Source organism: Dermochelys coriacea, chromosome 3 (genome assembly GCF_009764565.3).
Source record: "Dermochelys coriacea isolate rDerCor1 chromosome 3, rDerCor1.pri.v4, whole genome shotgun sequence".
NCBI classification, from domain to species: Eukaryota; Metazoa; Chordata; order Testudines; family Dermochelyidae; genus Dermochelys; species Dermochelys coriacea.
The window spans coordinates 164,553,235-164,661,184 of record NC_050070.1 but is presented as its reverse complement, the minus strand read 5'-3'; the positions used below and the strand labels follow the sequence as shown (position 1 = coordinate 164,661,184).

The window sequence follows — 107,950 nt, the reverse complement described above, 5'->3', positions numbered from 1 at the left end:
AAAAGACAGCATTGTACTGAATTGAAAGCACAAGAACAGATAAGTCCTGTTCTTTCTCTGTGCTTTCTTTACTCACATTTGGGTGCCCAAGGAATGCAGGATGGGGTCCATTTAAAAAAAAAGTATATAGATCAAATCAAATTTAACTGCATTTGTATTTAGTAAATGTTTTCCACTGTAGTTTTTCACTCTAATTAACTCTTTAGAATGTAATAAATACAAGGGATACCTTCCCAAAATAAAATGTAAGGGGTTAATTATGATAGTTTAGCCTATAGATAAGTGCAGAGTGAAAATAAAGTGATAACTCAAAAACTGAATTACCTGTATTGAAAGGCATGTGGTTGTTTAATTCTGAAAGTATGTTTAGTTTATGGCACTTTATCCAGCAGAATTGCATTGGACCATGCACATTAAAATGGCAAAAGTTACAGGGCCAAATCTTGATTGCCTTACTCAGTGTAATTGCTCACATGTCCAGGATAAACAGAAGTTGGGCCATAATTTCTTTGGGGTCCAATTCTGCATTGCTTGTATATCCACAAGAAAATATGTGGGAGCAAGAGTTTTGGGTGCACATAGAAAGTAGGCAATGTGTTATGAGAGAGAGAATTCCAAATTTTCAAAATGGAAACCTGGTGCTTGTGTATATTGGTATATATTGTAATGACCTGGCTAGAATGTATGTGTGCCATTGTTCTCTACTAGGAGAATCACAATGGCTGAGCTGTGTATATCAGGCCCTATGTTACAGGTGGTAGGGGCTTAGATCAAGTGGTAGGGAATGATCTATGCTTTTGGAACAGGAGTCTACATTCTATCCCTGCTGCTCCTGAGAGCTTCTGAATGGCAATAATTTGCACCATAGTGATACCAAGAAGCCTTAGTAGCAACAGATTTGTTACACTGATGTCAAACTGCGAGCTGAACTATAGTGAATGCCAGACACTTGAGGCTGAGATTTGTCAAACTAAGAAAGTATGTAATGAACTGGTAGTTTGTGTGTGTGTACCACTATTGGCCTCTCTACTGGACAGCATAAGAACTGCTCTGTTGTAGGTTATAAGACTTGTAACGAGAGTTGATCGGAAAAGTTCTGGCACAACATTCTTCTTTTGGAATTTGCTGATTTGGCAAAATCAAAACGTTTCTTGGAGACCATTCAATTTCACTGACATTTAGTTGAAAACCAGCCAGGTTTTGAAACCTGCGCGGTTTCCTGCCAGCTCATTTGCCTCACTCCCTAGCTCACCTACGGCTCGGGAGCAGCCCCCCAGACAGATTGCCTCAGAGTCAGAGACCCTAGGGTTCACAGAGAATTTTGAAATTTTCGATTTTTATTCCTAACTTCCTAAAAAGCAAGTTTAAAAATATCAAAATCCTGAAGGAGAATTACCTTTCTCTGCCCAGCTCTACTTATCACTGCAGACAGCTAGTGAAGAGTGTCTAAATGCTCTGGGCTAGTGCTCGAGTAGGAGGATCTGAGTTCTAGCTGTGTTGTCGCTGTGAAGTTGTGGATTGGCATGAGGTACAGCCTAGTAACAACTGTAAATTCTTATGTGGCCCTGGATGTATTACAGTATATTTCTTCATGGTTTCAGGTACAGTTTTGGGACGAAATATATTGATTTCACAAATTTATGTTCAGAAACATTCACATCTTAGATCCAACGGGTGGCAGGGCCAGATCTTTAGCTGGTGAGTGAAGTCAATGGAGTTATATCAATTTATACTAGCTGAGGAAATGGCGTTTTGTTTTTAAACAGGAATCTTACAGAAATAAAATCAAATGAATCCACTAATTCAATTTCATTTCACCTGATATTGGAAACCATATTATTTCCCAAATCATTATCACTGGAGCTGTACCTTTCAGGTCAAGAAGAGTAAGACTGACACAGAAAACAATCAAAATGTGGTGATGTGACAGGAAAACTTTTATTCAGCTCTCTGTCCATTTAAACCTCTTTGAATTCCTACAGGTGCCATTAAATGAAACATTCAGGACTGGTGCGATGTCAGTTGTGTGGCTGCAGTGCCATCCATCTCTGCTTATTTTTAAATATGTTTACTTTCAAACAATGAAAAAATGACCTTTCAAATATATAGTATTCTCATGTCCTTTATCCAGTAGGAAGGCTCTTCTTTGCTTATATCCTCAGCAGTGCTAGATTAGCTGGCAACACTGCTTTCCCTACAATGGAGCCCTGCCACTGCGAACAACATGCAGTAGTTCACTACTGCTAGGCCCTTTTATCTACCCCCCCCCACCCACCCACACATACACTATAACTGCTCTAAGGAAGCTGTTTTCCTTGCAGACATACTGAAAAGTAAAATCTTGCTTTTAATCTATGGGCTACCACTTCCAAGTGACTAGCAAGTCTTAGAAATCTTTGTAATATTTCCTAGAAACAGTACTTCTAAGGTTAGATCATCAGCTGGTATAAATTGGTGTAACTCTTTTGACTTCAATGGTTCTGTGTTGATTTATACCATCTAAGGATCTGGGCCCATATCTTTTGGGATATTTGAGCCATCCTCTCTGACTTCCTCTGTACATTTTTTCTAACATAATTAGAAATAGTATAGCTGTGGTCCTAACCCTTTACTCCCCTTACGTCATCATGCTGCACTGAATGCTCCTACACCCCTATCTTATACCACAACAGGAGGTTTAGAAACAATCTGGTCACTATGGAAGAGAATAGGCTAGATGACTTAGTAGAGGCTCCCAAATGATTCTCTCTCTTAACACATCCAGTGAAAAATTATGACAACTTAATGCTTAAGGGAATGTAGGGATAGAATGGCGGGTGTTAAAGGAACAAAGGCTACTTGATCATTTCATGAAGTTCATTCATGCTGATGTACAGCTGTGATAAATGGACTGTGACAGAAAAAAAAAGACATAGGGGATGAAGTTAAGAATGAGATCTATTTGACTGTAGAATAATTTCTCAAGAGCAGGGCTAGAATGCAGTATGGGCAGAATGCATTTAAGTCAAACCACTAGCAATTCCCTATGTACAAAGAAGGAATGATCATACATTGGCACCAAGATGGACAAGGTAAACCTAACAGGTCATTCTATATATAACATCTAGGAGACTGAGTAGCAGCCGTGTTAGTCTGTATTCGCAAAAAGAAAAGGAGTACTTGTGGCACCTTGGAGACTAACAAATTCATTAGAGCAGTCTCTCATGTTCTCTGTGTGTGTATATAAATCTCCCGTTTTTTCCACCAAATGCATCCAATGAAGTGAGCTGTAGCTCACGAAAGCTTATGCTCTAATAAATGTGTTAGTCTCTAAGGTGCCACAAGTACTCCTTTTCTTTTATCTAGGAGACTGTGGTGGATATAAGAAGTAACTGAGAGATCAAATTAGAGAGACAGAAATTAAAAAGCTCCAGGAGTGAGCAATTGAGTGGCCTAGTACAAATGACAATGTGCACAAAGGACACCTAGGAGAAGGCAGGAGAGAATCATCATCACAGTCCTAATGAGTATAATGATAACCAGGTAACACTTCAGAGGAGAGAGAATGATGAGAACAAGCCACAAAATGTGTATGGAAGTAGAAGTACAGGGGAGTGGATTGAGCAAAGCCAGAATACCTTCTGCTGACTATTAAAACAATGCGCCAAATTTGCTGCCTAATATAATAATGAACCATAATTATTTGCACATACTTTTCTAATAGAAATGTCTCCCAGAGCTCCACAAAAGGTGGGGCAGGCATGACAGTGACCCCTACCGCGGGTGCCAGTCAATTGCCTGCATCACAGTTGAAAGCCGCGGTGCGATTTGGCTCCATGACGGCAATAACAGGCTCAAGAACCAGCAAACCCCAAGCAAGCCTGGCAAGAGTTGCTTTGGCTTTTCAGCTCGCATCCCCCCGCCCCTTCTCTCCTGCCCCGCACGGTGCGGCACCTTGCAGCGTCTGCACCGCTACTGCTGGCTCGCGGGGCCCCTGCCTGCTGCACAGCGGGACTGAGGAGCCGGGGCGAGGGAAAAGCTAGAGGAATCCTCTTCCATGCAATCCCACCACGTCATTTTGTTGGGAGGCAAACACGTGGTGCAGGGAGCCCTTATAAATCTCCCTCTCCCTGCAAGATCGTGATGTTATCTGCTGGCAAAGTTTCCCTCTTCGCAAGGAAAGCAACGGGGCTGAGCGAGCGAGGCAGGAGGACACAGAGAGACAGACAGACAGGCAGACTAACGGGGCTGCAGCTAAAGTGAAGCAGGGAGCTGCGCGATTCGGGCCGGGGGAAGCCCCTGCGGATCGGGCCGTGCGTGGCAAGCACTGAAACCAAGCAAGGGGGGAGAGGTGCCCCCGAGGGGAAAAAGGGGCAAAGCACCTTTTGAACGGCCGGGCTCGCGAGCCACAGGAGGCGGCGGCGGCGGCGCCGGCTTGTTGACTGTGGCTTGGGTTGGCTTTTTCTGGAGGAAGAGGAGGGCGCCGGGGAAGCTGCACCGCAAGAGAGGGGGGCTGGTCGGTGCCCGCAGCCCGGGGTGCCGGCGGCAGGATCAGCGCCGCAGGAAGGAGCGAAGAGCCGAGCCGAGCCGAGCCGAGCCCCCCCCTGCACCCAGCCCCGGGGCGTCCCGGGCTCTCCCCGCGCGCGCGCGCACACACACACACACACACGTGGGCGCCCCCTCGCCTGCGGGGCGGCTCGCTCCGCTCGCAGCTGCTGCGTGTGTGGTTGCAGCTCCGCAGCGCGGGGCCGGCGGCTCGGCTCGGCTCGGCTCCGCGCGCGCCGCCAGCCCGCCCCTGACATCGCCCCTCTCCCGTGCCGTGCCGTGCCGTGCCGTGCGTGGCGCTGGAGGAGCCCGGAGGAGAAGCCCGGAGCTGAGCGCCCGGCTGCCACCCGCTCGCCCTCCGGCTTCAGGAGCGCCGCTCCCTGGCCAGCCCCGCCACACCGGCTCGCTAGGGAAACTCTCCTCTAGTGGCTCTCGCCGCGGCGGGGGCTGGTTAAAATCCCCCCCCCCTCCCCGCCCCCGGGGTTGTTCAGTTTGGAGGCTGATGCGGAGCTAGCGACCTGCTTTCTTTGCAACTCGCCTGTGTAACCCGGGGGCGTTTTTCATTTGCACCCCCCCGTTGCCTTCTCCTGCCAACCCGGTTGCCTTCCCAACCGCAGCTGCTTCCCCTGCTTTGCAGCCCCTCCCCCCCCACCCCATCCCCTTCTTTTTCAAGTCACTCCTTGTGGGACGCTGGGTTTAAACCCGAAAATGCACTGCTATCTCCTGAGCGTGGTGCTCACCCTGGACCTGGCCACGGTGGCGCTCAGCCTGTCTACCTGCAGTACCCTAGACATGGATCAGTTTATGCGCAAGAGGATCGAGGCGATCCGAGGACAGATCCTGAGCAAGCTGAAGCTCACCAGCCCCCCTGAAGAGTACCCCGAGCCCGAGGAGGTGCCCCCGGAGGTCATCTCCATCTACAACAGCACCAGGGACCTGCTGCAGGAGAAAGCCAACCACAGAGCCGCCACTTGCGAAAGGGAGAGGAGCGATGAGGAGTATTATGCCAAAGAGGTTTACAAAATAGACATGCTGCCTTTTTACCCCGAAAGTAAGTCCTCTGTGTGTGTGTGTGTGAGAGAGAGAGAGAGATTTCACCCCCCCCCCCAGCCTTGGCAGTGCCCTGAAATACCTGCCCCACGTACCATAAGCCCTCTTATCTGTTCATTTCACTCATCTTCTTAGTTCGTTTTTCAAACTTTTTTTTTGGGGGGGGGAAAGAGGGGTCAGTTGCTTGCAGATCTGCTGTGTTTGATCTCCTCTTACCCTCTCCCTCAAACTCATCACACAAGTCACTGCATGTGCCCCTAGGACCTGGGCGCGCTGCACCCCCACACCCTTCCCTCTCTAAAACGACCCTGTCTCTTTCCACAGCTGTTCTTCCCCTCAATTTGCCTCAATCTATCCCTACATTTTTCAAAAAAGGTATTAAAAAAAAAAAGAATCCCAGGTTTCTTTCCCTATCCTTGCCAACTCCCCAATCCCCAGAACATCATTCTCAAGATCTCTACTTAAATTGGTACCCTAAGAAAGGACAACTGCAGAGACCTCTCCCTTCTGTTTGCAGTTTAATAGCCACCCTTCCAATTAAAATTCCTTTAATTTTAGGTACAAAGAAGTTCTCCCTTCTGTTTAGTGCCAGGTTCCTGGAACCCCTCTCATTTTTCTGCCCTTCACTATTTTTTTGAATGACACTGATACACATCTCATTCTGAACAATAAAAGGGAAAAATGTTCTGTGCTGGTATCTCATCAGATCCCACCTATAATGAATACAAATCATCATAACATGCCTCTTTCTTTTGGTGGTGGCGGTGGGTGTGCAGAAAAGCATAAAAGCCCTTTAAAAAAAACCAAACAAACTAGCTGCTCATGCCACGGAAGGTTAAATACCAGAGAGAGAAAAACATAACTTCACCATCATTGTATCCAAAACTCCAGTGCCTAATCTGTTAATTTCCCTCCCTCTTCCCCCACCCTCCACTTGATGCCCTATATATTTGCTGTCTGTTTTTGAAAAGTACATACCTCTTGCTTAAATAGATAATGTAGCCATCTTGGTAACTTTATCCTAGAGTTTCTAATTGCATTTTCTTTTATTTATTTTTAGTTTAACAATTTGTAGCTTTATGGCTTGCTGTGTCTTGCATGTGACAGTCCCATGATGCCAGCCAAAGTATCTGCATCCCACTCTTTGCAGCTGCCTTTTTCTTCTTTTACTGTTAAATGACACCATCAGGTACAGGACACCCTCGCAGTCAAAGCCATTTTATTATTGTAATTACAATAACAGCTAGGATAAATATACTCCACCCTTGTTACCCTGGGGGAAGGAAGATTTTTTTATGTATATTGGAGCCAAGTGGGTATGCGCAAAAGGTTCAGTGTAATTTGTAGCAATAACATTGAGACAGAATGTAGAAATCATGGCAGTTCTCCTTCAAAACACCCACACCCTCACTGCCACGCCATCCTTGCTGGTATTTTGGTGAAAGTCAGAACTTTGTTTTGAGACCCAACACCTCATGCCCTGAGCCTGGTAGCAAGTGTTTACTAACAAAGGCCATAGGAAGTAGTAGCAACTCCTCGATAGAGGGTATGAACTTGTAATAGAGGGTTTTTGAAGGCAAGGTTCATTGACCCTGACCACAGATTTGCCCCCTTTTCCACCCAAAGAAAATCACACAAAGAGTTACTATTATCAAATCCAGCCGTATACTTGTCAGAAAATTAAAATATCTGATGTGTGTGACATCGAAGTTGACAAAAGAGGGTCTATTTTTAAAATATTATCAAAAGCCGGAACGGTACTAAAGTATTTTGGCAGCATAAAGTAGACTTCAGGTATCTACCAACAGAGTGCATCAGAAGTTTGGGATCAGAAGGCCATTTAGCAACAGATCCAATACTACTGTGCAAGTGCTGTGGCTAACATCATAGTAAGTAGGTTAACTGTTTTTCCACTGCTCTCTAGTTATACTGGATTGAACGAACCTTTCCAAAAAAGACAGAAAGGAAGGAATTGCTCCACCATATTTTAAACAAACAAATTGAAAGTGCAGCATTGGCTGCACTTTCTCCTAGACTTCTCTGAATAATTTTCGTAACTCTGCAGTTCCTGATCCCGCTGGGACAGTGATGAGGAAGGAGAAGGAGATCAATATGAATGCATTGAAGGTCAAAAGCTGCTGAGATGAAGGCATGGGAAAGATCAGTGGTTGAGTTTTTAACCACAAAGTTGTTAGCATTCAGTAACTGACTACAGCCCAAGTATTACAAATATGCTCTAATTATACTCATAGTCAGCTATATATCACTGCAGATTGCTGATAGGTCTTTGAGAGGCATTTTATACAGTTCAGACTAAATATTTTTAGCAATGAGGAGATGTAAAAGGAAAACTATAAGAGATATTGTATATACCCTAAGGCATATTTTGTCTTAAATATTATCCTTGGCCAACTGTACTATATAAATACCGTAAATATGAATAGAACTGGCAAGATGCCAATCTCCTGGGATGAATTTTAGTCAAGAAGGTATTTATGGGATATAAATAATACTGTGTCAACATTTAAAGAAGGGATCTGATTAGTTTTGAATTTATTCATATTAATCTTTTTACATGCTGTTAGTTTAAGGCTCAAAGTAAAGTTATGCTAAGGTTTACTGATAGTTTGCACTGAGGGAATAAGGGGGCATCTGGCATCTGCTTGACAGTCCATTTGAGGTTAAAGACACTTGTAGTCAGAATCTATGTGGAAATTCAGAGAGTCAAAGAATAGTAGACCCAGGTAGACAATAGATTCCAAAGCTTCTTGATGTTTTTGTGTCACTAATTTTGCAAACTCGAAAAGCAGCTGAGCTTTGGTTTCTGCAGCAATCCCTATGTATCTTGTTTTGGATTAGGTAATAAAAGTCCAAACAGTCAGTAATTGAGTTGTTTTACAGAGATCTATAAAAGGAGATTGAATGTGAAATCTACAGACAGTAGATGATAGAACGCTTGAAAACTCTATGCCTAGAAACAATTATCTTTCGAGTTCCAAAGTCCTGGTTTTATTAAAATGAGGTCATATTTAGGTATTTAATCTTCCTGGGCATGAGCATTTTAGAAGATAATTTTGTCTCTGGGATAAAATTGCTGACTAGACAGGTTCTGATATTTAACTTGAATGTTTATTTCAACGTAGTGATGGCAAACACTGCACTGTTAATCTGCAGAAATATAATATCAGTACAGTTACAGATTGCAAATAATAATCCAACATATCTGGGACATTTATTATACATGCATATAGTTAACAAGACATGTTTTTCAGGGATTTGGAAGGCTTATTTGTGGTAAACGTATAAAGGCCCAATTCTGTATTCCTTATTCATCTAAAACTCCCATTACAGTCAGTAAAAACTGATGTATTGGACCTTATGAGAGTAAGAGAATACTCAAAGTGATCAATCATCTTTGGAGGAGGTGGGACTAAAAATATACAAAACCCTGAAAAATTATTATTTCTTTTCTTGATAGTTGTTTCACATTAATGTTATACTAATATTATACAGACCCCCTTCCCTCCATGAAGCCAAGCTCTTGTCTATACATCAGTTTTATGGGAGTTATTGATGTAACCTATCTTTGAATGAACTCTATTGCATGAATATTGCGTTACATAGACTGTCATTCTGCTGAGTATTTGCCCAATGGAAAAAAAACAACACCACCTATAAACTGGCTGGGTACAAGGCCATGCTTCTGTTTTATGAACAAGGAGTTGATTTACCAGTAATTATATGCATGTGGACTTCTTGTCTTCAGAATAATTGAGTTACTAGTACAGCGGTGGCTATGCTGTATGCCTCCCCTTCACTGATTGCATCATTACCAAATGTTAACAGCTACTGATGTGCAGCTCATGTATGTTTTGCGTTTAGCAGAGCCCAGAACTTAATCTTTCAGGATTTTCTATTTTGTTAACAATATGGAAGCATTCTCAAAAGGAGTATATTATTTTAAACCTCCCCACTGTGTTGACCCAGTGGCCTAGCTGTGGTGCTCAGCACCTCCCTGGAGTTTGATTTCCCCATAGCCTTACTACTTGTAAGGAATTTGGAGTACTGGTGGAGGCTTCAAGTAGGGTAGAGGGAAGATAGTGGGAATGATGCCATGTGGCTTAAACATGAGTATCATTCATGAGTCTTCCTCTGCTCTTTAGAGCCAAGAAGTTGCCGATGGATTTTAAAAGGGGCACAATAACATTATGAACAATGGTATCATTTGTAATTCTACATAATGAGGGGGGTAGTCAAATGTCTTGCTGATCACCACTGAAGTCAGGAAGGAATCAGTCCTCCCACATGTACCCTCATCATACAAATGGCAAAGTGCATTCTGGGTGTTTTTCATTTTCTTCTGAACCATCAGGTATTGGCTACAGCCAATAGTAGAGTACCAGATTTGGGAGCTCAATAATCTGATCTGGCATGGTAAATTCTGTTACTATGTGATTTGACGAGAGGGAGACTAAGGGAAAGAAATATGGAAGGAATACCTTAGGCTCTTAGAGGGGTTCAGAAGATCATCCAGAACAAAAAAACACAAAACCCTAGGACCAAAATCCTGAAGCCCTGTCTCAGTGCCTACTCAAACAAAACTCCCATTGAAATCTGTCTTAAAGAGATGCATCATTTTGGAATCTAGTCAAGTTTTTTAAAATGTAGATTGTCTGGTACTCCACCCAGCCCCTACTACTCTGCCAGTTTTGGGGTTTTACAGTCACAGGTGACGATTTTTAGATGTTTTTCTGTCTTCTGCTTCTGTGCGAAAGACCCACATAAATAAAGGAGGAAACTGACTGACTAAAGTGCCAATTCTGTAAGTGACTATATAGATGGAACCCTATACCCACATGAAGTTCCTTTGGCTTCAGCCTGTTATAGGATCAAGGTGCAAATGGCTACAGAGGGAAGAGAGCAGAACTGACTATCTCAACGTGCTATCAAACACACAATGTAAATAAACTGAAAAAAAACTAAGACAAACTATTTGTTTTTGCTAACCTCTGTCAGTCCTAGTAACTTTAAGTATCACTTGTAAGGACAATAGGTAAAATATTTTCATAGGTCGATGTTATTGCTTTAAATTTGGGACTCTTGCATGTATAAGAACTGAGCAAAAGCTAAACAAGGACACTAGGATTTGTTCTTCACTGAAGTCCCTATTCAGCAAGAAACACGTGTACAGCTTTAAGGATGTGAATAGTTCCATTAACAATTAAAGCTTAAGTAGCTTGCTGAACTGGGACCTGATTTTGTGGGACATTAGCAGAGGTATGAATAGAATTTTGGAGCCATGCAGATAAAATCCCTTACAGTGCTTAGAAAATGTATTGCTAAACATCAGGACCAATAGCAGAGGCAAGACTTGAAAAGTCTTTTTCAGAAAAAAAAATGTTCATTTTTTGTTCTGTTCTGTTCATTATCTTTGTTATTCTGAAGAGTCTCTTCCAGTTGACCAGCTTGCTTTCTTTGTTATGCAAAAAGAAAAGGAGTACTTATGGCACCTTAGAGATGAACAAATTTATTTGAGCATAAGCTTTCGTGAGCTACAGCTCACTTCATCGGATGCATTCGATGAAGTGATCTGTAGCTCACAAAAGCTTATGCTCAGATAAATTTGTTAGTCTCTAAGGTGCAAAAAGTACTCCTTTTTTCTTTTTGTGAATACAGACTAACATGGCTGCTACTCTGAAATTTGTTATGCAAGTGTCTCTATGCTAGAAATGCTTCCACATTACAGATTAAGAGGAAACTCCCAGTGCATCTTGATAAAACAAGTCATTAGTGAAGATGCACAAATGTTTCCATTCCCATTGTGAAACTATATGCTATACATTTAAATGGGCAGTTTTTAGCCTGGAAATTATTTGTTCTCCAGGTATTATTTTAATTTAATAATATGTTATGGATGCCGAACAGATTTGTTTAGACTAAAAAGTTTGCTTCAGTCATTTGTATAGAGTATGTTTGCATCCTGCCTACAACCGCAAACTGTTTGTTTGTTTTCTTTTTAAATCTATGATATCCACAAGTAGATACCTAACAGCAACATTACTATCAACTTGCTTCCTGGAATGGTCTGGCTAAAGCAGCTACATTTCCTCTTGAAACAACTCCTTCAAAACTGTCTACATCGTCCTTGCTGTTCTATAATAACTGTGAGGGAAAACCCAGAAGTACAAAAATACAGCTGAATGGTACAGAATGGAGTAAAGGAGAGGGGGAAAGGGTTCATAGGCCCCAACTCTGCACAAGGGGGTGGGGAGTACATTCAACTCCAGGCATCATATCCCCCCTCCTCCCAATGTAAGCTGCAGGCTCTGTGTGAATGAATGAGTGAATGATGATGCCCTCTAGTGGCTGGCAGAGAGGAGAAGGGACCTGCTATTACTAATTACTACAGGAGTTCTCCTTTAGCTCATATGACAGTGTGCTGGGTTTTTGGGGTTTTGAACGACTAGGTGTATATCTCTGGGTAATTGTTGAGGTTTTTTGTTACATACAGCAGGAGCTCTGCAAGTTGGTTCTGAGCTGGGAAGCACCTTCTCGGTGCAGTACGATGGCCTCCAAAGCCAGTGGAGTTCCAAGTGGAAATCTGCTTGTGTTTTCTCACTGCTTGTTGAAGTACAGTATTGACTTCCCCCAAGGGAAGAAGCCTGTGGCTGTTGCATGAGCCATATAATATACCTGAGGGGAGGGGTCTGGCAAGCAGTGCAGATGGACTCTGTTATACCCCGAGGCCCAGGGAGACACACATGGATTTCCCTGTGAATTCCCAGGCAGGGTGAAGTTTGCACACTGAATGCCATCCTGTGGATACTATCCCATGTTCCCACCCTAGGGAAGAAAGCTCTGTAGCAACCCTGTGAGTTTGAACTGGTGGGATTTTCAAAACATCTTTTTCCATCATACACATTTTCCTGCAAGAGGGGAAGGTATGCCCCTAGAAACAGAAATTTCCTATGACTGTGGTTTCATGATGCACAGTGAGGTGCATTGAAACTATTCTGGATTTTCACTACAGACCTCATCTTACTCCCTCTGAAGTCAATGGACGTTTTGCCACCAGGCTGAGCTCTTTGGGGCAGGGTCTGTCTCTTTGCTCTGTGTTTGTAGAAAACTTAGCACAATGGGTCCTGGTCCATGATGGCCTCCCAGTCAGTACTGCAATACAAATAAATAACAATAATAGTTTTAATCTGGACAAGATTGCACCACATATCCAAGTTCCCTATGTCCCCAAAGTCATTGAAATCAATTGGAATCTTTCCATTGACTTCAGTGAGCTTTGGATCAGGCCCAATATGTTATATTTTCCTTGTGTTATAAAAACTATTACTCATTTTATTTATAAATTCATTTGCTTTCCTTGCATGGAGAAGATATTGCTTTTCAGACAAAAATATAGGGCAGGCTGAGTGAAAATATTCACTAGTGCATTATATTTCAGCAAATGCTGTAGCAAACAAAACAAAACGGGGAAAAAAACACAGGAAAAAAAAAGAGAGAGAAAGAAAATGTTATGACTTTGACCTTGGCTCTGTTTGTTTGGCTCCTTCCCACCATATCTAACTCACACTACTCTGACAAATACTGCATCTGTCTTGACAGGCTAGTTCACAAATAACCATTCATTCATAACTCAGGGCTGTTGTAAGAATCCCTGTTTGTTGCTTAATCTGATGACTGTGAATTCGAACATTGGCTTTGAAAAAAGGACCCTGCAAAATGACCACAAGTCCAGTCTGACTTCGCAAAAACTAAGAGGGAGGTCTTGCTTGAAAGAGGATACTACACTTTTTAAAAATATATATAAATATATTTAAGAGCATTAAAACAGCTGTTGTTGCCAAAGCCCAAATTGGAATGTTCTGGGAAAGATAAGTTAATTTTAAACTGCTGGACTCATTTCAGTGATGGTAATTTCAACACTTCCTGGGGAAAGTCTATCAGTGATTATTATGTGCACATCGAGTGCAGCAGTAGATCTGTCATTCTTTCCATTTCAGTTTTTCACTCGTATAAATTCATTATTTTTCCTCATTTGGCCAGTGTTGGTGTCTTGTGTTTTCACTGGCTTCGTCTCATTCAAACCCCTGTCTTGAATTTTAAAAGGCAAGCTAAGCGCTGCTGAAGTTTCCTTTTCTTATTTGTTTTTGTTTACGTTGGGCCTTTGCAATTCAGTAGCTAGCTCAGCTAAAGAAGAGTGTTGGTTAAATCATAGAGATGACTAAGGAATCAAAATGTGGGTTTTTTTTAAAAAAAAAAATTGGGAGTGAACTTTGTGCTCATGAAGGTGAAAAACTGATAGCCCTGTGTCTTGTTATTTGTTTGTACAGCTCCTGGCACAGTGGGCCCTGATCATGCCATATGAGTGTTAAACAATAATAATGAGCCCAACATTCAGTAAGCAGATGCTGTTTTAAGCTCTCCAGTCTGCACATGTCTGCTAATGCATCCCTAACCTGACCTACAATAGCCCTTGTTATTTCAAAGCTTGGCTGCTCCTGAGCAGACGCTGCCCAATGTGCTGTACAGATTGGTGTTTTTGTGCTCTGGAAAAACAGGCACTAAGGACTAGCTGAAATTGCCAAGAGTTCTAATAGGAAGAGTAATACGTAGCAATTTTATAGCAGTTTAAGTCTTCAAAGTGCCATGTAAATATTAAGGCGCAATTTCCCCCTCTTTGGGTACAGAGGAGTTGAAATACTGTCCAGAAGTGGCTGGCAAGCCTGGAATGGAGAGAGAAATCTAAGTCACCGCAGGAAATTAGCGCAGGAAGTTGCTTGTCCGTTTTCAAAACCTACTTGCCCATAAGGATGGGGCAGACCAACAAAGCTGAGAAACGCTTCTGTGAGCATAGTGAACATAGCACCAGCTTTTCCTCTTGTATCTTAATTGCAGACTTCCATGTTTATGAGGTTTTTCATACTGGAGTCAACTCCAGCTAATCCTGCGCAACCTCATATTTAATGAAAATATAGTCAATGAAATCTTTAGCGACTTTATTCCCACATGTGAAGGTGACAATTTGCACCCCTTGACCACGTGCCAGCTGGAGCAGCTTCAACAGGAGGCATTCACCCTTGAGGAAAGAAAGGCAGCTACATTACTGCCATCCTTCATCGGGATGGGCACTTTTAAATGGGGGCTGCTTAGGAGCTCTGTTAGTGGCTGTTGCCTAGGAGATGTGTGGGATCAATGCATATCCTGGATGCTCTGGTCCCACCCCCTCACCGGCTGATCCTGCCCAGTTTGTGAGCTGCTGTACTGGCTCCAACCTCCTAGCAGAGTAGGGGTATAGGTGGCTTGCACCATTGATTCCCTTCCCTGAGCTCAAGTTCTTTGCGATGTGCCCTTCAGATACAGAGTAGCCGCATCTCAGCATTAAGATATGCAGAAAGATGCTTGCACATTTTCTTTGTCCCCCCTATAGTATATTGACGTAATATAGAGTGACAGAATATTGCAACAAACAGCAGGTAGAGCACTAGGCATGTCAGCCAGGGAATAAGTGCCACCTTTCTTGAAGAAATCCACTGACCTGGTGATATTACCAACCAAGAGGCTTGTATTCAAGATCTACATTTTGGGCAGCTGGATATCTAAACTAGCAGTTAGATGTCTTTACAATGGGCTTGTACCAAAACCCTCGGTCCGAGCTCTCTCAAAAATTGAATCTGAATCCAAACATGGTAGGTTGGATCCATCTTTATGTCAGGGAGCGAGTCAGTTGGAATTTTCACACATCCCTCCTTTCTTGTGAACAGAAAACCCTAAAACGAAGTGGCAAAAGAAATCTTTAAATAGATTGACAATGGCTGAGTCACAAGTATCATGTGAACATTCCACCCTTCCAAACTAAGCTCCTGTCTTGATCCACTTTACTGGGAAAGTTCTCTTCCTCTTGGTGGTAGGCCATGTGTTATGGTAGGGCTGGAGAGAGTTCTGTCTAATCCACGCTTACCACAAGACCAGCTGCACATGTGATGCAACTAAGTCCCTGAACTTCTTGCTTCTACATGACTGTTGAGAGTCTGTACTACTGATTTAGGGCCTGATCCAAAGCCCACTGAAATCAGTGGAAGTCTTTCTATTGACTACAAAGAACTTTGCATCAGGCCTATGATGCTTTACCCTCAGTTTAAAAAAATAACCACATTTTCAAGGTATTTTTGGACATATTTTTGTAATGTGGCTCCTTGCCTTTGATGAATTGCCCTCAGAGATGTTCTTCGGTATAAGGCTTTGTAAAAAGCTTTAAAAATAAACTACATTGTAGCTTATTGGTAGCAGCATTTGATAGCAGATGTCATCTGGTAGCAGCATATGGCAGCAATATGGCAAGAGCAGATGATTACAGAATACAGAGTACTAGGCATAAGTTCATGTCCTGTACCTCTCAGGTATTCCACAGCCCCCTCCCTAAAAGAAATGACAATCTGACCATGAAGACCTTGCAGATAAATATGCTATAATAAGTTACTATCATCCTCCCTAAAGCCAGTTCTAGTCTAGAAGCTAAGGGCTTCATATCTAAAAGTCTCTCTACAGATAAGTGTAAAAATCAAACCTTAATACACATAGCAAGAAAGATTCTAAAGGCTGCAAATAAGAATCTGGTAACCCACCAAGCAACAGATTAGAAAGAAAGGCCTGGCCTAAGCCAACAAGGTCCTTGTATGTTATCTGCAAAATCTTAAAGTCCGTCCTGAATGGAGCTGGAACCAGCAGAGCAATGGGTAAAAGCAGCAGTTTTTGAGTCAACTAGCTGCAATGATATATGCTGAATTTAAAAGCTGAAAAGCAAAGGAGTTTGGGAACAGGAACTGTGCTAATGGGCTGGAAGTGAATGTGGTTTTAGATAGTGCCTCTCTTGCTTGATGTGTCTCAAAGTGCCTCACAGAGTGATGAGTTAAATATTTGGAGGTACATTCTGATCTCAGTTACACAAAACTTGGAGTAAATCCATTGAAATCAGTGAAGTTAATCCAGATTGTCACTGGAGTCATGGAGATCAGAGTTTGTTGAATGACTGATTCGGCAAATGGAGCAGTCACTGTGGATGGGATTTTCAAAGGAGCCTAAGGGAGTTAGCTATCTAGTTCCCATCAAAATGCAATGAGATTTGGTCCCTTAGGCCCCCTGTGTAAATAGCAATCCCCTGTTCAGATGATAGATCGACAGAGGAACCTACTTTTCTCGGAGTTTATCCTGCGCTTTTAAAAACACAAATAAAATCAGTGAGAGCTCAGCAGCCATCAGAGGCAAAAAAGAAGGGGGATTGGTATACCCCCGTGTCCAAAGGAAAGCTCCACTATTGCAGTACTTCCCGTGCCTGCTCAGGGTCAGCCTGGAGTATGTGCCCACATATCCTGGAGTAGGAATTAAAGCCGAAGGGCCTGATTCTCATTTACTCCTTTACATTGCCAGAGTGGTGTGCAGGGACCTTGGTGTACATGACAATCAAACCTACAATCTTCTGCTTCAAAGGCTTGCTTACTAACGGAGCCATAATGCCACTTGATGTGTGTGAGAGGAGCAGAGACAAGAGATTCTGCTCAGAGCATACATTTTCAGATGTGGCTTCATTTTTGACTAATAACTAATTGATAACTTGACTGTAGTTGGGGAGAGGCTGTGTGTTAACCAAGGATCCAGTAGGATTAAATGCATTGGCCTAGGTTTAGAGCCTAGCATATACCACAGTAATTATGAATTTATTGGGCTTATCCTATTTTCCATGGGTAAAATATTGAAGGGTCCAAATGACTTAGGAGCCTAAATCCCGGTTTCAGAAGCGACTTAGGCACTTCAGAGCCTGAGTTCTGTTGGCTTATTATTAGTGGGTATCATTATGGAGGCTAATTTTGAAAATCATTAGCTCATCTTGCTCATCTGCCTGCCAGTGTAACATTGTTCCTTACAGAACAGTTGCTAGTGCTGTGTCCAGTGTAATACTATATGGAGGGACCCAGTGTTGGTATCCAAAACTGTTGTTAAAGAATAGATGTGATCAGAAACATACTGCCCTCCAGTATATTTGCAGTGTAGAATGAAAGAAACATGTGGCAGGGTGAATCAAATTTGACTCCTGGTTATGGGCTCAGGGTGCAGTCTGGGAGCAGGGAAAACTTCCATTAACTCCAGTGGGACTTTGGTCTGTATAATGACTGCAGCATCAATTGCTACATGGTTAGAATTCTACAGGTTGGTTTCAAAATCCTGTAGTTAGGGTCTTATTCCTTTTTAAAATCTATAGGTTTTCAGAGTATTGCTTATGGCTAGGATTTTCAAAGGTGCCTAAAAGAGTTAGGCACTCAATACATGTGGGTGCTTTTAAGTTTGCAGGCCATATTGTGTATTCACATTTTTAGAACTTGCCAATGAAGGGTAGGTTTGGCCTGAGTCTCACATACTAACAACGTAAAAAATATTTAACATTGGCTAAAAGTTGGGATTTAGTTTTGTTTCTAGTTACTACATGTTGGTTCTTCCTTAGGCTTGACCTTAGGCCAAGTAATGCAAGTGACCACGTAAGTCACATCTCTGCTCCTCACCCAGGCTATCCTGTGCTGATTCAGCAGCTTGGAGGCTGGCTCTGTATCTCCCAATAGCCATTCTACCAGGGTGGAAAGAAACCCACACCCAGAATACCCCTCCACTCATGGCTGCTTGGACATCACAAATAACCATAAGACCTGTGCTTCATGAATCCTAGCTGCAGACTGGTCTGATCTGATCATTGTATGCTCATTATTTGACCTGAAGAAGATCTCTGTTGGACTCAAAAGCTTGTCTCTTTCACCAACAGAAGTTGGTCCAATAAAACTTATTAGCTCACCTACCTTGTCTCGCTTGTATCTGGGGACCAACATGGCTACAACAACGTTGCAAACATTTTTTTCACTGACAGATCAAATGGCTGCTTATTACACTAGCATTAAATAATAGACGAGTGCCTACTTGAAATTTAGTGGTTACTAAATTTGTACTTGAAGGCATTAGACTTGTAAGGTCTGTTAGTCACAGCTTAGGGCCACTCTGAAATTTTATAAAGAGTAATCTCACCACTCTAGGTGTTTGTATCATTAATATTATCCAGTAATTTCTTCTGGGGTTTCTTCCTGGTCGACAATGCAAAATCATTCTGTGCATTTCCAGTTCTAATTTGCAAGCATTGCTTTCACTTTAATTATTGATGTGAGATAGAAAAGACATCAGAATTCCAATTCAGTTAAAAACTTGCTATTTCTTCTGTCTCTGCCATTCATCTATTATCCATTAGCTGGAGTATCTTTATCTTAACTATTTTAAATTGTATTGGCTGAGATTTGAATCTATGAATTTCCACTTGATTGCAATATGAATCAAAATGTCCAATTTTCTTTTTACTTTCTTTCCCCTCCCTTCCTTATTGCACTTTTTCTCTCTGTATATTTCCTGTTTTTGTTTTTTTTGGTCTCTAGAGCAAAAGGTTGGACTGCCCAACCTGCTTTTCTTGAAAATGACTTGCTTTCATTTCCTTCTACAGCCAGGGAATAGTTTAGAAATTCTGTTCTCTGGGCCCCGGGCTAAGTGTCAGAAGCCAGCTTCAGGGCTTGCCAAAGGAACAGGAGCTCTTCCTGGCAGAGGTGGGACTAGAGGAACAGGATCTAAACCGTGGGACTTACTTTCATCTCCTCTCTACAAACCAATGCAGACATTTGCTGACTATTTTTAAATCTTCCAGGCAGGATAGATGGGCCACGGGGCCCTTTGTTTAAAGAAAAACAACCTACTCTGCTAAATAGTAATTGAGTAAAAAGACAAGTTAGTCTATGCTGGAGGGAAGGCATCTAGTGTAAGAAAGAGTTACTGCATGCTGATTGTGATTTTGAACACTTGGTAAGGGAAAATGGGCTATTCTAAGCAGCTGGAGCCATCCTCACTGTCACCTTGCATGAACTGCCTCTGTTCTCAAATACACACATACTCAGAATTGTTCTAGGGAGAATAGGGCTTGTGTTCTCCTCTCTATTTCAACATATTTAGAGACAGGGACAAGCCCTAAGGCTCAGATTCACATCAGCTTTTTTCCAAAATTCAGGGGAAATGTGGATCTGTTCTGGTTTGGGCCCATCACTGGTTTGCAGTGCAAAACTATTAATGCTCAGAGTGAATCCTTCTGCTGGAAATAGTGTACTGGATATTGATGATGCTTATTATTATTATTGATAATTAATTATTATTATTATATTATTATAATAATTATCTTATTATTGATTCTTATAGTCCTTTGCAAATTGCAAGCATATTATAGCACTAACAACTTTAAAAATATGATATATTTACAGAGTACTGATTAATAAGGTACAGAGTAATAAAAGTGTGACTTGTAGGACTGTTGGTAAGAGACAACAGAACTTTGTTTCCTAATGTCACTCACCTGACCTATGTCAGGTTTAAATGGGTTAGTCCCCCTCACACAGGACAGGGTCAGTATCACGTGTTGTGTCCTACCCACTAAACAGGTACACAGTGCAAAAAACCACTAGTGCATACCCGCACTGTAGCTGGGACCATTCTGCTGCTAACATAATTACTGAGAAGATGGGGGCATCCAGCAGCATCTATCTTCTGCTGGACTCCTTGATTCATCATAATCAAGTTTCAGATCAGGGCATAATACAAAAATGGCCCTGATGGAGAATCTTCTCCAGGTCTATTATCTATCTGCTGATACAGCTAGACCTCTGTGTCTCAATAATTGCTCCCTTCATCTTTAACTTCTTCCTGAGACCACTCAGAGAGATCTTGAGATGCCACAAGTACTCCTCGTAGACTTAGCTGTCACCCAACTCATCTGAATCTCTTCTCCAATGACTCCGCCTCTGCAGTCACTAGGGTACACCAATGTCTATATGAAATTAGCAAAAGGATGAAGAGTCGGTAGCTCAAACTCAATTTAGGAAAGACAGAACCAGTGCTGGTAGGGAGTAGAAAATACTTTTAAGGAACTAACCAGTACACTAAAATCATCAGTGTTCCAGAACATCACAGATTGTCACGGTGGTGCAAAGCCTCAGGGTCTTGCTATAAGCCTTGCTCTCCCTTGACATGCAGCTTGCCACGGTGCTGAGAAACACCTTCTTTGACCTTGACTTGACCAGTCAGCCATGTTCACTCCCTTTGGGTGAGAACCTAGCCAAAGTGATCCGGGCTTTAAACATGCCCTGGTTGGAATATTGCAACTCACTCTACTTAGGTTGGACACAACTGCTTCAAAAAGGCCAAAGCTGGTAGACCATGTCTTACTGGTAGAAATACCCAGTGCAAACACATCACATCTGTGCTTTGCCAATTTCACTGGCTCCCCCATTTGCTTCAGTGTAAAGCTCAAATGCCTGGTTCTAATCTAGAAGGCACTTAATAGGCTGAAATCCGTTTGTTTTAGAGACTGCCTTACCCTCCAGGAGATACCAAGACATCTACCCTCACTTTACAGGGACCATGTAACTGGATAGGCCCAGATTCCAACAGTCAGCAAATGGCAACAAAGCATTCTTGATGGCAGGGCTTTGGCTGTGAAACTTCTTGGCAGAAGAGGTCAGACAAAGTACAAACCAGACCATGTTTAGATCAAGGTGCACATTTTTTGATAAAGAATTGCTATTCTTAATAGTGACCCAGAGAAAATAATCCAAACCTCTACACAAGCAGTAACACTGTGCTCCAGAAAAAGGGAGACAAAACCCTTTATATTCTTGTCTTCTTAACTTTTTTAAGATACCCCAGTGATAGTGATTATATAACCACCCCTCCAAAAACCACACAGCAGACACTAATATAGATAGAAATAATCTGCAGAGGGAGACTGTACCTATCATCTATTGCCAGATCAGAGAGTATATGTAACCCACACATCTCCTGGGTATGGTGCTCTGTCCCAGCTAGTGGCATCAAGACCACTTAGAGATTAATGAATCTGCTACAGCCTGAGCTAAGGGCCATGTGGCTTTTAGATCATGCAGTAGAAGCTCATGCATTTAGCTCCAGAGGTCCCAGGTTTGATTCCACCTGCTGACGAGGGTCTGTTGATGTTAGATATGCATCCCCTCCTCCATAGTTCTTGTCACAGAGGCCGTGCAGATTCACTCTTCTTTGATGCTGTGGAGGGGCCAAAATGGGAGGAACCACTTTCCACTCCGTATTGCAGCTGCTGGCTGAGGATTTTCTGGTGCATGGAACCACATGCCAACCAGAATTTGGCCATGTATTTTCGGGGATCATTTCACTCCAAACCTAAATGCAGCCAACTCCTTGGAAGAAATGTGCTGCATCCATCTGTTGCTACCAATACTATCCAAGAGAGGCTTTAGGAGGCAAAGTGAGGGATACCTTAATATTTTCAGTACAGAAGCCCCAACTGAGATCAGGCCTCTGTTGGGCTAGGCACTCTCATATTCAGTTCCTGCCCTGACAGGATAGCAGTTTAAATTGATGAGCCAGTGGATGCTTCATGATATAAACAGTTATGCTGAAGAAGAAACGAATCGGCTCTAAACTGTAGACTTTCATACCAGCTCAAAGATTTCTTTGTGCTGACAGTATTCATCATCCTGCAGCTGTACTACTAGTCCAATGTACCTGTACTTATCTAGAGACCAATCCTACAGTAGAAAGAGGGAATTATGCGTTAGAAATGTCATTTATCATTCAATGTTACTGCTTTTTGCAGGGCCTGCTTTTTACTACTTCTTTAACAGTGGCCAGATAGCTTCTAGTGATTGTTATTTCTTGTCAGCCGAGTGTGAGGTTTGCAAAGAAAATTTAGAATCTAGAGTATATTTCCCCATCAGACAATAGCAGTTGCAATGTAGGTCAAACTTCTGGCTCAAACTGTTAGACTGTTTTGCTTTAGGCTTTTACTGCAGACCAGCAAAAGCAGGAAGTTCAAAATTAAGGATGAAATACCTCCAATGACTCCAAAAAACACACAGTATAATGAACTCACTAAAACTCTGCCACTCTACTTGTGTTGGGTATAACCTTATTCTATGACAGGTTTCAGAGTAGCAGCCGTGTTAGTCTGTATTCGCAAAAAGAAAAGGAGTACTTGTGGCACCTTAGAGACTAACAAATTTATTAGAGCATAAGCTTTCTTGAGCTACAGCTCACTTCATCGGATGCATCCGATGAAGTGAGCTGTAGCTCACGAAAGCTTATGCTCTAATAAATTTGTTAGTCTCTAAGGTGCCACAAGTACTCCTTTTCTTATTCTATGAGTAATTCCAATGAAATCAATAGGATTACTCACGGAGTAAAGTACTACTCAACCTAGTGAGGGGAGAGTGATAAATTCTGGGCTTGAGGATGGGATGTCAGCCAGAATTTGGCAATGGGTTGCTTTTATCACAAAATTTACGATTGCAAAATAATTTTTCTATTTTATTTATACTGGAGTTCTTTAATTCTCTGCATTATTAGAAGTTCTATATAAAGATACTACATTATTCATCTGAATAACAAAAATATATATCATGGTTTCCCAGGTAAATATATACAGAGAGAGAAAGCATATTTTGTTACCAAGGCATATCGTTTTTAACCTGAGGAGCTGCTGTTTTTGATTAGAGAGCTAGCTCTAGTACAGTACTAGAAAATTTTATTTTAAATGGATTATTTATCCAGTAAACTGTGGATGCTTCAAAGAAATATTGCTATCTTTCATTTATTACCTACTTATTTGACTATTTAATAGCACATTATTATAACCCTGTCATTCACCATGACTGGGAGTTAGGTGTGTCTAACAACTATAGTTTCAGGCTCATCCACAGTGGCTGCATATGCTCCAAGACAGGAAGGTCTGGTTGGTGTAATTCATAGCTGCAGATTCCCTGGCTGTCCTGTCTTCCAAAGAACAGCCGCTGCACATGGGCACTCGGCCTGCTGTCCCTACATACAGGTGAACTACATGGGTTCTGCTGCCTCTTGGCCCATCTGCATGGAAGAGGAAGACAGGTATCAGAATTCCCCCTAATAGAAATATGTAGCAAACAGTGACTTGGAAGGAGTTGCTGAGCATGTATAGCATCTGATTTTTCGAACGTGAACAGCTTGACCATCGTCGTGTGTGTGTGTGTGTGTGTGTTAAATGGCGGTCTGTAGTACAACACTTAGCAGTTCTTTAGTATCTTTCATCCAAGGAGCTCAAAGCACTATATAAATGCACATGGGAAATTATGAGAAAAGTGGGCGCAATAGATCTCTGCTCTGACTGCCGGCCTTGTGATTTTATAGTTGTTTCCTCTTTGTTAAGGGATAAGGATCTGATAAATATCCTCTCAAAAAACGGAAGCTATTTTGGAATGATAGAGTTGGTAAATAAGAAGACATAAATTCAGAGAATTCCTTTTTCCCCCTACTTCTGACCTCAAAATGACCAAAAGAGTTTCTAAAGTAATTAATTTTCATTAGTCTTCAATAAATCAAAGCCAAGGTCTTCCTGACCTTATTCAATTAATGTGCAATGCTGGCAAGGGTTGCCATACTGTCAGTAGGGTTTGGTATGTCGGGTTTAGCAGAGATGGAAAATACCATCTTCTCAGATTTGTTCTTTGGACAAGGACTATTTCAGTTACAAAAAAGAAAAGGAGTACTTGTGACACCTTAGAGACTAACAAATTTATTTGAGCATAAGCTTTCGTGAGCTACAGCTCACTTCATCGGATGCATTCGGTGGAAAATACAGTGGGGAGATTTATATACACACACAGAGAACATGAAACAATGGGTTTTATCATACACACTGTAAGGAGAGTGATCACTTAAGATGAGCTATTACCAGTAGGAAGGAGGGGGGGAAGGAGGAAAACCTTTTGTGGTGATAATCAAGGTGGGCCATTTCCAGCAGTTAACAAGAACGTCTGAGGAAGAGTGGGGGGGTGGGGTGGGGGAAGAAATAACATGGGGAAATAGTTTTACTTTATGTAATGACCCATCCACTCCCAGTCTCTGTTCAAGCCTAAGTTAATTGTATCCAGTTTACAAATTAATTCCAATTCAGCAGTCTCTCGTTGGAGTCTGTTTTTGAAGTTTTTTTGTTGACGGATAGCCACTCTCAGGTCTATAATCTTGTGACCAGAGAGATTGAAGTGTTCTCCGACTGGTTTTTGAATGTTATAATTCTTGATGTCTGATTTGTGTCCATTTATTCTTTTACGAAGAGACTGTCCAGTTTGACCAATGTACATGGCAGAGGGGCATTGCTGGCACATGATGGCATATATCACATTGGTAGATGTGCAGGAGAACGAGCCTCTGATATGTGGCTGATGGATTTAGCCCTATGATGGTGTCCCCCTGACTAGATATGTAGACATCAGGATTGTCTGGCTGGGTAGACTCCCTCCTCAGGCCTACCTACCAGCAGCCCACGCTATCTTCGAGAGACCACTGACATTCCTGAGGGAAACTACAATCCATCGTGATCTTCCTAAAAACTAGCCTAGCCCTATGGATGTAAAGCCCTCTATACCAACATCCACACAAAGAGGACTACAAGCCACAGGAACGTATCCCCAATAATGTCACGGCTAACCTGGTGGATGAACTTTGTGACTTTGTCCTCACCCATCACTATTTCACATATGGGGACAATGTATAGCTTCAAATCAGCAGCACTGCGATGGGTACCCGCATGGCCCACAGTATGCCAACATTGTTATGGCTGACTTAGAACAATGCTTCCTCAGCTCTTGTACCCTAATGCCCCTACTCTACTTGCGCTACATTGATGACATCTTCATCATCTGGACCCATGGAAAAGAAGCCCTTGAGGAATTCCACCATGATTTCCACAATTTCCATCCCACCATCAACCTCAGCCTGGACCAGTCCACACGAGAGATCCACTTCCTGGCACTGTGGTGCTAATAAGCGATGGTCACATAAACACCACCCTATATCGGAAACCTACTGACCGCTATTCCTACCTACATGCCTCTAGCTTTCATCCAGATCACACCACACGATCCATTGTCTACAGCCAAGCTCTACGATACAACCGCATTTGCTCCAACCCCTCAGACAGAGACAAACACCTACAAGATCTCTATCATGCATTCTTACAACTACAATACCCATCTGCTGAAGTAAAGAAACAGATTGACAGAGCCAGAAGAATACCCAGAAGTCACCTACTACAGGACAGGCCCAACAAAGAAAATAACAGAACGCCACTAGCCATCACCTTCAGCCCCCAACTAAAACCTCTCCAACGCATCATCAAGGATCTACAACCTATCCTGAAGGACGACCCATCACTCTCACCTATCTTGGGAGACAGGCCAGTCCTTGCTTACAGACAGCCCCCCAACCTGAAGCAAATACTCACCAGCACCACACACCACCAACAGAACCACTACCCAGGAACTATCCTTGCAACAAAGCCCATTGCCAACTCTGGTCCACATATCATTCAGGTGACACCATCATAGGGCCTATCACATCAGACCACACTACAGAGGCTCGTTCACCTGCGCATCTACCAATTGGATATATGCCATCATGTGCAAGCAATGCCCCTCTGCCATGTACAGTGTCAAACTGGACAGTCTCTACGTAAAGAATAAATGGACACCGAAATCAGACATCAGAATAAGGGACACAATCAGACATCAAGAATTATAACATTCAAAAACCAGTCGGAGAACACTTCAATCTCTCTGGTCACACGATTATAGACCTGAGAGTGGCTATCCTTCAACAAAAAAACTTCAAAAACAGACTCCAACGAGAGACTGCTGAATTGGAATTAATTTGCAAACTGGATACAATTAACTTAGGCTTGAATAGAGACTGGGAGTGGATGGGTCATTACATAAAGTAAAACTATTTCCCCATGTTATTTCTCCACCCACTCTTCCTCAGACGTTCTTGTTAACTGCTGGAAATGGCTCACCTTGATTATCACCACAAAAGGTTTTCCTCCTTCTCCCCCCCCCCCTCCTACTGGTAATAGCTCATCTTAAGTGATCATTCTCCTTACAGTGTGTATGATAAAACCCATTGTTTCATGTTCTCTGTGTGTGTATATAAATCTCCCCACTGTATTTTCCACCGAATGCATCCGATGAAGTGAGCTGTAGCTCACGAAAGCTTATGCTCAAATAAATTTTAGTCTCTAAGGTGCCACAAGTACTCCTTTTCTTTTTGCGAATACATACTAACACGGCTGCTACTCTGAAACCTGTTATTTCAGTTACGTTTGTACAGTGCCTCGCCCAATGGGGTGCAGGTCTGGAAGCACCACCATCGTTCAAGTTATTATTTTTATTATTATTCAAATTATTTTGTTATGATTTCCAAAACACCATATTACTAGTGCTCTACATTTGGTGCCATGAGTATATTATTTTGCTAATGAGTCTCCCTCCTTCACCTCTTCTGTGCTTCCCTTCATCTCAGCCTCCATCTCTTTGTCTCCATCTAATGCACCTGTCACTGCTGGACCTAGCATTATCTAGCCTCCCACATTCTCCAGGTGGATGATAGGGGAGAATGGTGCTATATATTTGGAATGTTTTAGGCAAGGGAGCATATATAGAACTGGCATTTTTCCTAAGCATCTATTGTGTATCTAATCTGTTAGTGTTAATTGATATTAACTATAAATTTATATTTTGTTTTTTAAATGAATTGAATGCAGATCCTCAACTGGTGTAAAATGGCATAGGCACGACATATTTAATTCTTAAGCCAAATGTTCGTGACATAGTCCTAATCCTTGGAGTACAGGGATTTATTAAGGCAGTGTTAACATCTAACTATGGGCCAAATTCTTCCTTCAGATAAGTGTGTGTAACTTTCCTTTGAATCCAAGGGCCCAATTTACTCTTATGGAAGCAGCAACAGTGTTGCTTTGATCCTGTTTCAAGGAGATCATGCTGAATTCAGCAGCTGTTTAGAGTGCCAGCTGTTGACTCAACAGTCTCTAACAGAATATCAGGACTGGCCGTGAACTAACCATGATCCCCTAAGTGTAGGCCTGAAATATTAACATTGCATCACCCATAGAAAGGGGCATGGGCATTCTTTTGCGTCCCTTCTCTGAGCACGTTACTACTGCCTGATTTGGGTCCTGCTTTAGTTTGCCTTCACTTTTTCACCTTAATGGCGGTTTTATTTCCTTTTTCTTTCTCTATTACTAAGATCATATCTTTCTTTACAAAGGACATACCATTCCTACTGGGAAATCAGGAATGCCTGTCAATAATTCTTTTAGCATTGAGTAACATGCAAGCAGGAGATGATTTGGCCACTTCTGACAAAAATGTGCATTGATTTATTTGAAAGGTTTGAGACGTAGGTGGCAACCAAAGTTTATAGATAAATCATGAAAGGAGCCCATTTATAGGTTTTTTTTTTTTGGACTGGTTTGTATAGTTTTCTTGGAATGCTTATAAACAGTGAATTGCTTTATTAGGAAAGAATGATCTAAATAAAATGTATAAGCACCTTTTATAATCCTAGACATGTCAATACAAGGACCAACTTTCCTAAGTTCCATCATACACTATCTTCTGTATCTGGTTTGATTTCTCAAACTGAGAGACTTCTATAAAATATTATTTGCAGATTGTCTTCTGTTTCCTGCTGTTCATAATATATCCTTTAATCAGGACCAAGATGGGGCAGGGAAACTACAAAATGTTAAACTTTTGTGGGGATGGGAGTGTTCAGTGATGTAGGTGCAAGTTGTTCATCACTTTGCTTCTAGAAGGCACTGAATATCGTTCTTGTTTTTTTTAAAAAAGAGCAGAGTTCAAATATATATATATATATGTAACAGAACATGTAGATCAGAGAAGTTAGGGATAGAAAAGATCTAATAGGACAGGTAGGCCATCTCCCTGCCAATGCTGGTGTGTGTTCACTTCAGTCCAGTCTGGTGGTAACTGTCTGAACCGATAGGCTAACTTTTTCTGAGGGACTATGATTAAAATTTTCAAAAGCAGCTTGGTGACTTAGGAACTTAAGTCCCATTTTCAAAAGTGACTTATGCACTCATTGAAAGTTAATAGGACTTAGGCTTCTGTGTCACTTAAGTGCTTTTGAAAATTGTACCCAATATCTTGCTGTCTGGAGATATCAGGTTTTTCTGATATTCAACCTAACCCAACCTTAACCCGATGCTTTTAGCTTCTCTTTCTTCTGCAAAAAGAATAGTAGTACTTGTGGCACCTTAGAGACTAGCAAATTTATTTTAGCATAAGCTTTCATGAGCTACAGCTCACTTCATCGGAGCTGTAGCTCACGAAAGCTTATGCTCAAATAAATTTGCTAGTCTCTAAGGTGCCACAAGTACTTCTTTTCTTTTTGCAAATACAGACTAACACGGCTGCTACTCTGAAATCTTTCTTCTGCCTAACTGATCTGTCTGTCTATTCTGTACTTACCACTATTGTATCTGAGTGCTTAAAAACACCTGATAATGTTTTTGGCACCTTGTTAGCATTCACATGACAGTGCCAGAAATTATTCTAACTAACAAAATATTTTCCAGGGTGATGGTAGTACTGCCCTAAATAAGCTCTCTTTTCTTGGTGTTTAGATGCTTCAGAGGTTTGTCAACAGTTACTGTCACCCACTTTTGCATATGTAGCTCTTTAGCCAGATCCTCCTGCCTCTCTCATTAGCCAGATCCTCCTGCCCTCTAATCATTGTGTTGTTTTTCTCTGAATTCTCTCCAATTAGCCAGTATCTTTCTCGTAAGAGATGCCCGGAGGAACTGAATGCAATATTTTTGATGTGGCCACAATTGATTCACATAGGTCTGTTCTACACTACCGCTTTAGTTGATGTAACTTATGTCACTCAGGAGTGTGAAAACGCCACCCCCCGAGCGACACAAGTTGCAGCAACCAAAACTTTGTCCACACCGGCGCTATGTTGGTGGGAAACGCTCTCCTGCTGACATAGCTTCCGCCTCTCGCGGAGGTGGAATAACCATGCCGATGAGAGAGCACTCTGCCATCTGCATAGCGCATCTTCACCAGACGTGCTACCATGGTGCAGCTGCATCAGTGCTGCTGTGCCAATGTGGCACTTGCGTGTAGACTTGCCCATTGAAATAGCCTCCCTGCTCTGTGGTGGGATGCCTCTGGGCATGCAGTCCAAAAGCACATATTTTTTTCTGCTGCCATGTCAGATTGGGAATTCATCTCTAATCTGCTATATCCATTGTCAACTCTATCTCTCACTACTTCCCAGGTCTCTCCCTCCAGAAGAACACCAGTATTTTGGGTTATTTCTCCCCAGACATATTAACCTTCAGTTTAAACTTCATTGTTAATTACTCTGTTTTTATTCTCTCTAGGTTTCCATAAAGCTTTTTATATGCAGGGTCACATGGGAGAACCTCTTGAAATGTTTATGCATACTGAAAAAAATCTTCTTTATGTGTTGTATTTCAAGAATCCCAGTGGCATTAGATGAGGTGTCTTAATTGGCTGTATGTAAGTGTCATTCTACAGTGTTATGTGATTCCTGTCATATGTATCAAGCTGGGTAAAGTGCATTCCGCAACCAAATGCACGTGTTGGAATTCTGCTGTACAATTCTGCAACCACCCTTCAACCACCCTCAGTGTAGGGAGTTTGCAGCTTTCCAGAGCAACCTCCAGTTGGGCAAAGTATGGGCACCCCTGAAACACATGTAAATATGCATGATGCTGCACAATAAAAACATTCCATGTGACTCCATTTCAGAGTTTAAAAATTCAGGACTGTTTGCCCAAAGGGAACATAGCTACTTGGTTTTCTAATTTCTGGGTCAGTTCCATGTTTCACATCCTAGTTTGCAGAAGGGTGTTCCCTATTTTCTGTAAATCTCTTGCCAATTTAAACACTATATACTGTACTTAATAGCCCTTAAAATCCTGTGTAACTTGAAACAGAATCATCTGACTAAATTAAATCAGGAAGATTACTTAAGGTTATGCTTCTTTAGCTTTAATCAGTTAAATACCTGCACTATTCTACTGATAACAACTGTAATCAATAAAATATATCTATAATGTGTATACAACACAAAACCGACAACTTGTTCTGAAAGGCCCTCTTGGTTGCTCTGTTGCTTTATACTAGTGTGTTCATAAGTAATCCGCTCCATAGTCTGTTCTTTGCAAGAGCAGATGCCTTGTTAGTCTGTTTTGATCTTTAAAGGGACTGTTTCTCACACTGCTGTAAATCTGTATTTTCTGAATCATCCTGTTATATGAAGCAATCTATAGAATACAACTCAGTTCACAGTCTGGGTTAGTTTTGGATTCTTTCTGTCTGTCTGTCTGTCTGTCTCCTGTTTCCCCACTTCACCGCAACCATTTATGTTTGTCCAGGAGAATGGGAAGGGAGCTCCTCCAAAAATGAAGCAAGTGTTGCTTCAAGAATCATTTATTTGGGTGTTATTGTTAGGAAAAGAACAGTTTAAGTAACAAAAACAAAACAGGTGAAACTAAAGAGGCCAGTTAATGGACTAAAAGCAGCGATCAAAACTTGTAGAAATAGGGCCTTTTACTTTGATCTGTTGGTAAGCTTGGACATCATTTCAGTATCTGTGGAATTCTGAGTACCTGCTAATGTGGTTTGTAGCTTTCAGTCATACCCACTGGTACTGATACAGCTCCATAGCTTTCAGCATTGTAGGGTCATTTTGAAGTGCAGGTTTTCTGTCATGCTTTCAAAGTTTTTGACACCTCTTTTGGTATGTGGAAGAGCTGACTTAAAAGAAAATGTGAAACTCACCGAGGGGAAAAAAAGAAACCAACCCCTTGACAATTTAGCAGAACGTGCTCTTTGAAACTAATACTTTGCTGATGAACATGATGCAGGTAGCTGCCATCACTGTGACTGAAGGAAAATGAGTATGTCTCAATCAAAGACATTTGTCATGTCCTTCAGTTAGATCCAACTAGCTCTATTTAGCTGTTGCAGTCGCATCCAGGAAAACCAAAGCTTGTCTTGTTAAATAGGAAGCTCAATCGATTTTGAAAACACCAGATGCAATACAGACAAGACTTGTGTCTTCATTCCTGAGTTAACTCATGTGATTACCCTTGAGTTACTTCCTTATCACCAGGGAGAGCCATACTGCAGAATAACAGCTGAGCTGCTGTTATGCCCTGCCTCCACACTGGCACTCTCCTACCTTGTGTTTGGTGCAAAGACTTCAGGAGACACATCCCATGGTTTATAGTGCTGCAGTAATTTGTGCTGCTCAGTGATTTTGTTTGGTTTTGCACTTCTTCCATTCCAGCCACTGAAGGGTTAAAATATCGTAAGTGCACATTGATTGTATCAAATACTTTGATTCTTTTTCAGTCAGTATATGATTTTGCTCCAGGCAAAGCATCTGTCTAGATCTACAATAACCAGTATTTGAAATAAGTCCATTTTAAGGCTCAGAAGACTGTCTAAAGCACAGTAGATTATGCTAGTTTCAGAAAAATGATCTATTTTTTTCAAATAAAAAATAGTGACTAGCCAAGTTTTGTAATAGAAATAACAACTGTATTGTAATTTGAAAACTTTGAATCCAAGTTTTTTGGCAATATGCCCTTTTTTGTTAACTTCTTCCCATTTTAAATTGTATTGGGAAAGCTCTCCGTTGTACACAAAAGGCCTTCCTGGTAAAGGACAGCTAGACTGTTACAAACCAAATGATCTTCTGTTTCAATATAAATCTCATGTTCATTGCAAAGGGAGAATACATTAAAACTTTTGTTCATTTCAGCGATCCATTTCTTAGATTTCTGGACACAGTCAGCCATTTCCAGATCTATTTCTGAATCTGAGGAATTGCTTAGATCAAAATATGTAAAAGATATGTTGTTTTAGTGGAAACCAAAAAAAAACCTGTAAATCGTTTATTTATACGAATGATTATAGCATTTCCAAGGATAGTTTGGAATACCAAGAAATCTGAAACAATAGCGCCTGAGGAACAATTGTTAGATCCTGCCATTAGTCATGGAACTATTATATAATTGTAGGATTTTTCCCTTTTTTTGATTCAAAGTGATCTCATTTGTTTCCATTTTGAATATTAGGTGCTGAATTCTGTGCTCACTTATACCTGGGCAAAACTATTGTGGATCTACTGCTGCAGGTGAGGGTAGAACGAAGCAGAGCAGTCAACTAAAAGTGTTCCCATATTTCCCTGAATTGAAGCTCTTAGTACAGGCTGACTGGCCTTGAGTTTGTCTTATACCTTTGTCAAAATCCTGGTGGGTTTTGCAGTGACTGTCTGGAAGCAGACTTGCTTTTCCATCTTTTGACAGGAGCCTGCTCATGGTAGACACCATGGAAGAAGCTAACAGACAGTCAGACTACTCTATTTGTGTAGGCTAGAAGTACTTAGTACAGTGCATTGCTCCCTTCAGCTGTTTTAAAATTCTTCCCTATAGTACAAGGAGTACCCAGAAATCCTTTTGCACTGTTTCATACTGATGGTCACAGCAGGCCACAGCATGATTCTGTCTCAGACTTCTTGGATACATGGCCCATCTGTAATTGCTTCGAGAACCTTGTGCTACCTGTGATCTCTTTGGACATTCAAGCCTAATGGTGCAAGAATTCCTGTTTAGTATTCCATTAGACAGAACAATACATAGAGCAAGTCTGCTTCTCACACATGCATCTCTACAGGGTGGTCTCTTCTTTTTTCAACCTTGATAAAGAAACACTCCTCCTTCCCCTTTTCAGTCCCAAATGAGCAGATGATAAGAAGAGGTGCTTTCATAGTAAGTTTTTTGAGGTAAGGTTAGGTTTAAGGTATGTTCAGAAAGCTCGAAAGTTTTAACGTTATTAGAATTTTTGTGGCTACCACATAATCCATTCCTGCTATAGCTGGATGTGTAAAATCTTATATTAAGATAGTTTCTTCAGTGAGTGTAGTAGTGGGCATTCGTTCCATTTCTGTCATCATTGCCTTTCGAGTGGAAATACCAGAGACTTCTAAACTCAGATAATAGTATAAGTCCCTTATTTGAGTCTCCTTCTGTTCCACAAGCAAACGCTACCAGCAGGATACAGTGTTCCAGTTTTCTCCAGGTGAACCATTTAGTGGGGGAGGGGGTAGACCATAGGTGCAGTTTTGGTGGGGGGATTTTTAATTTTTTGGCGTAGAATTTCCTCAGGAATATTTAGTGGGGAGGTTCTATAGGTCATAATAAAAAGATAATCCTCTTATAGTTAGGTTAGTGTACCGTACCAGTCAGAAAGTCCTGAGGCTGTTGACTTATATGGCAGAGTAAGAAAGGATGGTATAGTTCTTACCTGTTGTTTGAGTTCTGTCCAATTCCAGATTTCTCCTCACCCCATGTAAAACATTTCTTCAACCTTTCAGTATTCAAGGAGTATGCAGAATACGTCCAACTAAAGCATTCAGTGATGTGCTGTGAGCTGGAAATCCTATCTGTTTTCTATTTCTGTGTGTTGGATGTAAGGAATCTTAACCCAAGCATGCGGACTAGAAAGTGAAAATGCTAAGAATGAAAAGGCCAAATTTCAGAGTGGTTGGGAACACTTTTGAAGCACCTGCAATTCCAGCTGAAGCTCATGGGAGCTGCATTTGCTTAGCACCTCTCAAGACTTCGCCCTAAATTAGCAGATAAGAAATGTGCTTTTTGACAGCCAGTCCATACTGTGTGATACAGAAGGTAGTTGTCATGATATTCATTTTTGCCACTCAGTAATGCTTGCTTATAAAGAGAAGACATTTGAATCTGCATACTGCACTGTGATTACATTTTCACCCGTTAACATCAACATTGTCTCCTAGGCAGCAGGCAGAGGCCTGTTTAATGCATCCAGATAGGCATTTTCAACTACTGGGAGATACTGTAAGCAAATGTCTCCAACCTGGCTCTCCTAACTCATTAAGTACCACACTTTGCAGACATCTATGGCTAATTCTGTACTAGCAGAACGGTAGTCAAATGATTTAAAAATCCTACATGCAGGAAAAGCTTTTACTTGGTTTAAAATACTGCCCCATGAGCTTTGTTGTAAAACGTCAGGAAGTCCTCCACTTACCGATGACCATGGCTATGTGTGATGATGTGGGGAAAGATTCTATGGGAGGTGAAGAGCATAACAAATCGTCCCTGAATCTTCCTTCCATTGTTCTATATTTATGAAGATCATACCAAAAAATGTAAACATTTTGTTCCTCTATCCAAAGTTGAAAGGTTTATTCAAGACCCGGCACTCTTTAAGGTTTCTAACTAAAAAGGCAAGTAGTACTTGTCTGTTTCCCTTAGGAAGGCATTTCTTTTAACTGTCACTTTGATTGGTAAACAATCTGACTGTTTATATATCACAGGATTTTATACCTTTATTTGAATTGCATAAAGCCAGTTGAATGCAGTTTGGCACTAGGCAACAAAGCATATACATTTAGGTGCCAAGGAGAGACTCTGCTGTGCTTGAAATGCTTTACATTCCAAACCAGTTACCTTGTAAGTGTAATATTTACCAGATTTCAGTTCAGCTGAAGATGAAGAGCAGGCCTGTGGAAGAGGGGGAGGTAGGGAGAATTTGAGCTTGAGGAGGGAAAACTTGAATGAACTGGTACAGCTTGCTAAATTCTTATTGGGTAATTGACTAAGGTGAAGACATTGTAAAGAACAGAGTCACTCACTGGGCAGTTTATTCAGGCTAAAATCACTGTGCAAGAAAGCCAAAAAAAAAAGGGGGGGAGGTGAAAATTGAAACAACCACTCTAGCTGTGGATGTAAAGCTCTCTAGGTTTTGTTGGAGGTGGCTAACATCTTAGCAAGCTTTGGGTTTTACTGCATTTGCACATGTGGACTGGTTATTACAATGACACAATAGCAGTTTTAAGACTTTCATCCCTACATAGCTTTACCAAGCCAGAATTTGTCTTGCCATGAGACTCCTCTCAGTCAGAGAGGATTTCGGTCAATTTCTCAATCAGTGCTGGAAAACTTCTTGTTTATAAACAGAGCTAGTAAATGAGATAAAGCTAAACGGTTGCAGGGATGCGGTCCCATAAACATTTTTCTGCTGAGCAAATAATAAAATCCAGAGTCTGAGAAGAAACAGGATTGATTTGCAAAATCACCTACATAATTTGTGTCCCAGTAATCCCCTCTACATGCCAGTGAAGAATGATTTCAAATGTTGTCTAGTAAACTGAAATATAAAAAAGAAGCTGGAGCCAATTGGACTTCATTCTATTGTTTTTTTTTTCATGCCTCTCCAGCTGAAAAAAACGTTCCAATTCCTAATACAATGTGTTACAATTGTGCAAAATCCTTAATCCTATTTTCCATTCATTTTATGTAATAATTAAAACCACAGCACTGGGAACTGCTTTCATCGGCAACTTTCAATTGCAGAAGCCTACTTAACTTCATGTCTTACAATTATGTATTTAATTTGGCTGCCTTTCGATTCCAAAAGATGCTGAAACTTGACAATCTTACTTTAACTATAATATAGGCATCTGTTCTCCTCCTGACAGGTACAGAATTGTACTATACAGAACATTACAGCAAAATTAGGCCTTTAAAAAAAACAAAACAGTGTTTTCTTTCATGGAGGGCATTGCAAAATGCTTCACTGAAAGAATAATTTGTGAGCTTAAAGAGAAAGGAAAGTTTTAAAGGAATAATTAAAGATGGGAAATGACTTAGTTGCTTGAAGGAAGAAAATTATGGGAGTGTTCCAACTGATATGCGGGAGCAAAAGTGATGGAGCCACCACCAACTGTGGAGAGTCATGTTTGGGCAGCACTCAGCATCTCTCATGATGGGAGCCATACAAGTAGACTGAGAGATGAAGGGATATCTGGGAAGGGACAACACCGAAGGATCATGATTCATTCAGATGGTAGCAATTCAACAGTAAATCACTAATGGGTGTAGTGCTCACTCTATGCAGAGAATTGTCCATACAAGATAGCTCCCTTGATAATTAAAGCAACACTTGCTTGTTGAGTTTTAAAAGCCCAACTTCATATTTCAAAGTTAGATGCTTTTGTGGGACTGGATGGCTCTGTCTAGACTGACATCCAGTCCAGGTTAATCTCACTGCTTCACAGATTTCCCCATCCACGGTTGACACTAATTGTCAGCCCTGAATGGGAGCCTCAGACGGGAGGGCAAGAATGGAATGATCATGAAATTGAACAATACTCTTACTCTTGGAGGTGGTCTCTTTAAGACAGGAATTAAGTACATTGGCGGGGCACTAGGGGGAATTCACATTGCCACCATCATAGATAAATAGAGGGATTCAATCATTAGGGCTATCTATCCAACACAAAATTCACACCCTTTGCTCTTACGGTTACAGACTGTAACTCAGGAGAGCTCTTAAGCACATGCTTAAGTCCATGGCTGTTCAGGAAAGCTCTTAAACTGACTTGAGTGGGACATAAGTTTACAGTTAAGCACAGGCTTAAGTGCTTTCCTGAATCAGAGCCACAGACCTTTTATACCACTGCACTATAGAAGATTCAGACTGATTTTATCATTTATCCCACAAATCTTCTTTTCCAGTTGGTTGAAACTCTCTGCAGATTAATAAAAGGAAAAGAAAATGTTTTACATGAAAACAACAATGCTGTGAAATGAGCAAAATGATTGCAGTTGGATTCCCCCGCTCTAAGATAGAGACACATAAACACAACAGTCTGAACAGCTCAAACTGAATTGTGAAATAGCCTGAGAATGTATTTTCACTGCCATTTCCTTGATTTCAACACCACTAAGTTTGTCATGTATGACGGCTTTGTGGTTGTTGTGACACTGTTGTAGAAAATTGGATTTAGGGAAAGGTTACTTAGTAGTTCTTTAAGTAATTCAGAATGTTTCCAATTCCCCCCCCCACACCCCCATCCCTCAGCACAGCTTGCTTCAGCAGTGGCATGTTTTTGTATCGTACGAATAGTCTGTTAGCACTGAGTCATGGTATCAGTGTATAACCGGGAGGTAACCTTGGGGGTTCCAACCATTGTACCGGGTTGTACAACAGCACTTGCAGTTACAAGTCCTTTCCCACAGACAATTAAAATGCAGTTGTGTGTTGAGAGAGGTAAAACATTTTCCTTGTAATTTAACATTGAGAAACTTAACTCAGCTGCTAGGAGAATTTATGTTGGCTGTGTGTATTGTGGGAGTTGTAAGGTTTACAGAACCAGTGTTTTGGGCCAGGCCTGATTTTAGGGACATAGAAATATCCAGGCCAGTCTCAGTTTACATTAAAAGAAGAGTAAATCTGTGCGGGGGGGGGGGTAGCCTTGAAAGTGTACTAAGACAGTTTTTGGTGTTGAAAGTTTGTGCTTGTGCTTTACTCCAAAGATCATGGGTTAATCACAGTTCCTTTTTACAGTCACCCAGGACTGGCCTCTGGTACCCCAAAAACCACACAGCCGTGAACCCTCCAAATCAAGGGGACTGCAAACAAATTATTTGTGGCTGAGGGGGGTCATGCCTCATGGGCTGCTGCTGCTGGCCAGGCCACAACAGGCCTCCTCTCAGCCTGCTGGCTGGCTCCCCAAGTACCCAGCATGGAAGGCTGTATTATTAAATGGATTTAGCCTGGGACTGAGACCTGAGGATTCCTGCATTCTAATCTGACAGACAGTGAAGTCTTTCTGGGGGCTAGTTGAATCACTTAACCACTCTTTGTTTCTGTGTATCCATAGGTAAGATGGAAGCAATAATACATATCTCCATACCTACTTAACATATGTAGTGTTGCCAGTTTTGGTTGGACGTATTCCTGGAGATTTCATCACATGGCATAATCTTTAATTAAAGATTAATCTTTAATTCCTGGAGAGTTGGCAACCCTAAGGTGATAAGAACGGCCATACTGGGCCAGACCAAAGGTCCAGCTAGCCCAGTCTCCTGTCTTCCAACAATGGCCAGTGCCAGGTGCCCCAGAGGGAATGAACAGAACAGGTGATCATCAAGTGATCCATCCCCTGTTGCCCAGTCCCAGCTTCTGGGATTAGATAGTGAATTGATGTTTGTAGAGCACTGTTATGCATGTGCTAGAACTCTCCAGATTGCACACACTCCCCCGCACAGGGACTGAGGCCTAGAGCCCCAGACTCCAGTCTCATTTGGAGAATATCCCCTTGAAATTAAACATTTCTAAATATTACAACCCTAGCACAAGCAGCTGGCCTCCGCTTCTGCAGTGGAAGATAGCATAAAGTTTTGCTCCAGACCCTTTTTACATAAAATGAACCTGTTAAGTTTGAGGTTCCCGACAGAACCACCATTTTGACCCACCCTAAACTCCTCAGCCTGGCCCTGAGAATGGTGCTGTGGCCACAGTGGAAAGGAGTTATTTATATTTGGTAGGGGGTAGGGAAAGGGGATAGAAAAGTGGCCCCATAGACCCACCTAGAAATATTCAGGCCATTTCTGAAAATGTCAAATACTAAGGTGTCCATTGAAGTCATTGAGAAATATCACCAGCTGTCCGGTATGCCCACTCAGGGCTTTCAACGTAGCTGAAATAAGGTTACTGTCTTTTTCTGACTTATATTTATAGTATTTAGTTCATTAACAAACAATGGTGACAAATCTTTTTGAACTTGGTGCAGTGTATTGAAAACTGCATTCTTGCTGCCTCATGGCTGGCCTGAGCAGCCATATTGGCACCAGACCCCTGTCTCTAAGTGCAGGTGCATCCTGTCCATCTGCGGCAGGTTCCCCTTGAAGTTGTTAAGATTCCACGATTCCCATGTGCCTCTCTCTGACCTTACGCCTCAGTTCCAATACCTTGCGAAATCTTAGAGCCGTGAAAAGAGAGATATGCACAGCAGGTGCAGCAACGTAGCTATGCCAAGAGTCTCATACGCTGAAGAGAAGAATAGATTTGTAACAGAAGTAACGTTTGCAATAAGTCTGATGGATTCAGTAAAACTATGTCTGGACAATATTTTTTTAAAAATATGGCTCATTAGTAAATTGGCACTGAGATAACATCCCAAAGCCAGGTTTAATCCTGCTGTCAGTATAAATGAAATTTATGAGGCAGGTGCCAAAAAGAGGACAGATTTAAAAATAATAAACACACTCCAAACCCAGCCCAATACTTAATCTCCTGTTGATAAGAGAATGAAAAACACTGTCTTTCATAAAAAACATTCTTGGGGGTTTTTTTTAGTATAATTATTAATTTATTTTCACTACCACCCTCAAGAAGTCTGCGTATAAAGCAGTATGGTTTATAAGTAATGTAGCCAGGCTTTTCATTGTATCTGCATGTTCACTCTGCCAATGGGGATGTCTCTTGTTACAGATCCCTTCTGAAAACTTCATTTAAGTAGTCTGCAACCAAGAAAAGAGGTGGGGGAAAGAAAGGAAGAAAAGGCCTTTGTTATGAAAGTAGCCTGTGGTCAATCTTGCAAACATTGCAGGAGATGAATCTGATATGTTATAGGCATCAGCATGCTCAGTTTACTCAACACAACAAATTCAGAGGGCCTCCACTTTGCCAGTTAGGAGGGTCAGTTTGTGTTCTCCAATCAGTTTCTTAAATGGAGATGGGAAGTAGCGCGTGTGATTCTTGCTTATAAATCCTAGCTGAAAAAGGAGCAGCACTCCGTGGAAAGAGATGAAAGACACTTTCGGTATTTTTCTTACATTCCAGTATAAGCAGAATAGCAAAGTGCATACCTGAGAATTTTCCAAACACAACACACATCTATTTACATATTTGATTTCAGTGGTGATACACGATAACCTGGGATTTCATTCAAAGGATACCGATGGCAATTTGGAAGGGTTCTCCTTCCTCAGACGTTCAGAAAATAGCTGGCGAAAGCTGAAGGACTGTTTGTTGGCAACCTTACGCAGGAGAGAACATGAGGCAGAGAGCGTGAAGACTGTTGTCTTGTGCCGAAAAAAACCTCTTCCATTGTTACACTAGACTGCTGTGCATGCAAGGTGAAATCCTGGCCCTATTGAAGTCAATGGGACTGACTTCACTAGGGCCAGAATTTTACCCCAGAGCTTTAAAGTGAGGCTGCCAGCCCCGGTGGAAAGACTTGCGCTAGTGGAAAGGTTCGAGCTAGCATACTAAAGATAGCAATGTTGATTTTTCCAGCTCGGTTCTGCCAATTCTCACCAGAAGTAGAAAATCATGAGACCATGTGACTGCAGTAATGGCATGAGACTCTAGGGTAGAGCAAGCAAAGCTTCACTGTACATTTAGCTATAGAATTGTATGGGTCTTTTTTCCTTTGTGTCATAATTGTAGAACATTCTGATGCATAGCCACCACTAAGCCTTGAGCCATGTGTGTCAGTTACTCATTTAAAAAAATAGCTAAAGTGCCTGATTCTCATTTACATTCTTTTAAAGGCCCCTTTACACTAGTAGAGTGGTGTAAAGAGGCCTTAGTGTAAATGAGGTTCAGTTTCATAGCTTTTAATCATTTTAATTTGGGTATGTCTTAAAGATGGTCCAGGATGGAAAGCCAACTGGTACCACCAAAGTACTCTTGGGGAACTTGGTTACCCCTTTTAAGTAGTTCAAGACAATTGTTCAGAAGCCCACATTATGACCTGAAAATAGCTCTCTTGGTACGCACCAAGTGTTATCATCAGTGCTCAGCCCCTGTGTTTCAGCATGGGAGAGGAAAAGCAACACAGCAGCACAAAAAGATATAAATAAAGCAGAGGGAAGGAATGAGACAAGTGAATGTGTGCCATGGAATTTCTTTTCAATAGATTCATTTCCAAGCAATCCTAGAGGCAGCAGCAGAATGCATGTAGTAAAGGAGAACACATCTGTGAAAAACTTGCAGGTGTTTACGTGCAGGTTGCTGGCTGGCCTGATTTTTTTTTTTTTAATGTTTGCAAAGGAGTGAGTGTCTGATCTTCCAGAGAGAGACAGAGAAAAGGAATAATTACTAGTTTTCCCCACTCCGGTGCTGCTTGTTCATTCTGCAAAGTGTAATTTAGAGGGGCAGATTCATAATCTGGGAAGGGTTCCATATTCATTTATAAGAAAGTGAAGCATTCAATGCTGGTCACACTAAGTCTTTCTTTGGTCTGTCACTGTGCCATCAGCAGTGATTGCTTTGTCCCATCTGGATTCTCTGTGCTCTGGGCAGGAATATATAACTTCATTTATCATTTTATAATCCTAGAAATGTAATGTTATACAGCACTCACGCAGCAAATATAATAGTCTAGCACAGCCATGAAGAAAGATGAGCTCTGAGTACACATTGGAAGAAAGAGAGAAAAAGTTTTTCTAGCGGAGACCACAGACAACTACCCCTTTCTTACTCTAGTCAGAGGTTTCAACAATTTGAATATGGCTTTCGAACACCTCTATAGTTCAGAGATATTTTGATCAGGATTCTGATTCAGGGCTTTGTGCTTAGTCCTACCACCCTAAAATGTTTCCCCCGATCCTAGTAGATGTTTCCTCTATAGTGGAACTGCTCTTCTGTAAAGTCCTGGCCCTTTACAATTCCACTTCTCTTGGGGGGCGGGGAGGGGGAGAAGTGTCATTCTTATAGGAACTCAGTCTTATTCAGTGGAATGCACTCTCAAGATAGGAGGAATTTTAAAAGGCCAGGACCATGCCTTGTGTTTGACTGAATAGCAGTGTCTGACTATGAAGTACTAATAACAAAAGGCCCTCGCAATCCATATGGTAATTTACTCAAATATATATTTAAACGTACATCTGATTGCACAGTATCTAGTCTTTGGTCTCTCGTCTCTACCACTAGATTTCCTTTTCAATCTAAGCAGATGTTAGATGCACACATATAACTCCCTTTCCAATCAATGGGATTTTTGTGCGTGGAAAGACTTTGTGATGGTGTGTATATATTTTAAGGTTTTATTCTCACTTTCCTCCTAGCCCTGAGTCGCAATCAGATCCCCTATGCTGTTTTGCAAATGGGTGACCCTGCAACACTTTGTTTAGGCTAAATTCAACAAGGTCTCTCTGTCTCCAAAAATAAGTGTGTTCTAATTTGTTCTGTGGCCTGTTTTTCTTTATGGGAGCCTCTTAGATCCCACATAATGTCATTGGCATGTGTCGTGCAATGCAGGAAGCATGGGTTAGTAAGAGCATACTGACCTACAGGTAATTATTTTACAGCAGGCCTTCTTTTGAAAGGGAATAGTAGCTGTTGAAAAAACCCAGCTTTTGTTATCCACTGACATTAAATATGGTCGCCCTTCTCTATAAATGCCTTTTCCTCTCACCTCACCCATCAGCCATCCAGACTCTTTCACTATCGCTTTCTATTTTGGTAAAATTCTCCTGCAGCGGGTGGCAGTGTGTGTGGGCTGAAATGAAGCAGGCATGCGTAGTATCTCTTTCTCGAAACTATTTAGCTCTTGCTGTCTCTACTTTGACAGCACTTAGCGTTTGGTTTTGTTTTTTTAATAGTTCATTCATCTGCAGGAAAGGAAGAAGGAATGGGTGCCCATGATGTTGTACAGCATCCAGTGACATATTAATGTTGGGTTTGTTAACAGCAAATAATAGGCAACATCAAGAGAAAGAGAGAGGTAAAGAGAGGATAGGCAGATGTTTTTTCATAACATTTTTGCCTTTTCATTTAAGCCATGCCCAGTGTGTTACTTTATAGCCCACTGTGTGTTTCTGATTACGCAGACACTTGTGTCCAACAATTGTTTGCATTTTTTTGAAGTTGGTCTGTTTATCACGTTTGACACCATTATCCTAGGCAAATAGCAGGGACTGGGAGAAAGTTTTTTTGCTTTATGCCTTTTGGAGAAGGGAGCCAGGGATTGGAGAAGATTTAGGTCAGATTTTCAGTAGGTCTCACCACCCACAATTGGGGCCAGATATTCAGGAGCATTCTGTTCCCATTTCAGAACCAGAATACATGCCAGATTTTCAAAAAAGCATAGCATGTGCTGAGTGCTTTTGAAAATCAGGACACAAGTGTCACCGTAGCAACTACTGGTCACTATGGTCTTTGGAAAATCTGACCCTTATTTAGGTATCTCTGTGAGATTGTGCAACTTTGAAAACCTATCCCAAATTAAGGGTGCTGAGCATCCAGAAAATCTGATCTTTCTTGTCTTGTCTTAAAGCACCAGAAGAAGTTAATCAATGTCTGTCAAAAATATGTTAGCATTAGTTTCACAGTTTGCAAATGGACCCTGGGTCTCTTTGCACCAGGGTGGGTTCCAAGCCTGAATTAACTTACTGTTTCATTGCAAGTACATTCTATCAGAAAGCAGAGGCTGTATGTGCCTGATAAAGGGATGATAATGTCAACTGTATCTGAGGCCTTCGGCCATCACCAGACACAGGTCATCTTTTCAGATAAACCAGGAGTGCACCTACGTGTCCCTGTAACTTTACTCTTTGGTGTTAAGTTTCATCATCCTCCCCCACATTTTGAGGGAGTGAAGTAGCTGACATCCTTTCTCCTGGCCTCCTCAGCTGCAGGGACTGGATGTGTTTTGGCAGAGTGGCTAGCTGTTACTGCCATGTACCCCAGAAGACGGACATGCATTCACTCTTGCTGTCTTGCTCAGCAGCCCTTCTCCACCTCGAAGCACACAGTAAATGAGAGCAGGAGAGAGAAGAGCCAGAACTTACTGTGTTCAGTAGGGTAGCCAGTTTGCAACCTGTGTTGGTGGTATGGGGTGTAATTGCACAGAGGAGCAGCATTAAGCTACAGAGTGATGCTCTGCTAGCTCAGATTTGGGTAAAGAACTTGAAGGGTCTGCAGAGCAGCATGTGAGAGTTCTGCATAGGTGGTGGGGCTGTATAGCCATTTACTGCCTTGTTTGTTTGTTTTCCAGATTGAATTATGTTTTAAGTTGAGACGGCAAAGATTAATAGCTTCATGGGAATGGGAGTGGACGGGAGAACATGCACAATCAGAGGCAACACGTGGTTGGGGGGGGGGAGACAGGGACATATGACCCCCCTTCCCTTATTTCTGCCAGGCCTGCTGCAGGGTCACTGCTGGGCAGATCTCCCAGTACTTGTTTGGGTCTTGCATCGGGACCTGTGGGCGATTTAACCAGGGCCATGGGGTGGCTGATGCACAGGAGCCCCCTTCTGGGGTGTGTGGGGGGGAAGTGTCTTGGAAACCACAGCTGGAAGGAAACCACCCAGCCTCCAGGGGCTCGCGGCACGGCCATTGCTGCCACACTCCTGCGCTTGGATTTCCTGTTGACTCAGAGCCTGCCTTGCTCAGTCAGGTGGTGCTGCTGGGCCCCTGCCCTGCGCAGCAGCTGGTGGAACTGAGCCAGTCAAGTGACCGCAGAGGCAAGCTGCACCTTGCGGGGAGAGGCTGGAGCAACAGCTGGGCGCTGCAGGGATGAGTGCTGCTGCTTTCCAGGAGAGGAGACTGAGGGTAAGGGGGAGGTCTGCCTGGGTGTGTGACTTGACCTGATGGGGGGGGAGGGCAGGGCAGTGGAAGGGGGGCAGGGGAACCTTTAAATTGTGTCCTCCCACAATCAACAGTTATGCATCATCTCTGTTAGAAAATTACATCTTTTTCTAACTGTGGGCAACTTTCCAAGCAGATAAACATATTATTTTCTTATTGTATTGTAGATTTTTACAGAGGAACAGCAGTTCAACAGTGGAACATTAAGCACAAAGTTGGATAATTATCATCTTGTACATCCATGACCTCCTAGAACTATATGGTTGTAGTTGGCTGTGCACTGCGTGGCTACATGGAGCTTCACAGGCACAACATGGATAGAACTCACCTCCTCCGGTTGTAATACTTGTATAATTTCAGCATAGATGATAATCTATTAGCTATCAGCCGAACAGGGCCTGCGATGTACATTGAGTCCTGATAGGCAGTTCATGAAAATATAAAGAGAGAATTATACAGATAGATTCCCTTCTGGGTATGCATTGACCATAATGACTCTTGAAAGTTCATGAGCTAATATGGAAAGAAGTTAATTAAGTAAAGAGACCTCGTCAGTATTGGTTTGTGTATATATAACTGATGGGGAAAAGCCAGCTTTTTGGGTAACTAGAGTAGGAGTCCCGTCTAGGGCTAGGGTTTGGGGTTTGGTTTTTTTTCATAGCAAGGATTTGGACTTGACAATCCATGCTCTTCATGGTGGCATATTGGTTCTTTACCATTCTGCTGTGTTGACAATCCTAGCAGCCAGTATCAGTGTTACAGCAACTGATTTGACTTCAGTTGTCATCAACCCTCACTTCTCCCACGGTTTCAGAAGAGTAGTCAGCAATTGGGTCCCAAACCTATTCTTTTCCTTACTGTCCTGATGCTAAGGAACTATCACTTGCTTTCTTTTTGTGTCTCACTGTCTAGCCAAATATATTATGTCCATTGCCGTGATATGTAGATACCAAACACACAAATTCAAAGAAGTACCCAGGGGTATGAGATTGTGAACCTTGTATTCCACTTCCCTTCCCTCCCCTCTGCCCACTGTGATCAGGATTTATTATTAGGGATTTTTCTGTGGAATAGATCAAGCTACTTACCATTTTGCTTTGGCCCTCCAGAACAGATTTTTAAAGATGTTTAGGCATTGCTGCACTCAGCATTGCAACTTCTAACTGACATAGGAGCCTTAGTTTCATTTTCAAAAGAGATTTAGGCACTTAGGAACCAAAATCCCATTGACAATCAATGATATTTAGGCTCCTGAGAGCCTACATCCCTTTTGAAAATGAGACTTAGATTCCTAAATAAGTGATGGATTACACAGTGGAGTGCAGCAATTCTTAAATGCCTTTAAAAATCTGGGCCTCCCTCAATAACAGAAGCTACAAATAGATATGTCTTGCATTATGCTCTGAAAGAGGGAAGACATAAATGTATCCTGATCTGTGGTGGAAGGGAATTCCATTGCCAGGAGCCCAGAGCTGAAAATTCCCTGCTGTACACTCCCAAGAATGTCACCCTTTGCTCCATCAGTGTCCCTGTTGGATGTTAGTGTTAGCAGGGGACTGTGGCTAGAGAAGTGGTAGCTGAAGGAGTCAGGTAATAACCCGTTGACAACTTTGAAGATTAAAAATTGGGATGTTAAAGCAGATCCAGATAGGGAGCCAGTGCAGAGCTGACTTTCTGACTTTGTGGCATCACTGCAGGAAGTTGGGAATGATATCTCAGTAGATATCTGCATCAAGCTCCACATTGCAGCCACAGTATGATCCATCTAGGTCCAAGGCGTTGGAATAGCAGATGGATGTCTTCTGAAGCCTTTATCACAGAGGGAAAAGCTTACCTTACGGGTGTACATCTGAGCTGTCCATTTGGGCCTCTGAATACTTGAATGTTGGACCCCTGAAAACGTGAATGAAGGCCATAGGCATGATTTGGCTCATCTGTATATAGGCATCTGATTGCATTCTGGAGACTCTGCTTCCCGCAGAATTCTGCAGTCATGTTGGAGTCACAAGGGGTGAGCAGAATAATTAGCCGTGAGGTTTTGGAATCCAGATGTGTTAGACAACTGTCTCATTCCTTGGAGGGGTTTTCACTGGAAGAGGGCGCCTGACAGCAAGGATAGGATCCTGCTGGAAAGATATTCAGTGATAGCTTACAAGTTGCCTTTCCCTCCACCTCCCAGTACATACAGCTTCAGTTGTCACATGCCATTGTTGTTAAAGGGCGGAGGGGAGGGCTGCTCTGGACAAGAATCCATATGTAGGGCCAGGAAAGAAATCTAAACAGGAGGTGGGAAGAAACAATGTCATGTTATGCAAAAGTGACTGCTGCCTTTTTTTTTTTTAAGTAGGCTATTGCTGTCAGTGAGTTGCAATCTAAACAGCCTAAATGGTTCTAATAGTCAGAGGGTTAGGGATCTCTGCCAGAGCATAGAAAGCATAACAACTGCATTTAATAACAATCAAACTCCTCTTATAAATATTTGCATATGCTTCTTCAAAGCCTACTACATGGCCATTCATATAGTTCAGTTAAGAATAATAAAAAGGAGAGACGGGGGGGGGGGGGAAAAAGGGGACACCATGTTTTGTAACTGTCATAATGAAGAACGGGCATAGCACCAGAAAGTAGAGGAGCAGGACGGGAAAATAAAAAGCAAAGAAAACCCTCCAAAGTTTAATAAACACAAAAGGGAATAAAAATAAATCTTTGAAGCATTTATTACCAGCCCTTGATGGAAGGATTATATTGAAGTTCTCAGCCTTTCCAGTGTGGGTGGATGTGTGAAGTCAGTCCTTATGGTTTCTACCAATGAGAAAAGAAAAGTTGTTTACATTTCCTAACAACAGGAAACATATTGAATTAGTTCCACTCATTTGTGATGCTCTTTCAAAGAATATTTAAGGCTTCTGCTCTCTAACAATGAAACTGTGCTTGGAAACTAAATGGGACAGACTCATCCCTGGTGTAAATGCATTGAAATTCTTGGGCCAGAGTCAAAGGGTAGTTGAAGGGAGTCCAACTGTGCCTAATTTGACACAATTTGCATGCTAAGGAGGGGTCAGAAGAAGGTACAAATTACAGTATCTTAGTCACTTGGGACCAAATCCAACTTTTTTTAAAGTCAATGCGAGTCTTTCTACTGTCTTAAAGGTTGTTACTATACACAGACTTAATGATGATACAATAGGATGGATAGATTTCTGAAGCCCCAATTCTGCAGTTATTTGTAAAGATTTTGTAAATTAAGTAACCTGTCCTCAGTTATTTTCAAATCGTTGATATCCCCACACCTTTCGTGTAATGGAGATTGAATTAGATTTTATTTGGCAATGGAAAAATATTTAAATAAATAGATAAAAATTGATTTTGTTTGATCAGAAAAAATATATTGCGGAGGTGCGTCAAGGAAATTACTGGCAGATCCTTCAAGAATGCATTCATGGATTAATAATAGGCGGTATCTAAAACAAAAAAACAGAAAAAGGAGAAGGAACTATAATTTCTATAAACAACACTGAGCAACCTGAAGGATACCCTTGCTAGATGTTGTTCAGGAGAAATAGAGGAAGAAATATGTGGACATACAGTAGAACTTAATTTAATTCTGACACAGAGGGATGAATAAAGAAAAGGAGTACTTGTGGCACCTTAGAGACTAACAAATTTATTAGAGCATAAGCTTTCGTGAGCTACAGCTCACTTCATCAGATGCATTCCTGATGCATCTGATGAAGTGAGCTGTAGCTCACGAAAGCTTATGCTCTAATAAATTTGTTAGTCTCTAAGGTGCCACAAGTACTCCTTTTCTTTTTGCAAATACAGACTAACACGGCTGCTACTCTGAAACCTGAGAGGGATGAATGGAATCTTATGTACCTCAAATAAAAGCATATGAACAGGATGTGTGTGTTTGTGCATTTGTGTGCATTTGCCTGTGTGTATGGGAGGAGTAGCCTTTTCCTAACTTGGTTTATCCACAGGGAATAAAATTGTAGGCTGATACCTTAAATAATTGACAAGGAAGTACAATTTACAATTAATCCTAAAGAATCAATCATATATTTATGCATTATTAGGCAAAATTATATTCCTCCCATGATGTGAAATCTGTGGGTTCTATTGAATATTTTCTTTTCCTAGTAGGACAAGATTTGAACAAGGGACAGGTAGTAATCTTGGAGTTCCCTATAACAGAAAAAGAAATCAAGAAACCTATTTCTGCTCTAAATGGGCATATACCCCCCGGTTCAAACACCTTTCTGATAGGAAGAAAAGGAGTACTTGTGGCACCTTAGAGACTAACAAATTTATTTGAGCATGTTCAAATAAATTTGTTAGTCTCTAAGGTGCCACAAGTACTCCTTTTCTTTTTGCAGATACAGACTAACATGGCTGCTACTCTGAAACCTTTCTGATAGAATTTCTCAAAAGTATTGAGACTAAATTTTGTTTGATATATAAAGGGAAGCTTTTAGAAGAAAGCAATTCCCTAGAACTTTGAGAGAGACCCATGTAGGGTGACCAAATAGCAAATGTGAAGTATCAGGACGGGGGTGGGGGATAATAGGCGCCTATATAAGAAAAGCCCCAAATATCAGGACTGTCCCTATAAAATCAGGTCACCTTAGGCCCACAACCATTGTATTACTCAAGATAAGGACTTCCTGTTAGCGAGGCTTTATAGACCAAATTCTCCTTGAATTCTGATGTTAAGATTTATAGCAAAAATTTTAGCCAACAGGGTGGCAAGATTATTGCCCAACATAGTAATCAGTTGCGGTTTGTTTTAGGATGTGGTGTATTTGCTAATTTGAGAAGATTTTTTAATTGATGGGATCAGTAAGAAAGACTGGTAAGTCAATGCACTAGGTGTGAGGAAGGCATTTGACCATGCTGAGTGGAACTTTATTTTGGGAATCCTCTTTTATGTGGGCTTTGGTACGTATTCTGAGAATTGGTTATCTACTATGTATAGAGAAGCCAAACTATAGTCTAGATCAGTTCTTTGTCATTGAAGTTTTCCTCTTATTAAGAATTACTTTTCAAGATTATCCATTTTCCAGGTTTTAATGAGATTTTGAGCCATATGTCTAGAGGAGCTGCACTTGTAAAGGGCATAAGGACAGTAGAAATATATGATTTCACTCTTTGCTGATGGTGCCCTTCTCTTTGCTGCATTGGTACTTGCCTTGTATTTGTTCTTTACCATATTCAAATCCAGAATGCATAAAATAGATGCAATGAACAGTGACAGGTGTACTAAACATAAAAGTGAGGCTGGTGCCTTTTTTGAAAATTATCTAGAACTGCGGGGTTGTTCAAAAGTTCAGATAGCTGTGGAAAAATACCTTAAAGACATTGTAAACATGCAACATGTTCTTTGTCTGTGGGTTTCCATTATTAATGATCTGTCCCAATCATCCACTACTACTAGTGGCTTAGAAATAGAATCATAGAATCATAGAATATCAGGGTTGGAAGGGACCCCAGAAGGTCATCTAGTCCAACCCCCTGCTCAAAGCAGGACCAAGTCCCAGTTAAATCATCCCAGCCAGGGCTTTGTCAAGCCTGACCTTAAAAACCTCTAAGGAAGGAGATTCTACCACCTCCCTAGGTAACGCATTCCAGTGTTTCACCACCCTCTTAGTGAAAAAGTTTTTCCTAATATCCAATCTAAACCTCCCCCATTGCAACTTGAGACCATTACTCCTCGTTCTGTCATCTGCTACCATTGAGAACAGTCTAGAGCCATCCTCTTTGAAACCCCCTTTCAGGTAGTTGAAAGCAGCTATCAAATCCCCCCTCATTCTTCTCTTCTGCAGACTAAACAATCCCAGCTCCCTCAGCCTCTCCTCATAAGTCATGTGCTCTAGACCCCTAATCATTTTCGTTGCCCTTCGTTGTACTCTTTCCAATTTATCCACATCCTTCCTGTAGTGTGGGGCCCAAAACTGGACACAGTACTCCAGATGAGGCCTCACCAGTGTCGAATAGAGGGGAACGATCACGTCCCTCGATCTGCTCGCTATGCCCCTACTTATACATCCCAAAATGCCATTGGCCTTCTTGGCAACAAGGGCACACTGCTGACTCATATCCAGCTTCTCGTCCACTGTCACCCCTAGGTCCTTTTCCGCAGAACTGCTGCCGAGCCATTCGGTCCCTAGTCTGTAGCGGTGCATTGGATTCTTCCATCCTAAGTGCAGGACCCTGCACTTATCCTTATTGAACCTCATTAGATTTCTTTGGCCCAATCCTCCAATTTGTCTAGGTCCTTCTGTATCCTATCCCTCCCCTCCAGCGTATCTACCACTCCTCCCAGTTTAGTATCATCCGCAAATTTGCTGAGAGTGCAATCCACACCATCCTCCAGATCATTTATGAAGATATTGAACAAAACGGGCCCCAGGACCGACCCCTGGGGCACTCCACTTGACACCGGCTGCCAACTAGACATGGAGCCATTGATCACTACCCGTTGAGCCCGACAATCTAGCCAGCTTTCTACCCACCTTATAGTGCATTCATCCAGCCCATACTTCCTTAACTTGCTGACAAGAATGCTGTGGGAGACCGTGTCAAAAGCTTTGCTAAAGTCAAGAAACAATACATCCACTGCTTTCCCTTCATCCACAGAACCAGTAATCTCATCATAAAAGGCGATTAGATTAGTCAGGCATGACCTTCCCTTGGTGAATCCATGCTGACTGTTCCTGATCACTTTCCTCTCCTCTAAGTGCTTCAGGATTGATTCTTTGAGGACCTGCTCCATGATTTTTCCAGGGACTGAGGTGAGGCTGACCGGCCTGTAGTTCCCAGGATCCTCCTTCTTCCCTTTTTTAAAGATGGGCACTACATTAGCCTTTTTCCAGTCATCCGGGACTTCCCCCGTTCGCCACGAGTTTTCAAAGATAATGGCCAAGGGCTCTGCAATCACAGCCGCCAATTCCTTCAGCACTCTCGGATGCAATTCGTCCGGCCCCATGGACTTGTGCACGTCCAGCTTTTCTAAATAGTCCCTAACCACCTCTATCTCTACAGAGGGCTGGCCATCTCTTCCCCATTTTGTGTTGCCCAGCACAGCAGTCTGGGAGCTGACCTTGTTAGTGAAAACAGAAGCAAAAAAAGCATTGAGTACATTAGCTTTTTCCACATCCTCTGTCACTAGCTTGCCTCCCTCATTCAGTAAGGGGCCCACACTTTCCTTGGCTTTCTTCTTGTTGCCAACATACCTGAAGAAACCCTTCTTGTTACTCTTGACATCTCTTGCTAGCTGCAGCTCCAGGTGCGATTTGGCCCTCCTGATATCTTTCCTACATGCCCGAGCAATATTTTTATACTCTTCCCTGGTCATATGTCCAACCTTCCACTTCTTGTAAGCTTCTTTTTTATGTTTAAGATCCGCTAGGATTTCACCATTAAGCCAAGCTGGTCGCCTGCCATATTTACTATTCTTTCGACTCATCGGGATGGTTTGTCCCTGTAACCTCAACAGGGATTCCTTGAAATACAGCCAGCACTCCTGGACTCCCTTCCCTTTCATGTTAGTCCCCCAGGGGATCCTGGCCATCTGTTCCCTGAGGGAGTCAAAGTCTGCTTTCCTGAAGTCCAGGGTCCGTATCCTGCTGCTTACCTTTCTTCCCTGCGTCAGGATCCTGAACTCAACCAACTCATGGTCACTGCCTCCCAGATTCCCATCCACTTTTGCTTCCCCCACTAATTCTACCCGGTTTGTGAGCAGCTCAAATAGACTCAAACTTATTGGAGTTGCCTTTGCTATAGCTGGGAATTGTATAATGCATCACAGAAGAAAGAACTCCATTCCATCAGTATGAGAATGGATTAATGCCCAAGAGTCAGTATACCACAGAGAAGGGTTTGAGCAAGAGTCTTCTCCAGGACGTTTGAGAAAGCTCGAGAGTCACACTTGGGTTTTTAACTGTCCAGAGACCCAATCCTATAATGTGCCAGGTGCCAACTGCTTCCACTGCATGACAAGTATTGAGCTGTGTGAAGGGTGGGGAGAATGTTGTGTTTTAAAGATGGTAGCCCACATTTTCTGCTGGCATAACCTTGATGAAGCCCATGGAGTTGCATGGACAGAGGATTTGGCCCACTTTGTCAACTTGTAATGCTTTCCCCACCTCCACCATTATGTGTTTTTCATCTTTATTTCTCTTCTATACTGTTTTCAATTTAAAAAAATGTAAAAGAAAAGTCAGACTTCTCCTTCGCTTTAGTGGGAGTTGTATGAGGCCCCTAGATTCACTTGGACTCATCTCTGAATTTGGCTCACTGTACCCACTCTGCAATTGGAGGACCTCTTGCCAAACAGCAGGATGTGGAGAATGTCACACTTGCAGTGCATTTTCAGCAACACTACTACTCCTGTGCCAAAAAATTAAAAATTCTGCACCAAAAAATAAATATTCTGCACATAATATTTTAAAATTATGCAAATGTTCTTTGTCAAATAAATGTGGAGGCTCCAGCATGGCTTTGGGAAGCACAGGCCACTGGCTGCACAGAGGTGGGAGATCACTGTGCAGCTCCCCACTGGGACATGGACTTAGCAGTGAGGCTGCACCCAACCTTGACACAGCACAAGGACCGGGCCTGCCCCAGAAACACCCCAGGGCCCTGCCCCTCCATGCCAGGTGTGGGCAGGCAGGCTCAGCAAGCTAAAATCCAAGTGTGGAAGGGCTTAGTGTGGGGGATCCTGGTGTGGGTTGAGAGGGTTCTGTGTGAGGCAATCTGGGTGCAGGCAGCTCCGTGGGGGATCCGAGTGTGTGTGGGGGGGTCTGGGGCTTGGGGGAGGAAGTTCTAGGTGCAGCAGTAATGGAACTCTGCAGGGGGTCCAGGTGAAGATGGTTGGGGACCAGCGGGGGGAGGGCCTGGGTGTAGGGGGGACTGAACTCAACAGGGGTGTCTGGGTATGTGGGGCTTAATGGGGGGGGTCCAGATGCTGGGGGAGTGGGGCTCATGGGTGGGGGTGAGGTTCAGTGGAAGGGTCTGAGTATGAGGGGGTCTGGATGCCTGGGTTGGGTGGATGGGGGAGCAGCTCCCTGTACAGGGATCCCTCCCCCTGTAGCTGAGGAGCAATGGGTGCAGGAAGTGGGGTGGGGGGGGCAGTTTGCAGAACTTCCTGCAGTTGGGGGAGAAATCTGGGGCTGGGTCTGACTCAGCCCAGATGCAGTGCAGGGGAAGAGGAAGTTCCGTCCCCTTCCAGCCCAGCCGGGCCTAGCAGCTGAGCCTGGTGCAGGATAGGAGCCACCAGCCGGTCCTGCCCCTTGCCCCACAGTGATTTACCTTTCTGGTGGCTGCTGTGAGCACCCAAAACATACTGCTAGGAAGGTTGCAACACTGCTTTTGTGGCTTCCCTTTGCTTCCCTGTCAGAAAGTCATTTTTCTGCGGGAAAGCAAAGAAATCTGTGGGGGACATAAATTCTGAGCATGTGCAGTGGTGCAGAATTCCCCTAGGAGTAGCACTATACATGGTTTGCTGTTTGTGCTCGTGGATAAAATTAGGTAGAACAGCTTATGACGATCACTGAACGCATGTTACATGGAATTGGGTGTAAGTGCTTGCCATGTTAACATCAGATAAGATTTAGAAGAGGAAGCCTTTTGAAATTTAAGCTGATGATTTTTGTAATGCTGTCTTTTAAGATTTTGGTTCAGCTTTTCCAAATGTTAAAATAGTGCCTGTGCTTTTGCCTGATCCTCTTCATGTATAATAAAATTAACTCCTGCTGTGCACTGATCACTTATTGTTGATAGTTGGTCACTGGATATGTAGTTCTCTTTTTTGTACATGCTTATCTATTCCCTTTCCCTTCTAATTATTTTTGCAGTTTAATACAATCAAAATATTTAAAACAGAAAACACATTGTACAGGGCTGGATATTTTTACTGTAGGCTTTGAAAAAAATGAAATCTATATGGGGCAAAGTCCTTGCCATTAAATTCTATTTTCTTGGAAAATACAATTAAGCCTATGCAAGTCTGAAGTCATTCTCCAGATATCAACTATCATGAACTTGCTCCAATTTATAAGCATCCAGGATTTTCCACTGTTACTTTCAAAGAACAGGGTTAAATGCATGCCCTGAAATCGAGTTTGAAATGGTTTGTTAATCTCTATTAATCTGCTATTCCTCTAGTTAAACACGTGTTTATTTTTCTGTTTAAATTGTTAATGATATTAAATTGGCCGTTGGAAACTGAATCATGCTGCGCACATTTCCCTTACTGTTTCTTGAAGCTATCTTATGTTGTGGTCTTTGAAAGAACAATGTATTTTATCATTTTAAAAGATTACACTAACTTCTTGCAGATGCCATCCCACCAAACTATTACAGCCTTTACTACAGAATCGTAAGATTTGACGTCTCAGCGATGGAGAAAAATGCTTCCAACTTGGTGAAGGCAGAGTTTAGAGTTTTTCGTTTGCAGAATTCAAAGGCACGTGTATCTGAACAACGAATAGAACTGTATCAGGTAAAGCTCTGACTATTACTGTGGATGATTGTACTAAGTCCTTATGATAACATTCCATGAGCCTGATACTTTGCTGTCTTACTTTGGTTCACTCTCAAATGACTCCATTGATTTCAGTGGAGTGATTCCCAGTTTACACTTATGTAAGCGAGGAGAGAATCAGGCTTCATGTGCTCAAAATCTTAAATTGAAAAACTAATTTCAAGTGTCTTCACAGTTCAGGCTAGTAAATTAATAAATAATAATAATACTTTGCACTTCTACATCTCCTTTCATTGCAAAATCTCAAATACTAATTCACTAATTAGGTCTTACAGCATCTTTCTGAAGTAAACAAAATTTATTATCCCCAATTAAACAGATAGAACAAAATGAGACAGAAAGAGGTAAGACCCAATTTTCAAAAGCACCCCCAAATTTGGATAGCTAGCAACTTCAGTTGAATACAGTGGAAGCTGTAATGTGCTCAGCACCTTTGAAAATTAGACCTCAGATGTCTAAAGTTGAGCATGCAACATTGGAGGGTGCTTATGAAACTTGACCCTACATGACCTGCCCCAAATAACACACTGAGTCAGTGGCAAGAGCAAGGAACAGAATCCAGGATCCTAATTCTCCATCTCTTGATCTAATCACTAGTTTACATATGATAAATGGGACTGTTGTTATCAGGCCTAATCTCCAGCTGAACTGGATCAGAGCTTTTTACTCTTCCTTACCAAAAGTAGTTATAGCATTTCAAAGCAAGATTACAATTTGAGGCTTTATTCGTGGTACTCGGGTAGTTTCTATAGGATAGCCACATAGATCAAAGGGAAAGGAGGAAGCAGAAAGAGAGAGACAAAGAGTTACATGCTCTCACCTCTCTTCCATAGGTCCTAGTGAAACTTGTTTATATTTTAATAAAATGTTTTTTTGTTGGTTACTCTGAAAGTTCACCAGGCACTTCAGCTAATATCATATGGTGACTTATGATCTCAGCTCCCAGGAGTTCTCACCAAAGGAGTATGTTGGTTATCTTATGGGTATTACAGGAACCACATGATACTAATGTAGCAGTGCTTCTCTGCTAGGCATTCTGCCTTGGACCACACCTGTTAAACCCCAGTAAAGTCCACAGGAGAGACTCTGGGCAGTAACATTGACTTCAGTGAGACTGCTTGTGGAGTAAAGTACAGCTCAGTGGCGTAAGGGTATTACCCACCCTTATGCCACTGAGCTGTACATTTGCTTTAAGGGTTTGTGCTGCTTTCTTGAAATTGGAGCTCTGCTGCCATCATCCCTGAGAGGCTGCCATGAGAAGTATGCACTGCAGTCATCATTTAGGTCAGGGATATGTGGAATTCTGTTGTAGGTGCCCAGCTCACAAAACCAAGGGTCTCAGAATCCTCTTAGAAATCAGCAGCAGGAGTGCCGGAGTTCAGAACTGCAGCTGGTTGTAGAGTGGAGCCTGGCTTTATTTGATACCTGTGATGGAGTGGGAGATAAGTTCAAATATATGATATGATTCTGAAGTTTCTGTAACATTCATTAAAAGAAAAAATTAAAGTGAGTCTTTGATGAAGGTGACCAAAACCCTCTATTTATAAACAAGATAGGTAGATCATTGCAAGCTCGCTATGCTACCACACCAATATGCATCTCCCTACCTGAGGGTAATTCAGTCTGTGTACTGACCTGGTCTCCCTACTGAGACTTCCTCTAAGGGCCCAGCTCCTCAATGGTATTTAGGCACCTGGCTCCCATCAACAGGAGTTACTGTCACAGTGCTTCTGTGGTAGCTAATCAGCATCCTGAAAGGTGTGTATTTGAGGCAGCCTGAGTTAAAAACCCATTGAATTTCTTCATTTGGGCAGTGAGGGACAGGAGGGTTAAAAAAGTGCCTTTTCTTAACTGAGTACCTGACTGGTAATGAGGGCCAGCTGGAGGTCATTATTGGGGGTATAGGCTTGAGCAGCTTGTGCCCTAGGTAAAGTATAGACACCTGGGAAAATGCACATACTTTGGCCTTATATATACAGTTATTGGTGAGGGCTGCCTGCTTTTTTTGTGTTGGGCAGGGGGTAATGAGGGAAAGTTTTATATCAGTAATAAATTTAGATGGGAGTGAAATCAAATCAGACTTCCCCAAAGAAATAGAAGGCTAAAGCCAGCTAGCTGTGTGTGTTGTTGTATGAGAAGAATAGGCCATGCTTATTATTTTGCTCTTACTTACTGATTAAAGACACCAAGCCTGGGACTATAATACAGTTTTAGGTCCCCAGTGTGATAAACTGAAATTGCAACATTTCCTCTGCAGCACACCTATTGGAGTGAGGCGTTTGTGTGGCCACCTGTCCACTGAGTACTGAAGTGAGACACTCTGATTCACTTCTTAAAGGCTCCTGAAACTCTGGGACATTCTTATGGCCAGTTCCCTCCTCTTGTGGTTTTTATTTTCCTTTTCACTGAGGCTTAGTTACCAATCTTATATACCAATCCTTATATACAGCTCTCAATAAAAGGGTTGACCCCAATCATTCAGCTAGCTCTGTAATGGCGAATCTGTGCTATAAGGTACCTTCGCTAGTGGTTCTGCCTACATGAGGACCACCATCTCTAAGTACTGCTAAATTCTCTTTCTGACCACCCCAAGACCTGCAGGCCCAATAGGAGGCAGCAAAAGAAGGGGAACTTGGTGGGGTCTTCAGAAGACCAGTTCTTTGAAGTGCCTCAGTTGGCTCAAAGATGAATTGTTGTCCAACATGGAGAGTTGGAGCTGGAGAGGAAGGGAAAATCAAGGGGTGGGGGGAAAAGGGGATTAAAAAAAAAGGACAGATGTCTTGTGAATGGAGGAGAGCTTGAATAGAACCTGCATATGGGAGGTAAAGCAGGGAGTGCTGAGGCAGGTTCTTAAGTCTTCTGGTTTGATAGAGGCAGGAAGGAGAGAGCAATAATAAAAGAAAGTTACCGTCTGCAGAGACATTCACAGCCAGCCCCGTCACTGCTTCTAGTACACAGTCCCATGCACGGACAGCGAGTCTCACACAAGAGCAGCAGGGCTGCTAGTAGAGTCAGCCTGCACCTCCCATATTCCCCTTTCATGCATAAATACAATCCTCACTTCCTGCTTTGCTGTGGGATATGTGGAGGGACAGTGTGCTAGGCCTGCCAGCACTAGTGAGCCTGGAAGGGACAATGTGGCGTTGCATACCACATGGGGGATATATAATTTGATTGTTAGCTTCCCACTCCCACTGAGTTCAGGGGTGGGTATTTGCATTGAGTGTCAGAGTTGCATTGCATTAATGAGATCCTATTCATTAGTTTTAAAAAGTACATCCATGCCCACCAGTTTCAAGGAATGAGTATGCATGGGAGTCCCCTACCTACCTCTTTGGAGCTGAATTCAGGGGGGTTGGGAGATTCTGGAGCCACTTCAAGGGGAAGGAGAAGTTCCCCAATATGGTATGTGCAAGGATGAAATGCGGGGTGGAGGGCTCCATGAAAAGAAAGAGACCTGGTTAACTTTGCCCTGTAGCAGATTTCACCTCATAGTCAGAGAGGCTATGATTTGAGCATGCGCACCAGGGCTGGGACCAGTTGGTGTTCTTTCTAACCTGGTTAGACAGAAGTGAATGGAGCATGCATGGAAGGACTGGGTCCTAATATTTGGAATTAGTGTCATAGTCTTATCTTGAGAACAGTTGCAGTCAAATATATAAAGGCGGGAAAGATTAAAACTAGGAAAGTAGCATGTGACAGCTATCACAAAGATAAACTTTCCTTGCATTCTCCCGCTAGTTCTCCAGGTACCTGGTCCCTCACCTTACAGAACCACCCCTTCAAGCTGAAAAAGATAGAAGGCAGCATCTTTGCTTCCCTAAGATCTTCAATTGACACTACTCACCCATTCCTTTGAGGCCTCATCAGAAAATGAGTGCACTGCTTTTTGCTAAGGCCCAATAAAGGTACTAACTTCAGGACTCTATTAAGGCAATCAAGCCCCTTGATGCCCAAAACACAAATCACCCAGGTCTCCAGCCCTCTATTTGATATGATAGTGCCAGTGTCTTCTTTCCCAGAGAGGTGGGGTAGTGGCATGGAGCCCCATTCTTATTCCAGCAGCAGTAACAAGAGCCTTTCTCCCCTTAAGGGGACCCTTCTGCCACCCCCTTGCCCACCCCCAGAGAGGCAGGGTTGGCAGCAAGGAGGCCTCCTTATATTTACCCCAGTAGCCAGAGTGTGCTGTTTGAGAGGTTGGCCCAGGCCTTCTACACTCCTCTCCTCCTGTCACATAATAGATCTCAGAGTTAACACCCATTGAGATGCACAGGGAATTTACGCTTCTCAAAGCTATTGTTTCTGTCTCCCTGTGGACTCGGGTAGACATGACTGGATTGGTTACATCAGGGGCATATATTCAAGATTTTCTTTACAGCCACGATGGCTAAAAACTTTAAATGAAAGCTTATTTTTGAGATAATGACATGACTCCACAAGCTGGTCCCAGACATGCACTTATAGTAACTCTGATTGACTTTGTTTCCCCATCTGTCAAAGGGGAATAATAACACTTACTTTCCACATAGTGGCATTCTGAGGATCAGTGAAAAGCCCTGTGCAGATATGACGTGCTATACAGGTGCTAACTATTTCATCCTTATCATCAAAGGAAGGCTCTCAGGAACAGGAACCAGATTTCTTCTGTATTACACAGATGCTACTATCTTTCCAAGCCTGTAGCTGGTGGATGGACTCACAGAGATTTAAACTTGTCAAAAGAGCTATAATTTCTGTCCCTTTTCCTCCCTGAACCCTCCCTTCAATCAGTTCACAGTGGCTGCTGAACATCAGCACTCTGGAGAGTGGGAAGCTGGAAAGAAATAAAACAGCACAGCCACAAACACCAGAGAATGATCTTTCCTGCTCCCCCCCAGCCATCAACTCAAGAGCATTCACGTGATGCACTTTCAGATGTACACAAAGACTTTAGAGAATATTAGGAGGCTAAAGTACTTCTGGAGGAGAAATAAGATTAAATAAACAAGTCCTAGCATCCTCCAGTGGCCCTTGCTATGTTTTTAAAGATTTATGCCAAATGCCAGCTTTATTAGAAGTTGATCAGATAAAGCTCAGATGTTATGGGAATGTCTTTGTTCATCGGTGCTCTTGTCTGCTTTGAAGACTTCAGCACATCTTTCTTTTATTAAGGTGCTTCTGTATTTATGAATAAAGCCTGTGCACTCTTCTGAAAAGGCCCAACTTTTATGAATAAGCATTCCAAAAATAAATAGGTATCTTAGCAAAGCTGGAGAAGTGAAAAGTGCAGCAGGGCAGACTCCTATCCACTCTAGTTGTTCTGAGAGGCATTGTTTTTAAGGTAGCTTTATTAGGTACAGACTGTCAAACAATAACATGTTAAAATGACTTCCCGTGGAAACGGCGCCATGTTTTGTTAACACATCATAAAGCATCGGGAAGCATGCAGTTGAAATGCTGGTCTTACTGTGGCTGCTATCTAAGGCTGCTATATATATGGGTACCTGATAGGCTGGTAGAAGAGAGGAATGCACCACATGAAACATTAGAGGAAGAAATAGTCAAGCTGAAATAAGCATGCAGCACCAGGGTAGAGCCCAAGGGGGACATCAGGTTACAATGAAGAATTTGAAGAAACTGGGAGCAGAATTTTATCCTTTGTGTCTCAGGGCCCAATCCAAGGCTCCAGTGGCATTGGATAAGCCCCTAAGAGCTGAACAGTAGAGTCTACACTTCAGACAAAGTTACCTAAAATATTTTAAGGGCCCCCTTTTGAGGTATAGAATGATGAGGCCATAGAATATATCACCCCATTATAAGTCAGATTTAAATGTAAGCCACAGCCAGTGTTCCAAATACCACACTTACAATTCAGACAGCGGTTTGTCTTGTTTTCAGTTAGGGAGTACAGTTAGAACGAGATACTAAAAGCTTGGGCCAAGTTACACTCATGTAAATTTGAAGTAATTACATTTACTTCAGTGGAGCAACCCCATATTAACCCTACTGTAACTGAGAACAGAACTGGGGGCCTCATTTCTCTTTTGAATGAGAATTCCAATTGATTCAGTGGGCTTGCTAAGTAATGCTTTTTTCATGCTATGGGAAATACTGGTCAGAGAAACTGGATTTGGGAATCTGAACCGGGACAACCTATCTTATTATAAACCTTACCTGAGGCATTTGACTTCACTTGGCTGGTTTTGCGATGGACTACATATAAAGCAGCTTATTTTGATAGTTATCACAATTTGTATGATATTTTCCAGAAATTATACTCTTGCAATCTGATATTTAGCTTTCACTATGGCAAATATACTGTATGCTGTGAAACTATAAACTCCGTAGAATATGTGGGCATAATGGTTTTCTTCCCTGCAAAAGGAAAAAATGAATTGGTGAGGTGTGGCGAGTCAGTATAAAGTGTATGTCAGGGTCTATTTCTGCCTAACCATTTTCTATTTGTACTATAATTCCCTTTTGTTCCAAATACAACTTGTCTTGCAAAGTCTAGCACACACCAGTCCTTATATAGAGTACCTCTGACTAATAATGCATATCGGTTGATTAGGCAGAGTCTAATTTTTTTAAAACTTTATATATAACTATCTATTGTGCTTTTGGAAACTAGCCTCGCCGACTGAAGTGCAGCTATATCCTGGCTGGATTGCAGCAACTGTTGGGGACAGGGTCTGGGAATCAATCTGTATCATATTAGAAATTCACACAGGTGAATACATATTCACAACTATACATCATTACACATGGAAATATAGACCATTGACTGACAGAGATTATTTACAGTTAGTGGCAAGTATACCTTATTAAAGCAAAAGAGTGTCAGAGCAACTGAATACAGAGGTGCAGTATAGTATTTAGTATTTATAGCAAGTAGCAGTTAATACCCTGTAGGCTGGGTTCCTACCTCCAACTAGCAGGAGCTGGGTGGTTCAACTTCTTTTGTAGTGTTGTGGTGGGAAAAGCTTCATCCTCCATTTTGGGGAGAATTTCAGAAGTGACAGATTTCAGAGTAGCAGCCATGTTAGTCTGTATTCACAAAAAGAAAAGGAGTACTTGTGGCACCTTAGAGACTAAAAAATTTAGTTAGTGACAGAGAACCTTGAGCTGTTGAAAGTCATCCTTTTGGCTGATTAAGGAACAGAGATGACTGATTTAGAAAGAGAGTTTAATAAATCCTGGGTCATAAGAATGACCACCATGGTATTACAGTGTCTTTTGGGCACTGACAAGAGTGTAGGGGTCCCTTGGCAAAAGGAGCTGACATTTTGCTCTGATTATTATTCATAAAGGACTCCTTTGCCACTCTACAGAGAAAGGGCTTCTGCCGCACAGCTCTGGCTTGGGAGCTAGAATAATTTGTAAAAAGGGACCCAGGCATAAGCAAAAATAAGGGAAGAGTGAAGCAGAGCACAGGGACCCCTTCTCTGCTAAAAGAAGAAAGAAAGGTACCCCCTTCTTTCGCTGGCGTGCAGGAACACAGATCCCCTTCTCCCATGAAATAAGAACTCCCTAGGCAGGGAAATCTGAAGAAGTTGCAGTGGAAAGAGCAGGTGCCTGGCGGGAAGAGTTGAAAGAAAATTGGAGTGGAACAGAGTAAAGATTTGGATGGGAGGAAAGTTAATCATAAGGGGAAACTGGAGTTTAAGGAAAACAAGGCAAACCGAGAGATGGAAAGGAACAAAGAGGAGTGACTTATGGAGCCAGTCAGGATCTTGGGAGATGTAGTAAGTCAAAATATTTGAAATTGGATAGTAAGTATGGTGCTAAAGTATGGCAATAAAATGTACAAGAATGTGAGCTATAGATGTCAGGGACATGACTATAGGAGCAGCAGGAAAGACCTAATTTTAGATGGGAGATGAGCACATGATCGCACAGAACTCTGAGGGTAGGGATAGGAGAGTGGAAAACCCATTCTCACTTTGTTGGCTTTGGCTCCTAGTTGTTGGTACTTTAATAAAACATAACTTGCCTCTGGCAAGTTACTGTTAAATGGCTAGATAAATGTACAGGATTTTTTTGTTTTGCTTCATTTTGATCTGGCTTCTGAGCTATCTTAAAATCTTCCTCTAAACTGCAGGAAATTGCATTGAGTATTTCAAAATCTTCCAGGAGAAGGATTCCCGGTCATCCTTTCCTGTTTGTTGCTTACACAATGCAGAGTCTTCCCTCCTGGTTAAGTATAAAACATGCATTTGTAGAAAAGAGGCTGAGGAAAACCAGGGATGTCTCCCCAGCGCCACACATTGTACCCACTCATGTATAACCTTCATTTGGGCCTTCCTTGGAGGATAGGGATGCCTTCTGCATGGCCCATCCCATCACCACAAGATGATACAGTGCTGTATCACCACATTTAGTGACCTGTCCACGATGACCACCTGAAGTGGTGGTCAGCTTCCTTTTTTGATCTGCTTTAACCACTCCCGCATCCCTCCTCCATACCTTCAAACAACTAGCAGGCCGATGTAACTAGGCAGTTATTGTGCTCAGTGCAGCTGCATTGCCCGTAGATATAAACAGGATTTGGGTCTGTGAGCAATATGTTCTCTTTATTTGGAAGCTTGCATGAAGAACGTGTCTGGCAAGTTCCAAGCAAATGTATCAGAGTGCTATAGATTTTAAAAACATTTTGGCAAGTACTTTGTACTTTGGATTTTGGCAAGAACTCTGCACCTCATGTGTTAGTTTCTAAGGGCTGGGTTCTGCCCTCAGTTAGAGCCTGTCCAGTACCCACTAAGTCAGTGGAAAGACCCTCATTGACTTCAAGTGAGATTTTGGATCAAGGCCATAGACCCTTGTAGGTCTATAATATTGCATAGGGTTGTATGGATCAGAGAGCAGATACTGGTTCTGAATATTTTGCAAAACCTGTTCCAGAAAAATCTTGAAAATTGATGCAGCAAATCTTATAGAAAATAAATGGTTGATCTCTTGTGCCGATGGTGAGAACCACTAAACAAGCAAATACATTTAGATCGGTTTTATCAGATAGTGGGGATCTTGTGAAATGTGCTGCGAAAGTTTTTCACAGCTAATTGACCACATGAACTTTCACACAGAATCATTAAAGAAGAGAAGGAGAAGAGCAATCAAAGATAAAAGTAGTTTGCAATAAACATATACATTTTTCTTGCTAGAGTGCAAGATTTTGATCCCAGTTCCTGAATTTGGCAGTAGAGTGAGGACAAATTGAGGACTAACATGGAGGTTGGTTTCTCAACCTTACTCCTTAGAAAGGGTGGAGTGAAGTCAAAGAGGACTGTCTGAGAATATCAGTGAAATCTGGGATCTGACAGGGAATGAGTCTCTTACTCACTATAGCAAGTGGCACACACTTCAGAGGAACCAAAAGCTGCATATGTCAGAACTTGGAAACCTTTTCACATATATTGCACAGGATGAGATAGCATCTGCTGACTCTTGGCATCTTACCTGGGTCACAGTGTAAACTGTAAAAGCAGTTATCCTGAGTGACCATTTACAGCCATGGTGTTATGCATAGTGATCTTATCTCTTATGCTCCTCTGTTGATCAATATCAGTACATAATTTGTCATTGTTTAGGGCTGTACAGTACAAGGGATAAATAGTTGAAAGAAGGTTATTTATGTTATTGACAAAGGACCATGAAGTAAAGGATATTGACTGATAAGTAAGGGAAGAATTAGTGAGTCTGCCAAGATGCTGTAATACAAAACAGTCTGAGATGTCTGAAGCAGCCGAGGAGAGGACGAAAGGAAGGAATTTATAAGTGAGCCAACAGTATTTGGAAGGAGGAGATCAGGAGAGGGGAAACAGATTATTGACAGGTTTTTACAAGAGAATACCCATATTGCTATTTCAAAAAAGAGCTAAAACCCACCTTAATTGATTATAGTTGTAACCTATTTAAGGTGGTAACATAGCAGACAAGATAGTTATTTTAAGGTTGCCATTTGATTTTTGTGTTTTGAAAATTGTTCAGCATTTTTTTAAAGGAAGAGTAAATTGCCAAAAATGTTTCCTAATACTTAGTGACTGTACTACCCAGCCCCAGATATAAAATACCCTCATTATTGTTAAAGCTTGGCCTTTGATGTGTGACCAGAGTTTTCTAGGCTTTAATTGATGTACAAAAGCACAGTATCAGTCTGCATTTGTATATAGTCATTGCTGAACCGCAGTTGTGTGTTTTTTTTTTAATGAGATGATGGATTTATTAGCCAAAATTACCTAGTAATAAATTACAAGGTTCCTGGAATACTTGTTTATAGTTTTTTCTGTTCTTTCATTTTTTTTAATGTAGTAGCTGAATACCAGCAACTGTTGGCCAAGCTACCATACCTGGATTATACTACAGTCCAGATTCTGGAAGCCCTTATGCCTCTGGATAACTATGCAGTTGAATAGTCCAACTAAAGTTAATAGGACTATCTATGTATGTACAGTTATACAGATGAGTGAGTGTTTGCAGGATCAGGTTCTAGTTTGCAGCTTAACTATATTTACTCTAAGAAAGTTGCTTTTGGAGTTCTAGTTATTTGAAGAGAGTTTCTAATTATCTGAAGAGCGTTATTTGAAGAGAGGTTCCATCTGTCTCTCTGTGGGATTCTTACTTTTTTCTGTGTGTGGCGAAGGGAATATGCTGTTTTATTGTTTTGTTATTGTTTTAGAAGTCATTCATTCATCCCCTATTTTTGCCACTTACTGTGTGAAAAGGCCAATGAAAAGGTTAAAACAGCATTTCTGTATTTGCACTGTTTAAAAAGTTAGACATTCAGATCCTCAGCTGGTGAAAATCAGCATAACTCCACTGAAGTGAAACAGAGCCACACTGCTTTACACCATCTTAAGATCTGGTCTATCTTGAAAAAAGAGCTGTGTTTCTACTACTTTCAGAAACTCTCCATTATTGTTTATTATCATATAAATAGCAGTGTAAATGTACACAGTGCTTTACAAAACACAGAATAAGACAATCCTTGTCTTCAGTTTTTACACTGGCAGCTGATATGTTTTGCCTAGTTATTTACTGAAAAAATGCAGTACTTTCTTGGGAGTGAGTAGACTCATACATGCACTAAGCAGGTTTATCTTCCAAGATTTTAATGATTTCAGCTAATTGTCTTGTTCGTCTAGTTTTTTTTTTAATGTCTTTTTAAAAGCTAAGGCACTGTGGTGTCTATTAAAAACAAAGCAGAACGAATGGCAACAGCAATTGAGAGTACAGCCTGTACGAGAAATGCATTTGTAGTTTCCTCTAACATCTATCTGTGATGAAATTTGAACCCTCTTCATCATTGAATATAGTGACCCTACTCTTTGTAATTCCAGTCTCAGAAAAGCCTATTGTCTTCACAATGGATGGGGAGATGCCTACATATATCCCTCCTTGCTGAGAAGTGAATGCAACCCTTTGAGCTTCAGGGTTAATTCATAACTGTTCAAACTTTATAGTGAGTCTCTTTATAGAATTAGTAAAGAGCAGCATATTTGGTGAGAGCAAGAACAGAATGGAGAATGGCAGAGAGAGGGGTTTTTGGTCCTTATGCTACCACCACTATACAATTTCAGCATAAGATATAATACTTTGGGGTCTTGTAGGCAATAAGCAGCATAATTGTGAATGCCCCGTTTGTTTACAGTGCCTTGGGTGTATTTTGCAAAGATGCCCTACTGTAATCTGCAAAGGAGGAGATGGTATGATGGGATAACATGATTTTGGCAATTAATTGATCTTTAACTATTCATGGTAAATAGGCCCAATGGCCTGTGATGGGATGTTAGATGAGGTGGGATCTGAGTTACTACAGAGAATTCTTTCTTGGGTATCTGGCTGGTGAATCTTGCCCACATGCTCAGGGTTCAGCTGATGACCATATTTAGGGTCGGGAAGGAATTTTCCTCCAGGACAGATTGGAAGAGGCCCTGGGGGGTTTTCGCCTTCCTCTGTAGCATGGGGCACGGGTCACTTGGTGGAGGATTCTCTGCACCTTGAAGTCTTTAAACCACGATTTGAGGACTTCAATAGCTCAGACATAGGTGAGGGGTTTGTTACAGGAGTGGGTGGGTGAGATTCTGTGGCCTGCGTTGTGCAGAAGGTCAGACTAGATGATCAGAATGGTCCCTTCTGACCTTAGTATCTATGAATCTATGAGACAGTGGAACCCTTATTTGCATCCATGAGGATTTATTCCTGTGAGTAGCCCCTTTGAAATCCCTGTGACTAGTCCTGCGAGTGCTCATCAGCGTGAGTTAGGCTTCATTAAACATGTGCAGGTAGATGAGGTCTTATGCATGTTTCTGTCTATGCTGCTTCATTAACTTCTCCAAATGAACTACAGTGTGTGTAATTCTTTCACAGGGTACATGATAGTACATGACCATACCTGATGTAAAGCATAGGCAACAGGGCAAGAGACCCCCTGTGAATTGTTAAGGTGCCTTCAATTCATGAGTTTGTAAAAAGAAACTTGGTCCAGAATGTTTGGCAGTGCCATAGAAAATGAGCCCTTGAAGGAATGGCCCACGTTTGGGAACCTCTGGTCTAGAATAACCCCATCCCTTAAGGATAAATAAATTACAGATTATAAGGCGCTCAGATACAACAGTAATAGGGATCTTGGAGAGATTAGCAAAGACATTTCTCCCAGCCATTGCCTTTACAGAGGGGTACCGTACGCAAAAAGAGAGCAGGGGAAAAACAAGAAATTGCTCTCAGACGTCAAAGCAATCAGCAAATAAAAGTGATACTATGTGTAATTATCCAGAACTTTATTGGATACAGTCCTCTTACCTGGGTAATCTTTCCATCACGTGACCATATGCACTTGCATGCCGTACTATTCTGCAGTAACCCTTTTAAAAATTATGATGGTGCGAGCCTACGTGGAAGCTAGACCAGAAAAGCACTTTATATACACACAAGATCATTCACACACTTTTCTTTATAAGCTGCACGTATTTCACAGAACTTTCACTCTCCTTTTGCCTAGCTTGGGCCTGATTTTCAAAGGCAGCTTCACTCGTACACCGATAAAGCTGTGTATGCACAGACCTGTGCATGGATGCTTTTGAGCGTTGTCACTGACCCCTGTGTGCATGTATCGCCGGTACATGTGGGTGATGGGGTTTTGTACATGTAAATTCTCTCTGTCTCCTAAGCCTGCATGTGATTGAATCTGTCACCTTCACACACAGGTGATACTGCACAAAAAAACAGGTTGGGATCCAAATGAAGATCAGACTCTTTGTAGCTGTTCAGAGGGAGGAATTAGAGGAGATTCTAGAGGGACACGTGAAGTGATTGATTTAGGAAGTGGGGATTTTACCTCAATGCCCCTCTCTGCACCTCCAGAGTCATTGATGTCTTTCCTTTCTCACTCCACTATTTTCTTCTATCCTCCATTTGTATGTGGAAGTACATGGTGCTTTGCAGATAATTTAAACAGGCAGGGTCCCTGCCCCAAAGACTCATAGTCTAACTCAGGGGTGGGCAAACTACGGCCCGAGGGCCAGATCTGGCCCCTTCGGGCTTTGGACCCCTCGCCACACCACTCTGGGAATAGGCCACAGCACGTCCTTGCAGCCCCTGGGGGTGGGGCGGCAGAGAGCTCCGCATACTGCTCTTGCCTGTGGGTACCTCTCCCAAAGCTCCCATTGGCCAGGAACGGGTTACCACGGCCAATGGGAGCTTCGGGGGAGGTACCCACAGGAGAGGGAAACACGTGGAGCCCTCTGCATTCCCCCCCACCCCTAGGGGCTGCGCAGGGATGTGGTGCCACCCACTTCCCGGAGTGGCGGGGCCAAGGTAAGCAGGCAGGGAGCCTGCCCTGGCCCTGGTGTGCGCTGCTGCTGCTCTGGAGCCACTCTAGGTAAGCGGCGCCGGACCGGAGCCTGAACCCCTCCTGCACCCTGCCCCTCCAACTCCCTGTCCTGAGCCTCCTGCCACATCCCGCACCCCTCCTGCACCCCAAATACCTGCCTGAGCCCCCTCCTGCACCCCGCACTCCTACTGCACCCCTGACCTGAGCCCCGTCTTGCACTCCACACCCCTCCTGCACCCTAACCCCCTTCCGTGAGCCCCCTCATGCCCGCCCAACCCCTTGCCCTGAGCCCCTTCCTGCACACCGCACCCCCTCCCACACTCTGCCCCTGCACCCCAACCCCTTGCCCCAGCCCTGCAAGCAATTTCCCCACCCAGATGTGGCCCTCGGGCCAAAAAGTTAGCCCACCCCTGGTCTAACTCATGCGCATGCAAGTCACAAGACAATATTTCAGGTCAGAGAAGGTGCTAAGACATTATCAGAGGGGAGAGCAGCATAGAAAGAAAAGCTTCCCAAAAGGAATGGGCTTTAAAGAGTAGGGGATAGAGATGGCAGGTCCTAGGGAAGTGTACGGAAAGTGGAGAGGCTGTTGCCATTGTGGGGTATGAAATACCAGAAATAAAGTGCACAGCAAAAGTATGAGAGAAGGACAACAGGGTAAGATAGGAGAGAAGATGTGGAGTGTTATAATCTCTATTCATTTATAGAACACCTTTTTCCTGTAAGGATTCCCAAGCACTATCTAGAAAGAGGAGTCACTTTGTCTCCCACTGGGTAACTGCTTCAGAGTGCACAACAATACTATGCTGCAGTGTAGGAAAGGAAGTGAAGAATACTTTATCCAACTGAAAGTGCAGGAGGAATTTTGGTCAGTAGATTGTAACGATCCATACTGGTATTTGGCTGGTGGGGCTAGTGTGCCCTTACCCCTCGGGGAAAAATATGTCATGGGGTCTTTCTTGATCACCAGCAGTCAGGGCACTGATTTTATGTATCTTCCTAACACCACCTGGGGGTGCTGATTCAACCTAGAGGGAAGACAGAAACACTCCTGCTGATTCACCAATATCACTTAAAGCAGCACCCATAGTGCTTGGAGGCCTCCCATCCAAGTACTTTTCAAGTCTGACTGCTTAACCAGCGATACTGATAACATAGGTTAGCTGAGCACTGCTTAGCTTGCGAATTAATAACCCGGCCTGAGGTGCCATAGCTTTCTGCTCTTCCTGCAGATGCTGTGAATGGAAGGAGGAGATAAGTCTCCTGATCTAATAATGTAATGATGGTCACGTAACCTTCACACTGAATTATTCCCATTCTACTGTTTCTACACATTTCTCATAATACTTCCAGTTCTGAGAGCAAGACTGGCTTTCAATGCATTACCATATGTGCAGGGCGAGTGAAATATGCTCTGTCTCTCATGCCTGGTGAATACAGTGTTCCACTTGCCAGCAGGCTGTCATGGGGGAGATGGGAAGAAAGAGGGTAGGAAGACATGCTCTTTGGGGACTGATTCCCTCCCTTGGCCAGTTCCCTCTACCCTCTCAGGGCTCACCTGAAGATTCTTAATTTGTCTCAGGCCAACCATATCAAATCTACTTGCATTAGCAAATGGCTTTTTGCACATTTTGCACTTTAGAAACATATGATGATATGAAGAGTCAAACCTGCTGTGAGGTGTGACTGCACAAAAGGGCGGAGATGAGCAGAAGTGCTGGGTCCTCTTCTGCTGTCTCCTGAGAAGCATCCATCCATTCATCCATGCAGCATGACAGCTGTGTTGTCTTCTTAGGAACACTTGAAGTGACCCAATATAATTCCAAGGGAACCCAAAGTTATATCTGTGCTGCCATTGGATTTTCGCAGCTGTAAATACTGATTCACTCAGCCCCCTCAGGCACAGTTGAGGAATGGGAACCTTTTTGCTGCCTTCATTCGCTTGCTGTAGAGTTTTGTGAACACTTAGTTTGAAGAATGCATTATGAAAAAATAGGCTCCAGTTCTGAGAGGTGCCGATTGCCCTCAGTCCCCATTGAAGAAGTTCACCCATTTCTGGGAGGGACTCAGCAGCTTGTAGGATTGGACCAATAGCATCTTGTGTACCCCTTCTCTCCTAGTCCTGCAATAGGAATCTGTGGGAGAAAGAAAGGCTCCTTCCTTGGAATAAGAACTTACCAGACTGTTGTTCTTGTTAAGAGGCAAATTCAGTGACAGGGCTGCTTTCTGAGAGGAGAGATCCAAATACAATTCTCTGATCCATGGCATGCAGAGGCTCCAATGAAGTCAGTGGAGAAATACTGCATCTGGGTCAGTATCTGAGACTAGACTAATTCCCTTTGTTTCATGATGAAAAACCTATTTCAATCACATGGCCTATTTTCGTTCCTGTTGTCCATGATTTTTTCAGGTGAATTTTACTATCTCATTTGCTGATTATGTACCAGCAAAGTGCTGACTTGGGTTGAGAATACAGGATGAAAAAATGAATATGTCTGTCTATCATTCATTTTAGAGATGGATTCAGACTGTGGGGAAAAAATCCATGAAGTCATGGAACTGGCATACCAATGGGTGCAAACTGATGTTATCATTAGGTCTTGATTAAAATGTACTTAACATGGCATGACATTCCAGCTTCCTGAATGAAAAAAAAGCATCAGTTTAGTAATGGCGGGGAACTGGACAGTTCACAGATGCCATATGTCCAAGTTTTCTTTCCTAGATATGGAAGGAATCTGTGATTGTATGCAATGCAGTGATTGCTTAGTTGTTTGGAAATAAGAGGAAGAATTTGTTGCACCTGAGAATCTGGAAATGTGCTGCAGTATCTTATATAGGTAGAAATAGGGTTTTTCTAATGAAGTGTGTGCTCAGTTCTAGGTTGTAATAAACCTGTTGGCATAAAATACAAACTAAGTTGGAATGAAAATTTGGGTTAAAAAAAGCATCCTAAACAATACAAAATAAACAGAATAAAAGGCTATATATAACTAGGATTTACACTGCTTCATTTTGCTGCATCCTCTACAAACAGCTGCATAAGCTACATCTTCTTGCAGTTGTCTGTAATACAATGAGCATTCATGTGGCCAGTAACCCTGAGTCAGAGTAGACATTAGTAGCTCTAACGAGGTAATACTTATGTACAGATGAACTGTTCTTAAACAATATAACAATATCATCAATGTACAAAGCACAAACAGGCTTTCTTTTAGCCTGTGGTGTGCATGTGTTTATTTACCCAACATATGTATTATGGCCAATGTTGGACTATCCTCATAAACTTGAATGTTGGAGTTTATTTCCATTGCTCCACCACTTCTGCAGCATTGTAGTGCAGGGCAGCATTTTGTTGCTGTCATTTCTCCAGATTTCCCTTGGAAAACTACATGGAAGACAGTGCTTTTGTTTCAGGATATAAGCTGATTACTTAAGTGGTTACTCTGTGTCTACCCAGGAAAATTCTTTGTAAGTCTAGGTGCAAATATGGGGATTCCTCACCCTTTTTTGAAGCATCAGGTATATTAGAGGTAAGATATATTGCACTAGGGATAGTTATGAACTGCAACGTGGCAACTCTACTGTCCCTATGACTACACAGAACTATAGAGTAACTGGTGGTGGACCATATGCACTACTGGTTCTGAAACAGAATAATAGATGGAAAAGACTTCATTTGCCAGTATCTTTCATGTCACTTTTACCACAATATGCAGATGACTTAGTCCCTGATCTTGTGCTCTCTGAAGTCAACAGCAAGTCTCCCACTGATCGAGACTTATCCTGCACCACTGCTTAGTATACATTTTTGTGTCAAAATGCCTGAATGTCTATCTACCCTGTGTATGTGTAGATTTCTGTAACGTTATTTATTAGCATACCACTGTGTTATTATAAGCTCTTATAGTGTCCATTTTGATAAGTCTGCAAAACTGTAATCTACAGACAGTCTTGACTTGTTCACTGTTTCTTTCAGGTTGTTAAATCCAAAGAACTACCTTCACCAGGACAGCGCTACATTGATAGCAAGGTAGTTAAAACAAGAGCTGAAGGGGAATGGCTGTCTTTTGATGTCACTGAAGCTGTACACGAATGGCTCCATCACAAAGGTGATAAGTAGTGCTCTTCTCTCTTGCCTTCCCACCCCAACTCCTCTCCATTACCTGAATTATTTCAGGGTCACTCCAAATGTAAAAATGATCCCCCCACTTTCATGTTTTGCAGAGAGGAACTTTGGATTTAAGATAAGTTTACATTGTCCATGCTGCACCTTCGTGCCTTCAAATAATTATATTATCCCAAATAAAAGTGAAGAGCTAGAAGCAAGATTTGCAGGTAACAAAACAACAACAAAAAATGGGGGAGGGGGGGAGGGCTGTACAAAGGGCAGTGATATTTGCTGATTAAAAGATAGAAATAACAAACGTTGTATGGTCTCTTTAAAATCTAAAATACAACTGATTTGAGAGCCTGAGGATGATGAACTAGAGAGCTTTGACTCTTCGTTGGGGGGTGCAGGGGAATGGGGTGATTGAGGACAAATGGGTAAAGCCATGTCAACACTATAAAATGTAGCTGTTCCACAACTGAATCAAGGAGATTGCACTGCCATAAGCACAAATTGTTCAGTGCATCTACGCTAGCCTGTTCCAAACCAGTTTAGCTTCAATGCCCTATCAGTATCTATCTCACAATTCAAGGCACAGCTCCCAAAACAGTGGATTCTGGGAGATTTTGATATCAGTAGTGCACTGGTGCTCATAACTGAGCTGACAGTATTGACTGAACTGTTTCAGTCTGAACTATTTTATTGCTGTCCACACTGGCAGTAAAATGGTGCAGGCTACAATAGTGCAGACTAAACCATTGATTAGCACTGGTGTAGGCAGGTCTAATCCAGACAGTGTTTAGAGCACATGCAAACTGTTTGCAGCACTTTTGTCTGTGAACAGGATGTGTTTTACAAGTGTGCAAGAGGGACTAAGCAGTTCTTAACATGGTAAATTCTCTAGTATACACAAGACAGTAGTCAGGTGTTTCGCTTTCCATTTCCCCAAAAAATGAGTAATGTCATCTTGAATTTGGAGGGCAGAAGAGCCATTCACGAAACATGAAGAATGTCCTGGTGCCAGACATTGTTTGGCTGATCACAAGATACCATTTTTGGAAGGGTAATTTTTTTGCGGCTGATGTAAAACCATATCAGGCCCTGCTGTTTGTGAGTACCTGCAAATGGACTCCCAAATCTTTCGGGGGATGCTAATGGCTCCAATTGCACCTGGGTGTTTTCACTTGGTTATATCTCTGATGTAACATTTCAATATGCATTAACTCTTAACTGTAGCATAGATCATTTGGGGAAGAACTATACAGTATGTGCGAAATTTGTATACATGACCTACAATGTTGTATTCACCAAAGTTCTGTTGTATCTGTTGAAGTCCTTTATCCTAATGAATAAGACTAGTAGTGATCTAAGATCATTGTCAATGGCTTCCAAAAAAATTTAATTAATCCAAATATCAGTGATCTCTAGTTCCAGTAAAATTATTTTAAAGTCCCCACTGCCATGTATGTACCAGATTAAGGGGCTGGAAGGATTGATTTATGAAGAAAGATTAGCAGAACAAAATAATATGTACTGGTTAGTAATATGGAAGATAGGAGAAGAGTGTACAAGTATTTGAAAGATGTAGATATGAAAAAGGAAGAGGAATTGCTCAGATAGCATAATGGGGTAAAACAGGAATAATGGAATGAAATTAAGCAAAGAAAAGTGTAGGTGAAATGTCAAGAGATGATCTAATGATGCCTTCTGGCCTTAAAAGCTATAAATCTGAAAAAGTGAGATTCCATTGGATTGGTCTCCCACACAAAGTGGCAAAAGCATCATCATGTGGGTCATTTAAAACTAGCGTAGACTAGAAACTGGACTTTCCTACATGGGTGGATGATCCAATAAGTCTGTTTCATCATTAATTTTGATAGGTCTATTAATTGCCTTCAAAAAGCCATTAAGATGGACTAAAATTGGGGGAAGGCCAATATGTCAAACATGAGGGTACATGGTGCTATATATACCTTAGTGCAGAGATCTCAGGTTGTGATTCCCTGCCCCCATGACACACCCAGCTGATGTCCTCACCACCGGTTTTCTAAGAGAGAGATTTTTCTTAAAGAGATGGTTTATATAATTTGTGAAGAAAAAGCAACACAATGTTTATCACCAAAATGTATTTTTTGAAGGTATTGATGACTCCTACATATATTCCAGTGGTGATGGGAAAGCTTTCAGGTCCAGTAGGAAAAAATACAGTGGGAAGACCCCACATCTTCTGCTAATGTTATTACCCTCCTACAGACTTGAGTCGCAACAGCCCAGTCGGCGGAAGAAGCGTGCTTTAGATGCTGCCTATTGTTTTAGGTAAATATATGTATAAAGTCAGTTTACTTATATTTACTCCTACATGCCTAAAGATGTAACAACTTGGGTTGTTTCTCACATGATTTGATAAATTTCTTTTTACTAAGTGTAAACAAAAAACTCTCAGACAGGTTAGGTCAGTCTGTAGTAAAACCGACATGTTCATATGGGATCTGAACCTAATAGGAGATGCTCACCTGCAATTCCCATTGAAGTTAATGAGAGTTGAGAGCGCTCATGACCTTTAGAAAACAGGAAATCAAGATCCACCAGTACTAGGCCCCAACCACACCAGTCATGTAATCACGGGAAATAGTTCATGTGAGGATGCTAACCTCCTCAGAAGAAGTTCACCCTGGCAGAGTCTGTACCTGTATGACCTGGGGGAAACAGTCCTTCCTGATCTTAAATCTGGCAAACAGTTGTATATGCGAGCAAAAATAATTGTGGCTAAGCATTGCATTCCAGGATACTCTGAGCTACTATTGGTTTCTAAGTAATTGTTTCTTTTTCTTCTTGAATCCCAGGAGTGTAGCTTCTGCCAACATGCCATGGTTTAAAGAATTACAGCTGAGTCACATAATTCCATAGGGGTTGGTCAGTCGCCCTGCACGTTTCCCCATTGCAGAGCCACAAAACCTTAAGTCTCCCAGACACTGTTGTTTCCACACAGGAGACAACTATAGATTAGTTTCTCAAATGTATGCCTCTGTTTCAACATTGGTAGACTAGTGACTGATTAGTGCTTCCCCTGTACATGGGATAACCTGTCAAATTGTATCTTAACATCAGTAGTGAGGCATCTATGGGTCTAACTTCAGTGAGACCGGGATTTGGTCCTTAGTACTTGGAATTGAAATCATTGCTTGGGCACTGTATGGAATCTTACAGTGTGAATTAGTATGAGAGTCAGGGTTGAGCTCACCTGTAAAGCATTATGCAGAAAGCAATTAAATGGATTCTCACACGCACGCACACACACACACACACACACACACACACACACACACACACACATATTGTGATTCTGACCAATGCATTTGTCTGTATTTTTATTTCCAGAAATGTGCAGGATAATTGTTGCCTGCGTCAACTTTATATTGACTTCAAGAGGGATCTTGGCTGGAAATGGATTCATGAACCTAAAGGGTATCATGCTAATTTTTGTGCAGGAGCCTGTCCATATTTATGGAGCTCAGATACTCAGCACAGCAGAGTAAGTCCTGCCTTTTGAGAACTTTGATTCATGTGACTTGTATTAGAACATCTATGTAAAAACCTTGGGTTGAATTATATCATCCTTGCTCCCAAATGCCAAAAGCTTTCATAGTGCAAAACATGTATTATTTTAATGATTTTCTTAGGGTGAAATTCAGCCCTGTAGAGGGGACCAGTGCAAGGCCTCTATTTAGAGATTAAGTGGGACTTATGTGACCTTTTGCTGGCCCTCTGCATGGGAGTGAATTTCATCATAATAATGAGCCCATCACTGTGACATACGGATGCATCACACATGTTATAAACATCAAGGAGAGAGTGCCTGAGTTTCACCACTGGTTCAGCTGACAAGCTGGGCCTTGCCTTGCTGTCTCTGGAGGTTAATATGTTCTAGTTTTGCTAGACTACCTGAGAAAATGGAGCTTCCACAAAGGATTCCCTTTCTTACACCTACAAAGTTGCAAAAGCATGGTATCCGCATGGGGAAGCGTTTGCTGCCACTGGTTGGACCTTAGCTATTGTTTGGATAACTGGAGGGATTTGGTTACCGCTGTTGATCTGCCACCTTTCACAAGTTTCCTAAAAACTGAATAGATGCAATTTATTACCTAGCTTTTGGTCTATTGTTAAGATTCAGTAAATGTGAAAAGTTAAACTCGTCTCCTGATGAGTGACTCTTCAGCATTGTGCCATGGAATCTGCAGCTGGATTCAAACCAAGAATGATGGCTCCCATTCCTCAGACCTTCCTTAAAATATGAGATTAGCATTAGCAAGCAATTGGATTTCAGTATACTGAACAGTAATCTTATTTTCTCTAGTATGAGAAAATCTTATAGTCCAGGCCTGTGTTGATCTTGAATATAAACAATGCACTGCATATGTGTGGCTGGCTGGCTGCATCATGTAGTCCAGTGGTGTCAGCAGGCTCAGATGCAAGAGAGGAGTCTAAATTCCCTCTGATACACAGAAGTAGTATGCAAAGTTTGGAGCAGCACTTGTTTTTTAAGGAAGAAAAACTGTCATGGTCACAAATATGTGGTTTGGACAGTTACCCAACAAGTTAGAGGTTGCTTAATAAAGTAGTTAGTGTTGCTGCACTGAACGGGACTTCTGTCTTAGCTGCGAACCCTGTGCTGAAGCTCTGGGGAAAGGTCACTTAGTATTTAACTAACACATTAATGGCATCCTCGGAAATACCTGTGTATCATCAGTGGGTAACCTACATACTTCCCTTAGAGAAAACCATTCTGCATGTGCATCTTCTGTGGCATGAAAGCTGCTAACTTGGCCGTAGTTGGTTCCAGGCAAGAATTTTGCTATCAAAGTCACAATTAATCCATAGCAGCAATAATGGACATAGCAGCATGGGAGAAAAACAAAGCAATGCCTAACTCAATGAAGGGTTCACTTCTCCTTTTGATGCACTTGCAAAACCAACATCAGTTAACAGTCAACTAAAATCTGAAAGCATAAATATGGCTCTTTCAGTGCCTATCCTGTTAACAGAATGTAATGTACATCTAATACATCTGGATTTAAAGGGCTGAACTTCCAAGGTAGTCTCCCTGGGTATCCTTGGAAAAATACCAATATCTGTGCACAAATCAGGTCAATGTATGTGCAAATAAAATAGTTTTAAAAGAATTTCCTCTCTTACTCACCTGCCAAGACCTAAGTTTAGTGTGCCTTTCTCCTCCAGCAATTGATTACTATGTATCACTGTCACTTTAAAACATTGTAGAGCATGAACTCAACTCACTTCTTGGCAGATAAAAAACGTTTCCATTCAACTCTGACTAAGCTTATTTACCATTAATGGAAGTTTTGCACACTCATTATGATTTACTTATATCATTTTATTGCCTAGTATTTTGCAGCCAAGTAAGAGGACAAAGCCTCTGTCCCAAGAAACTAACAATCTAAATAAATGGGACAGCTCCTCAAGGGTATAAGAGATCCTCAAAGCAAAAGAATGCTGAGCATCAAATGTGTTATCCATTATAATTTGTGAAGCCTGCAGTCACACACAGTGTTGTACGGTGAATTATCTGTGCCAGAAGCCGTACCCCTGACGGTTTACAAGCTGGCACAACACGATACAAAACTGAACAGAGTTTGGAATGATATTTCTAGATGGAAAGTGCTATGGAACAGATTTTTAGAAGTCTGTTGTAGCAGGAAAGGATATCTTGCTGTATATTGGCCTCTATTGATGATAGGCACAGGGTGAGTGAGGTAGAAAGCATGAAGTTGTATTTGGCAAGGAAAACAAATGGGATGAGATGTATTGTTAAAGTGTAAAGTGTGACCAGGGCTATAGGCCTAATCCAAAGAGTATAGAAGTCAATGGGAGCCTTTCCACTTACTTCACTGGATTTTGGCTTAAACCCTATAGGGGTTGCTAGAGATGGAGATAGGCATTGATTTGTGGACACAATGATAAATGTTTTCATCCCAGTTTTTTTTTCTTTCTTCTTCCAGGTACTCAGTTTGTATAACACCATAAATCCAGAAGCATCTGCCTCTCCATGCTGCGTGTCCCAGGATTTAGAACCCCTCACCATCCTGTACTACATTGGCAAAACACCCAAAATTGAACAACTTTCCAACATGATCGTAAAATCTTGCAAATGCAGCTAAAAGATATCCCTGAAACAGCAATAAACAAATAAGTAAAAATAACCAAGGAAGAAAGAAAAAGAGATTAAGGAAAAAAAAGAAAATCTAAATTCATCAGTGTTAAAAAATACAAAAATAATTAAAAAAAAAAAAACCTAAAAAGAAGAAGAAAAGCGGTACTAGTCCGAACTGTTTGAAAGTTTGTGTGTTTTGTTTTTTTAAAACTGGCATCTGAAACAAAACATTGAAGGCCTTTATCCTACACTTCACCTACTCAGTTAGTGAGATAGACAAGAAGCAAACAAAAACCAAAAACAACAACAACAAAAACAAAAAGAACCACACCTTTTAAAAAATAAACACTGGAAGAATGTGTTAGTGTTACTATGTGAAAGGAAAAAAACAGGAAAATCCCATTAAGTGGAGTTGCTGTATCTGTCCCATGCCTTACTTGAGCTCTCTGTATTGTTATGCGATAGACATCCTACCCATTCTTTTTAGTTTTAGTGTTAACAGTGCATTATTTATTTGTATGTAAAAGCTATCACATGAACATTTCTTCGCCATTGGAAAAAAAGAAACAAATGTGGACAAAGTGGAGACCAAATAAAGTGCCAGAAATACGTTGAATGCTTAGGGGAACTCAAGTTCAAACGATCCTGAAAATAATGGTTAGTTTAGTTCAATTAAAACAGAAGTCAGTTATTACATTATTGAGAAAATCTGCCTTGAAAATGCCTTATTTTACATGCCAGCAGCCTAGGGAGGCTTCTTTTAAAGTCTCAAACCCTTGTTTTAAATACTGAAAAACTTACTAATAAAGGACGCTCTGTTTCAGTCTCAAAGACAAGTCTATAAGATTTTTTTTTACTGTAAATGATTAAAATGTCAGTTTAGTAAACCAGTGAAATATTTAACATGTACTGGTCTAATCTTCAGACCTTAATATGTTGCTGTATAGCTATGCTATGGGATGTTTTGTTCTTTTGGTATATGTAACCATACCTATAGTATTACAATAGGTGGGTAGTAAAAGCCAGCTTAATTGGAAACATATCTGTAGATCTCTATTGTAAACTATTAAAAAAATTAAGTACTTTATGTGTAATGTGTAAATTTTCACCATATTTTTGTATTCTGTAATACTGTCAACTCTCATGAGTTTGAATTTGAATTTGGGGCTCTTTTTGATCACTCAGTCATGTGTTTCCCTCTAGCTGGCCAGTATGAGTAGAGTCCCTATATTTTGACTTGCACTACAAATACATGTTTTATAATAATTTGCTATACATGTGCTTTGTATATTGTTCATCATTATGACATAAGCTACCTGACTCCATTTGTTTTTTGTTTTACAAAAAGGATGGATTAAAATAGTCTCCTCCTCCCCTCACCCACATCCTAGTTCATCCACATTTGTAGCAGTGAATCGCAATGCGACTCAGCATTTTAAACCCAGTTTTGTTTCATTTTCTCGGCAGTCAAACGGATGGATAGAGGAGCAAGATTTTCAAGAAAAGATTTCACAGCCTAAGTGAGATGAGGCTAGGGCCCAGCCCTACAAACTCCTTACACGCAGTGAAATTCACTACTGTGCAGAGGGCTGAGACAAAGCACATGCATCACTGAAGCCCTAAAAACAAGGCTTGAGTGGGACTTAATCAGTTTAGGGGCCTTGTGTTGGCCTTTGTCACAGCAATGATTTTTCACCTGCAGTTATTCTATGGGAGTGATCCTTCTCCCACAGAGGTCAGCAGAAGTTTTGCCATTGACTTCTGTGGTAGCAGATGGGGCCTAGTGAGAGTGTTGGCATGTGGAAGGATTTGGAGGATCGGGCTCTGTGTCTTTGTTTAATCTTTTTTTTTTCTTCTTCTTCAGATAACACCTTTTCTTTTTCCTCTTTCTAAAAAAAAAAAAAGGAACATAAGTCTCCTAGGAAACGCGTTTGGGCCCTAACAATCTTCAGAGTACTCTAGAGAGAGTAAAAAAAGATCTACATGGTACACGTTGTTTAAAAATAAATGAATAGCAACAGATCCCTAACCTAGAACAAAGATGTGTAAAAACATGAAAAGGAACAGTTCAATTGATTTTACATTATAAATTGTTCTGAATGGCAAAGCTTGACGACTGTGCAAGGAAATATGACAACTGGATGTAAAGGGCATGTTCCCTCAAATACAATACAGGAACAGGACCTAGGGTGAGATCCTGGCTCCATTTAAGTTGATGGGAGTTTTGCCATTGACTGAAATGGGGCTGAGATTTTACCCCTGAAGCTTTAAAACAAAACATTAGGGGCCTGATCCTCCACTGTATTAACTTGAATTTGGGATAGTGTAACTTCATTGACTTTAGTGGAGCAACACTGCAGTAAAACTGAAGTAATATAGTGGAGAATCAGGCTCAAGGTCTGGATTCTGCTCCTTTGATCTGCACAAAAGAAAAGGAGTACTTGTGGCACCTTAGAGACTAAAAAGTTTATTTGAGCATAAGTCTCTAAGGTGCCACAAGTACTCCTTTTCTTTTTTGTGAATACAGACTAACACGGCTGCTACTCTGAAACCTTTGATTTGCACAGACCGTTCCCATTAACTTCACTGGGAGCCTGCGCTCATTGCTGAGATCAAAATGTAGCCCTGTGAATAATCTGACCCTGCCCATTGTCTCAGTGCAGAGGAGGTATATGAGGGTTTGTATGTGTGTGTGGTTCTTCTCTTATTATTATTTACTATTTATTTAGCAAATTGAAATTAACAAATGAAGGGTCCAATCCTACAAACACTTGCAGAAGCCATGTTTACTATCCCGAAGAGACCTGTGGAAATAAAACTCTTTGAGGTAGAAAGCACCGTGACTGCTGGCGTTTGCAGCATTTAGCCCTAATCTGTTTTATTAGCTTCAATTCTATGGGTGGGGAGGAGGGGACAAGGATTGGACAATTTTAAAAAAAACCCAACTTGCCATTATCAATTGAAATGTGGCAAAAACCTGGTATTGAAGCTTGATGATTTGAAATAGCGGGATCTGAGATACTATTAGTGTACAACTACACTCACTATGTGCTGGACACAGGCAAAAGTTTGGGCCAGGGAGGTGGGTATGTTTTAAAAAAATCTGAGAATAATGCCTTATAATTGCGTTAGGTCATTTCCCCCAAATTGGATGAAGTTTTGTTTGTATTTTTTCCTCAGAAATGCACTGATAGTATTTGAAATGTTCTATTTTACAGCTCCTAAATCTTTTCTTTTTTGGTTTATTTTTAGACATATAGTTCCCGTTAGTGAATAAGGACATTGGGCCTGATCCTACAAAGGGCAGACAGAGCTCCTTTGGGATGAAACTCACCCCTGTGGAGAGGGAGGCCCTGGCACCATTTAAGTTCAACGTAAAGCCTCAGAATGAGGTGTAAGTGGAAATAAAGAGGCGCAGAGGCGCATACTATGGGGCCCCTCGGTGAGGTGCTGATCTTCTCAGCTTGCAGTGAAGACAGTGAGGAATTAAGGATACTCAGCACTGGGCAGGAGATACTCAGTACCTCACAGGATCAGACTCAAAGGAAGGGGTGGGGCTGAGGAACACATCTCAGCACTTAGCTGGTTGGGTTAGGACAGCATTTTTTGTGTGTTTAGCAGCAATACAGTTGTATGGACGGCATGGTTTTAAAATATAAAAGGAACATGAGAACAGCTGTGTTGTATTTTGATGACCGATTACCTTGTATTTTAACACAGTGTATGTCTGTTTTTGTGGTGCTCTAGTGGTAAATAAATTATTTCAATTATATGCTTATGTCGCATTCGTATGGCAGTCTTCTTCTGACATAAGAAATCCCTCAGTTCAGTACTATATGTCTCAGCCTAATGTGGGAAGTAATTTTTGCATACTTGCTCTTCAGATTGTATTCTGGGGCCTGAATCTAACAAAAACTCTTCTCTGTATGGATGGATCACTTCTTTGCTCTGTTTTAGTGCAAAGATTACATAATCCATGCAGTGCTTTTTTTCCTTTCATTGCAGTATAAATAGGGCATATTGATTGACAGAAAATTGTTGCAGGTGAATATAGTGCCCGCAAAAGGTGTTCTGGATTGACAGTCCTGGATCTGTATTCATAGATATAACATAGGCAATGGTATTGTAAACCTCTGTTACACCTCCTCATCGCTGGGGCCAGACCCTGATCTGCAGCACGCACAATCAGTCTAGAACCTCTCTACAGAGACTGCCTTCAGTCTCTTACCAATTGCGTGAGGGGGCTTTTGCTGCTCGATCACGGGTTTGAATCCAGACCAGGTCAACCTGGCGGTGACAATGTAATTTTGACTTCTATCTGTTCAGTTGTGCTAGGTGAAGTGAGTGGGTGATCTGAGTCCAGTTCTTGATCCACATAACAAAGGCTCTCGCCCAGCTCAGAACACGAGATGGAACTCATTGAAATTGTACAGTATTGACATTGATGAGCTATATAGTCATTGTGAGCTCTTGTCTTGTGCAGTTTCTCACACAGTTTCATAAGAGGTCACAATCCTGCCTGCCCTTTGTTCTATCATGTGTTGGCTAAGTGTTTGTGTTATACTCTAATTGCAAACCACTGTGTTTATAGTGATTTGTTCATAGCAGAGAAATAGTTAGATGGTTCTATTTCTCTCAACAAGTTATTTGATTCCACAGTTTGTTATGAGAAGAGTCTTTCCCACCCCATTCTGCAATTTACAGTCACGTCATCTGAGCAATTAAGAATCAAGGGGCCCAATACTACAACTTTTACTCCCTGGACCATCAGTAGCCTTAGTCACATGAGTAAACGTAACTCAAATGAGGGATGGTCACAGGGCTAGACCGCAATGTTTTAAGATGAATTTATTAATACTGTATATTAAAAAGTATTTTCAAACATAGAAGCTGATAGCAAGGAGTGCAAAGCAAGTGCAATTCCTACTGATTTCAGTGGGAGTTAAGAGGCTATCCAAGAAATACTATGCATGCCTTGGTACTGAAGAAAAAACCCATCTGTTTGTACCTGGTTATTTAGCATATTTTGCTAATAATAACAAAAGGATCCTGAGGACTGTAAATATCTTCTTAAACAATTAGGTTTGGGATGAACATTACAATAATCTTAGGGCCCAGTTCATCAGGATTAGTCTAGTTTTACACTGGTTGATCTTCATTAATTTCAGTGGCGTTACACTGGCATAAAACTGCAGTAATGTAAAATTATTAGTTTAATTTCCATTTATATGAAGGTCTGCTGAAAGATGCTGCTTTTGATGTAAAAGTGCCAATGATAGGACTTTCCAATCACATTCTTACCAAAAGTAATCCTTACACATTCTTACAGAGCACCTGTTTGTCAAAACACTTTGAAGTCCTGGTTTCTCTATTTCTACAAGTGAAGAATGTTTCATGGGGGAGGGTTGATAGGGATTTTTAGTTAGAAAAATAATTATGGTGGGTATAATTAGAAAGAAACAAAATAGAGAGAACAGAATGTCCTGAGAAAAGATTTTATGATGTGGGGCTGAAAAATGAGAACTGCCCCATCATAAAGAGATGTAATCAAACAGCTATGCATAATTAAAGGTAGACTATTTATGCAGAATATTTCTGTGTGTTGGGCTTGTCTTTTCCCTTTACTAATACAGCTTACCCAGACTTGATCAGAGACACTCGTGCTACAGTGCTTGAATCAAAATGTGGTTAATAAACATAGAATATTCAATATAGGAATAAAACTCCAAACCATGTAACTGTCTTGAAAACCAGTTTTTAGGCCAAAATCTGCCTCTTAGATCAGATGGAATAGATTCTATGAGGAGCCATGAGTTCTGGGAGAAAATAAACCAAGAGGTTATGTAATTATATGTGGTTATAAAGTAGATGTGAAGTAATGTAGTTGGCTTGTCAATGGGTATGGGTGTAACAGTAATTTCTTCATCTGTATAAAAATAAAATTAAACGGAACAGAAAGCTGATGAGAACTCCCAATCAAATTTGATATGCTCGTTTAATGAAGTAACCTGTTGGAATCTAATACTGAGCCCCATGGGCATAAAGCCTTCTTAAAACATATTGTGGTGGTCCAAGAAACTAACATTGCCTTTTTTGTTGTTTTAATCCAAACCAAAATGTTGGCAGGAGTGGGGAAGGGGTCAGTGATCACTGGGTTTCTGTAATGTTTGCACATGCTATAGGCTGAGCCCAATAAAACTTTTTAGGTGTTAGTTGGATGGATTGTTTAGTCATAAGAAAGGGAACTACATACAAGTGACGAATAGGAATTAATATGCTTTTTATGCTTTGAAACACACTGTGGGATTCAGAAGATAGTTCTTGTATATCATTTTCATGCAGCTAATTGGAGGTGGGTGCAGGCGAGAAAGTTCAGATGAGGGTCCAAATTTTTTCAGATTCTGAGGTAAAGGACCTAGAACCGAGCTATAATGTTCAAATATGGATCCGCACTTTACCAAAGTTTGGGGAATTTGATTCTGAGGCTGATCTATAACGAGAGTTTTTATGGCCAAATTCACTGCTGGAGTATGCAAGGACAGCTCCATTGACTTTAGTTGAACCCACTTACATTAGCAGGGTGAAATTTTCCCCTGTGCAGAGGTTTAACACTCACCCAAGGCCTACGCATTCACTTAAGTGAGTGACTAGAGTGAATTTAGCCCCTAGACTCTTTGGCCATTGTGCCATGAGCTCTTAATGCTTGCATAACTACCACTACCCCAGCTCCAAATCTCACTTAGGGATCAAATCATCTGAATTGCCATTTGCTAAAATAGTAGTTACAGGACTGTATCTCTACAAATCAAGATGGCCCTCAGGGAACTCTGTGTCACCTAGTGACTAAAATTCCAGCAGTATGGTAATGATCTGATGATGTCATTGCCAGCTGATGGAACCTGTATGACATGAATTGGTGGCCTCAGTCCAATTCCTGGTGTAAACTTGTCGGCAATCTCAGCAGAGAGTCCAAAGATATACAGATTTATCTCATCCAGCAAAAGCAGAAAGTGTCTTTATCTGGAAGAAAATGGCTCCGCCACCCACCCCCCACCCATTTGGAAAAATGTAAATCTGAAGTACAAAATATGCAGCAGTTCATGGTCAAGTTATGCATTCCATTTGCAGTGTGTAACCTGCTATCTTAGAGGTGGTCTGGATCAATTTAAGAAGATTTGGGAGCTGTAACTCAGCTCCCAAATCTTCTTAAATCTGTGTATCTGTGTTCAGATATGTTATAAAATATGGTGCTTCCCTCAGTTTGGTGAGAAAAGTTAAATAAGTTTTCAAAATATAATAAATGAGCATTTTTTAACAAACCCAAACTACTATATGTGCAATGTACGAGATTAATCATTGCAGATGTCTGGTCTGAACTAAGGCCAATTCACGTATGAGGAGACAGGTGCACATAAATCAGGAGCACTGAATGTGTGCAAGGAGCATGTGGATAGAGGATGGATTGTGTGAACATAAAGAACTGTAAGATGAACAGAGACACAAGTAAATTGTATTTGTTTTTGTTTTGGTCTTTGTTATAGTATTTATCAAACTTGCAACTGGTTCCTACTATTCCTAAATTCTACTCCTTTGTCTTGGCATAGAGAAACCTTTCAGCAGCTAGGACTTTATCTAGCAATAACTGCAATCATAGATATATTCCAACATCTTTATCAGCCACTTAGTGCATGTACAGAATCCTAGGGTAATTAAAAGGAACAATTAACAAGACTCACATGTGGTTAATTAACCACAGCAATTATACACTATATACTAAGCACAAAATCCCAGAGAGGTAACAAAGGAGCTTCACCAGCAACTAAATCGCTCTTCCAGCCTCAGGCTCTTTTAGCCCCAGATTAGGAGCACCTCCTTCTCTTTGGGGTAGCAGATAATGGTTATATGGTGCTGCCATCTTGGCAAACACACTGGGAATTGGCCTGTGGACCTTCAGACCTAAAAGCATGAGTTACTACAGCTTCAGCAGGTCAGCCAGGGCTCTCTAAGTGGTGCTGTAGCAGATTCATATCCTCTGCAGACTGGACACAGAGGGGGACTTGTAACACACACTGTTGAGTGGGTTACACTTGCATTTGGCACAAGTATACAGAGGCCAGGTCCTGGTCTCCACATCATGTTCAGGGGCCTATCCTTTTAGTCCACATGCTGGTCAGAGCTTCCTCCTGGGAGCTGGATATCTCAGCCTGATTGGTTGAACTGGTTGTGATGCCATTGTCTTTGGCTCCCCCTTCACACACAGACTTCCCTTGCCGGCCGTCACCCCAACCCTGCTGGCTGCGCTGCATTACCCCTGCAGCTATGTTGGCTGCCAGCTAACTGTGCTCATCCTGTCTGGGCTTAGTGTGACCATACATCCTGTTTTGGCTGGGACAGTCTCTTTTTTAAGCCCTGTCCCGGCCGTCCCGACTTTTTTGGCCAAAGTGGGCACTTGTCTCATTTGTGCTTGCCATCTTGATCAGCTGGCAAGAGCAAATGGGACAAATGCCCATTTTTGTCAAAAAGTGGGGTGTGGCAGAATGTGGGTAGGGGGCTGGGAGAGCAGTGATGCCAGCCACATGCAGTGGGGGAGGCAAGGCTCGGGTGAGTAGTGACTCCAGCCCCACGTGGTAGGTGGTGGTGGTTGGCTTGGGTAAGTGGCTTAGACCAACCTTGCATGGGGGTGGGAGGAAGGCTCGGGTTAGTCCCACATGGTGTCCTGCTTTCCCTTTGGGAAATATGGTCACCCTAGGGCTCCTTCAGTGTCAGGCCAGATTATAGTACTTTCTCCTAATTACCCTGATTTATGGGCTCCATTTGTTCTTAGGCAGCCAGACCTACCGGGGTGGGCCTGGTGTAAGCTGTTCTCTGGGCTTAGCTCTGCCATGAGCTCAGATTGTCACAGCAGCCGCGTATCCCACTGCCTGCAAGCCATAATATGCAGTCTCCTCCCAGCCCTGCCCTGCAAGCCCCTTTTCAGCAGCATCAGGTCCAGAGCCAATCGGGTGGCCAGTGGCCTGTACTCTCTTGTGCAAGGCTGAGCTCCTCTTCTGCAGTGGCATCCCCATCACCCAACAGCAGATGGGCTGGCAACTGATCAGGGCTCTGGGATGCACAGAGCCAGCTCCTTCCTTCTGTCTTTCCCTCCCACAAACCAAATAGGGCTCAGGGGGTAGGGCCAGCCTCTTTACCGCACTTCTGCTGCCATGTGGGGTGGGGACTCCCTCAGACTCAAACTTTGGGGAAGTGAATTTAGCGGTTGATCCATAATTCCTTAGTGGGCAAACTCAGACTCTAGATGGGAGCACCCTCAAACGCTAGGGAAACGTTCTGGCTCAGCTCTTGTGTGTAGATGATCACTTTTCTTTAGCAATGGGTTTTAGTCGGTAAGCTTTGCGGGAGTGGAGTGACATTGATTTCCTTAGCGCATTTCATTTGTGTGCATAGCTCCGAGAAGCTGCCGTGTGATCAGAAGCTCTTGGGGCTCAGAGATAATAATTGCCACTAGCTGAGCAACACCAGGAAACCTAATCCTCTCATCCGTCAGGAGGGTCCTGGGCATCTACCCTGACTTACATCCTCGACTTCTCTATTGGCATGTTTTAGTCACTGGCTGTATTAGTTTGTGGGGATTGGGATGTGTTACCGTTTTATCTGCATGTGTTTTAAAAAAAAAATGAACAATGGACATTGGCTTCTGCCGGTGACAGGAGCAAGCACTTTAACTCTGATCCATGACATGTGAGTGAGGCCAGGAAATAAAGCCCAGTGTTTTACAACACTCCTGTACCAGATCAAAACCTCAGAATCGAACACACCTTGAACTTTAGGAAAGTTTGGATTTAACTCTGGACCCAAACTCTGTGGCTTGGGCTCATCTCCCTGACAGCTCCTATTAACAATAAGTAGCTCTTATGGAGCATTTTCTCATCTCTAGCTCTGAAAGTGCTTCACGAAGGTCATTACTGCCCCCCTTTTACAGATAGGGTAACTGAGACACAGAGAAGAGTCGCTTCCACACAGTAGGTGAGTGGCAAAGCTAGGAATAGAATCAAGATCTCTTGAATCCCAAATCGGGCCAGATTGTTCTTAATGAAATGACTTTCATTATAAAGATTGCCAAGGAAAAAAATGCCATGTTTTAAAACAACATATTTGTAGAGAAATGTAGAACAAGAAATATTTTTGTCAAGGCAGTAAACGATGACAAGATCTGTTTCTGCTAGGATAACCTGGCAGAGAGTTGTGGAGAAATAACTTAATTGCATAGTCTGGGTAAAACTACAGTATGAATTTGGGTTACTCTCCTCTGTTACAATGCACTCCTGTCTCTTCGTCTTGATATATTCCTTTGAAACTCTGCCAGAGATAATCTCTCACAGTACCTGCTTGTACACTGAGATGAAAAACAGCTAATGTCTAAATAAAAATGAAAGGTCAGCCAAACTCTTTAGCAGCCTTTCTGTATGAATCACTAGTACATCTGTATTTCCTGCTGGAATCATTAGTGAATGAATCTGGGAGACAGTGATTCTACTGCTTGTACCCAATTATGTTATAATATACTCATCAGACACTGGAGGTTCATGTATCACACACAGTGACAATTCCCCATCTGTACAAATTAATCCAGCCCTTTATCACTACTCTTCTCTCCCCACAAACACTTCACAGCAAAGGAATACACAAGAAGGATAACATTTCAAAGGGGACACTATACTCTGTGATCAACACTAATCTTCAGTGGAGAATTCCCTGGATCCCACAAACTGCTGGTGGGGTCCAGTGGCTAACTGTGCTTTACTTTTTACATATGAAAAATGAAGTGAGGGTGAAAGCAAAAAAGCCAGCAGTCCTGGAAACAGATGTCACTCTTTTATCCAATGAAATCATACCATGTGGTCAGCAGCAGAGCCAGCTCCCATATGCAACACTTTGTCAGTGTGGCTGAACCCTCTTCAGGGAGAAACACTTCAAAGGCTAAGAGGGTAACCCAGACCTTATGTCTATTCAATCGATGGCTGATATGCTGCGATTGTGCACAAGCTTGCCAATTGTAATGATGGGAATTTTGTGTTTGATGTGGATGTTTGTCCACAAGGAATTGAACTGAGGCCACCACTTCTTCACACAGACCAGCAAACAGCCTTTGAGTGGAGTGGATTGGATTCAAATCAGTGGCCTAGAAGTGAAAGGCCAATTACCAAATCTCCTGAGCAAGGCTTTGGAATCCAAGTTTTTCAAAGTTTTTGCTGGATTTAAATTCATGACACCCCTTCAGAAATCTGCCCATTAGAACACCAAACAGACTCCTGAAGGCGTCTTTAATGACAGAAACTAAGTGGGAAGGTCAGAAAGCCCTTAGAACATTCTATAGGCCTGGCAGGCTCTATATACTCATAATGAAACAATATGCAATGGACAAATAGAACAAAGCTACCATTGTCCTGAATGGCAAATAACACATCTCTGAAGTCATAATACAAAAGATATTTGTGGAAAGGGGAGCTAAAATTCTATTCCAAAACATAGTAAAACATGGAGACTGTTAGGAATGCTGAACACCCATCAAATTTCCACCATTCAGCTTTACATCTTATTTGTCTGATAATAAATATTTTGGTAATATAAAACCTGGTGTATTATTGTCAGTCAGTTTTCAAACTCAGTGTCAGTGCCCTGCTTAAATGAGAACTTTTCTGCTTTAATCTCACTATCTTATATAGGAAGAGAACAGAGATCAAAATATCTTGAGAACTACATCTAATTATAATTGCCTCTACAAATATTACAGCAAAATGTGACTCCTTCATAACAGAAAACACTGTAAAGCAATATTATGCAGTTTACAAATTCCATCAAACCACTGTACAAATAAACAATGCTACTGAATCACACAACAAATCATTTTATAATTAGGCCACACAAGATCATCTGGTTTACAAACCAGCCTACGAGCCAAAGAGGGAAACTTTGAAGATAAATATTGCCATATGTGGAAGGCCAGGAAAAAAATTACTAGCATGGAGCATCATTCTGAAATGTAATTCTCTGTGGGAATCAAAGATTTCATATTGCGACTGATGTGTTTTTCAAGAAACCTCAAAAAATGGAGGGGTCTGGAATCACAGATAGGACTGGTGACCATAAAGGAATAAGATAACTGGCAGAATTGTAGGATTCTGTTCCTTAGTTTGTTTTTTAGTCGAGTGCATTTGTGGATAATTCACAAGCCAACTTGAGAGCTTTAACATTTTTCCCATCTAGGAATGTATATTTGTCTGTGAAAAATTTCCTGCTTTTTCTCATTCAAAATAACATTGATAGCAGTAGCATATTTATTCAGTCTATACAAGCATTTTAAAGGCTAACGCTGTGTTGGTGATGCTGCTTTTTACTAACTCAATATCTAGAGGTTCCCAGCATACCTGTCAGAGTGTCTAGCAATACCTGAAGAGCTAAAGCTAACATTTCCAAAACTGACTTGTGATTCTGGGGCACCCAACTTGAAACACGTTCAAAAAGCCTGATTTTTCAGAGGGAGAAGGTAGACATTTTCTGAAAATCAGGTGCCTTTGAAATGGCAGAAACTTAATGCCCAAAACTGAGGCACCCAAAATCACTGGTCACCTTTGAAAATCTTGGTCCCTGGGTATGCTCCTACTAATGGGAGTGGTAAGACTCCTGTGAATTCCAATGGTACAGGATCAGACCCTAAAGTAATAATTTCATGGCCCTAAACCTGGATGAATCAAGTCAGAAAGCTAGTTTAGCAAAAATAAACAAGAACATAATCTATTGCCCCCTCATCCCAAAGGCTCTTGACTGAAATATTACATGAACATATAAAATCAAAAAGTGCTTGATGTACTTGGTGATATATAGAATGTGGGAGCAGTGCTGAGAGTCTGGTCATACTTTGTCTTGCCATAGCCTGGAAGATTGTGAGACAGTTGGGGGCGGTTGCATATTTTATTTTATTTATTTATTTTGCTGAGAAATAATAAAAATGTGCCAGGGAAATATTATATTTCAGAACTTATGTACAGAATTTCAGAGCATTCCCTTCACCCCCCACACTGTTTTTAAATATAAAATAATTGCTTAGAAGTTTGAAATTGAATTTTGTTTAATTCAGTGGGGGTTTTTTCATTCTATCGCTGGTGGTTTGTCATCAGGTTGCTCATGGGTTCTCGGGCTCTGCACAATGGCAGGTTTGTTGTAGAGTGACTTACGAACATTGAGCTCGGGCATGGTGTGTTGTTATTGTAGGGCTGCTAAGAAGTGGCATTCTGGCATTCAGATGGCTCTTGTGTTCTGAGGAGAATTTAGGAAAAAAGCAGCAGTGAAACTGTTATGAAATAAGAAAACACATACAATGAATTATGTGGCTGTTACAAAGATATAAGACAAAAGAAGATCAAAATCTGGGCCTAACATTGGTAGTATCCCTATAGGTAAACACAATATGAACTTCTTGGAAGCTGTCACATCCAATGCCTCGTCCTCTAAAGTTATGCTTGAAAAATAAAAGTTTGGGTATCAGTGACTTAAAGCAAAAGCTCAAAAAGTAAAGAACTTTCAAAATGGACAAGATCTGTCAAAATGTTTTGTGGACTATGATTTGGGCCTGCTTCTCCATCACTTAAAGCAGTGTAACTCCAGTGATGTCAAAGGAGTTCCTCTTGATTTGGACCATCCCTCAAATGAATGCTGATTTAGGTCTTACTGAGGCAGCACAAGAAATAAGAATGACCTTGGCTTAGCCTCAGGCCATATTAACTTCTGGATCAATACTCTGGTTCTTGTATTTCAGCATAAATTTAGCAGCTGATAAATATCACAGGAAAACAGTGTAACGTTCTGCATATCTTGCTGCCTCCTGGGTTTACTGTACTTGAGTCTAGCCCATTTAAATCTTCTTAAAGATTGTCTTAACTCAGAGGGTGGAAATAGTTTGGCCCTGTACAATCTAGCCCAGTGGTGGGCAACCTGCGGTCCATCAAGGTAATCCACTGACAGGCTGCAAGACAGTTTGTTTACATTGACTATCCGCAGGCACAGCCGCCCATAGCTTCCAGTTGGCCAGGAACGGTGAACTGCAGCCGCTGGGAGCTGGGGGCGGCCGTGCCTGCGGATGGTCAATGTAAACAAACTGTCTTGTGGCCCGCCAGTGGATTACCCTGATGGGGTGTGTGCTGCCCATGGGCTGCAGGTTGCCCATCAGTGAACTAGCCTATTCTTTTTCCACATTCACTCACTGATTTACTATTTTCTTTAAGGCCCACATCTTGCACCTACATCTGGCCTGAGTAGCTGGGAAATGAGAGTAGTGAGGGTGTGGGTAGTGTGAGAAATCTCTCCCCAGTGTTACAGAGTAGCTGTGTTTGTCTTTGTGTATGTATATATAACATTTTCAGACTGATCCTAACATTGTTAGACACACATCTACAACAGAGTTGATTAAAGTGGTCAGCAAGTGGGTTAGACAGGATTTCAATTCCATGACCTTATAAATATCAGCCTATGAGGCACACTGAGGCTATTAGTTATTTATTATTTGCTAAGCATTGACAAAGTACTTGGCACTGTATAAAGCACAGAGGAAGATAGGCTCCTGGCCTTAAGAAGTTTTCACTTCAAAATAGATGGACAGAATAAACTGCATGAGGAAACCAAGAGCAAGTTTCTAACTTGGGAATGGGCAGATGTCAGCTGGTGCAAACTGTCCACTGACTTCAGGAATGAAATTGCCTTGGAGTATTGAAACTTCAATGGAGCTATGACAATTTACACCAACTGCGGATCTGCCTATATACATTCATTTTCTCTCTTTACAACATAGTTGGGTGCCAGCATTTTTGCTGAGGCGGGCTAATGGTTTGGGACTGCATGAAGAAATGAGTTTGGAGGAGGAGGAATTTGAAGGAGGAGCATCTAGGCAAGTAGCACTCTAGGACGAAGTGCAGTTTCATATACCAAGGACAGCGCGGAAGAATGCGCTAAGATGAGACACCTCTGATTGTGATGAAATGCTGCTTTCTCACAGCTGCTGGCCTCATTCTGATGTTTCCATCATGCACACCAGACTTCAGAAGCAATCATGGAAGCCCTTAGACCAATAAACAACAGTTCTCTTTTAACATCAGATCCTGGGTAAAGTGTGAATGGAGGATGAAGCCTTTATGGTCTCAGCAGAGGCTTGTCTATATTGAGCTGTGCTATCTCCCTTGTTGCAACACAGTGGAATATGTCATTGACCTCCTGAGACCAACGAGTCCCTTGTCTGGCATTCAGTAACTTGTTCTTTTTTATTTTTATTATTTACCTCTCTTTTGTCTGGGAGACTTTTCTCTGCTTCTCTTCACAAATCCAGGTCTTCTCTCCAGCTCCTGCCAAATGTCAAAGCACTGTTCCAGTAGAAAACACTGGATTAGGTTTGATTAGGTGAGGAGCTGGTTCCTGTCTTTTAGCTGAAAGAAGCTGGCGAGACAGCTGGCCAGATACCACGGGTGCTCCTGCTAGAGGTGGCAAGTGCTGGGCCTAACATGCAGAAGTGTTCCTTGGTGAGAGTGGGGAGAGGTTTAATGGTGTAACTTCTAGGTAGCCCATAAAGCTGCCTCGTCAAAGCTTTCCACCTGGTGGCCCCCTGATTCTGTACCCCAAAAGGGGATGTGGTGGGGAATGTATCACAGAAGGAAACGAAAGGACAGTTTTGTGGGACATTGACACGCTTTGCCAGAATTCAGGGTGACCCCCAACTGCATGTTGGCTTTAATTATAAACAATGCCTTTTATATCTACAGCTGCACCGGTTTACTTGGATGTGTGTAATATTGGTGACACAGAGCTAGCTAGGCCCAGGTCCTCTGCTACCATTCATCAGTGCAGAGCTGTTAAAGTGAATGGAGGTAGGCTGAATTATGTCCTATCTGTATCATCTATAGCTACACCTATGTACTTAGAACTCTCTATCACCCACATCTAGAGCTGCCGTCCGACATGTACATACAGAGTCGGACTGACGATGTGCAAGGTGTTGGGGTGCTGCAAGGAGCAGACGCTGCACCCATTTAAAGGATGGCCCAGCTAAGGCAGGCTGTGCCTTAGAGGCATCGTCTAGCCTCGTGAGCGAGAGTAGAACATAATTACATTTTTTCAGGGTCTAAAGCTCCTTATATCATTGTTGTATATGATATGATCCCACCGTTAAAAAAGGGAGAATGAAATGTTCACCATCCATTTCAAACAGTGTCCAGAAAGCCTGTCAGCATCCTGTTGGAATCCCTCCAAGCAGGTATTCATTACATAGATTTGACTTTTTAAATACGATAGAAATGAGAACTGCAAACTTAATATGTTTTTCTTCTTATGCGGTGAGGGGGCAGAAGGCGGGGAATAACATTTACCTCATAATTTCCCTTTCTTTCCCCCCTTCTGTGTAAGACACATTATTCTCTCTGCAAAGGTATAGTACTTGCTAAAATTTTCCCTCACGCTTGAAATTTACTTACCCTGGGTAACAGGAAATGTGGAGCCTTGTGATGTAGATTGTTATACCAGATGGTAATCTTAGCACATGCTATTTGTGTAGATCAGTGGTGCAAGTGAGTCATCACTTGTAGCTGGCCTTAGCTGCTGTGAAAATGGTCCTTTCAATAATAATAAATAATAATAATAACAATAACAAAGTCTCAGCATTGTTTAGGCCAGCACTTACCTCAAGACTATTTTACATTTTCGGCTGCTGAAGATAGGTTCTTTCTTCTCCAGGGAGCTCAGTTACAAGTCATCAAGGACCAGATCCAAAACTCATTGGGAGTAAATACTGGGATGTTACCTCGGAATAGCAAGAAGCTGAGAAAGAATGCAGTAGCCATAGGGAACAGAGGCAGTTACAGGGCTTGGCCAGAAGACAGAGAAAGGAGGAAAGAATTTAGGGAAACAGTGGCAAGGTCTGAGACTGGGTAGACTGATTGCTGAAGTATAAGGTCCTTGGGCTGGAACCTGAAATAGAAGGTGCATCTGGATTCCCCTAACTTCCACTGGGGAAACAGCACAGTCTGGGTAGTGGATCGGAAGGCTGCCTGAAACAGTTCATTCAGTGGGACTTTGATTCTCTAGAAGGGGGAACTATAGTGACCTGGCTGGAGGTCTTAGCCTTGGAGAGGGAGCAATCAAGTCTAAAGGGAGATAGACAGGGCAAGCAACTGAAGGAGGGGGCATCAAACTGGTTGAGAGCTAATCCCCAGATACAGCTCCTAGATTTTGCAATCTGTTCAAAAGCATCTGGTGGTCTGGCTTTGACCCCCAGTCTGCCTATTGACTACCGCTGAGCTAGGCCCTATCCAAAGCCCACTGACCTCAATGGGCTTTGAATCAGACTCCTAGTGACTGGTTTTATTAATCTGCTAAACCACTGTCATAACGAAAGTTCTGTTTTCCAAAGCTGAAAAGTTAAATATCCCTGACAAAAGGGAGCACAGGTGGCCTTTATGCTCATCTTAGAGCTCCTCTGTAGTTTTCAACAGCTTTGAAGGTGGCTATTAGAAGACAGGCTACTATGACGAGTTGACTTTTTTTTTTTTTTTACACTCAGAGAGAATAGGATTTGGAGGGAGATGTGGCTTTATGTTCTTTCTGATTGATCCATATATTCTGAGAGAACTTTACATGTGATACAGTTTCCTGCTGATAGCTGGAGTCTTTAAAGCTGAACTCTGTGTTCTTGCTCTGATGTCTGGTGTGTGCAACCCTTATAAAAGGCAGAAAAAAATCCTGATGTTTGAAGAAGTTGTTTTAATATCTTTTGGTGCCAAAACAGACAGAATATGTCTATGCTCCTTTGGAAATCTGAGGGGAATAAAGCTGTTTCTAAGGGGATGAACGTCTCTCATTTCCTATTCTGTTTTGTTGGTTACTGTAGCTTTCAAACATTCCTAGCATTTTGCAGGAAATAAAAAGGGCAAACCTCCCTCTTCATTTTGACAGAAGGCTTTCAAACCAAACCTGCTTGTGTAATAGAGGTGCAAAGAGTAGAGTCAGTCCTAAGCCAAGGGTAGCAACCTATCCTGGATGGAGCCACAGCTATTTTGCTCACTGTGCCAAAAGTACTCTGAAAGTAAGGAGAGGTGAAGTGGGGTGGGTGAACGAAAGGTGAAAACTGCATAGGCCAGATTCACATTAAGCTGTAGCTGACTGAGAATAAAGGGGACTCAGAGGGGCTACTCTAAGGGTAAGATATTATTCAGCATGAGCTAGGGAGGCAGAATCTGGTCTTGGATAAAATGCCAGTGCTTGAAAAGTACGATTCTGTTCCCATTTGCTTTGTGACAAAACTCCCATTGAGTTCAGGGGAAGCAGGAGCAGGCATTAAGTGCTTTTTTTTCTCCCTGCAGTTTGTCCCTTCTGTAAGTGTTATATCTGAGTTCCATCCACAGGGCAAGATTGAGCATAGCCCTCAGCAAAAGGTGATGCATAAGCATCCCTGCACCAGGCACCTACTGTGCCTCACAGCCACTCTTCTGAGGTAAGTTCTCCAGAAGATTGCCTCCTGCTCTGGAGAGGGTGGGCATAAACTTCTATAGCTATTTAAAGGGCACAGCATGCCCCCTCCACTTTGCAGCCAGCCAGTACCATCTACTTCCATCCCTTCCTGCAAAATTGCTCCCCAGAAGGAGCACCAGTCAGGTGACCCTTCCCCTTCCCTATCCTTTCTCCTACCCCAACCTGGTACTGTGTTCCTAATTGGTCTAGCATGTCTATCCAAGGAGTTTGATGGGGAAAGGGAGGGAGGTCCTTGTCCCCGCTCCCCGTGCCCCCCAAATGAGGCTGCATTATAGCAGAGCACTATGTAGCCAACACAACACATTGGGGTAAAATTCTAGCCCTATTGAAGCCGATGGTAGTTTTGCCCTTGATGTTATAGGGCCAGGACTTCACTCATTATTTTAAAAACCTGATGGTTACATATTTGGTATTCTCTCTGGCTCTTCATAGTACAATTTGTTCATCTAAATAGTTTACCTATAAAGTCATTGAAATCTTTCTACAAGAGTTTGTTACTGACTTGTAGCTGCTGCATCATTTTGAGTGTCTATTTCAGTGCCAAACTGAATTGTGGTAATGAGGACGGCAGTGCCTCCACCATGATACCACCAGTGGAGTTTAGAATCACAGGGAGATTGAGCAGATTGTACAGAAAAAAAGAACATAAACTGCAGTGTAAAGACCCAAAGGCCTACCTGCAAGAAAGCAAAATTCTCCTATTGCATTTCTCTGCAGAAAAAGTCATAAAATGGCTGCTGTCATCCCATAACTTTTAAGGTGAACTCTGAAGTTGGACAATGAAATGCAAAACCAAGTGGAATATCAGCATATAACACAAGCTGCTTTTACAGAGATTTCAATGTACTCTAATTTCATTAAGGCACACCAGGGTGTGGCCCTAGCTCTTGGCACGTTAGTATTGTTTTGCATATGGCTCCTCACAGATTCTTTCCAGTGATTTCCTTTCTGAACAGGCTGGCATCTGCCTTTTTACAGACAGGTCAGTGCAGTGTGAGTCTTCAGTGGGTGTTTGTTGAAAAAATTTCTTTATATTGTTAATGAGTCACTCTAGTCCTGCATATTGTGGACAGACTGTACAGTATTTCATTTACTTATGTATTGGAAGAGCTCTTAGTCATTGCAACTCACTAGTGTCACTGTAATAATTTCTTAATTTAAAAGCATATTCTATTTCTACCTTGCATCATGTATTACTTTGCATATTTTCAATATAGCTTTTTTTTTTACTTCAAATTACCATGCAATTCATTATTTATTTCCCTTCTAATATTTACATAGGAAGCAAAATAATTTACATATTTCATCTGTGGTGAAATATCTACAACCACCACAGCCTCTAACCACCCTGATTGGTCTGTCGCTAGTGACAGCCTATAGTAATCCCTGGCTAAAACATTTTTCAAATACACTGTTTTTCTTGTGACTTATTTATTCAGAATAGCTCAATTCAGAGGCAACATCTGGTTTTCAATGGAATCCAGTCTTACCGCTGGACTGACTAAGGCACAAAAAGGTCAAGTGACTTGCCTGAGGTGATACTTGAGTCTTCATTTGAACGCAGGACCTTCCTGCTTCCCAGACATTGTGTTGTAACAGGCCACACGTTCCTCAAATCCACATCTCCCATGATGAGGAGATTTTCTCAGGCCCTGATTATTCTCTTTATTGCACTCATTGTCTGGCTCATTTTACTTCTTTATCAGTTTCATCAGTTTGGCCAGACCATATTAAGAAACCACTGTTCGACGTTCAAGTTTGGCTCTGGATTTCCTTCTGAATCATACACTAGGGCAAAACTTTGAAAATCTCATCCAAGACACAGATAAATTATACACATGGTTTTAAAATATCTTTCAACAAAAAAAAAAGTAAAAATCCAATAGCTTTTTGTTCCCTGCATATATCTGAGACAAACAGAAGTTGTCATCTTTGTTTGTTCTGTGAAATCATGTTCTGATATGAAGCTATTCAAACCATGTAGAATCTACTCAAAAAACCCCATGCCACTCTAAAGAACATGAAAATATTAAATATTGTCCTGTACCATTGTTTGTGCTAATTAAAAATCTCTGAACAGCCAGTTTCAGAATCATGTAAACTCTCTAATAAATTTGTAATGAAGGAAATATTCAAAGATTTAGTGATTAATGAGCAGATGTTAACAGGCAATGCAAACTTATGGGAAACTATTTCTAATAGTGATGTCAACAGAGAACAATTCACAGACATAATTACTAAAAAATTATCAGAGACTTCCTTGTCAAGTATTTTGTATGTTTATAAAGGTGTTGGTGACTCATTTTTAAGCAGTCTGGGAGACTTATTTGATTTGGAATCAGGGTTTTATTATAGCTTAGCTGTTATGTAATAGTTTACTCAGACTAATGGTCAGCTATTCTTCCTTGTCAACATATTCCTTATGTGTGCAGTGAGATTTCTTGTAATTCTTTCTGCAAATCGTATCTAAATGCTTTTCCACACTTTCAGCTTTGGAATATAGTCACAATTTAAAGCTGAGTGGAAGAATAGGTCTTTGCTTAATTATTCTTGGGATTGCCTGCTAACCTCTGTAAAATTCGAGTGCCAGTGTACTAATAACATGTACTGTTAAGTTGGTTGTGTCATGTGGAGCAAGTATCTTGAACATGCAAATAGATGAATGTAATTTTTGCCTACATTTACTTTAAAAGTAATTTTATTGCATACAGAACATTGTTTTTCATACAGGGGAAGTGTTCACTGATTGGTTAGGCTATGGTATGAACGTGAATTGGTGTTGCTGGCTTCTCCAATGTCATTAATGTTGAAAGCAAAATAATCTGGGTATACTTTAAATATTGGCACTCAGACTATTTTAGCAATTCTGTTAGTTGCTTTTTCCAAAATATGCCTGTATAATCAGATATGTTTTACCTATCTTTTTAGATTTGCCCAGCATTTGAGAGTTGCCAACTTTGTGTACAGGGTACAGGAATATTTCTGAATATATCTTTGTGTCTTGTCCCATACTACAATGTCAGATCATGTTCAGCTTAACAGGATCCTGCATACATTTCAACTGTGATTAGATTATTGGACGTGATCAGTCCTTCCATGGACAAAGGGTTTGGAGCTTTGCGCAAGCATCACACCTTCCTGGGCAGCCATCTGTTTACACAAACATGAAAGCATGTCAATGTAAATATGCTTTCCAATCCATCCTTAGATTGCCAAGGCTTTGGGACAGGGATTGTTCGTTTGTTTTATATGTATGTTCAGCACCTAGCACAATCGAGCCCTGATACCTGATTGGGGCTTCTGTGTTTATTATTTATTATTAGTATTGTGGTAGCACAGTCAACAATGAGCAGCTTAGTTCTACCAAACTATTCTCTAAGGCCGTCTCCAGTGTCAAGTCTAGATAAAATGGCCATGGGTCTCTGGCGAAGGAGGGAATAAAATCCTCCTCCAGCCATGGAGCAACCCCACAGCCACTGCTACACATTTAGAACTGGAGTGACCCCTTTGGCTGCTGCATGTATTCTTTTCCCCTTCCACAGTGGGTAAATGTCCAGTGGATTCATGTAGCCATCACCTCCCAAACCTTCCTGCTGCACTCTGAGATGCAGGAAGTCCTTAAAGAACAGTGCTTTATGACATGGAGGGGCTGCACACTCCCTGTCTGACCTTCCCAAATCCTGTTGCTTCACATGCATGCTAGAACGACTGCATTCAGGACATTCATCAGCCCTTTCTAGGGCTTCAGGGATTTGACCCATAGGAAAATATCCTATTGACTAGAGCTGGTTGGGAATCTTCCAATGAAAGAGAGTTTTGATAGAAAAGATTTGTCAAACCTGAAATGTTCTGTGGTAATATCTTGGCTTTGATGAACCTTCATCACACTCCAGGCAGGGTCAGAGTAAATCAGCAAATCCTTGGTCATGTAGACTGAGCTGTAGCGAAGCTAAGGAGAAAAAAATGTCATAGATGCTCCCCTCACCTCAACAAGAATTTTAAAAAAGCATTTTAGTCTCATGAGCTACCAACCATGGCTTTCTGAGAAGTGGTGTTTGCATAATATGTGAGCACCACAGCACATAGGAAGCAATGTAACATAGCAATGGTAGCATGACACCAAGCAGCAGTCTTCATTTCCGTACTCTGAGGACAACCTGTTGAACTGCACCACAACGTCTGCACATGTTCTTCTAGGCTGGGATTTCAAAGGTGCCTTAGGGCTTCCAGCACTGCTGGAAAGTGATAGGATTTGGATGCCTTAAGCTTATTTCAAAATCCCAGCCTCATTCTGTTACAGGTAGACACAGGGCTTTTGGGTTCTGACCTTGTAAGGTGCTGTTTACCGCCAGGGCCCAAGTGCCTACCATGCCTTCTGAAGTCCATGGGCCAACTTCTGCTCTCAATTACGCATGTAAACCTGGACTCACTCCCCTGAACTCAATGCATATGCTCCTGGACTACACTCCAGTTGGTTTGCACCTTGGCACCAGGCCACAGTGGCCCTAAACCAGGTGAATCTGGCCCTGACTGGATCTTCCTTGTACAGGAAGAGTGTTGGATATGAAGTTGCCACAGTAAGGGCTTCCCCTACACTGCACTGATCCACAGCTGTTGTAACCTGTGCCCAGGAATTAGGCTAATGTAGAGAAGCCCTGGGATTGGGGAGTGCAAAGGGCGCCTTCATGCCTCGGCTATGCCAAATGTTCCTAAGCCATAGCCAATCATCTTGGCTAATGTAGTTACCCTGGGTTTACTCCAGTGTGAGAGAACACTTTTGTCTAGTGTGAATGGAGGGCACTCAGTTCCTCCTAGGGGCAGGCCCTTATGTTGACAACCCAGTCCCAGAGTGAAAAATATACTTCCTGTGAGTCTCCATCTAGGACTCTGAACTGACCATTTAATTCAATGGGGCATTTCCACATAGATTTAGAGTAGGAGGGGGGAAAAACAAAACAACCCCCCCCATATTGATGAGCTCTGAATACAGTCTCTTCCTGGTCTCTTTGTCACATTTCATGTGAAAAATAAACCCTTGTAGAAGCTGTTGACTGTACACTATGTGGTGATGGATGGCTTTCCCCATTCACATGTCCCTTTATGATGGATTCATCCACTTAAAAACATTGCAAAGAATACTAGAGGCAGCAGAGGAAGTGACCCTTGACCCTCAAAGCCTGCACGTTGTACCCGATTGTCTGAACTCTAGCCAGATCCCATGTATTGAGAACTGGGCTTTCTCCCCACACCATGTTCAGCTAAGCGCTCACTGGCTCCCGCTTCTCTGGCGACAGCTTGCTCCCCAGCCTAGCAGTGTGACTGGTTGTGTTTTGGTCTTGCTCTTAAACTGTAGCGTTACACCTTTTATAAATACATCAGAGTCGTGATATGGATGATGAGAACAGACATACTACAGCCGGCTCTCCATGCTGCTGCTGCTGCTTGTATCCTCCCCACTGTCACTGGGGACCTGTCGTTCATCTAAAGAACGACTATCCTGGAAAACAGGATGGGTCAGTGCTGGCTGTCAACCTGGAAAAAACTATTCTAGTTCTGAGCTGTTAGGGCCGCCTTTCTGTTCTCACGAAGGCTGGAGATTTTCAAAGTCATTGTGAGGGGTTCTAGCAATGATTGTGCTCATTGACACAGTGTTTCAGTCTTCCAAAATGCTAATCAATATAAACAATAGAACACCATATCTTATCATTCGAGTGCCTTTTGCCTTTCTCAGATAGTAAGCTCTGTTTCCTGGGACTCAGACAACATCAGAGTGGAATTTGTGCTTTGAAACACTGTATTGGCAAAGCGGAAGCTCTCCCTGGGTGAAATTAATTCCTGTGCAAAAGGCCAGCATGGGACCGGTGCATTACTTAAGTCCCACATAAACTGTCAAAACTAGGGTTCAGCAGGGTCTTCAGTGGTGCATAGTTCTTATAGGCAGAGTGACTTTCACCCAGTGAGGGGTGCACCATTTGGCTCGGGAGCAACTGAAACAATTATTTCGAAAGCTTGGGAAAGTTATTTTCGGTGTACACAGTGTTTTCTTTTAATGTATGTAACTACCTAAGATATCCTGATTTACGGCTTAACCCACCAAAGCACTTTAAGCATGCAAGTAGTCTAATCGGCTTCAGCCAGACTACTTACATCCTTAAAGCTGAGTAAATGCTTAAATGCTCTGCTGAACTGATGCTTGTGTACATACTCTTGAAAGGCCTGTACATTGAACTCAATGTGAGTTATGCCACTGACTTTATTTCCAGTACACGCGAGTGTTCTACCCCTGATCCTGCTCTTATTAATCATTGCACTTTGTCTTTTAATTTCTAATGATTCCTCTTGTCTGTGGAGAAGGCAAGAGAAAATAATAATTCAGTGTCAAAAAGGGATAATGGGAGGGAGAGATGGGAAAAGTGGAGAGAGAGTTGCTCTCTGATATAGCTAAATCTAGCGCTGTACATTTGAGACTCCTTGATTATCTTGATAATGGCTAGAGTTTAAAATGTGGCAGTTGTTTTCCTTACAAAGGGATTTGAAACAGATGCATATTTTATTTTTCTTGCAATATATTCACAATATTATTTAGTAGAAATGATCAAGACCACTTGCAAAGTGATTCACTTGTAGAAAAAGTGGGTTTCCAGTAAATGTTTGCTGAAAAATGATTTTGGTAATCAAGCAAACAAACAAAAAAAGAAAAGCGGTGGTGATGATGATGTTTTCAATAAACATTTTGATAAATAAAGTTGCCAACAAATTTATGAAAAATGACATACTTTAAAAAAGGCAAGGGTTGTTTGGTTTTATTTTTTGCAAAAAATAAAGGGCAAGTTTTGGACAAAAATGGCCATGTTTTCAAAGAAAATGTTTCAGTTTAAAAAATGGTGATCAGCTCTAATAGTGTGGGAGGTAGGGGGGAACTCACTGCAAAGAAGCTTTATAAAATACCACACAACTGTAACAGCAGTTCCTTTCAGGCAGTGTCCTTCTTGCTATTCATAGGATAGAGATGCCAGGGAAAAGAGCGCCAAATCCAGCAAGTAAACTGTGTGTTGGTCTATCAATACTTGTCTGAAGAACAAAGATGGGAGAATGGAGGTGCTGTGATTAAGGGCAGCCTGGGCCTTTTAAAACAGAGAAGAAAAAGAGAAGCTTTGGGGTCATCCTGCTCCACCGAAAGGGTGTGTGTGCACTGAATGTGTCTGTATATTTATGTGCTGTGTGTGGGTGAGAGATAGGATCCTGGAAGCAAAGAATGAATGAGAGACGTGGTCCTGGAAAGAGAAAGCTAGAGAAAGGCCAAAGAGCATTGCTGAGCTGGATCCAACCCTGGGACATCACTCTAGCCAAGGAAACTGTAAGTTAGAGAAGGGGTTTTTTTCATGTACATTTTTATTACATTTTGAGTAATTTCCCACAACATTCCACATTTCTAAAACCTTTTCAGAAGGGGAAGGAGAGGGAGGGTTGAGAAACATCCATTTTTTGAGAAATTCCAGAACTCCTGAGAATTCTCTTGTCCCTAGTTCTAAAAACTAGCAATGACATAATAGACGAAAACAAAAAACTACAAAAAACCCCCCAGCAGCAGCTACTCAGTGAGAAGAACTTCAGCTGGTATCAACTGCCCAAATCAATAGAGTTAGGACTATTTACAACAGCTACAGAGCAGCGGCCCCCTGGTCAATAATAATGGTACATTTCAATAGTACTTTTCATCCATTATTGTAATTGGGGTGGCATGGGCAGAGGATTAGTGTCCATTTTCCAGGATGAGGAAGCAGGGGTGGTGTAGAGGGGTTAATTGAGTACTTAAGGTCTCATAGTAGCATAGCTAGAAATAGAACTGAGGCTTCCAGCCTCCTGTTATAACCACTCAATGACCCCCCCGCCCCCGCCTTTCCGCCAGCTAAATTCAGTTTCAATGTAGAACTGTCTGAAACCGTGTAAACAGGTGCCAGTATAAATCATGACATGCTCAGTTAGGTAGAGAAAGGTGCAAGGTCATGTGATCCTAAAGATTATTTTGGAAAGATACTACAAAATAGCCATTCATGCAGAAATTTTCATGGGCTTCGCTACTATTGGTCTGATTTCTTCCGTTTACCTTTACCATTATCACGTCTCAAAGTGGTGTAGGCCAGCTGACTGTGAGCTAATTGCAGACTGGTAATGATGAAGGTATATAACTCACTAACTAATCTCTGAATACTGTGGGAGATACATACATCATAAGATTTTTATGGCAAATTTACTGCTCAGCTCATCTGGAATAAGCTGTGAGAGCCGCACTACAGGAAGCTGTCAGGGTTATTGACGATTTTTTATTCTCTTTGGAGAATAAGAAAACACATGCTTCTGTCCTCAGTGGATAGTGTGATTTGTGAAGCACTGAAAGAGATCAGATTACTGCAGAAAAGGAATATCCAATGGGTGAGTATATGTGCCAATTCCAGTTCAAACATAAGCTTTCTTATACAAATAGTTCATGGCAGAGCAAGACGTCTTAAAAAGGATGTGAGCTGTAACCAGAGCAGAGGTTCCGATCAGGAAGAATTTTTATAACTAGTCTTTAGAATGAGAATTTAGAAGTTTTGGAACAATGTTATATTTTATTTTTGTTATGTTTTGAAACTCCATCCTAGTAGAAGAGCTCTGTCTTCCTTCCCATGCAGGAAAATAGTTCCCTTTTCCAGATGGACTAGGCTAGGCATTTTATACACTGCTCTGTGTTGGGGGCACAGCAGATCCATCCCATCCCAGGAAGGGGACCAGCAAGCATTCTGCCATTGAGGCACCCTTCAGAGGCACAGTGCCTGCTGGGGGAAAGATTGGGAAGGAATTTACTACTTCCTTTTAAATAGTGTTCTCTTCTGCTAAATGGAGCTCAGGATGGGGTAGAGTCAGAGCCCTGCCTACTCTCAACTCCTGCTGTCTCCCCTCTGAAGAGCTGCCCCTGTGCTCCTTCAAGCAAAGAGACTGTGATTTTTTCTGCCTTTATATTGGTTTGCAGGACAGGGAAAAGTCATTGCTTCCTCCTCTCACACTGCACAGCCAAGTTAGGTCAGGGCATAATCTTGCCCAGTATTTGTAATATGGTTGATTAGATCTGTTTCTCATTGAACAAAATAAGACACAGAAGTAGGCAATAAACATTCAGATGCTGGCAAACTGAGCAGCTTTGGTGATACAGGATATGTATATTATAACCATCCATTAAATAGGAAAGTGGTTAAGGCACAAAACTGGACTCAAGAGATTTGAGTTCTATTCTTGACACTACCACAAATTTCCTGTGTGACCTTGGATAAGGCACATAATGGCTATATTTACGTATTACTGTTGCTGGTTTAATAGCTAGTTCTCATGTAATGCCTTTCATCTGCAGATCTCAAAGTGCTTTACAAGGGAAATCAGTGCAATTATCCCCCATGTTACAAATAATCACCCAGTTGTAAAAGAGGAATAAGAAGAATATGTTTCTACTGTATAGGGGCATTTTGAGGCTTCATTGTTAAGAACCTGCAGGTTTCATTTTTTAACTTATTTTCCCAATGAATGGTTGACCTACAAGGCTGAACTGGATGCGTGTCTGACTTTTTTTTTTCTTTCAGACTGTAATATTTATATTCTTTTTCAAAACTCTCCATTTAAACAAATTGTATTTGAAGATTTTTTTATGTTTGGCACACTGTCACTTTATTTCCATGTTATAACAGTTGTGTGTGTGTGT

General features: G+C 41.8%; 1 protein-coding gene and 1 long non-coding RNA gene across 2 annotated transcripts; one reads left to right on the top strand and one right to left on the bottom strand.

Annotated features, from left to right (window-relative positions):
- The first annotated feature begins 5,232 nt into the window (after positions 1-5,232).
- Positions 5,233-79,779, top strand: TGFB2 (transforming growth factor beta 2). Its single transcript, XM_038397866.2, has 7 exons — positions 5,233-5,575; positions 55,361-55,524; positions 73,353-73,485; positions 73,601-73,711; positions 75,623-75,800; positions 76,863-77,016; positions 79,502-79,779. The coding sequence occupies exons 1-7, from the start codon at positions 5,233-5,235 to the stop codon at positions 79,658-79,660; spliced, it is 1,242 nt and encodes a 413-aa protein (XP_038253794.1). The 3' UTR covers positions 79,661-79,779.
- A 731-nt stretch (positions 79,780-80,510) lies between these two features.
- LOC122459503 lies at positions 80,511-83,430 on the bottom strand. The gene is made up of 2 exons (XR_006280241.1): positions 82,206-83,430; positions 80,511-82,065 (listed from the first exon to the last, which is right to left on the bottom strand). It is a non-coding gene; the product is annotated as an uncharacterized LOC122459503 (long non-coding RNA).
- Between the last annotated feature and the right edge of the window lie 24,520 nt (positions 83,431-107,950).

Excerpts from the sequence above, each read along its gene's own strand:
- TGFB2 (XM_038397866.2), top strand. The coding sequence starts at position 5,233 with ATGCACTGCTATCTCCTGAGCGTGGTGCTCACCCTGGACCTGGCCACG. Across the intron at positions 5,576-55,360 it reads GCTGCCTTTTTACCCCGAAA|ATGCCATCCCACCAAACTAT; the intron begins GTAAGTCCTCTG and ends AACTTCTTGCAG. Across the intron at positions 73,486-73,600 it reads CGAATGGCTCCATCACAAAG|AGAGGAACTTTGGATTTAAG; the intron begins GTGATAAGTAGT and ends CATGTTTTGCAG.